General features: G+C 34.3%; 4 protein-coding genes and 1 long non-coding RNA gene across 9 annotated transcripts in view; 2 read left to right on the forward strand and 3 right to left on the reverse strand.

Annotated features, from left to right (window-relative positions):
- Window positions 1-32,124, forward strand: part of LOC145963504 (opioid-binding protein/cell adhesion molecule homolog) — a 281,149-nt gene extending 249,025 nt beyond the window's left edge. Inside the window, exons 5-9 of the mRNA XM_083085532.1 lie at window positions 6,569-6,738; window positions 9,161-9,371; window positions 9,790-9,901; window positions 10,352-10,530; window positions 30,002-32,124. Of these exons, the coding sequence (XP_082941658.1) occupies window positions 6,569-6,738; window positions 9,161-9,371; window positions 9,790-9,901; window positions 10,352-10,530; window positions 30,002-30,111 (782 nt within the window). The 3' untranslated portion in view covers window positions 30,112-32,124. The remainder of the gene's footprint in view (window positions 1-6,568; window positions 6,739-9,160; window positions 9,372-9,789; window positions 9,902-10,351; window positions 10,531-30,001) is intronic.
- A 19,374-nt stretch (window positions 32,125-51,498) lies between these two features.
- Window positions 51,499-106,284, reverse strand: LOC145963531 (ras-specific guanine nucleotide-releasing factor 2). Of its 4 annotated transcripts, none has more exons than XM_083085592.1 (26): window positions 105,667-106,284; window positions 103,577-103,805; window positions 101,548-101,678; window positions 98,724-98,840; window positions 77,051-77,157; window positions 72,578-72,725; window positions 71,223-71,524; window positions 70,584-70,813; window positions 70,266-70,462; window positions 69,398-69,523; window positions 69,213-69,315; window positions 66,263-66,514; window positions 65,761-65,912; window positions 65,135-65,517; window positions 64,785-64,894; window positions 64,560-64,670; window positions 64,199-64,411; window positions 63,751-63,927; window positions 63,311-63,585; window positions 62,989-63,119; window positions 62,233-62,253; window positions 60,876-61,251; window positions 60,525-60,622; window positions 60,182-60,464; window positions 59,798-59,995; window positions 51,499-59,511 (listed from the first exon to the last, which is right to left on the reverse strand). In XM_083085592.1, the coding sequence occupies exons 2-26, from the start codon at window positions 103,602-103,604 to the stop codon at window positions 59,293-59,295; spliced, it is 4,488 nt and encodes a 1,495-aa protein (XP_082941718.1). In that variant the 5' UTR covers window positions 103,605-103,805; window positions 105,667-106,284; the 3' UTR covers window positions 51,499-59,292. The 4 variants fall into 4 exon arrangements, with proteins under 4 accessions (XP_082941718.1, XP_082941735.1, XP_082941710.1 ...); XM_083085609.1 differs by having other exon boundaries at window positions 63,311-63,540; window positions 65,761-65,921; XM_083085584.1 differs by having other exon boundaries at window positions 65,761-65,921.
- A 1,744-nt stretch (window positions 106,285-108,028) lies between these two features.
- Window positions 108,029-114,853, reverse strand: LOC145963549 (uncharacterized). Its single transcript, XM_083085622.1, has 17 exons — window positions 114,471-114,853; window positions 113,939-114,091; window positions 113,547-113,862; window positions 113,100-113,389; window positions 112,885-112,989; window positions 112,742-112,810; window positions 112,474-112,623; window positions 112,165-112,371; window positions 111,282-111,687; window positions 110,907-111,128; window positions 110,418-110,832; window positions 109,629-110,340; window positions 109,274-109,537; window positions 109,027-109,197; window positions 108,657-108,961; window positions 108,476-108,542; window positions 108,029-108,399 (listed from the first exon to the last, which is right to left on the reverse strand). Exons 1-17 carry the CDS (start codon window positions 114,678-114,680, stop codon window positions 108,331-108,333), a joined length of 4,131 nt encoding a protein of 1,376 aa, XP_082941748.1. The 5' UTR covers window positions 114,681-114,853; the 3' UTR covers window positions 108,029-108,330.
- LOC145963565 (uncharacterized) lies at window positions 114,589-118,904 on the forward strand. Its single transcript, XR_014436205.1, has 3 exons — window positions 114,589-114,921; window positions 117,734-118,074; window positions 118,384-118,904. It is a non-coding gene; the product is annotated as an uncharacterized LOC145963565 (long non-coding RNA).
- Window positions 114,955-119,414, reverse strand: Par-6 (partitioning defective protein 6). Of its 2 annotated transcripts, none has more exons than XM_083085629.1 (5): window positions 119,219-119,414; window positions 118,907-119,132; window positions 118,699-118,823; window positions 118,339-118,617; window positions 114,955-118,029 (listed from the first exon to the last, which is right to left on the reverse strand). In XM_083085629.1, exons 1-5 carry the CDS (start codon window positions 119,270-119,272, stop codon window positions 117,730-117,732), a joined length of 984 nt encoding a protein of 327 aa, XP_082941755.1. In that variant the 5' UTR covers window positions 119,273-119,414; the 3' UTR covers window positions 114,955-117,729. The 2 variants fall into 2 exon arrangements, with proteins under 2 accessions (XP_082941755.1, XP_082941764.1); XM_083085638.1 differs by having other exon boundaries at window positions 119,215-119,410.
- Between the last annotated feature and the right edge of the window lie 8,261 nt (window positions 119,415-127,675).

Genomic DNA, 127,675 nt, shown 5'->3' on the forward strand with positions numbered 1-127,675 from the left:
TCGTTCGAATTTAATGCAAATGTAACGCGTGGAGCGATGACTGGCACGTGCCTTTAATGGCGCGTTCGCGCGTTTAAAATTGCCGTCGCGTGCCCCCGCAAGATTCTCTTTCCGGAGCGGATCCGAGAGACGAGCTACTTTAGCTACTACCGGTCCGAATCTGCATCGTAATAAGTCCACTTTCGGCCAGAAACGATCCTTAAATCGCTGATAAATGCGCGGACACGCGATGGATACGGGAAGCGGGGCGAAGAGAGGACGAACGCCTGGGACAGGCGACGGTCACGACCATCCGCAAATTTATGGACGACATCGATTGCGATTGCGCGATCGGCATACGCATCCTCGTGCAATATATTCACCTGCGTACACTTCGATTCACACCATTCTTTATCAATCTAGACGCGGGAGCGACGACGGCGGAGATTCTTTTATAAAGTCGCCGAAATTGTCGAGACAAATCGACGAGTTGGCTCATATAATATAAACAGCCTGCTCTGGAGAATGTAATAAGTGAGAGATAAAATATTTCTCACACGAATAAAGACGATTCACTTATACTAGCGAAAGATATGGAAATTTATATTTCTCCAGCATCGAATCTTAAGATTGCAAACACGTTGAGAGACTAAAGTTAATAAGTTATTCCTCTAGTTTATCTTCTAAATTTATTTTCCTAATGTAATTTGCAAATTAATCATTTGTACGCGAAAAATATGAGATTTACACCTTGTGTTACAAATTGTATATATTTTATATACATCGTTTATACATTACACATGATTACATTACATTTTATCATAAACGATGATTACGTAAAAAAAATGTGAAGTTAACTAGCTATAATAATATATTCTAATGAGTGGATATTGTTCTACCTCTATATTGATATGCATATATATAATTTGTTTCTAGATGTTTGTAGATATCGACAATTACTTTGAAATGGATTATTCGAGTTCAGGAAACCACAAGCATTTACGAGCATTGCTTAAACGAAAGAATTAATCTACCTTCACCGTTTCACTTTACGCTCTTACTCTTCTTTTAAAACGGCCGTTGTTCTTCTCAACTCGTCGAACCGTAAAACTCCCGCGAACTCATCTTATACCGGAGCGTTCGTAAGCTTACAAGATAGTAAGTAAAGGCTCGCATTGTTTTACGCGATTTTGTTGATATATATATATTTCTCGTCTTTATATATATATATATATATATATATATATATATATATCCATCTTTCCTAATAAAGCGCTTAAAACTGTCCTTGTGTCGCGTGGCACTTTGCCACTTATGCCACTTTGCGTCAACGTTTTTAATTATACTTTCATTTTTTCGTGAATTTCACATCTTAAAAATGTTGCTCTATAATTTTACTTTCAACTTTTTCGTTCTTAGCTTTCGGAATTATGGACGTACTTTTTTATTTACGGAGATATATTTTTTAAAACTACTCGGTAGATTCGCACTCTAGTTTATGTATATTTCAAATTTTAAAGAGAAATAATTTAATGATAATTAATGAAGGTTTTCAAGAAATTGTATATAATTTTATTTATTTAGAAAAATTTATAAAAAATTCGAAATTTCTTAAAATAAATAAATCCTAATGAAGAAAGGATTAATATAGAAAGAGAAAAAATGAGAAAGAAACAGAAAGATTAAAAATAGTCTAAAGTTCTATTAAATTAAGTATTATATACATATATAATATTTAATTTAATAGAAAAACTATAACTTTAAATTATATTAATCAAATCGCTATATTGATGTGAATATTTAATAACGAGAAGATTTTATTTTTTGAATCCAAACATTGCTAATACTAAAGGTTTTCGAGCATAAACATTAATACTAAGATTTCGAACATAAACAACAGCTTAGTGGTACAAGGTTATTGAACACTAAAATGGGGGTTGTTGACATTGCGTGACCTAAGAGAGATCTGAAATATTATTCAGTCAATTGTCAGCTTTTAATCGAAAAGGATTTGTGCGAAGGCTAACTCATACGAAGAGCAGTATAATTCGGTTTGTTTAAGAATTTAATAGAACTTAAATTTAATTTAATATAATCTCTGTCTTAAATTTAATTTAATTTAATCTCTGTTATATTGTGTGTATATGTGTAAAAGCTCAAACAAAAGATATTAAATGTTGCGTCATACAATTAGTTTTATATACATTAAAGGAACAAAAACAGATCGATTCCAAGCTATCTCTCGCCAATGTCGATTGCACGCAGCGCTTGCAAAAGTAATTGTGTGACGCAATATTTAATACCTTTCGTTCGAGGGAAGATGCGTTGCAACCTCGACGTAATTTTCCGATATTGCAAGTCGATGTAATAAAATGAGAAAAACGGGAAGGAAAAAACGTGCTTACCTGTCGGTGGATCGAAGAAAAGCTCCGCTTTTACACATATGGGAGTAGCGTTGGAAAAGGAACGAGACGACATGCAGGGCAGAACATAAGCCACTTAGATTTTAGCGAGAAGTTTCGTGTTACACGCAATACTTACGACGAATACTTTGGTGATATTTTCAGCGTGTTACCGCGAGATACATTCGCGAAACTTTATCGATATTCTCTAATTTTAAATTAAAATATGTGTGTTTGTTTCACATTCAATATTTTATTATCTTATTAGCCTCAAAACAAGACGTTTTTCGATGAAAAATAATTTTCTGGATTTATGTGGGGTGTAGGGGCTATAGTAATTTTTCTCTTCTTTTTATGAATTTTTAAATCCTTATATAACAATGATACTATTTAATGATAATGTGAAAAATATTGAAGCTTAGTTTATTTTAACTTTTTTAATTTCTTTTAAGTCTGCATTATTTTATTTCCTCACAGAAATATTATTGTTATATATTGTGTAAAGTTAAAATATACATTGAATTTTCGCTTTAATGATGACAATTGGTATTCCATTTATTCGATAGATACGCCATTATATTGGTAAAGTTAATCGATGTCTTCGAAAGCGTAGTGGTTTTCCACAACCACGATGTTATTAAATAACTCGTCCGGTTTAATATCGTGAAATGGAGCGAGTTTTATGAACTTGCAACGCGAATGATGAATTTAATATACATCGAATAGATTATTATACCGAGAGAATTTTATTTTTATAGCGTGAAATATTTATTTCATAGTTTTTTCGGGATTACTATTACATACGTTTATTCGATTGCACATCTCTTTTGGGATTATTTTCGGTCAGAAGATAACTCTATAGAAGCAAAATGGCAAAACCAGCGAATCTTGTTTGGTCTAGAAAAACGTGAGTGAGTGCGAGCAGAAGCGAATCCTCGCCACATCCTTAAATAGAAACTTTTCTCTCGACTTTTTCTGGATTTCGCGGGGAAAATTTCGCGCGTGTCTTTCGAGCAGACACGTCCTGAATCTGAAGACACATAGCCTCGTTCGAGTTCTCCACGCGACTGAACAAGCTGAGAGGCCGGGAACATAAGCTACTTGGATTTCAACGAGGAGTGTTGCTTTACTTTCGAGGTTGCGTTACTTTCGCGAAAAGCAGACGCCTCGACGACATTCTCCGCGTTCCTCGTTTCGTAATCTCTTCGAAAGGATTGCTTCCGCGTAGCTAACAAACACATTCGAGTGAACGTCGCGTTTGTCTTGAGGAACTAAACAAACGAATCTACCTCGCGATAAACGCTTTTCTCTGTTTCTCATTCTTCGTCTCTTTGCAAACCGCGTTTCTTTGCAAATATATAACGATCGCTAATGTTCTTTTTTTTTAGCAAAACTTTATCTTTATCTTTGCGATATCGCTACCTTGAGCGTCTTTGAGAAGCGATTGCAAAATTCTTTAAGCGAAACATCGAAACTATCGAAAGTCCTTTGTATACTGAGCTTTAATCTTGCATTTCTTAGATTTCTTTTCGCGGATAGCTGCACCAGTTTTGTTGGAAATGGAATAACAAGAAAATAGTTGAAATGTAACTTTGGGAGACCCCAAGTTTTTGCATTTGAGTCGCTGCACGAGACGTAGCTGCCGTGACTTGGTTTTACATCTCTGACGAAAATCAAAGAGAAACCGTCCGAGAGAGAAAAAAATTTCATTTCTACGATTTAATTATACCGTAGCTGAAGTGTATTTTATACAAAACAAGGTGGAAATTGTTTATCTAAATTTTTAATTAACTTTACACTATATATCGAGTCACTCTTTCGTAACAATTAACATGAAACTGTATCTATTGTTAACCATTATTTAATGAATAATAATTTCTTTAATTTGTTTTATGCACGCGCGCATAAGCCGAGATTGTAAAATTCCACGTGGTATTTTAAATTAAATTCCTGTGTCTGTGACTTATTTTGAACAGTAGTACTATGTTAATCGAAGTAGGTCGACACGCATGCGCGCTGATACACGTGAAAATATCTGGACCATTGATGTTCGTCATCGGATTTCTTTCGAGTTTCGCGTTAATATGGAAATGAAAACCGAGCATTGACGAGACTGACAAAAAGTACGACGCGACTGAACAAACGGAGAGGGACGGCCATCGACGAATGATTGGTTTTGGCGCCGCGGGCCATTAGCAAACACCTGAAGCTTCTCATCCTGCCCGAGTTCCTTTGCCTCGAACTTTCAGTGGAGAAAGAAGAGCACAGTCGGGGTTAACAAACTCATTCTTTCCGAACTCGCTCCGACCCGTCCTATAGTTTTTAAATGTTTTTTGCCATCCACTTTCATCGTGCCGGCTGCAATCCGACGAAAAACCCGATTAACAGCCTGCGATTGGAATCGGTTGCTTTTTGCCCCGCATTGTGCAACTTTCCGGTATTTCGAGGGAGGAGAATATCGGCGGTTCGATTCCGCATTCGGGAATTTCCTAACGAATTTGCTTTGAAATGGGAGAAATTTACGATTGTTAATTTGTATAATGTATCAATCGATTGTGTTTGCGTGAAACATACTGATACAAGCGGAATTATTACGCGTTAAAAAAAGATAAGAAAAGCGTTTTTCTAGTGTTTCTTGAAAACGGAAAATATTTCTAATATTGGGATAAAATAACCGTCATGAATTTCTGACACAACTAATTTTCACTTCATCAAAATATTGATTACATTACGCAATACATCTAAACATAAAAAATTCGATTAATAATTAAGACTGGCATTATTACGTAGCCACCGTGTTTATAAAGTATCAACGTTAGAATACAAATTCTTCGGTAGCATCCCTTCGTAAATTTTCTCACTTTGCTAAGAGAGACCTCGTATAACGTACATAAAAGGTTTCTCGGACGGGTTTTTACGTCGCCGGTTACCAAGAGTATCGTTTTCTCGGAATAAAGTAATCAGTGAGACGAGCGGTTGGAGAGAGATGAGGGTGTGGGCTGAAAAAAATTGATGAGGGACTGTTGCAGGGAATTTTACGTCACACCGGCAGATCGTTACTTTGAAAAACAGCCGCACTCGAAAGGATGCTGTAAAAAACGCGTCTCAAAGTCTATTAAATATCTTTAATGAGATGACGATATTGTATGGTATATCAAATAATATTTCTTATTATATCTTTCCGCATTCTTCTTTATATCCTATTCTTATCATTTTTTGCAGTTATTTCAATCTCCTCGATATTCAATTTGTTTTTATCCGATTTCAATACGATATTTGAGGAATAAATGTAGAAGAGCGAGAGATTAGCTTCGAGACTATTCACGCCCGACATAAGGAATAGTAAAAAATTGCATAAGGATAAAATTGCATGGAAGATATTAGGAACGAATATTCTTTTTATGTTTACATAACTTCTCTAATGAACGATGTGATCAGTCTATCTAAATCTTGCAATTCCCAGGCATCGATCGGATTTTCGTTCCGGCAGAAATCTCATCGCAAAGATGTACCTTCACCTAATATACCAGAAACGAAGTAGAATTCCCGAAGGGTGTTCTATTAGAGTTCGTTCGTCCGTTCGCGGCAATCGACGTCTCAAACAGCGTCCCGGATCTGAATTTCTGTACTGGCTCAGTCCAGGTTCAGCTTTAAACTCAACCGGATAAACTCGAACTTATCCCGATAATGGGGACTCGTTCTTCCGTCGAGCGAGAAAAATCGATTTCCTTATGAAAGCGCGGTACAAGGGAGATTTTATGCGAGCTAATAACGCTTCGGTCACTTGTCGATAAAATTTTGTTTTCTTACTATATCTGTTTTGTTGCTATATCTCGTTTTATCGGTTTACCCAATTTATCTCATTATCGCATCGATATCAAATTGCGAATTTTGCACAATTATTGATATGCTATTAAGATCTCTATTCTCAATTATACACACAATTTAATAATTCCTACTATGAAGTATTTTAGTATAATGTGAATTCTTTTTTTTTTTTAATTTAATATCGAATAATTAGCTCAATTAATTAGCTTCTATCATTCAATTCTCGCTCTCTTCAATCTTTAAAAGACTTGGTTATTCAGGACTTTTAAATTTTACTTCAACGCCAATGCTGCGCGACAATATTTTATTGATGGCGATGATAAATAAATCTCATTAACGGACCTTATTGTTTTTGGCAGAATGCGCGGCCAAGAACGGGAGAGCGGTGGTGGAGCACCATCCGTCCTCTTACTGGGAGCAACCCTTTAGTCAACCTTACTTCGACAACACGACAAAGAGGGAGACCACAACCACCGTCGGGCAATCCGCTTACCTACACTGTAGAGTGCGCAATCTTGGCGATCGCGCGGTAAGTCTCAAGTTTCCTTATCAAGAGCTCGTCGTTGTAATAACAGTACCAAGTTCGGAAACTTAGCATTTCGCTGCGATGATCGCGAGCCTGTTAAACATCGCAAACATCTAATGATTTCGATTTTGAAGATTATTCTCACCTTATGGGGCATTCAACTTATATCGCGATGCCCTTGAAAATATATTTATTTTTATCAATTAACTTCGAAAAGTATTTTTATATTATTTTTCAATTATGTGTGCGTGTAATATTTTTTCGCGTTTATATTTTCTGGCGTTTTATTTCGTAAAAACGCGAAAATTGTTTTTGTTACTTTCGATTTCCAATGAAATTTATTCTCAAAGATTCGTTTTGTAGTTGATTTACATTCTTGCAACGATAATATCATATTATTATGTCATTATTATTTACTTCTTTACTAATCCACTTATGCATGGGTTTAGTGAGCGCTTGCTCATGAAAAGATTAAAGACAAGATGACAATACAAGTACAAGTTGACAATACAAGATCACAAAATGCCGTAAAATGATTTTGCTTAAACTTTTGACAGACAATAATCTTGTCAATGGTGTCAGCGGTTTTGAAAAAAATCAATTAACCGATTAATCCGCTTATTAGGTAAATTATGTAAAGCTCGGTGAACGCTTTAACGCTTGATTATACGTCAACAGGTTCTCGCGGTTAAATTTTGTCCTTGCGAGGGGGCTGAAGCAACCACAAACAAATTTGTCATTGTGAAATTAAATCGCTCAATTATCGCGAGATCTCCAATTAATCTTCTTATATCGCACAAAGTGTATTTTTTTCTAGATTCTATCGCGATCGATTCTTCGCTGACGTTGATAAATTTTCGTACTGGATTATCCGAAATCAAATAGTTATGTGAATTGCCGACGAGGCATTAATTCGCGATCGTTCTATGACAAACTTGGCTGTTCTCTTTGCTAATGCACTTGTAGCTCGGAGTTCATTCTTCATTTATCCGTGTAATGCGACGTCACCTCGCGCTTTTACAGTAACCTAGTTCAGATCTTTGCACGCCGAGGCCTTTGTAACTCTTTTTCGCAATCTTTTTTCTCATAACCCTTCCTTCTCCCTTCCCGTCTACGCAAACTTTCAGGGTGAGTATAACTTTTTCACAGTCCAACGCGCATACACTTTCTTGCACATATTTAGAAAGTTACGGGAAGACATTAACATATGATCTCGTTAACGTCGAGATATTTCTGGCTATCGCACCAGATCTACCATCGCGCTGTAAAATGTCATTTTTAACGAAATTTTATCCGAGAAAAAAAAGTAGGAAAGTTTATATTTGATGTTTTTAAATATTTATTAAATGAATACAATCAAATTGTACCGTAGAAAATGACCTTTTTTAATATTATATTGCTGCGAGAGAACAAAAGAGAGCAAATTTTTGCGAGGAAAGTAATTTATATTTTTTTCTTTAATAACGTCCAATTTTTTTTAATAAAGTCACTGCTCGTATTTTGTTAACTTCCGGCTATTGTTCGTACTTGAACAAAGTGGTAAAATGTGGTGTATAAGCGAACGTTATAAAAGATCAAAAAGAAGTGAAGTACTACATAAAAAGTACATAGTCGCTTAGGGACTATATATATATATATATATATATCTATTTTTCGGGCAGTTTGGTAGATGAACGAGTGGTTCGGACCACTGTTTAACCCGGTATTCATCACTCGCCGTCCTAATGCAAAGTAATTTCGCGGGTAGGCGCATAGGTCACTCGGGCGAAATGGTGACATTACGCGTTATCGGCCGCTGCTCATGCATCACCGCATGACGCACAGGAACCCGTCAGAGTCCAATCACCGATCGTAATCGCCGATAAATCAAATTTCTCTCCCATCCTCATCCCCTCTCTTTCCCCTCCCAACGGAGCCCCTTTTAACTCCCCCGCGCCTATTCCGTTCGCCATTCACAGCCATCGGTCCTCAATAACGCGTGCACCTATGCACATACACGCGTATGAACGCTTATATCTGCGATGGTAAAATCAACGTGATCGACGCAGATTACACCGTTGCGATCGCGTTTCGCCTGAGGTTAACTTCACGCGCAAATTATGGATTGTCGCATAACAATCGCTATCAGTCAAAGGTTTCCTTTCCATACGTGTAATTTGGTTGCATTCACGTGTGCACGATATCATTTAGATGATTGAAAATTACGCGATTAAGAATTTTCAAATTTTTAAATCTTTTTATTTATGTAGGACGAATATGTAATTTAGCAAGAGAGCTCTTTTCTGTTTCGATATTGTTGCAAGTTTGCGAAATGTACGTTAGAAACGTGAGATGTGAGTTGCGTCAAGCAACTTATCAAACTTTCCGGCTCCATGTCTAGTTTGGTGTATCTTGCTGCAACAGCAGGTGTTTCTTGATTGCACAGGTCTCATGGATCAGGCAGCGGGATTTACATATCCTTACTGTCGGCATTCTAACGTACACAAACGACCAACGTTTTCAATCGTTACATAGCGATGGTAGCGACGAGTGGACCCTGAAGATCAGTTCGCCGCAAGTGCGAGATAGCGGGATCTATGAATGTCAAGTCTCGACGGAGCCCAAGATTAGTCAAGCTTTTAACTTGAGCGTAGTAGGTGCGTACACGTCTCTTTTTTTTAAAAAAAGTAAAAAGTTATGGAATAAATTATACAATCGAGATCACATAACTTTTATATGTATAAATTATTTTAAAATATTAAAAGTAATTTCCTAATATTTTATGTTCGCGTAATTTTCATTGATAAAAAATAAAAAGCTTATGAAGATAGATGTCGGGATTGTGTTTTAAAGCTATTACACAAGTTTCATACTGCGCTCCAACGCTAGTTTTCGAAGCCGTTTATTTCCTAAGTGAATTTTTAAGCGGCCGTTCTCGACGCAAGTTAATTGCAGCTTTGCGACAGTTTAAGGAAAATTTGTGATCATACTTTTTAGTTCGGGCTTTACTCGTCGATTCGGCCGAGCGTACTTTGGCCAAAAACCACTTTAACTTTGTTCTATTCCCGTGTGCAGTCTCGAAGGCAAAGATCAACGGCAATTCAGAGCTCTACATCAAAAGCGGGAGCGACATCAATCTGACCTGCATCGTACTGCAAACGCCGGAACCACCATCCTTCATCTATTGGTGAGTTCGAACGTTCCTCCCTTGACGATAGCGCGATTGAATTTGTTCCACGTATATTTCGACACGGCCGAGTTTTGCGAAATCCAAGTTTACAGTGACCCCCATTCGATGGAATTTACTTTATCGAAAAATTTCAACATGGATGCTCGGTAAAACGAATCTCGGATAAAGTGAATCTTCGACGGAGTTACGCTCCTTGAAATTATGATTTTTAGACTATCAGATCCCTCGCAAATGCATTGATTCTCATAAATCCTTTCGTGTCTTTTTTACATTTGCTAATCTAAAAACACTTACACCGCGATATCCGTGCAATTTACTCGTATATACTTTATATTTGATAATTTGGTAATAAAAACAAGCATGTTCAGAAACAGCTGTTTTAAGATTTACTTTATTTTATATTCTATGCTATACTACTAACGGCTCCAATTATTCGCAATTTTACAGGTACAAGGGCGACAATGTGATAAATTACAGTCAACGCGGAGGCATTAATGTCGTGACCGAGAAACAAACACGAACGTCACGTCTTCTGATCAGCAAAGCGTTGCCAGCTGATTCCGGCAATTACACCTGTGCGCCATCCACAGCCGAGTCAGCCAGCGTCCTCGTCCACGTGCTCAATGGTGGGTGAGTCTTGTATGAAATCAACGAAATATTTACCGAATAATTATTTGTCGACTAAACTTATAATTACTCGAAATGACGCGATTATTCTCCGTATACTTTTTTCAATAATATCGATATACTGATCTATATTTTATTGGTCTTTTGTATTTCGGGTATTTTCGGGATGCTGATATTTCAAATAAAATTTTGAACAGTGATATAAATATTGTCAGCTCTTAGGTAAAATGCAAATGTAAACGTTACAATTGCACGAGAGATATATTCAAACGTCAAGCGATATTGATAAGAATATTAACGTTTCTCTATAAAAAAAAATTTTATATTACTCATCCGATATTTTCGGCAAATTATCATTTTCTGATTTAAAAGTATAAGTGTCAGTATCATAGAATAAATTATCAACAATTTTATAGCTGTGAATATAAGTTGATAATTTCTTAAAATTTATTTATATATCGATTACATCGAGATATGAAAGAGTAACGTATAATCAATTGCGATATTTGCCGTTAAATTTAACAAAGGTTTTCATAAGCTTCGCCAGAAACGCGGAAGTATAAAGTCAATTAATTAATTCCAACAACTTTGCGCGTTTTAATCAAGTTCCTGGCGAAACATTTTCAATATTACTCAAGGAAATTGTGGATCGCTTGAAGGAGACGTTAAAGAGAAACAATTTCTATCGCGTCTGAATAAATAATACATCAGCATAAAATGTGTGTGCGCGTACATGGCGAGAAAGTTTAGACGTACATTCGATCCCGACGTAGAATCGGCGAAATAAATTGAAATTTTCTGCAGTAGAAGCAAGCGGCAGAATCATAAGAAGCGAAATTAAATCGCTCGACTGCGCGTCATCGATTTTCTCTTAACTCGCTCGATTGCAGCGTGCAATCTGATTTACTTCTGGTTTATTTTACTTGCATATTCCTTTGAGCGAAACATGTGTTTGTAAATTATGTAATTCGAATCATACAAGAATCTTAGAGGAATAAAAATTTCAATTTATTTTAAGAAGGGAGGATTCAATAACAATGAGAGAGAAAGAGAAAAAGATTCATTACACAAGTTTAGCAATTTTAACAATTTAACTTCTAGTAGTTGTAAGAACATCAATTATTACGCATCCTCGTAGACGGAATTAATCTCGCGTTTGCCGTTATTCGTAAGAGATTTACAAGTAATTACTGCGGGGAAAGCCGAGCGAGAACTTGCCGGAATGAAACTCTCGTCAAGCAAACTATATATATACTCGCATCTAACGACAAACTATGAAGTCTCCAACTAACTCTACCGTTCCCTCATGCCCTCTCACGTTTGTGCGCGGAGTCATCGAAATTAGGTCCGCGGCTTCATTTGAGAACTAATAAGTACGACGTGATAGTTGAAAAACATTGGGAAATGATTATAACTTTGATTAAATCGCGCAAACGAATAAATCATCCTGTCGGAATTACGGGATGTAATATATCCCCGAATTTCCCTCGTCGAACAAGTCGATTAAATCGGGGGGTATCCGACAGGCGACTTATTAATAAGAAGCGTTAATCGAACATCTGCGTAACGTTGTATTTGTCAACTTCCCCATCGTCTCTCTTTCTGCGTTGCTCGTTCCTAAATTATCAGACTTATCATTATTACTTTTCTTTGGACCCAACGTAAATGGGGCAAGAACGAAATTACAGAGTCCTGAAAGCCTGGTCATTTAATTCGGCTGATTCATCGCCCTCGTCCAGATAGTTATCGCATTGACCTCGGACGCGTTCGCAAAATCGTGTACAACGTGCGTATCTACGGGAGCTTAGAAGTAACAGTCGGAATTCATCTCTCTGACATGAATCTTTTGTCGGCAGTTATATTGTCCACTGAAAATACATGAGGGGAGAGAGAAGGGAGTGAGTCTTTACAAAAGCCAACAATAGTCTCGTTTTATTGCGTCAAAATGGCTTTCCGGGTAACGTCATTTAAATTGTCGTAACGGACAGAAATACATTTTTAAAACGAAGTGGCAACTATGAGCGTGGCGGGGCGTTGACTTTTTTTCCCTTTTTACGACGTTTCACCGAGATTGCCGCGGAATGAATACACGTTGACAACGGCATCGCGGGCACGTTGTCGGGAGACGACTACAGTTGGACGAACGCAAAGTCGTACGACATCTCGATTGCGACATCTCGCGCGCGAGGCGAGGGAAAAGTCACGAGAGTGAAACGCGGAGTAAGTGTAATCTGACTTTACGGACCGGGCCGTAAATCCCATCGAGGGTTCGAGGAGAAGTCGGGAGAAGAGTGTTCTGCCGATAAACTAAACGGTAAAGGCTGTAAACGCGCGTCGTCGGTCGTATAGCGTCGCGTCGATGCGCTCCGCTCAGCGCGCAGCACTCGTGATCGCGCGTCCCTGCGTACAAGCGGCAATAAACCGGATATTCTTGTCGAGAAGGAAGGAGAGGGAGGGGCAAAGGGGAGGAAAAGGGTCGGCTCCTCTTTATTTCTCGACGATGCGCGGCTCGCTGCGCAGAACGCCGAAGAAATAAATCCTTCGGACACGTCTACCCTTTTCCACCTTCTCGGACTCAGGGGGATAAATCAGTCGAGATATTGTCCCATGCAAATCCCTGCCTGGGTTACCCGCCAAAGTGTGTTTTCTCTTTCCATCGTATATACGTTCCTCACGTCCGCATGTCTCGTCGCAGCACGCGAGCACTCCTGAGATATGCACGTCAAGAGACTGCACGTTGTTAGAGATTGCGCGAACTGTTATACATTGGGTAATATCTTTCTCTCCCTTTCTCTCTCTCTCCCGTACTTTGATTTCCATGCAGGATAATACGGAACTTATCAGAAATAATACCGTAGTTATCGGAAGTAATATCGCAGTCATTGGAAGTAAATCGCGGCGGGTATATTTGGAGCAAACGTTTGTGGCCCAGAACGCCTTTCAAAGGTTTTGGGTGAACGCCTGAACCCTTTCAGCGTCACCCTACTCTTGGTATTACGATTGTTCTGTGTATTTCTTGAATATAAATTGCAATGTTAATCGCGGGAGACACATAAATGGAAAAAGTTTTAGAGTCGGCGACCTGAACTGAAGTCGTAATTAGTTTAGACCAACTTGCAGACAGAAACGATTTTCCGCATCGCGATTCTTTCTGTCCGCGATCTCTTCTTGCGCGACCAAAATTTCACGCAGCGCGAAAGGATTGTCGAGAAATGTCCTGTGCGACACGGCGCGGAAACGTAAGTCCTCGTAATCTCCGCGGTACTTATCAAAGGACTTCGTTACTACGTGATGTACCGCAATATCCGCGAGTTAAATTGTGGAAGTTACAGGAAAGCCATCGTATATACGCGGAATACACATTTACCCCCGGTCACAGGTCTGAGAACAGTTATACATAATAGTACCGCACGTGCGCAGAAACGTGGGCAAAGACGCGAGTAATATATGTATATATATCTCCCTTTGCATTTCAACTTCGACTTCCCTCAGGAAGACTTTTGATCAGAACAATATTACGAGAAGGATAATGTTGGCGCGGAGATTAAAGTGCGAGATGGCGCGTACAACGCGCACATCTCGTAACAACTCGTGTGCGCGTAGCTCGCGATATTTCAGTAACGAGTTTTGAGGTATTTAATAACAAAGCTGCCCGCGGGCGCATTATGCGTAATTAGTTGCGATAGGGAGAAGTACGTGCGTCTTTGAGAGAGTTTCGTCCGAGAGAGAATCCCTGATAATCTGAATATACAATGTAACTCGCTGTCGGTCGCCGAAACATCTGTCAACGCGCAGAGTGCGATTCTGCATCGATGCATCATGGTGCTACGCGTGCGATTTTGATTAAATTATTTCTGCCTTGCTTATCATTGCGCATGCGGTCTAATACGCGGGATGGATAATTTTGCGACTGCCTCGTCGAACAATATTGTTTCTACGAATTTGAATTTTGACACGTGACGCGCTGCCACGTTTTGCGCCGATTATAATTGTAACCACTAGGATATAGAAACAAAGAAAACAAATCGTTTTATCGAAGAATAAATAGGATATCGACATAAAGGAGAAAATAAATAAGATTAAGTATTTCTATATAATTTAATTCGCTCGTTCCAGCTGATAATGACGCGTTTGTGACTCCTAGTAAACTATTATTATTAGAGCTATTAATATTTATATGAACGGCGTTAGATCGGTAAGCATGTGCAACTCGCGCGAAAATAATAACGTGCAATTTATCAACGCGATCGCAGCCGGGATAGTAGATGTCGATACATCTGCGCGACCTCGGTTAACTTTCCAGCAACCTGAAACGCTGCCAAGTTCTTCGGCAAGGCGTAGAACGATAAATTATACATGTTGCCCGTACCCTCATAGAAATCAATTATCAATTATGAGACGGGATACTATAAAACGTTTTCTCTTTTTACGTAAATACATGCGACGCGAATCATAACTCTTAACGCTTGTTTAATAACTATTAAACTTGATTAATAATCAATATAAGCATTTTTTTTTTAAATATGGATCTATAGATAATTTGAAATGCAAAATATATATCGTACCGTTTAAAAAATAAAAAATGATTTTTAAAAAAGCATAAATTTGATGAAATAAAAAGAAATGCAAAAAATATAAATACAAGGACAAAAGCAATAAAAATATAAGTTTTATAAGTATCATATTTATGCGCGACTTAAATCTGGTTAAATCAGGAAGGAAAATTATTATTCATTTTTATTTTCTATTATATTTTTACTTTATGTAAATTAAAAAAAAATATTTAAAGTAATTTTTGAAAAAAAACAATGTTTTTATATTTTTAAGCACTCTTAATTTCGAATTTTGTATGGCATTGTATATAGAAAATAAATTATTCAGAGATATTTTTCCAGAGAAATTGCATGCATGCAAACTTTACAAAATCTAATAGAAACATTTACTTGATGAAGTATTTAACAAAATCATACCGCGCGTTATATAACATTTTAATTTAAACATTTAGATCGTCGCTTTTATTGTATAATATTTTGTGAACTGTTTTTCAACAATTATTCATTTTAAAATTTTATTAAGTTCACTTCTGAAACAAATTTTCAATCAAAATATTCAAATAAATTGTCGCGACGTAACAGGATGTGTAGAAATAGAGGTACATATCACTATTTTAGAATTAAATTCGTGTCCAACGAAATATGTTATTTCTGCGAGAACGGTGTTTGCGGCCTTTTATCAGGATGCCGTTTACTCACGTATCAGAAATTATTCTAAGACTATAAGGGTATGTAGATATCCGCAAACACCTTGTACTACGTGGAACGATATTTCCACATGACAGCGTAAGAATTTATCAAGACAACCGACACGATTGCCAAGGTAAACAAATCCTCAATTTGCCTCGACGAGCAATCGAGGTGACAAGACCGACGCAGACGTAAGGTTCTTATGCACACGATCGCGTATGTTCAATCGTGCGTATGATGCGCCTTCGAAGCCGATCGTTGGATTTTAGTCCACCAAGTATGGCGACGAAGTGGAGCTTGTCGGGCTACAGTCGGACGTGACTCCCTCCCGACAGTGCGAGAATAAGAAAAGTTTCGCGATCAAACGAGACGAAACTAATACAGAGCCATTATCGGGAGTTAACGGCGTTCCGTGCCGTAACTGCGCACCAGGATTTATTGTCTTCCGTCTACGATGGCGAGCAATGGCGGGCAATGACAAACAAAAAGAGGGTATAGCGATAGAAAGAGAGAGAAAGGGAGGATAGGTTGAAAATTCTTCCGCTGCCATCACCATGTTAGATTTGTTAGATGGACAATGAGGTTCAAAGAGGTTCATGTCCCACTTCGCTTCTATTTATCTTACTGCAAGACAAACTTTCCACGAGGGTGCTTCGTCGCACCTTCCTTTATACGCCATCTTGTTACTTGTCAGTCCGTTTCTTATGTGTCAGCGTCTTCGAGTTGCAAAAACGGTCAATATCTCATGTTTTGGCTCGAAAGCGAAGCTAGAATTTTATTTATCGAATTTTTACAGTTTTTATTTTATTTTATTTTATATTTAATTAAGTTTGCACAATCGTTATTGAACTTTATTTCATTTTTCCGAGGGACAACAATCAAGAGTTTCGCCTATTTTTCTGCTTGACATCGATCGATGTCGGCATCTACTTTAGAAAAGAATGTTCCGACATCAAGAACAATCGAACTTGTCGAATTACAGAAAGAGAATAATATAAAAATGATTTATTTACTGCTTGCGTTGAATATTCTCGTATTACTTTAATTCTCGTATTACTTAAACGTTCCGTGTAATAATAATCAAATAACAGAGAAAGTTTTTATGTTTATTCATTATTAGCATTACAATTAGAAAATTAATCATTTTTTTACTTATTTAAAACTTATTTAAAGAAATTGCAAATTATTGTCAAGCAAAATGGCTCGTGTATTTAAATTAAAAAATTGGCATCTCTCGTCAACCTTGAACTAAAATATTTATTGAGCTTTTTGATATTTCAGTAGGCAATTTTTGTATAAGCTTATACGATCTCGCCATCAATTTTAGAGGTCGTAAGCAAGGTCGAGGAGCGATTCGCCATCCAGTGTTGAATTACGGTAAGTTTACGGAGACGAATTATAGACTCCTCGATTTACCTTCGACCCTTTTTTATTACGTCATGAAATCGCATCGTAAATACGGTCGCCTCGTTTTGAGACATGGTACGTGCTGCGACTGACAACGAGTTATTGGCAGTTTGCAGAATAGGGATTTGCTCAGCGCGTTCTGCCACTCGTAATCCCTCATTCTGTCGCGAACTTGATCGACAGGCGACATTCGCGACGCAATAATAAGACGATTTCGGGGAGCTTCTTCGCGCTCGTTGTTTTTTGTTATTTCTTGAGTGCTGAAAGTTTTTGTAAACATTAGCCTTAACTTTCATTCTCACTGCTTTGTTACGCATAAAGACATATGTTCGAGACATATATTCATTACCGTCATTTGAAAAACGTCAAAATAACATCGTGACATGCAATTTTTGATACATTTTTTATCGCCTAACGATATTTATCACGGTCGAGAGAGTGAATAATAAACAAATATTTAGAACACCATGTAATGAATAAACAATTAATTAAAATCAATTTTATAAATATATTTAAAACATAAAAATTCGCAAGATATATGTTGTGTTTACGCGCGCAGAATATAATAATTTTCTGGAAAAATATGCAAACTTGTAAAATACACGCAAGCATCATTGAATTATAACGGGGCTTATATAGAGGGGATTATAGGAAAACGGTTTATTCGCGCCGAACATTTTGTAATCTCCGATCGTGATTTGACGCGGAGAGTGCGAAATACTTGTCGAGGGATGATAGAGTTAATCTCCGAGTGTTGCCGCGTACTTTACGTTACGATACGGCATGCCCATTAGCGTAATCCCCTTTTAAACTTTTTAATGTGCCATTTCTTATTTTATACATCTGTTCCGTTTCTTATTTTACACATCTGCGACAAAGAAAGCGAAGTAGTCTTGCTATTTTGCGCAATTAACAATCCATAATATTTCAAGATTTACTCTGCTCGGTCATAAAAATGTTATCTCGCTTTATATTTTATTATATATGATATTTTTGCGCAAATTTATCATTTTTAGATATATTTTATTATATTTATATTTTATACATATATTTAATGTATTTCCTTTTTATATATTTATTACCATTTATTGTTCAAATTTTATTGTTTTAATTTTTTCGCTGTTAAATTTATGCTAAATTTAACAGCGTACCGTAGATGGAAAATGGATAATGGCTCTGAACTTGTTGGTCCATGTTTTTTACGCTGGATATCGATTTCTACCACACTTTGTTTCGAGTGGTAGCGAAACACGACGATTCCGCGACAGTTCGAGTACTGTTGGAAACACGCTTTTTTCATTAGCACCCTGGACTACTGCCATGATTTTAGCCCTTATGAGAGTGAGCTTACGGACGGTGTTACGGGAAAACAATTTGTTTTCCACGGAATTTGCCGCCGCGGATTGCGTTTCGATACCGATTGCGAATCGATCGACGCATTTTCGGAATAATCGCGACAATCATTTAGCTTTTCTTGACACCCTTCTTTTATTATCTCGCTTCGTCATTACTCTATCTTCTATTTTAAGCAGAAGTCAATGTGGAGACACGAATTAAAGGCAGGGCGGGTCTATGTTCGATTTGCGTGCAAGATAGTCGTTACGAAATAAGCTAAGTGATGGATGAAGGTTTCTGATCGGAATCAACGAATCGAGGTTTACATTTATCAGCATAAACTTTGGTATTTTTATATCGACCGAATATCCGATCTTTTGATTATTATTAGAACTATTCAAATATCTAGATAGTTTTGCTAGTGTCCGCGAATAACCGGATAACAACGTCTATAAAGAAGACTATTAGAAAAGCTCGCGAATTTTGAGCAAGTCGTATTTCGAATAGTTTTTGAAAGTCGTGACATAAATAAATACCAATTAACTAGAAGAGCATTAAAGCTAAGCGAGGTGCCAAGAGTATATTTACACGGCCCAATTAAAGTTGCTTCATCTCGTCGTCGTAACGATTGCAGACGTAGTTAAGAAACTTTTACTATTTTAACTTGCCCCTTCGGTTAGTCCTAGAGATCTTTGTATCAAGGACCATCTCGTTTTGGTACGAGGGGAATTAGCCGGTCTGCTCTCTATCAAACGATCTTAAGACACGGCATCGGTGATTTAAATTTATGCAGCCGCAATTTTGCCCGCAGACGCGCTTACGAAACTCAGAAAAACGGAAAAAGCGTTTGTCGATAACACTTACGACGATGCTCTCTTCGTTTCGATAGCGCCGTCTGTTTCGATAATGCTTAGGAGAGGATAAAATTCTATCCCTTGGTACAGCCTTGAGGTCGTCCCTCGCACGGGAAACGAGGAAATAGAAGACGTAACGAGCGACTTTGAATATCTCTTAAAAGTTCAAGTCATCAATTTCAAGGGGATTATAGCTTAAGACGAACGTACAAATTGTGCAGGATGTTCCAGTCTTATTCCGCAATCATTTAGAAAATACAAAAATTTTTACAATTCATAAAAAATTCTGAAGGAAGGTAATTTTTTAAAGAATAAAGAGAGTAGAGAGAGCTCTTGGAAAATATTATACAAAAGAGTGATATATGAAAAGGAATTGTACAAGAGTCGAGCATGGTTTCAAAGATATACTGATATTTACCTTACATTTACCTTACGTCGACGCTGTACGAAGGTAAACCGCGGTTGGCTTATCAAGTACATGTTGCCGGTGCACCAGAAGGAACGCCTACGACGCGTTGAAAGCAATAAATGACCGTGCTTCAACGCTGACGCTCGCATAATTAAGGCCGGGACATAGCGCGATAATGCAAAATCGGTTACTATATTTTATCGTCGAGAAATGGGCCTTGCTGGTTCTGATCATGACACGAAAGAGAGTTGCCTAGTTTTATCTTTTCATTCTCTCGCCGTCTAATTCTATCAAATTCGAGAACGCCGCCTTTTTCACAGTATTGATTATATAATACATTACTGCATAATACAGTGTATTTTATATTAAATAGATACAGACACATAGAGTCGCAGATTTTTGTATCGAAATTATTCGTGTAAACTAGTTTCGAAGCTTGTTCAACTACAATGCTGACAAATTGGTAAATCAAGTGATTTATTTACATCAATTTATCGCAAAATATCAATACCAATATAAATATTAAAGCGATTTATTAATACTAATTTGACGTATAACGATCTAATAATGTAATAAACTTCAATTTATCGATGGCGTCAGTGGAATTAAAGAGGAAATGCGATGAATAATGTCGAAACAAACGGTTATCTTGCCGCACCCATTGCATTTCGCCATTAACTCCCGCGACAGGAACGCTGATCTGCTTAACGCCAGCTGTTGGACATGGAAGCGGCGATATTAAAAGGGATAAAGGCAAATGAAAACGGGCCATTGCGCGCGCAGCGGATGGATGGGAAAACGATAACCGGTAACTGCCACCGAATTATGGTATCGTAACTTGACATCGTTATCAATAAAATGTTTCAAGTACATTCATACTTTGTCAATTAATAGCGATGGATAGGAGAGAAATATTTCCTCTCTTATATTGACGTACGAGCGATCCTTTGATGCTATTATCAGGTCTCGATTCATTTCTATCGCTATCCAGAGAAAATTTCATCGCTTTAACGAGCCGTATTTATTTCTCGATTGTTGTCGATCTGTTCTCGCTCTGATTTAATAGGATTGTTGCCAATCTGTCCTTGATTTGATTTAATAGGATCAAACGTCGAAATAAGATTGTTCTCAAAGCCATCGCTACTACTTTTACATGATTAAAATTGTTACAAGATTAAAATTCTTAATCTTGTCATCACATTAATATCTTCAATAATAAATCTTTCTCTGTACTTTTAAAAGAATCTTTATTCTAAAAGTATTTCGATAAAAAATCTATTCATTATTACCGTCGACGAAATTGGAAAATTTGATTTCTGTGTAAATTTATATTATTTTCTGCGTACGTGTATTCTCAATCATATTATTATACATGATACTTTTAGATATCTCCCTAGATAGAAACATGTTTTTATTTATGAAAAGGTGCGTCAAAAGATACTTGCAAACATTTATTCATTAAAATGTTGCGCATCCTGTAATTTTACGCTCGCGAATTTTGCGAAGGGTTTTCGTTGCAAAACACATCTGTCATCGGCGCGAATTGCGACCGAGGAAAACATCGAGCCCATAAAGAAAGATTGGACGGATGATTTCGAACTGTGAGCCACGCGAAGCGAAACGAGCGGAGCGAAGCGAATGCGCGAGATTAAAGGAGCAGATAGAGAAGAACGCAAAGTGTAAAGTGTGCGCGGAGGCGTGGAAAGCGACGTCGATATCCAGACGAGGTACCCAGGGTCGGCGAATTCGCGATACAGTGTCGAGAGACGGGGGGGTAGATGGAAGGGGAAGGCTCCGATAACTAAACCAATTATCCCGCGATACCGATGAGGAAGTTTTAATCCGTTCGCCCGCCATTGTCGCCACCGCGGATTTTCCGACGTGGAGAGCTTTTTCTTCGAACTATCCCTTCGCGAATCTTTCCGACGTAATTTCCTTTCTTCTTTGTCCATCCTTCGCCTTCAAACGATCCACGTCTATGACCGTTGAATCGTTATGGTCGACCGACCTACGCGTTGTGAAATTTCTCGTATCGTTGTAATTCAAATGTCTATTCAATACACTTGACACAATGGAACGATTGTACACTAATATTCAATGAAATGAAGCACTTTTACTAGTTTTGTGCAAATTTTGCGAACGGTGCAATGTGTATTAGAGCTTTTAATTTGTAAAAATTGAAACAAAAAAATTCTTTTTAACGAGAAGAATAATTCTCGCGCAATAAATAAATACTTATTAAAAAACTCATCACAAAGATGGATAGATGTGTCCTAAGTATACATGACCGCTGTTCGTTGTTCGATTTGTTAATGTAACGGGACATTTGACTATTCGTCAATCAAGCATACGGTCAGCATCCAACGATACCAATGAAACGCGTTTGCTGTTTTGGCCATACCGCAATAGCTCAAATTACGCGTATGTGCATTGTGTCATTCGATAACTGTGAATGCGATACGTCGACAGATGTTCTGAAATCTATACCCGAACTCGAGCTACAGACAGCTCGCTTTTGTGCATAACGCAATATTGTCGAGAAGTCAATAGAAGATCGATAAAAAAATTACATTTTATTGATACAAAAAAAAACAAGACCTTCCATTACAAAAGGATAACGCTTTTATCCAGTCAGGATGAACGTGCTTCTTCAGTCATCTTTCTCGAAACATCCGACATTCATATGTCATTCTCACTATTCATAGTTGAGTAATCAAACTTCAATGCCGCCGCGAAATATCCGACGATCTGGTCAAAATAAGTTCGATGGAGATTGATTGCTCCAACTATTTGTGGCTTGCGCTAAGTCGCCCAATCGGATCTATCTACGTCCACTCGTGGCGCAATGCGCGAAATTAGATCTTCGTTCCATTACATCGCGGCGAACAAAAAGAATTCCGCCAGATGCAGCCACATTTGTCACGATTTGCACGAGGGACGAATTCTCTCTCAAAATCTTTCTTCGCGATGTCATTGGCACATTTGAGGATGAAATAACAGCGAAAATGAGGATAGATCGTGGAGAAATATTTTATTCAATAACACAAAATTCTCTTTTTATTATGCCTCATCAAGTATAATTTATCAAAACGCTATTCTCAATCTTAATTTAAGTGTTATGAATTCCAATAAATATTGTTATTTTCAGCGCTTTTAACATTGCTCTACCACTATTCCCAGTGGTTTGTGTGGTTTGGAGAACGTGACATCTGTGACATCCTGCTTTGCAATCATTCCGTGCAACGTAATGTATGGTGCAATATTGAACATTTCTTATTTCGATTCTCGCGTACGAATATATTTCGGAGTATTTGGGGCATGTTCTTTTACAGACACGCGTGAAATTTAACGAGCACGGATTTACGAAATACCTTCGTTTAACCGAGATGTATGATACGTATAGGCGAAAATTACGTATGCGTTTTTTTCTTTTTTTTTTACATTTCGACCTGCAACCCACGCGTGAGCTCTCCAGCGATTTGTCCGGGTCGGAGCACGGTATTTTACGTGCCGCGATCGATTCGCGGCGGAAACTATTCGCACGCGCAATTCCGAGAATTCTTCGCGTTAACTACAGCAACGAACTTCCAGCGGCACGGCAGTAACGATAATCGGGGAATCTGGGAATCAGTTTCTCCCATTCTTCAGTACTCAGCAGCAGGAGAAAGCGCCGGATTTTGCGTTTTCACGTTACACAGACTTTATTGCCTCGCCGAAACAAATTGCATTTTGCAAGGTAATCATTCCTCTGAAGGAATCACCGATCCGTAACTTACATTTGTTTCCGACATAACAAGTCTTGGCGATTTTCCTCGGCATATTTAGATATGAAAGATATCGGCTTTTGCAACAATGCACGGAAACATCATGTCTTATGACGGTTTTCTAATTGAGTTTTTCTTATTCAGGCGGAAATATTTCATGAAAATTGAATATAAATTTTACTTTCTCGCGATCAACTACGTTAAAATATCACGAGCAAGGATTGCAAGATTTCAAATGGAGCAAGAGCGATATATTTCATTTCAATCATTTCAGTATTTTAAAAGAGATTATATGCTCATATTTTTTATTAAATTTCCAATCTAGCTCGATATTTTAATACTTTAATTCAATGGTCAAGATGAAGAGGGAGACTCTTCCAAGCTCGTTTCATCGGACGTCACGTAGACCCACCCTTGCGCACAGTGAGCGAACATACGCGTATTTCGGAATTATCCGCGGGAGTGAAGTTAACGGCGGTCGGATTTTCCTCCTTCCTGGACCCTCAGCGCTTGCCCCTTTCGAGATGAATGGCCTGGAGAAGGTCAACGCGGGCGTTACGAGCTCGTTCGCGACGCAGTGTGTCCTCGCGGTGGGTTACATTGTATTAACGCGCCGCCTATTCGTCGTCGGGCCGGATGTTCGCTCACTAATGTCGCGTAAAAAACGGGCAATAATTCTCGGCAGCTGCCTTGTATAAGAGAGCGTGCCCTCCCCCCCCCCAACCCTCCTTCTTCTCTTCGTTGTTCTTTTCTTCCGTTCGTCCCGGCACTCGCGCTGCTGCAAATCAGGCCGCCTTAATGGGATTACCGCGGCGCAACCCGCACTCGCGATGTAGCGGGGAAACTACTTCGACAAGTTTTATGATCGAGATTATTTTCATAAGGGTGGTTAGGTCCATACGGCGGCCGGGGATCGTCGGGTACCCGCATAGGTATACAAGTAGGTGGGCAGAAATATTTTACTTTCAAGGACGAGAGAAAAGAACGTGCCCCCTCGAGGCGCGCGCCCGGAAGTTCAACCGTGATTTAAGCGACCGTACGAAAGGCGGCACTTCGAAAGTCGTGGAGGCACTAAAAAAAGCAAGCCGAGAGAGAAAGAGTCGAGAATAACTCGCGGTTTATTAAGCGGCGTGCCGCGATTAAGAAAAATTCTCAGCGCTGTTCTACGCTCAATGTATTCATCCGACCGACGAAATTCCGAGCTTGTGATAACACCGAGCACGCGCTTTGATTACACTTTTTTATTACTCGGAATACTGAATAATAATTTTTGGGAAATTAATTCATACGTACACATACACGCGCGCGCGCGCGCGCGCCTTTGTGTGCGATGCAAACAATTTTCATTAATGTAAAAAAAATTTAATGTTAATTGCATATTGACATGAAATTTTTACGCGGTGATTACATCTCCGGCAACGAATAAAGCTGACCGTGTTTTAGCGTGTCAAGGTAATTTCAAAAAACATAATTAATGTTATTCAAATATTGTATAAAACATTATTCTGGTTGGAATGTTAGCATATTACATATGTCTTTTAATCGAAATTCTATTATGAGCTTTACGGTAACTTTTTTGCAATTTCTGGTAAATGTCGTTTGACCTGTTCTCGTCTAACTAAATCCATTTAACCGATGATTATATATTTCACGTATGAGAGACAATGCAAGTCTCGTGAATGAAATTACGCCATTTCGCTTGCGCGCAGCTAAAACGGCTGACTTAAAATATAGGATTTCACTGACTGTGCGCAATTTCACCGAAAATTTTCGGTTGCTTGATTTCGCCATTACGTCAGGTTCACATGCGCTACTGTCAGCGAGATATCACCGCCTTCATCAGTCACGAGTAAACATTGACGACAACTGATTTGCTAATTGGTACCATATATCTCTGAGCCTAGCCTTTGAATATCCGGGCACACATAGGATCGCTAATACGGCCGCAAACAACGCCGGTAAATTGCCAATCTCGCGATTAATCGAAATCGATCGAATCTTTGCCTGACATTCGATATTTTAAATGTCGAAGATTATTTTTTCGATCGATCGTTATACCATATAATCGATTATTTGCGTTGTAAATTTTGCAAAGATTTAAATTGATTAAAGGTACTCTTAAATGTCTAAATAATAAATCTTAGAAATTATGAATTATTACTCTGTAAATTATGGATGTTTAATTTCATAATCTATTCTAATTTATAAACAAGAGTCATCTGATGAAAGGGTAAAAGTTTAACTACATTTAACTATCTATAATATTATACGCCATTCAACTCAACATCGCTCGCTATAGTCAAACGATAATTGCATCTGCGTGTTGCGGTGGCAAGGCACACCCTTTCATAACGAAAGTAATAGGATTTCCGGCGATTCCGTATAACGTTTATTATATTATTTGCATAAAACGCATTTACTCTAAAAGGACCAAAATCAAACGGTGCTCAAGTGACCGAAAAGCATACACGATATTTCTATTACACACGTTTGATTTACGATTCAACGACTCCGGCTGCGCGAGCGTCAAAGTCAAAATTTGCGAATCGGATTTATGGATGCGTTCATAATTACGCAAATTTCACGATTGGTGTGAGAGAGAAAGAGAGGGAAAGAAAACTTTCGATGTGGCGAATCAAGAAATCGCAAGCATGCAAATCGCGTCGACGTCGATATCAGGATTAGGTTTTCTTTTCGCGATGCGATTATCATCGACCATAGGTTAATCTATCAACGTCAGTCGCGTTGTTGCTAACGCTGATTCAAGAGCTCGGCCAATATCGCATTGGGTAATATTACGTTACGTAACTGAGCGCGACGGTGGCATATATTAAAGTGAAACAATTACCGCGTCTAAATAAATAATAAAATAATTTTCATCGGTTTTCTCGAGATACTTAGGGAACTGTAGCATGTAACAATTTTATCAATGCTTTCTCGATATTTTCGCTCTTATTATTCGAGATGGCTTGTATTTTTCTTCATAATCCAGGAGTGAAAATATTATCGAGGTTACTGTTGGAAATTCGCCATTTTGTTGTTCCACGTACATATGATATCTCGTTCAAGTTTTGTGCAATTTATCTCCGTCGATTTTCGCTGTGGTTTATTTGTTTATCTGTCTCGCATCCGTGAGTACGCAGCAACGATTACGCTTGTTAATATTAAAACGCGCTATTAGCATACCCGCAGTGCAAAATTGCTATGTATGGATTGCAAAAAAATACGCGATATATTCGGATTAATAATTTTCCTTTTGTTTATTTTTTTTCAAAAATATATTAAATATAAAATAATTAAACGATACTCTGTGTACTCCGATTTGCGTAACAATGTAATACTATTACGAATAAAAATAATAGGCTGCCCTATTTTCTGAAGACTCTTGCTTCACTTCGGATTCTTTCTAATATAATAAAATGTCTTTCCCTTAAAAATTCCTTATAAAATCTTTTGCTTCAATCTTTCAATCTGTGATGTAAGATGAGTTTTTTAGCTTTAGAATTAATCAATCAAGTAATCACGATAAATATATGATATTATATTATTTTTCACGGAAATGGTGATTATTATTTCTTAATCTTGATGATACCGAAAAGCAAATTTCTTTTGATTGTTACAATTATTTTTCAATGCTATTTTATTAATAACATGCTCCAAAAAATTATTGCAACTTACAATTATTACAACTACTGTATTTAATATTTTATTTCCATTGAAATCAATAATAAAAAAATTTTAGGAAGAAAACTATTATGCAAATAATTATTCTGAAAATGCATAATAATTTTCATTCAGTTATAGTTTTTTTATTATGTGCCGAGTTATATTGTATGAAATTATATTTTCATCACACTTAATGATGTTTATCGTGATGCTTTTAAAGGAAAGCCTCAGAAAAGCTAGAAAGGAAATCATTTATTTGTAGAGTAGTAAGAGGAAGATAAATGAACGATGTGACTCTATATATACCCTCTTGTATAATAAATTAAAATCCTAAATACAACTCCACCGCAACGCGCCATGCATTTTGTGTTTGAACTTATGTAAGCACTCAACGCCGGCGCTGCGTTACATCAGCATCTTGTAAGAGCGTAGAATGTATCGTCGATGCCTCTTTCCATCGAACAACCCCGAGCAGTTTTATCCCTCCTGCTGTCGATTTACTTCCGCGGGTCGCCGCTTCGCGAGTCGCTCACTCGCTTCTTTTTCCTCTCTTTCCATCGCTCCCTTTACCTTCTCCTTCTCTCTTCTAGTTTCTTTTTTTCCCCGAGACGCTGATGCTCGTTTTCGCTGAAAAATGAGCGCTTTTTGCGGCCGCGCAGTCGTACGTCGAATTGCGAGTCGTAAATTAGCTCGCGTTCCAGACGAACGTCGGAGCGGAGGGGAAAAAAATACGTTCCAACGTAGAAATCCATCCCCTCGAATGGATACGTTCAGAAAAGAGGGTGAGAGGGAGGGAGGAAGGAACTGCGGTAGGTAGGTGCACTGAGGTCGAAAAAAATTCAACCTTTTCGCTCAAGTGAGCGCGCGCTTGATCCTTTTTCGTTGATCTTCTAGCGCGACGTCTTGCATCAATCTCCGGTCTCAGGTTTTATGTTCTCTAGAATTCCATCAGCGTAGGACAAGCGGTTGCATAGATAGCTACAGGTGAAATTTTCTGAAAAGTTTTTTGTCAAAGAAAAATACGCTTCGCGTGCACGCTTTCTGAAAATTTATCAGTGATATTTTACAGTATTTTTATAGTATAAATTGTGCGCTTTAAAAATTTTGGGAAAAAGAGACTAGAAAATTTAAAATATCTAAATCATTATTAGAGAGAGAATTATCCTACTTTTAGATTGAACATTTGATGTCACATTTTCTTACAACTTTCTCCCTCAATCGAGATATAATCTTTATTAAAATAACATTTAGTTTGATTGGTGCCAATCCTAAATGCATTGTAGCGATATGACTAATTGTCCGTGCAACGCAAGGAGAAACTCTGTGTAATTGCAACTAAATATTATTAAGAAACTGCATAAATATATAACGCACTTAAGTATCTCGCGTAATGAACTTTCGCGATATCCGCGCAACACGTTGCATTAATAATAACTTCAGTATTGTGGCTGAATAAGACACTTACGTTACGTTCTCTCTACCTAAGAACTAGGAGAAGAACTCTCGTAGTTCGACGGCAACTTCGAGCCACCGATAAGTGATTACTGGTACAGCACCTGAGGGTTCTCGCGTAAGGTTCTCCAAGGATCCGCTGTTATAGTTCCTTCTCCTCCTTCCCCTCCTCCTTGTCTCGGTGAGTTCAGTTCACGGAAGGTAGTTCTAATATCGTCGGATACGCGCGACCTCATGCTTACGCCGTTACGCCGAATGCGCTCGTATCAATGCAACTTGGTTACTGCAAACTCTTGCGAAATGCGACGCGGAAGCGCCGCTGGCGTCAACATTTAGTCTGAGTCGCAGTTTCTCAGGAATCTCGCTGTTTCTTGCGAGCCATCCAGGACAAATAGTAATGCTATTGCAATATCTAACGTAAATGTCCGCTTGAATATTTGATTTATCCGAAATCGATACGCGGCGCGACGGAGATTTCGACTTTGCCTTGGGTGAAAACATTTGGCCTTACGTCTGCGAAAGGGCACGAATATCTGAGTAGAGATCTCCAGTTTTTTTCGCTCCGCTATCATTATTATTTCACTTGTATCTCACGTTGCTGGCTTAAAATTTAATTGCGTCTGTGTTGACCTATTTTACAAACGATAAACTTACTCGGAGATTGAGATAATAATTTGATAGACAATTAATTACAAATGATTTAGATTTTGATCAACAATCAGCCACACACATCCTTCTATTTATTACTAATTAAAGCACAATTCGTAAAACGAATTATATATAGATATACGAAGTTGCACATGCTTCGCTCACCGTGATATTCTCAAATATTTATGTATACTTATAATAGAAAATAATTAATATACAAACCAATGTGTTGTTAATTTCGCACAATTACAGTTAATTATTCCTGATTATTCTAATAAACGTTAGTATTGCTTTGATTATCATACGCATGCGGAAATCTATTCTAATATAACGCTCTCGATAATGATACGAATGCATAACCATATGCAATTAAATCAATTCCGTTTATTTATAACTTTAATTTGATACATTTTCTCGTAGATTTCATCTCTTTTTTATTCGCGCTTGAATCGTTAAAATAATGATGGATGAGACATATACATCAAATTTGTTAAAGAATTCATGATTAAAATAAAGAGATCGGAGATCTCTCGTGAATCGTACTGTATACATTCTTTTCATGCAAGTTTCTCAAGGAACAGAGAGAACGAAGCGCGGACGAGGGATGTAAATTTTCCATTCGCCGCATCCCCTACCGCCTGCGTCTCCGTCTGCAAAATAATTTATGTGCATGCGGCTTTCTTGGGTTTCAGGAGAGCATCCGGCGGCCATGCAACACGGGAACTCTAGCAACAGCGGCGCGGCCACGAGGACGCTCGCGTTACTCCTGTTGCTCCTGCACGCCGGCTCCTTCGCGAGGTGACTGGTCGATCACGAGGCGCTGCAGTAAGAGAGTACGGCCGATATAGTTTCACCCAGGCGAGATTGAGGGAACGACTACGAGGATGGTGTGAGGTTAGTGAGAGCAGAAGGGGAGGGACGCACCATCCGCGCGCTAACCACCACCTGCTGGACTCTGTATAAATCGGCTCGAGCTTCTTTCCGCATTACGATCGCCGGAGTAGCAAAGTGCGCGAAGGGAGGCGAACGAGGAAGAAGATGATGCGCGGGGACTAACGGTAAAACGTGCGTAAACAGTTTGTCAACTTTGCTCTCGCTTTCGAGTGCACGAGTCCAGCCGGTTCTGTCCGTGGTTTCCTCAAGCAATCTCCGTGTCCCGTGCAATCGCGCGTATTCGTATACTTATGCGATGAGGTACATGCTGCAACGATCGCACGTCGGACTTTCTATCGACTGCAAAGCGGTTATCGAAAACGACAACTCGTGTAAACTCGACGATGAATTCGCGAAGATGCGGCGACGAACGAACTTTTGCGTGAACGATCGAACTTGGAGAGTAGCGAGTGTTCGAAGGACCAACGAACCGAGTGATGCGTTTCGACAAGAGCGAATGATTTCTCTTACGTCGACATTCGCGACGACGGGATTAGCATTTCTATCCCTCCGCGCGTAGATTATATATGAAGATCTATCGAACGCAGCTGACTGTCATAGATTCACAGAGGTAAGAATCAACGTGTTTTCGTCCTCCGGACCGTCAGACCGACCAGCGACCCAGATACGCTTGGCAAAACCACCGCGGGGAATTCCACTCAATTTCTGGTCGCCGGATGCGGTATCGCTTCTTCCTCGTGGAGGACAAATATTTTGAGGTTCGTCGAACTTATCCATGCTCGCGAAAACTTCCGGGATATATATACGCGCTGCGTCATACGAATGTCTCATAAGACGCCGGATGTGCACTCTGACATGCTGAAACTTTGCGTCGACGGCTCTCGGATGCAATTTCTTTACAATTGTTTGCGAATCATCTTTTGTGTATGTTACAATTTTGTAACAATACAATATTATTTTCGCTGCTAAAATATTGAGATATATCAAAAATTCGTATTTTAATTTTGACGAATCGTATTTTTTTCTAGTTCAAAATACACAATTATTATTTTACGCACATATTATATTTTTATAAAGCAGCTAATTTTGGTTTATTATTATTTAAGAATAGAAAAAAATTAATTACACTGATTAAATAAATGATATACGTTATAAATCTATTGCATGATAATAAATAAATTTATTACTCTTGCGCTGCATTTAGAAGATCGAAGTTTTCCTTTAAGATTTAACACTCTTTTTATTAAATTCGAGTTTCGTCGAATAAATATTTTCCTCGATCGTTCCCGCTTATTACGGACTAGCAAACGAAATTGGCCACGACAATAATCGGTTTTCGCCTTTCGAGAGACGAAAAAGCGACTAAAGTATCTCTGAATTATGCGGCACGGACCGCGCGAAATTCGTAGCTCGACTAAGGTGGACGCCCGCAGTTTCGCCCGACGTTCCATTTGCATCTCAGAACGCGGAATTTACGAGGTCGGGGGTCGTCGATCCACGCTGTGGTCACGGGACCGTCCGCGTATCCGTGTGCGCATATGATAGACCCGATAAGTTATATAACTAAGCTCCCTCTCTCTCTCACTCTCGATGTACCATCGTTCGCGAGAGGGAAATATCGGCCTGGTCGATATAGGGTGAGCTGATATATAGCTGATATAGCTGCGGTCTCGATTATGCCAAAGCAGCGCGTTTCCGATTCACGCATTTAGATGTTAGTTTTACGTGTGACTATTTTCTCTCGTAATCAAAGCTGCTCAATTTTATTTTCATTCTTAGTTTTTATTGTTTATCACATTTATAATATACTCTTTTTATCCCTACTTATATACATAAATTGCACATTGTTAATTTATCGCACTTCATATACATACATACATACATACATACATACATACATACATACATATACATTATATATATATGTGTGTGTGTGTGTGTGTGTCTGTGTGTGTGTGTGTGTGTGTGTGTGTGTGTGTATATATATATATATATATTAAATTAATTGCATTCCATCTGAGATGATCGTGTCACCCGATCGGGCGTGCGGTTGCAGTTAGCAATCAGCTGACGCGCCCGGAATGTTCTTCGAATAAAGTTCCATCCAACGTTGAGTTGCGGCATCCGAACAGTCCGTCGACGTGGGAAATATATCGGTCACGAAAGTGACGGAAAGTTTCCCTCGGAAAACAGACACTCGGTGATGTGATCAATTCGATACGTGCGCTAATCCCTCGATCTCGTTGACTTCAATTGAATAAAAAGCTCTTAAATCGCAGCTTTGATTAAATGTATCTGAAATCTGTATTTGTGAAGTCTCTCTGAATATCTTGATCCGACCTATTACCGTTGAGATTTTCCATCGCCGCAAATCGATTTCATTCAAATTATCGCATGTTCGGCTGCACATCCGGCACACGTTTTTAATCACATCAAGATCTCGCGTCACGGGCGTGGAGTTTGCACGTCGATCGTAATGCTAAGCGGATAGATTGACGTAAAGGGCTACGGCTACGAAAGCGAGAATAGGATTTCCGAATTTCCGGCAAAGAGACAATGCGCGTAGACGCTCGGATTTGCGCTCGTTAAGATAATGTTAAACTTTAAGTGATTAACAAAAGTCGTATCGTACTGATCTATCCGTGTATACGTCTCCATAGATCTCCAATCGCAGTGGGTCGGTCGTAGCATATAGAGAAATCCGAGGCGTGTTTGCGAACGTAATGTAGGTCGACATCATTCCGAATAATAATTATTGCATACTATTTTTAAGAGACTTACATGGCGTTGCTCGATAAAATATTTAAAGTTATTAAAAATTGATAATTGGGAAAATCGAGAAGAGGTAATTTGTTAATTGTTTATCTGGATTTATTTTGTATTTTTCAGTGAGCGAGTAGAAAATTATACAAATAATGCAAACATACCGCGATGCATCTCGTATACATTGCATTTGCTGGAAAAGTATCAGATATCTAGATAAACATAAATACAACTGCTGACTTTATATTTTTGTTTATTGTGAACAGTATTGATTAAGACTTTTTTCAAAAATATATTTTATTTATATTACGTCAATTAATTTAAAAACTTTGAATTATACCCTTAATAGAAAGACAAATAAAAACTTATAGTGATCTATATTAGACACGCTTTTACGATAAAATTATTATATAATTTTATTGCATTTTTATTAATCTGTGGCAAGTGAGTGAAACTTAGATTTACTATAAATAAAGATAAATACATCTCTTTCCAAAAATATATTTTTATTGGTACATCAAATAACAGTTATCTAGAAAATTTGAATTAATTTTCACAATAAAAACATAAATTAAAACACAATAGATTTCGTTTATTTCTATTACTTTTATTTTTATATCTTGAAATTTAAATTATCTTCTGCTCTCTCTCTCTCTCTTTCTCTTTCCCTATTTTTTATATTACGTCAACTGTCAAATAAATAAATGTCACACTGACAATATAAAAATTTTGTAGATAATATAACAATAAAAATAGAAAAAAATTTCCTCGATGGCCTTGTTTGCTCTATTTTTCCATCTGGCAAAAACGGTCTTCGTGTCGAGTATCGTTTTAGGAACTTGATGCACGTCGGATATGCATTATCAGCAGCGCGATCGACCCATGAATAGCCGTACTGTACATACTTTTTTGAATGTAACGATAAATGATCGCTGTAACTCTATTCGACTAAGAACCACAATGCAATTCTTACTAATTTACACTCTTGTTAGATCAATCGAGTGCGTCAACTAAAACGCAGTCGTTACACGAAACTTTCGTCATCAATCAACTATCTCGCGATGATTATGGTTTGAAAGAAATTTTGAAACACGTCTTTGTGTGAGTTTTTCCGTCAAAGGAAGTTTAAATATTAGAAGAAATGAAAAGCTTACATTGTAATATCAATTATCAAATTTAATTCATATTTCAATTGTTTAATTGCTATAATTATCGTGTTGGGCAAAATTAATTGGTATACAAATCGAGATAAAAAAATTACTCATTTTTTGTGCGAATTATTAAATCCAAGATTAAAAAGCGATTTTCGAGGAAGGTGATTAACGAAGATATAGCACACAGCCTTGTAAATAAAAAAAGATCATTTCCGATCATGTCATTTTTATGTTTTACTCGTGTGAATCAGAAGTGCGTAAAGAGAATGCAAAATCTGTCATTGAAATCTCTTTTAACTTTTTAATTTAACACGATCAATCTTTTTTCATTCATATATCTTACTTTTTTCTCAATCTATGCAAAGGACCACAAGAATACAGGATTTACTTCAAAAATCAATTCTTCCAAAGAATAATTTTGCAACTATAATAATTTTCTGACTACACAGTGGAAAAGCTGCTGTGAGATAATTTTTGACTTTGACTAGATGCGACAGATTGCGATGAAATTTTGCGCACCTCTACAGGCGATCAAGCAATCTCCGTTTTGACGAACGAGATGAGAAGGCGCGACGTGGTTGTATGTTCCTGGAGAAGAGTTCCCGACGAAACGATCGTCGTCAATCACGAGAACGAGCTCTGCAAAATCACCACTACCACCTTGCACACACACACACATACACACACACACACACACACACCCTGTCTCCCTCTTTCCACACTCCTTCCATCCTGCCACACCATCCCTCGTGCTTTTTTTATACGCCAAACGAGATCTGTCCTCGTTAGTATTTGTAAATGGCTTTCGCGTACGCGCGAGGGCCCCGCTAATCCTGCTTCTGTATATTCCGAAAAAAAAAAAATATAAAGGCGATACGGACTCGGACGCGGGCAGCGATTAATTGACTCGCGTCCAAGTCGCGAATGAACGTGAAGGACTGGTAGAGAGTAAGTTTAACCCGATTGTACGAGATCAATTACTTGTTAGCACACGAGCGATCAGCGTACGCTCTTAGCGACACTACTCGAACGATGTTAAACTAACGAACATACCATTAATGTATATATATATAAACGAGCAGTACGACTTATTGTTTATGTTGGATCCAATTGTACCAGAATTCCTAAGGCAATTAAAAGAGAAGAAATAACGATTATTTGTGGGAGACATACGGAGATTCTCATTCCGCGAACCTCCACCTCGGCTGACTATGACGCATTGATTTTTTTCCGCCATTTAAAAACCTGCACGCGAGAAATTGGATCATTTATTTGCATAACCTTCCGCATTTCCTCCATTTCCATCGCATTTTTAATTGAACGATCAGATTTTTGGTCGAATTCATTTTACAGGTTTAACTCGTTCTGGGTATATGAAATGCGGATTGATACGTTACTGTATTATGAAAAATCTCTCTATATCCCGTAAATTAAAAATGCGAATTTTATTTATTCTATTTATTTCACGACGTGTACTTTTTTATTCATTTATTTATATTCCGTTGATATTGTTTTTCAGTAATGACGGACATATTGATGCATTCATCTTACTACAACTGCACTACTACGCATCGAAATATCGAACGAATATCTCTATCCTAGTTATCTCTCCTGAATCTCTCAGAAATCTCATAACAACAATTTCCGAAACACAAGCATAAGAAGAAGAAGAAAACAAGACCCTGACGAAAACAGGAACCAGCCTATGTCTTAACCGCTGCGCTGATCGACTTCGTACACCATGGGTAAGTATTTCCTCGTCCTTTGTCTACGAATGTGTACTCTCAACATGATATATGGAGGTCATTTGCATCCAGTCTCATATACAGCCACTGTCGATAAACAGCGCTCAGTATAGCTGCATAAACACGCTTCCCTATGTGCGCCTCGATAGGTACGTCGGGCATTCAGGTGTGCATGGTCGATGAATACACACGCTGGCCGTTCCTCATATCATCTTATGTCGTACCTACTTAGTGGCACTTAAGCGGATACCCCGCAACCTGCGAGGATCCATTGAAGCAAGGTTGTTGGCTAGGACCAGTCGGTTGCCAACGGGAACAATTTCGATGTAAGCCTCTCTCTCCCCCCAATCGGGCGCGACCAGATTAGGATCGATCTAGGTCACCACGTGGACACGCTCGAGGAGCAAATATGATTGCACCTGACGTTAATCCGCTCAGCGTTCATGTCCGTAAAATCAATCGCGATTTGCAACGTAATGTCCGCAAGCGAGAACTCTTTCTCGATATCTCTTATCGAGTATCCGCTTGTTGGCGGTTTTATAAAAATAGCTTTCGGGATTTTCAATCGAGAAGTTAAATATTATTGCGCGGCTCTCTCGAAAGATGGAAGAACAGTTTGTTTTTTCTGTGTAATATTGTCTGTACAATTTTTTGCATTTTGAGAAAAATGAACAATCAAATTAATAATTTTAAATAATAATAAGATTTAAGAAAGGTTTAAGAAAAGAATCAATTCCACATTCTAATAATTAAATTAATTATATATTAACATATAAACTTCTCTCTCTCATGATTTTATAACCATAGAAATAAAATTGTACAAATTGGAGACATTTATCGAAAAAGCAATAATCGACTATAAAAGCGTGTGAATATAAAGTATTCAAGCTATTGAGAGATATTATGTACGTTCATCTGGACTAAAGTTGTTATTCTATAAAAGTCTCAGTTTATATTTCATTTGAATGTACCTAATAGAATGCAAATTCATCATTGAGATGTAGATGAAAATATATTGCTAAAGTTTCTCACTCGAGTTATATATCTCCGTTTGATCGAATATTATGATGAATGTTAATTAAAATAGCGAATTGGTTTATTCTCGTTCCTCAGCTAATACAACGTAATGTTTTATAGCTGGTATTTGTTGGATTTACCAGTTTTTATTACACTTCGTAGCGCAGCAATAATTCAACTTTAGCTGACCGCGAGTGAGGAAAAGCAATCCACGTCGATTCCACTCTCGAATCGTGTTTCACAACAGCCAACAACACTAGCATTAAATCATAGTAGCTTAAATACGTTCGTAAACAAGTGTCATAAAGAGCGAGAATGCGAGCGAACGAGAGAGAGAGAGAGAGAGAGAGAGAGAGAGAGAGAGAAGCAAGGTTTTTTTCAGGATGCACCGCAATCGTAAATCCACTTGGCTCGTTTGCCTCGTTCGAAATTATATTAATGCGCGAATGTATTGCATTGCAGCACATGCTGAATTTTCCAAAAAAGCTTGCAATGCTACCGTAATCCGTTACGACAACAGCATTTTATGATGTCGCTCTTGCCGTTGTCACGTATTGATGTGAGACGTCACAATTAATAATTTTCTCGCAAAACGACAGCGGTATCAGAATGACGTTATCGCAGATGATATATCAAGATAGCAAAAGACAGACTGTGCAGACTCGATGGTTTAATTCATCCGCAATATTCTCTATACGCAAAGAAATTATGCATTCAAACCAGCTGTTTATTTTCATGGAGTTGTAAGTCGAATTATTAATGAAGTCTTAAAGCAGTAGATGTAGCATCGGATTACGATTAATTTTTCTTTTAAATTTTGTGATATTTAAATAAATTTAATTTATTTTTTTACCGAGATGAAAAGTCTATTTGAAGTAGCATTCTTAATAAAATTTTGCCACGAGTGTTCTCACATTGTGCATTTTCATTGTGTAATATTTTCTTTCTTTGTATAGAGAAAAACTTACATTTCTTTGTTTATAATTTTTAAAGAAAAAAGATCTCATATCATAGATATATACGTTGCGATTTTATTACTCTCAGAATTGCGAAATTAAAAAATGCATATCTTTAGACGAGTTTCAGAACGAAAAATATTAAAACAAGTAATATTCTTAATGTATACAACAACGCCCTCAGGCCAAGAGTGACAAGTCACAACCTATTTTTCGTAGACGGTGCCAGTAAAAAAAACACGATCTCCTAGCAGTTTCACCATTCCAGAATTGGACGTAGAATACGACATTTTTCTTCTACAAAAAAATTATCTTATATTTATGCTTTTAATTATTTCTCAATTTTTACTTCTCTCGAGTTTGTCGCTTATTTTATGTAAAAAATTTAGTAAAAGGAATGGAATTGCATCCAAATTAATTCATAACTCCGTGGATGAAATTCGCAAAGATTATCAACATCATTAATCGAAAAAGACTATCGGATATGGGGAAGATTCCTACTGCAAAGACAGTCTCATTTTGCCGCATTGGTGCGGTTTTAGTTCTAAAGTCAGATTTGCTGGTTAGTTTGATCCAAGATATAGTATCGTGGTCTTTTGATCTATCTGAAATGCTTGCATTTGAGAAGATGCGCGCTTGGCATTCGCTATCGAGTTAACATCGCAATAATGGGCAGACACGTGGTGTGCTATACCCGCACGCTCGTGACTATACTGTATTGTATGTGCACGAGGTAATTATGTGAACAATGCACATAATACACGTATGCGCGAACAAAGGATATAACTCTATACAAAATTAACGTCCGCTAATTATATATCCTCGTATCTTTCGTTCGAAGACGAGCGAATCTAATAGTCTTTGTTATCGTAGCATCGATGATGTTAGAAAAAGAAATAATAAAACGTATTAAACGTATGAAATGTTCATTCCTCGTCTATACCATAATTATGTCTTACATATTTTCCTCGTTCCACTTTGTTTCAAATTTAATGAAGATATTAGCTGCGCGAATAATGTCCGCAATTTTATCCGCACAGAATCCATGTAAATTATTAATTTTGATTATAAATTTTATTCGTAATGTACAATTTGTACCGTTATCAAACAATCCGGAATGAATATCGACGTCAATATTCATATTTCGTGTCGTGCAAGTTCCCGGAGATCATGCATATAACTATGAAAATCCATGTATATAATTCCCCCTGTATAACTCCTGTAATACAATATCTGGAAGTTTGGAATACCGCGTTTAATAATAATTTGCAAACGTATTTTGAGTTCAAACTACCAATGAAGGGGAAAATGATCTTCATTAACATTCGCTTATCGATACATATTGATTTTCAATTTTACAACAATTATCATCATGATATTGTCTGATAAATATGTTCATAACATATAATAATAACATTTTTATATTATTATATCATTACAAGAAGTGTGCTTGAATTTCATATATATTTATCATGAATTATATACATTCTGAATAATTAATCGCGCTCGATGAAAATTTAGAAATCAAATACTATAAATAATAATACATGTATTTTGTTAAAACAAATTCATGTATATTTTCTTTTATTAAGATGTATACAATATAAGATGTTTATGTGTAATCTATTATAGACATTTTATTAACAACAAGACATTTTATGATCAACAATAAATTATAATATTTATAATAATTATAATTTATATTTATAATAATTATAATATTTATTAGAGTGACAGGCACTGGCAAATGTCACTTGCGAACTTTTCGTAAAAAGGAATTATTTTATAAAAGCATCAAATTAATGGCATAATTAAGTAGGAAACGTAATTGGGTCGGCATTTTGTTAGTTAAATATTTAAGTATCCCATTACATAGGTTACGCATACGCATCTGTCGCATAGACACTACATTTTGCATGCGTACGTATACAGTATTCAACATTTTGATTTAAAGGCCTGATTATTTAGCATCGTGATTAGCACCGGAAAACGAGCAATGTGAAAGTCGTGTAAATCATTTTGTATTGAGTTCTTCCGGAGCAAAAATTCCAATGAAATTTTATTATCTTTTTTTGCTTATAACATATTGCTCTTCTTCATTAAATTCTCAATTAAGCTCCCGATGAATGTTCATATTGCGTCGCAGATATTGTACATTATCATTTGCAATCAAATTATAGCCAAATATTTACATATAACGCGATTGTTGATATTCAATGAATAGATTCATTGGTTATTGCACTGTCCGACCTTTTCATATATCTATTCGATATACCAAGAGTGATAATTAGTGGTCTCATTATGATAATATACGCTTATCAGTTGCTCAAAGCGGCCGAATAGCAAAGCGTCCCCCTCTCGTCGTCGGAAAATAATTAAGTCGAAACTCCAAAATAACGTTTCGCTCGTGGCGTATGAATATTTTATGTTTCGCCGGGCTGAGCACATGCTATAATTCGCACATAGTACGTAAACTAGGACTCGCAGCTTAGAGCGAAACGCTTTTTCTCGCTGAACATACAGTTTTTCTCCGTTACAGAAAGCACAACCGGATTTATGCGCCGCATTCTCATACGCTGCAAATCGTACGCGTAGGTCGTCTCACATTCGCGCTTTTAATTATAAAAACGCAGTGTGGCGACGGAGCGAGGAAACGTTTTACGGTGAGCGGATAAAGGATTGTAATCTTGCTTTGGTTAAGTGCGGAATAAATCTGCGAGAACTTTCTTAAATGTCTTTAGCTACAGAAATACGTAGTTCAAATAAGAGGTTTTCTTTATTACAAAAATTATTTTTTTTTTAATTTATTGAGAAAATTATACACACATATGTATTGAAGCCATTGCAAAAATTTGTATATATGTATACATACATATATATAAATATATTTTACAATGGCTTCAAAGATTTATTCGAATTGAAAGAATTAATGTATTTTCGCAAGAGCTAGTTTGAATTGAAAGAATCAATTGTTTTTCTGTAACACAGAATTACCATAATAATTTTCTTATGAATGCTATTAGTTCCTTCCAACCTGTCGCGTTTTAAGCGACATCTTCAGCTCGTCGGAGAGAGAGAAAAAGGAAATAGTGAGCGTATTCGCGATTCCCGGAAGCTGCCCGCGGAATATTCATGACGCGGCGACGTAATCCCGAGCGTGAGAGCCCGGGTGTATCCTCGAAGACTGTACTATGCATATTCCGGAGACGTTACGGCATTAGTCAGAGAGTTACGAGTAAAGGCGCGAGCCTGTTTATCCGCTTGTCCGTTACGGCGACAATTTCCGCGAAAACCGGAAGATCTCTGAAATCCGCTTCGGAGGCAACTAACTCGCGACATTAAGTAGCGAGAAACGAGATCGAAGGAGATCAGGAATGCTGTTCCCGTGGGATGCAGACGCGATTCGAAAAGCACGTACACCCGCGATATATCGCCGATGCTAAGACTCGAACGCTCACGTTGCTCGATTCGAGAGAAGGGGGCTTTTATACGGAGGCGCGTATAAAAATGGACTCGCCGTAAAAGTGCGGTGGTGGATGAAATCACAATTGCTTAATGAATTTGCGGGGGAAGGGAGGAAAGGGGAGCGTGGTGGAATTGGGGTCGGCGCCGCCTAAACTGCGCTCGCATTAGCTCGTTACCCTCCCCTCGGAAAGAGGCTCCCTTGCTGTACGGCGAAGAGAGAGGGTAGGTCAAAGCGAGGAACGAGTGAGAGACCATTACACCGAATTCGCTCCGGAATTTGCATATATAGCGCGGGACCGCGACGAGATCGAGGGTGGCCGCTGTGGGACGAGGATAAGTGCTTGTCTTTGAGCGGCTCAAACCTTAGGATTATTCAATTAATGAATTCATTGAACCAACGAGGGCAGCTCCGAACGGCTGCCCTTGGTATCTCGAGCTAGATTTTGCACGTAATATGTTTTAACTGCGCCGTGTTTACTGCAGATGAAAGGGAAACTGAAAAATTCTCTCACTATGTATATAAAAAACGTTAATCTCATTAATTTTGCAGCGTTTTATATTTTACGTTTTGCCCGCTTTGTAATTAATTGTCCGCTCGTTAATTAGTTTTTTTAAATTTTATATCGGATAACGTTAAAAAGTAATACATCGATTATAAATTGAAGTATGGAAATATATCAATTTACAATAACTAATAATATTATCGGATAGTCACATACACACACATACACGACTTTGAACATAAAAATAAGGTGAACAAATAATCCATATGTAGAGTGTAACGCACAAACTAATTAGAAATGAATTAATATATATTGTTAATTTATATTAATTAAATGAGGAACGCCGAATAAATATCATTTAATATATTCTTCAACATGATAATGCTCAGTTAATAATGGATTTATATTAACGTTTAATCGAGATTCTGGCAATTGACAAGTCGTGTAACATACACACGTAAAGACTCGGTTAAATCGTTTGTCTAGTTTATTATTTCTATAAATTATGAAAATTTGTTAATTGTTCTCGCTTATTATTTACTTCGTACGTGATCAAAGGTGCAATATGATGAATGTCACGAACAGAAAGGCAAATTTAATTTAGCATCGTCTAATTTTAAATTAATTATTTATCGACTTAATATTATTGTCATTATTTTTACATCCAGCGTATAATCACATCCACTTGTTATTTATCAGACAAACGGAAGCATGCGTTTAAATGATAAATACGCGTCACGATAAATAACTCAACAAAAAATGGTTTTTGTTGAACTCGTATTTTAAGCTCGCGAAGATAAATCTCGCGCAAACTATGTATGCAACTTTTTTTGTAAAGAATAATGATCAATAACGTAAACTAGATGTACATCTAATAATTTATTTCAAAATATCTGTCTAACCATATTAAATCTGTACAATATTTTAATCGACATATTATGACATAATTCATGTTACGAGTCATCAATTTCTTTAATAGCGTCATCGATATTACGATGTACAGAAATTGCGGCACTGGTATTCCCTTTTACTGCTTACTCCGCGATTAATTTTATATGTGAGTCTTTCTGTACCAATTTGCAAATCGTTATTTATATATTTCCTTTTTACAGATATGAATAAAATAGATGTTTTCAATTGTCGAACAATGTATCGCGTGCATCGATACATGTGTGAAACTCGACGAACTGATAATTTCTTTTTCGAAATTGGCATGTACTATTGGAGAGTTGGGTGCTTCAACAATGCCAATGCGCGAATTAGCGCGGTTCTGCATATATCATAACACGGCTGTAAAAGCCGTCCGGCGAATATCGTTGCATTAATCGAACGGCCGCGGCATGAATGTTCATTCGACGCGGTAAAATGCACCGTATTGAGAGACTTTTATCCGGTAATTACGCGAAAGAACATAACCAGCTGGAATTGCCGTAGCGGCTAAATATTGATGCTTTGCGCCACGCGATGCACAGTTGGTGATACAATGATTACGCATTTTGTCGCTAATCGAGAGAAAAAAATTTTATCCGCCAAACAACGTGTTTCAAAATTTGATATAATTATGCAGTTTTATTTTTCTTTCACATAGCTCTTATTGTTTAAATTATTAACGTCTGCATCGATTTAGTAGCAACGAACGTATCAATATATTTTTTCTTGTTGAAATATAAAGATATAAAGACAATATATGTGTCTAAAAAAAGATCTAAAAAACAATTTAAAGACATCTTATCCTTTAGATATTTATAAAGATAGCGATTGGTTTTTTGTGCTGTTTGAGTGTTAGATGATCCGATGAATTGCGATAGAATTGAAAATAGAATTCTATTTATAATTTTATGCATTGCACATTTTCTCTCTATGTGTGCATTCCGATACGTATTTCATGTGCATGTATGTATATGTATAAATGTGTCATGCGGGCGAATTTTTTTCTTTAAATATATGTATGTATTTTTGTTTTATATGACCTGTAAAATTACAAATAGAATTTTATCCTGAATTTTATCGCAAATTATATATACTAGATTGTTCAAAAGATACAGGCTTCTATATATTATATATATACTTCTATATAATATATACATATATAACTCTGGGATTTAAAATGACTTTAATATCTATTTGAAAATGCATCAAACAGACTACAATGCAATGTTAGATTTATTTTCTTATATATTACGCGTGTGCAATTTTTTTATTATCCTTTCATTATTCAATATATACGATACAATAATCGATTTAGTTATATTTTAAATCTTGCTTTCGATCGTCTTTTCTACTACCATCTCCATGGGAAAATTTCGCGACGAATATAAACCTCAGTATTTACCGCGCGACTCGACCAGACGGTAATATCGTGATTGCTTCGGAAAAATTGGCTTACTCGTCGAGAGGACAGATTATGTACACAGATACACGATGGCGACGAGAAGGAGACGGAAACGGAGAAACCAATTAGCATTTAGACGGGTTTCGCAAAAAGCAGGAAGGATGGGAATCCGGCAGGAAGGGGATGCGGAAACCACGTCTCTCGTTCTCTTCCGCCTTGCGCGCGGCGTTAAAGCGGATCATCGAGAATCAACGAGACGATCCAGAAAGAAAATCTTCAGCGACCGCGCTCTCGCCACGAAAACCGATGGTCTTATCTCGTTTCTGGTTCGCGATATAACGTGAATTATCCGTGGCAACGAAATGAGAATTCTCGCGAGTCGGCGACTCGGCGGAATCAAAGGCGCAAAGCAAGCCAGTCACCCATGACGGTAATAAGTTGTACAGGCAATTAAGTTTTAATCACTCAGATAGCAAATGGTGCGGCATTGTACTTTTGAGTATAGCTTACGTTTCGTTTTATAGCTACTTCAGTAGCACTAACGTAACTTCTTTCCAGACGTGTTTTTATTTAGCAGACGATTAAAACACTTTATAAGACTGTTGTCTTCGAAATTTTATATTTCATATGCGTCGTTATATCAATTTTGGATTAATATGACAGAATACATTTTGTTTTATTGACTTAAGTATCACTACTGATGTGCCGCCGATATATTATAATGAAAACTTTTTGTAACATTTTTACCAAATTTTTTTGTGTTAATGAAAAATATGTGCTGTAAATGAAAATGTGTTTGAAATTAAGTAACTGAGTTTTTTTCCTTCTTACAAATTGAATGAGAAATTAGATTCAACGAAAAAAATTAATTAAACGAAATACAGTATTTTGTGAAATTAATTAATCGCGATGTAATATCAGCGAAATGAACATTCGGGATATTTCTTAGCTTTGTTGCGCGTTTGCCTAATTAATGAATAGCAATAAGGAAAGCGTACAATTATTCGCAGCTGTAAATGTTAATTATATCGAGCGCGTATAAAGCACGCTGTGTGGATATGATAAACTGGCTTGTCCGATGGCTATCTTAAAATTGGCCGACAAATATTTCGGCCATTAGATCCACAGTGCACGCGCGGCTAAAATCGGCGCAAAAAGGGCTCCCTATTTAGCACCTATCGCAACCAATACAGCACGCAAAATGGTGTGCAAAGTGCATTAACTTCTCCGGATGCAAATTCCCAGAACTATAAATTATAACGAAGTAATTTCTGTACTGACCACGCCACGATAGCGGAAGCGCCTTGGGAGCGAAACAGGGTAATATGAATCTCGAATTCCGCGTGCGGATGCATGAAATGATTTGAATCGCGCGGCCGTCGCAGTTTACCATTATATCGGCGCGGAGTTAATAATTCGTTATCAGAAGTTACTCGCATTCGCTGAACGAAGAAAATCGCGGTGAATCGATTCGGTTGCGTCTGTTAATTATCTCTCGTCGCAGTAATTTGCGCTAATCGCATTCCCTAGTCATCGAAATCCAATAAGCGCGCGAGAAGGAACGAAATTTTGTTAGAAATTTTATTTTATTTCATATTGTCGTATCATATTATTTGCATCGTGACGTCTATCGATGTCGAGAGAGGAAGTATATATTTCGCACGTTCATTCCTTGTCTATAAAATCGTGCGCATAGCGTCGCGTACATATGGCGAGTTCATAAATTATGGTGTAACCTAAGCGAAAACGTGTTACAGCGCGGCAGACGCGTTTTCGCACCCGCATTTACGATTTCAGAAGACGAGAAGATGGCAATACGTGCCTTGCATTTAGACGGGAACAAGAAAATTATAGCGCGCGCGTAATGTGGCGAGGGGTGCCCTACTTTTGTTGTAAATACAATGTTTTCGTAAAATGGCCGGCCTCGAAATTGTCCTCGGGAATCCTACGTTTTTCGAGGTGCAGCTCGTAGATTGCTATGTAAATGTAGCGGTAAAACGTTCCCTCCCCTCAACTGTCAGACGAGTCGTAAATTCGCGAACAGACGGTGTCACGATGCTCGCCCCACTTACCTCCCACCAGTGTAATCGAAAATTTGCGAGCGGGATGCCGCGTAAATTTCATCCGATCGAGATGGATTAATTCGCTTGTTTTTCAAAAATTGCACGCACAGATATGTACATTATTTATACAAGAGAGATGAAAAACCGTGCGACATGTTTTATGGAACCTTTATTACTCGGCAAAAAATTACATTCAACAAAAAATAACAACATTAAAAGCAAAATGCGAAGAAAAATCCACGAAGAGAACACATTCCTCTCCCTCTCTCTTTTTAAAGAAATAAATATAATTTTCTTTCACAGAGAAAGCTCTTTTATACTTGAATCAAACGCATGGCGCTCTTATGAAAATATAATATAATACGCATATAATAGAATGCAAGCGTTTTTTAATATCCGACAATTTTTAATTATTACATTCAGCCGCGCGCGCGTTTCCCGTTTAGTTTCCGGAAACGGTGTAGAAACTCACTAATTGCAGCACGGAAATCTCGAGGATATTACGAAAGCTACGCCGTGAAAAATTGCACGACAGTCTTAACGGGATACCTACATTTAAATCGCACATACGAAACAGCGCATCGCGCGTTTCGGCCACGATAATCGGATATACATGGGACAAACAATCGAACACCGGCGATTCATGGTGAAATGCGAATATGCGCGATTCAGCACACGCGGTCGCGGTCGTACTCGACCCGAATATTTAGTTAATAAGCAACGCCCAATTGAAACTAAAGTGCCCGGGATACGAGTTGTTACGAGTGCAATTATTCAGCGCATCGACACTATAAACTGTGCGCTTGTTGTTGTCTTCCCACTCAAACGAATCCGATTTCCGTTTGATCGGCCGTCCGCTGTTCGAATCTCGTTATTGACGAGTCATTGGCCGTAACTAAATGCCAGGAAAAAGGAGGAACGGAATATAATTCTCATTAGAGGGATTCGATTTTATGATTCATGCAAATTTAAATGCAACGCGTTGTTGAAAGCTCAAGATGTTTATTTGCTAAATGAATATTTAATCTTTATTACGTAGCCATACAAATTTCAATTTAAAATTTACATATACAAATATATCTGACTGCAAAAAAATTCATATAGAGGTAACTATATAAAACTTGCTTTATAAATTACTGATATTAGTCACAATATGATCTTTACAATTTTTTTCTATCATATATGTCTTATAGTTTTTTATACATACATTTAGTTTTATTGTTATTAAATAAATTTGCACGGATTATCTTATGAAACATGAGAAAAGATATTTTTAGGAGTGATTAAATTGTTTTTATCCGAAAACTGTTTTTATCGAATTTTTATATATTATGCAAAAAAATTGCCAAAAGTTGTTTTTCACTGAAATATTATATCTCAATTTGGATGCAATGCGTATACGCGCATGATGTTTGAATGTACATATATCGAAAATGTTTTATTCAGCAGCATCGATGATGTATAACCACATCAAAATTTCTATTTGTTTATACATGTATACAGCATATTGGACGGAATTAATAATGACGACTGTTCATTATCTCTCGCTAATTATCACAGTTCCCGAGTGCTTAAAAATTGCGATCGTGGGCACTTGTACGATCGAAATCGTGCGATCGATGGAACGTCAGGTTTAACGTCGGACTCATCGCTGTTCATACTACTTGAGATTGAGTGCTTGTCGAGTGGCCTTTCTCGCAGGCCTTTCTGCCGGATCGCATTACTAAAGCATTACTAAAACAATGCAAGAAGCCAAATAACAACTGGGACGCGTTATTATACTTGTTCAGAAAAGAAATTCGCCTACATCTAATTGCTTATCAAACCGAAACAAGAGCGCAGGAAAGTGGGGGCATACATCGAAATACTTGCGCGATGTAAACGAGAGTGCGGAACGAGCTCCCGTTATACCGGAATCATAATCATGGCCTTAATTAAAAGAGCATTAATTAAAAGCGTGCGCCGCCGCGAGTCTGCAATTAATAATGGTCCAATTTGTTCTCGTTACCCGACAACGCGCGGTCTAGCGACACAGTTTACTCCTCTCGCTTTTACAATGACAACGCGCTGAATACGCATAAATGTTACGAAAAATCTCTTGTGTTATTTTGTCTCGAAAATGTTTTTCACGTGTGGAAATGTTTCTTGGTCGATGGTAACGTCGACTCAAAATCGATTATCGCAAACATTCGATAATAACGGAATTTGATTAAATGTCAAAATTTTCTTCGTTCAATTTCTAGATTATAAATGCAATTTAACGTACGAAAGAAATTACTTAATGCGCGTACATTCACGACAACCATGTGTGTCTATTTGCTAAATTGGAAAGCCGGCGATGCATCGTTAACAGAGAGGAAGGGAAGAGGAGACATAATATAATATTGACATAACATTAAAATGCGGGCTTCCATTGGCTATTGTTAACAATACAATAGGCGGTTTATATTCATGTGAGATAATCTCATGCTGATAATTACCGATGAAGCCGTATTGCGATATGGAAGTGGGATTATAAATAATAGAGCAATGAACGATTCGTTATAATCAACGATATTATGTCGATTCGCCGCTATATAACGCAACATGCATTCTTTCATGAACAATAGCAATGTCATCGATGATATGGTGATTCAATCGCCATATACGTTTTCAAATACCGCAATATATACAAAACAGTGACATTGATTTTGTTATGGAAAGTCCGAAGGGAATTATATATAATATTTTGCGGTTGATAACGAATAATCGATGTCAATCTGCGGTTAAATTAATTCAACGTTTGATTTAAAATGTTGAATATAAGTATTCTCTTTATATTCTTACACTTTTTAATATACAATTTATGTAACTAAAAATTAAATATTAAAATGTAGAGTATAAAGAGAATCACAAAGTACAAATTATTATGTATATAATAATTATTTTACGGTCTTTTTAGCAATCTAAAATCAGAATATTAAATTTTAAATTAATAGCATTTTTAGTTAAATTATCTGTAATTTTATGAGAAATACAATTTTCCGGTGAATATTTCGCGGAAATTCTGTAGAGAGGTGAATGACGAAGACACAGCTGGATCATAAATTCGGTATGTTCATTTCGGAGGAAACCTAACATCTGCCTAATTAAGTGCAGCTTTATCTCTGTTGAATGCTTGATTTTCTCGCAAGAATTTCGCGCTATTCTTAAAATTAATACTTATCCATGCATAATTGTTTGATATCTCATCCAGCCTGTCTTTTATTACGTCACGTCAGAGAAATATAAATGGCACCGTGAAACATTATCTCATTTGAATCGACCTGCATCAAATGTTATACCATAGTGTTCTTCGGATTTATAGTCAAAGTGATTAAATCAAGTTTTGTAAATAAAATAAGCAAAATCAATTATATTATATCTAATTGCAATAACGCAAATGACTCTATTTATCCTTTAAGCATAGGAAAATGAAATTTACACGCGTCATATGACATCTATTTTTTTATATCTTAACCTTCAGTTGAGATATATCATATGTAAAATTATACATTTATTGTAATTTATATTATGCACATTTCTGAATTATAGATAATGTACGGAATGCTAATGTTAGTATTTGCGCAAGGAAGTAGGGATTAATATTGATCATTTAATAATTCACGTTATGTAGGAAATTATGCTGTTATAGAAACTTACCTTTTACGTATAATGATATTTTTTATATTTCCATCTTCAAAAATGGACTTATATCGCTTTCTGCGAGACACACGCGTGAAAGATAATATTTTCTCGTAACTTCCAAGAAGCTACAAGACAAACGATACGTCTTTTTACGACAGTCGGCGGTCGCGTTACTACTGCAGAGCATTGCCATTGCAATCAGCTGGAACGGGCGACTGTAACCGCGAATCCGAGTAGAATACGCCACGAAGGGAAGTCGTTGTAGCAAAAAAAAAAAAGAAAAATTCACCGTGTAGCCGCATGTAAATGGATTGTTTTAATAACTCTGAAAGCCGCGACGCGCATCGAAGCGTTGCCATCAGAATAAAATGGTTTTACACAAACAAGCGTGAATGCGGATACCGAGGGCGTTTTGTAGCTTCTGAGAGACTGAGAGAGCTACTCTTGCGAGAAAGAGAAAACCAAAGTCATCTCATTGACGAGAGTCACTTGCGAAGAATGAACTTTGTCTATGCATGCTCAGAAAAATCTCCATTAATCTTTGATAATTAATACGTCGCAGTTTTCTCCGCGCGACTTCCCCTCAACAAACCTTAGATTTAACGCAAGAACACAAAAAAATTACGGAAACAATTATGTATGTACTTCTTTTACATTTGCAATATGTAAGATAAGAGAAAATGTAATAGTAAAAATGTAAAGCTTTTCACAAGAAATATTTACAAACTTTTCTTTTTCGATTTTAAAACCTAGTGATGCATTTATGAGAGAAAATCTCAGACATTTTCTTTTAAAATCACGACATGGAAAGAGGAATTAGGAAATATGAAGAAAGTAGTCGATTCGACGACTGAAGACATCTGGAATTTAGTGACGTAGAGTACAAACGATTTAAGACGAGAGGAAACTATGAAATACACACGATTATATGTTTGTATAACAAAATAGAAACGTTTAGAAAAAATGGGATTCTGTGAATTGCAAATGCGTTATATATGCACGACGTTCCGCAAGTTTAGAAATTCCGCTTTCTGAATCGGTTCAGCGGGCTTACCATGGTTTAATGGCAGTCGAGTGTCCCGTGTACGGTCCACTTTGCAATATCGCGTGTTCAGCTGTGATAATTAAGTGTTACGGTTCTTGGTTCGTTATCCACTTAGTCGCCGCAATTACACGCCGGATTACGCCGCACATTCGGTAAGCAAAGTAGCAATTTGTTCCAAAGCACTGGCAATCCGGATGAAATATGACACTGTGCGGCTGCGTTACTCGATTTTAAGACTGTTATTATCTGAGATTCATTATTTCTCTTTCTATTGAAAATATTTGCAAAGATATTGCTGCGAGAAAATATTGTTACATCATTCTACTAACGAAATAAATCATTTATGGAAATTTAATTTATACATAAAAGAAGGTATACATTTTTATGATATACGTGCATGCGTGTACGTAAATGTATATATTATATTGAAAAGAAAAACTCTTATAGAGAGCACTATATAATAAATATATATAATAAATATTTTATAAATAATTTGTGAAATATTATATGTTTCAAGAAATAGGATATATAGTGTAGATGTGAATATGAATAAGAAGAAATAAGGGTAAGAAATGCAAGAGAAGTATACAGAAGAATATTTTCTATTTAATGTATACAGATCGAAGATATAAAATATTTGATAGACAATAGACAGCTTTAACGATTACTGTATAATATTCAAGAATAGAGATTAGCCTTCCTTTTTACTCTCTCTCTTTCTTGTGAACAACGAAATTATTAACTATTTAGTTTATCAATGGCTTATAAACATGTACAACATTAAAATCTTGACTGAATTAAAGACAACAGCGAGATTTTATATATATTATATACACATACATATATATATATACACACATATATATACATATATATATGTATATATATTTTTTTTATTTATTATATTATATTTATAACAGCTAAGGTTCCAACTTTCGTGCTATTTACGATATTGTTATTCTCTTCTTTGATTTAATAATCGAATGACTTTTTGATTCTGTCCGAACAAGATTAGCAATAATATAATCATGATAATAATTACTTACACTATATGTCAAAAGAGTATTGAGGAAGTGGCGAACGTTGCTGTTGCGCAAAATTGATTTTTTTTTGCAATTTTGTTTCATGGAATATTTCATGTGAAGCTTAATAACCTGGTTTTAACTACATAAAATATCGAGAGACTTATATACAATATTTAAGAGCAAACACTCATCGACAGATCTTGGAGAGTTATAATAATTAGTGTAATCTACATTTGCAAAAATCAAGCTTATTCAACAGTCACCGTCGCGCACTTGAATCTTTACATAATATGTGATTGATACTTAGTTAACATTTACTCACAACCAGCTGATGATTTGTGATCGATTAGTATTCGGCTTACTTTAGTCAAAGGAACATCATTGCACACTTACAAATACACATCACACGCAATTTTATCCTTACACGCTCACTTTACCATTTACACGATAATGACGATATTTTTTTGAATAAATATTAACGATAATTGTTCATCAGAAAAGAGAAACCAAGCAATCTTCTGTATAAAAATTTCAATTAGGAGAATCGGAAATAAATTTTTGACGTCCTAAGAAAAGCAGAAGAGAAAAATTGCATCAAAAATATATAAATATTCGAGCTATTATTAAGAGTGTATTAATTTAATAGTTTTAAATCTTCTGCTTTTGAGTGTCTAAAAATTTGAAACTTTGCATAGAGATAATGGAAGATTTTAAGTAATTACTATATTCTCTTTAAAAAAAATAAATACAAATTTCCAAAAAATTTTTTGTCTTATTATACATATCTTTAAAGTAATTTTTATCTATTATGTAATTACATCGTTGGAATAACAAGGAAAGTAAGAAAGTGAAATACCGCAGATATCAAGACGTTCTCTTAAGAAGTTACGACTAGAGATATGCACGGAAAGATTTAAAGTGGGAAAAGAAGGAGAGTCACGGATTTTAAAGCCCTATACACGTTCTCTTTCAACAATACGCTCCTCGTGCTTTCAGTGCTACTCAAAAAATAGAACGGAGAAAACTTTTTACTCTTGCGGTATTTCCCTACCGAAAATCCTTTCTATCGTGAATCTCTCTAAGCTTTCGTAAGCACTTAACCCGTACAATCGGAAATAGACGAAAAAGAATCCCACAAGGTATATAGGTGAACGTAATACAGAGTGTTTCAAAACCCACGTTTTATTCGTGTGCGAAGATGCGTGATTTCTCAAAGTTTCCTACAAGATATCTCGAAGAGATATGTCTAAGAAATAATTCTCTATTTGATTACAAAGAATTTTTAACAAATTGCTGAATATTAAATAATTGAAATACGTTTGGGAAAATTGTAAAATTAAGAGATTTCTGTAAGATTCAATGCGCTCAACTTTTGCATTTGCATTCCCTTCATTAATTTGTGCATACTAGAAAAGTAATTGTGGAAAATTGTCATAAGTTTTATTCTCTTCTGTATTACGCTTACGTTTACCGATGAATAATTCTTTTACCTTTTTAATCTTGCGAAAATCTTATCGTATTAAAAGATATTATAAAATATATCTGCAAAACATTTTAATATTGTGTGCTATCGCAATTGGCGATTCAGACTGATTAGTTCTCGTTGCAAGATAATTAATAATTTTAATCGAGAAAAAATAAACAAAGAAACAACATAGACAATTATATAGTGCCGCATCGAGACATTAAGGAATGAGGTAACTTTGGTTAAGACAGTACTTTATAGTACCCGCAATTAGTCGTAATGATTATATCCTAGTTTTTATAACGACACAATTATCATTATGGAAGTTGAAAGATCATAAATCGTGTGATTAAAGTACAATAAATGCTTTTGCGTTTAATGTTTAGCTCGATTAATTCTACGTTCAGATTAATATTTATATTATACAAAGACTGCAATTTGCTTTCTGAGTTGATAATTTTGAAGTGATTTTTTTATTCGGACATATTTTTCACGTATCTTCTTTAGAAAATATTCGTGTAGAATTATAAGAGTCGAAATTTCTATTTTTAATACCGAGAACGATATCTTCAATTATTAATGTAGTTTTTGCAACCGCATAGATATGACAAACGCGTTAGCCACGTTTTCCATGCAAAGCAGCTCTCATCAAATGTGAATCAAGCTGTTGCTTTTTGCGTTATAAATCATGACGCAAAACTGGATTACCGTGAAAGTAAAGAATTTAAGAGTTCTATTTGGATCATCAGTCATTGATTAATGAAATTTCATTATTCGAGAATTTGCACCTGCATGAAAATTAAGCAGACTCTAAAAATTTGTTGACAATTATGAGTGTGTCAAGTCTGCTGTATTATTTTACGCACACACATAGCGTTTAAAACAAGTCTCGATGGAGACGCTATCCGATAAGCTGTTGTCTTATGATTATAGCTTATTTCTCAATAGCTTAAAAGTACAATTGTAGATAAGGAATATCGCGCTGTGTGCTTCATTAACGCGATGAAATGGCACAAAATTACAATAGATACTAGGTGAGTACCGCGTCTTTACACTGATTCCGAGAACGGAAATCTTAATATCTCACCCGTCGTTAACTGGATACAATAAAACGACATATCTTATTTGCATTTACGCGATAATGCAATGTTACATCTGCGCATTTTATTACATTAATAGTAATCGCGTCGATCGATAATCATCATCCTCCACATAGCGAAATCTATCAACAACGATAATGGCTGCCTAGCGCAACGCATGTTCAATATGTAACTAGAATTATATACAAGGAAGTGTATGTGACACATATCGATATCTATTATAACGCTCACGTGAGTGTCACAGTATGCCATATAAATACGTATACATATATGTATGTGCGAAAGCACGCTAATAAAATCCGCAACTTTTATCTTTGAACAAGATAATTCAGAATGCTTAAAGGTACTTGAAGCACGATTGCCGAAACAGAAAAATTAGCAACTTTATTGGCACTTTGAAAGAAAATGAATGATGTAGGAAAGACGCGTTTTTTATGTAACTGTATGATTATAACACATTAGTAATTACAGTTAAATGATATCAATTATGTATCAGTCTAATAATTAAATCAGCAAATTATCTTTAAATTGTTACATAAAAATTTCCCTGTAATAACATGAATATTTGTGTTAGTTATTTTAATAATATTAAGAAATATGGGATTTTTACGAGATAATATTCCGTGAAAAAAAGAATAAATTGAATATATATAATAGTCAATTGGAGATTATATTTGAAGGATGACCAAGAATTGTCATAATAAAAATTTGTAAAAAATATTAGCCGACTGTAATCTTATAACTTTGTACACATCCTAAAATTAGAAAATATTCTTCCATGTTATACGACAGAGCTTTGTGATGTCTTGTGAGCGAGCAAGTAGAAGACGAGAAAAAGAAAAATGCAAGCTTGCAAACGCTTAGGTAACTCTACTATACGGCAATCGAATACACGTTGAAGTATTCTGAATTTAATAGATCTTTCAAACATGAGACATCTCAGAGTTAATTGCATTAGTATCTGCTATCCGCTCATAATCTTAATTCGTTCTTTAACACTATCATAATTCGGACTATGATTTGAAAAAGGACATGGAATTGCTAATTAGAGTTGCTCTAATAAAAATTGCCGATCGATTTTCACTTATCGCGTAATCTTCTCTCACATTGGCACAAGACTTGGGTAAAAAATGAACAATCTCTTCGAATGGTCAATAACTTTAAAAGCTGTCCCAAATTATGCAAACGTTCAACAGACAAACAGAAATCTAATTTAAAATTTGAATTTGTTTTTTAACTTTTTAAATTTATTATAATTAAACTGTCTTTTGATATAAAATACTTCTCTTTAAATTATTAAAATAATTTTTATTTTTGTTAATTTTTATAATTGCATTTTTTGTTTACGACATATGTTATATGTGAAAGAAATTTAATAAATTTAATAAATTTTTTTCACATATAACATATGTCGTAAACAGAAAATGCAGTTATTAAATTTCATATATTAAAAACCACTAACATTCATCTAATGTTTTTATTTTACGGACCATGTATATAACTACTGTAGATATATTTATTTTACGGGCCATTTTTTTCAGTAGAAGGGGTTTTGCGTTCCTCACTCTTGGCTTGGATCGTTCGCGACGATGCAACAATGCAGTCGTAAGAGGAACTGGTATTAAAATCACAGAGAAAACAGCGACAATACGCGGTCGGAATAAAATCGCGGGAACGCGAATTGTGCATAAATTTTAATATTTTAAATACAGTTATATTATATCGGTGTTATGTCGAAAGAGCGACGAATTTTGAAGAGCCAAGTATTTTTTGAATTTATATATTTATATTCATATAAAAAATTCAAAAAAACTCGCTCTAAAACACATAATTACGGGAAATAATTTGAATTGCACGAATTTTCTCATAATGCATTTTAAACACGGTTTTATGATCGAATGAGATCAGCCATCTGTATTAAGAAGTATCACATGCAGTATCTCGAAATTTATAGCCGCTTGAGCGAACACACACACGCAAAAATACTTGGATCCTAAAGGGCATTAATAATTATTACGATATTGATTGTGACAGTGATATGCTCCGTCTAATTGTAAAATTATCCGCAAACATTCGGATTCGCGAATTCTGTTTCTCTACTTTTCTCTTCTTCCTACAATACCTTTGAACTTTCAATAGGGAATACTTGTCTTCTCATTGGACGCTTTGTAGTTATCAAAAGAATCTACACATGAACACAAGATTCTGGAATAATTTTCGCTGTTACAACGAACGTTTAACGTTGCTTGCGCAACATGCGTTTAATTGCGTCAATTAAAACACTGATGGATTCCACAAGTAAGTCGCAATTTGCACGATTAACGTTCTTAGGCTATTTCATAATCAAAGAATTTTGATAAAAGAAAAATATCTTTTCATTCAAATTTAATTAATTAATTAGTCAATTGCATTAATCAATCTAATTTAATGCGAAATTATTAATTATTAGGGGCTCGATTAATCGTGCAAATTTAGAAATACTCTCGTTTCGTGTACTCTATGTCTATAGATAATAGTATCACATACTGAAAAGTAAGAATGAGCGTGCAAATCATAAACGATATTTCCCGGAGATATAAGATGCACACATGATCTGCGGATCACACCCGGAGATTATAGTCGCATCGACTTTTAACGATAATTTGATAAGAGTAACGGGAGAGGGAAGTTCAATATATTTACAATTAATTGGTCGCACGTCGTCTTCGAGCGGCGCAGGCGTAAAGGCAATGACGCAAGGAGTCGCGAAAGGACATATATATCGAGTTTTATCATTTCGATGAATAAGACACCCAACCATCATATCATACTACAGGATTTACTCCGAATGCTTTGAGAATAAACTCTGATTGCTTACGTGCCGCACATATGTTTTAACATCAACTCACATGGCACGTCGTCTTAAAATATATACTTGCACTACTTGCGCGTTGAAGATGTAAATGCGAGCAGTTGAGATTTTGCTCATCGCCTTTTTGAAGAGCGGCACTTCGAGGAAAACCTTTCATCATCTTAATTATAAGTGTGTGGTCCGCACGCGATATATAGTTTCCACATTCCGGCTCAAAAGGATCGTATACACCTCGCACGACAGGAATGTCAAGTATGCTGATGCAGAAACGCATCCAAAAGTCTCTTAATAAACGTAAAGTTAAAAATATATAGAGAGATGTGTGTGTATATATATATAATATATATGTATATAAATTTTTCGCGCTTAAGATTTCTCGCCTCCTTTTTTTAGTGCATTTTAACGAAGAGAATGTCAGTTTTCTTGTCAAACTATCTGATCGTACTTTGCTATACATATATATATAATATCGAATAAAAATATAGAGGCAGACCAGAGACATTGATTTCGAATTACATTAAATATATATAATTGATATGTGTACTCCTCTGTGTCTACAAGACTTTTATCTCGTTTGATAAACAGAGGAAACTCTTGTATAGAGATGCATTTATAAATATATTATTTTAGCAATAAGTGCTTACGAAGTCGAAATATGTAACCGAAAATTTAATATTGTGAAATGTTGATAATGCAGATTTTGATTAATTAAAATGAGATTATAATAGAATTATTAAAATATAGAATTGTTTTTTTTCGAAAATATAATTGAGATGATTGAAAAGTTAATTTCCAAGATTGACAAGCTTGCGGATATTTTCTTTTTTTTTCTTTTTCTTTTTTGTTCTTTTCTTTCTTATTCGTAGCAATAATTAGAATTAGAAACGGAAAACACAACAATATCTTTATGCTATTGATTGTCAAAATACAATTTCCATTCACCTCTCACGCGCGCTTTTCATTTGTTTTCTTAAAGGTACTCGTTTGAATTGTTTATGTACGCCTCGTGTAATAATACTGGCTCGATTGAATTGGGTTAAACTAAAATCAGTGACGGCTTTTTGTTGCTTTAGCCGAGATAATTTTATCAGTGTCAATGATAGTTTCTATCTCGTAACAAATTCGGATATTCCTCAAAATATGTGTTATTTTGAAGCGGACAGATCAAACTGATCACATTTCTGAGCGCTTTGAATAATTTATTCGTCAACAACACGGAGAGAGATAGAGAGATAGAGAGAGAGAAAGAGAGAGAACATTAAGCATAATCATGTTATTATAAGAAAGTCTCTTTCATCGATCGTTACTAATCTTGTACTGTAATCATCAGCAGATTTTACACAGCCATCTCGCCGTATTCAATCTTCTGAAATCTCTATACTCGTATTACTATTACATTTTATTACTATTAAATGTTCTTACTAAAATCTATGATTTTCTTTTTCAGCATCCTCCTATGCAACTTTTTTTATGATAGAGAGACAGGATCTCTCTTAAAAACTTAAAAACACACTATTAGAATAATTAAAAGCTGGAAGAGATAGCAATTCTAGAATATTTCGTCGAAACCTAATCAGTTTTGCGATGTTGAAATTGTTATGCCTATCAAACAATTCTGATAAGTTTTCTCTCGCGAATAAAGAGGCCGATTCTGTGCAACGATGAGATCATTATTGAGCTTACTTATCTAATGCTTACGCAAATATCTTGTAAACGTGAAACGCAAATGACAACAGAAGTGGACGTCGAATGTTACGTTATAAGCAGAAGTGGACAGAAATAATGGACGGGGCTGTGAAAAACGCGACGAGTCGCATTTGCGATCGTCCTAAGGATCGTTCTCTTGCAACAAAGAGTTAATCCTTTCGAAATTTCAGGATTCCTTTATCGTTCATTAGAAAATAAAGATATAGTTGAATTGCTTTACGAGAGATAAAATTCACTTCGTAGACGTATGGCTGACTGAAGGAGGCAGATTAATTAAAGCAGAACTACTCAATCTGGACGTTCTAGGTTCAATCTCCAAGGACATGCGATACAAATCTTTCTCGTTCAGTAGGAGCGACGTGTCCAACAAATAGTTGGTTACCTTACTGATTAATTCGATCTTGTAGGGGGTTTGCTGGAAATGTCGTATCTCGCGAATTACATGAGAGATCTGAAAATGCACATAGTTAGCATTTCATTCAACATAGATAATATAAAATAACACAAATAGTATAAAACATAGTATAAAATAATTGATAGAGATTAAAACGATATATATTATTAAATTTTATTATTAAAATTTAGACTAAAAATTCTTTTTATTTTTTTCTTTTATTATTTTTTTCTATTTAATAATTTTTCTTTTCTATTTATTTCTGTTTTTAATCTCAAAAGGATTAAAAAATTTGAAAATATATTAAAAGAAATTTTAAGAAATAATTTGAAATATCGTTTACCATTCGCATTTTCGAGAAATTCAAAAGACCATCATCTGTAATGTTTGGAGTACCCTCCTCGATAAATGAAAGATCGGTGAGATAAACTCCTAAGTAAGGGATACAAGGTGGATCGCATCGATGTAAAGCGTCTCGCAAATTTCTGAAGCGACCATCGGATGAGACGATATGTTGCAGTCTATCTATCGTCTGCTTTGTCTGGAAGTTAATAATAATTGTGTAATAATCTGATCATACATTATCAGTTATAACGCTTTTATTATCGCTTTTATAACGCTTTTATTATCGACATAATGGAAAGCTATGAAAATTTATTTATATTAGAGGCGTTTACTTGTGTTTGAAGAATGAATTTATAATTATTATTTAAGAATTAGAGCTTACCATTTTGGGGACTTTCTCCCAGGTTTTCTTCAGCCTGTATACGCTGCTATTCGTGAACGCTGCGCAAATCTGTAGCACGCCATTGTAATTATGCAGAACCCTGTTGATATCGGCGACCGCGGTCCATTTCTCTATAGCCGCAACTCTGGCCGACATGTTAGAACGACGAATAATTTCGGAAACGACTAATTGCGACACCTCGTTGAATCGTTTCGTCATAAGAAGAATATGAGGCGCCCGAGTTGCCTTATCCGTCTTCATCCACGCTTGTCCAAGAAATTCTCTGAGAAATAAATTATGTATGAATTGAAACAGCAATGATATGAATTAATTCGTTACTTACTCGCTGGTGATAGAGACAAATATCTGATAGTCTAGATATGTCATCTGTTCCGCGATCTCGAGCGCAGACAGTGTTTCGATGCTCTCCTTACTCTGAACCTGAAAATTCATAATCGAACCTTAATATATGTATATTATTTATCTAGAGCTAGGCTCTTTATATATTATGCCAAGTATTAAATATATTAAATTAAATTTTTAATATCAAGAGCTATTTTTCTATTCATTATTTTTATTCATATTTTTAAATAATAAATATTAGAGTATCTTTCTAATGATAGAATTGAGTATCTCTAATGATTTATATATGTATTTTTAACTAATAGAAAAAAAATAATGTCTTGTTACTTACTGATGGCGGAGTTAATAATTTCTTCAGATCGACCTTATTGGTGTCCGATTCTTCCTTGGTAATTAGTCTCAATAGTTGACTGGCCGCCTTGTGTTCAGCCGGCAGCAGATTTGGATTGTAATTGATATCCTCCAAGAACTCGATAGTCAGATTTTTTAATTTTTGATCCATCTCGAAATCCTGGGCATGCTTAGATACCCAATGTCTCAGGACGTTCAGTACTCTCATTGTCGCGGCGGTCGACATCACCGACTCCTTCCTCCTATTTTTGTCCCGGTTACGATTATTCCCGTCGTTCATGGGTCCTTTGTCTGGTGGATTGCTCGAAGCAGAAGTTGCGATGGCAAATGCGGTTGCTGCCGTAGAGGTGCTGCTCCTGTATTCGAGATCAATTTTTAGCAACGTATCGACGTATTGAATATGAATAAAAATCGCGAGTCTCATTTCGCGAATTATTTTTCGTCTCGATGATCTATGCGTTCATTCTACGTTCGCTCTACATTTTAATTTGCGAATCATTCGCGATGCATTTCTCAAACACGTTATCGTGCTGAAGATACAAAGGCAAGATACCGTGGAAAGAATTTAACGCACAATTATTGTCTTTGTACCTTTTTAATTATACTTGATTATATTTTATATCATCATACAATATGCATCGTGAATGATCTAAGCGAGTAATATTCAATGTGCATATCGATTTGCAAAAGAAATTCTACTATATCGGCAAGTTAGCGGTGTAGATTCTTTCATTTACTATTTTCATTTACTATTGTGTCGCTATACAAAGTACTAATTGTAAGTATTGGAAACAGGTATTGGCAACTGACGATTTAGGCGAATTCAAATTTTGATGCTACAGATATCCAACAAGAATGCTAATTATTGCATCTTCAATATCACGAAAAAAAATTAAGATAGCATCGAAATCCGAATCCACCGGAATTATTTTATTCTTCAATTCTGGAATATTTAGCACTATAAGCACGTATATCAAGTGAGGCGACTATCGGGTAAAAACTATTTCTATTTCGTTTGATCCATTCACTCGTTTGCTGTGGGGTGCATTCTATAAACGATCAAATAGATCGAATGAGATATCGTGTGAGCGATAGTTTCATCAGTTTAATGTAATTAAATTGCAAAGAAAGAGCGATGTTTGTAAGGATTATATGATTTTTGAAGTCAATAACTCTAAGAGTTTAGACAAAGATTTATAATAATAGAAATAATAATAGAATTGAACACAAGACGGACATTTCAGGCTTGTTTTAAGGATGTCGCAAGCAGAAAAAGGATCGTAGCCATGCTACACGTAACAAGTGGATAATGATGCTTTCAAAATGAGCCCACTTACCAGATAGGTGCAGGTCCAATGCTATGAATGACACAAAACAATACATGAAATACAGTTGAATAGAAACAGCAGGAACATCTTCCTAATTTAAGGGATTACTTTTTAATTCGATCTTGAAGAGATGGTGGTAAGAATACATAATTCATCGGGCAAAATGGAATAAAAATCTTAAATAGGATGATAATTTTTTGCATTATGATTATTATTAACATTTTACTTAGCAAAAGTAAAACAAATATAAAAAGGTATTAAGATATTTACAAATTATTCAAAAAGTATATATCGCATAAAAATGAATTTTAGATTATATATAAAATAGCATTTACAGGAAACGGACAATTTAACATATTTACAATATATTTACAACTTTTTCAACACAAACAGATATGACTTAATTATAGTTAGAAATTTTCAGACTGGGTTTTAAAAAATAAGTTTTTGCAGAGCGAGGAATTATGTTAAAAAATTATCTACTATCTTACAGATTAGACTGTCAAAAAATATTAAATGCTCCATAGATTATTTCTATTTCTCTCTAATTCCTTTCTCCAAAAAATGAATTTAACTGTGAATCTGATAAATGAAATATGATATCAAGAAGAAGCTCTCATGCTAGAAAGCGGAAATCGCCATTTGTGGCACTCAACATTCAGCTAAAACGAAATAGAGATAACTTTTATCGATATACGAACGTCTTTAAATTAAGAGACACGATAAAATGCAGCCACGATAAAATAAAATTATATTTAAACGAACCTTCGATGACTCTGGCGGAAGCTAGTTATTACTACACCGGCTTTACTGGATACTTGCTGAACATCGTGCTGATAATTACTATGCTGCGAAGAAACCTCTTCATGCATCGATCGCCTGCTCGCCCAATAATTCTGCAAAACCATTGCAAAATTACAGTTTATTAAGTCAAATGAAAATTGTTCCAATTATTCTATAAATTAATATAAGAACCATCTTATAAAAATTTAATGTTTAATATGCATTTAATAATGCTCGAAAAAAGATTGATTAAATTAATTTACTAAATTCATGAAAAGAAATTTTTAGATTTTATCACACATACCCCAGTTATGGTGGAGATCGAACCGCTCCTTGCGGTGCACGGTGGAGCAGAAGCGACAGATGCCCTATGTTCCGGATATTGTTGTTGCTGATTCTGCTGCGTCGATTGTTTAAAAGAGCTCACACTTTCGTCATCGCTCGGCGTAGATTGCTCCTCTTTGCTTATTTTAGTTTCCTTGCTCGGTGGAGAAGTAGGCGTTTTCCTTGGCGTATCCGGTTTAGCAGATTCAGCTGATTGTGATGGTTGTGGTATGTCGTCATAAGTAAATTGTACTTCTATAATTTATTTCAGGTTACGCATATCTTAATTAAATAACTCGTAAAATCGAATTGTAATTTACCTAAAGCATTTAATCAAATCACTTTTTCTTTCAATAGAGAGCAAGCTTTTCTTTTCCTACTAATGATTAATACCGAATACTTTGTAAGGTTTAGTTGTACCTCTTGCATCCTCTCCCATTGCGACAAGTGTATCGATTTCCGAGACACGACGTGAGTAAGTACCCCCTTCTTGGGGACTTGGATCCGATCCGGATCCAGATCCGGATTCTGTCGAACCAACCAGTGTTACAGAGCTCAAGTTACTGGGTGAAGACGGTGCACTAATCACTGTAACATCTTATATTCCAAGTTTCCATAAATTAGCAATATATATATTATATAATTTTGTTTAATAAAAATATATGTATAAAATTCTATATTTATAATTTTCATATAATAATTTTTGTATAATATTTTTTCTTACAGCTGTAAATATTAAAAAAAAGTATTTCCAATGATTTTATTTAGATTTACATTATTAATTATTTTTTATATTAATATAAAATCTTATACGTATAAATTCCAAATGCATAGCTTTGCAAATTTAAATATCAATTTTTAACTATACCTGTAAGTGTTTCGGAGCTGGACGACACTGCTATTACTTTTGGTATCGTCAGGTGACATCCATCGTTCTCAATATCCTTGTTATCCACGCGAATGCTGACTTTTCGCGGTGTAACTGGAGATTGCGCGCTAGATGGACTGGATGCTTGCGACGTTGGACTGCGTTTTATAATCGGCGTCTCGGAAATCAGCCCAAGCGGTTGTTCTTCATCCACTAAATATGAGAAATTCTTTTAAATCGCATTTCAATACGCAATAACTTTCATATAAATTATTTGATGATTTTATTCCATAATTTAATTTTTTGTCAAATTATTACGTTTTTACAGTTTATAAATCTGACATGTGTCAGAAATACTTACATTTCTTGTAACCAGATCGCCAATGACTCTTTGAATTATATGCACTCGTATTAGCGTCAAAAGAACCGTGGGATCTCGCATCACGGCTATCACTTACTTCCGATCCATATCCTATGCATAAAATTATTATTAATAAATTATTATTAATTGAAAAATCACAATTAATTTGGATTGTTCATAATATATTATCAATTGTCGGCTGAATCTTGTTGATGAAATTTATACCTGATACAGAGCTTGCGCCACTAGTTCGTCTCGGTGAAAAGCTACTTCTTCTTCGATCTTCTGAATGCAATTGTGATTCACTCGCATTTGCTCCTAACACATCTAAAGACCTATAATAATATAGTATAAATATATAAAATATATAATCTCTATAAAAGTAAAAAATAATTATCAGCAAAAATTTTTTATACAAAAAATTCGAATTTTATAATAATAATGACGCGCGAAATAATTCTTTTATCGAATTTTCTTGATACTTTGATAATTCATAATTATGATTACCATATTTAATTCTTAAAATTACAAATCTATTTTAAGTAAACATTTTTATCACTCTTTATCATATTTACATGAGGGATCCAGTGGGCATTTGTGCGTCAGGCGGTTCAGCTTCGTAAAAAACTTTCTTGAGGGCCTCCAATACTGTGACGCCGTCGGTGAACACCCGGTACGTCAGCAGGAATGTGTTGAGAAAATCGATACTGAGGAACCTGAGGTCAGTCAATCGCTGCAATAGACGTTCCGGCGTCGCGGAACGGATCTGCGGTATTTTGCATGAGTTCAAAGTACGACTAAATCTGATGTCCACATCATCTTTGAACAGCTTTGGGTCGTTCCGGATAGATTGCGGCATCGTGACGGAACTGGTGTCCGACAACGATCCGTGAAGTAGATCGTTAAAGCGAACGTTGTCCATGCACTGGCTAATATCGCTGACCCACGCTGCTTTTTCCTATGAGAAGTTTGATCATGTCAATATCATGTTATGACACTTGTATGATATTAGAAAAGCACGAGAACATTTGGCAAATCTTTTAATTCTATAACATTTAATTTTTTTGCAGTTTGAATGCAAAAATACAATTTTAAAGAATTGTAATGTATATTTAAATATTACAGTTATGATGATAAAATTATCTGTTTTGATACATGATATGATATACACTTGTCTTGATACATAATGTGATATATTTACCTGCATAGTAGGCGCCACGAGATGAATAGTTGCTTGCGGTGCACCGGATTTTACATCAAGTAAGATCTTGAAGTCACGATTCTGCAATTGCGAAGTCGCACTACCACTGCCGCTTCCGCTACTCTCGCTAATGCCGCTTGACATCGAACATACTGACAATCCTAAAATCAGTTGACTGTTGCTACTTCAGTAGCACTGAATAAATTCTCATGAGCAAGACACGATTCGCGATGTAACTCTCATGATTCTTTCCATGACACAGATAACTACTTATAATAGAACAGTTGAAAATTAATAGTGTAAAGTGAGAAAGACATTGTGTTATAACATGAGATTATTTAAAAGATTATTATTGCATATCTCGCTTTCTATTTACAATTTTTTCTTTATTCATTAACAACCTGATATTAAGTTTTAATTAAACAAAAACTTTTAGCGTCAACTTAACAAAATCTCGAGAGAAATTAATGAGACAGATCATTAAAACTAAATCAATAATTACCATCATCATCCACAGCACCCTGGTCGCTCGGATCTTCAATCAGTATCGCGTCGGAAAGAGGTATCTTGCCGACTTGCGAGACCAGATTTAAGCGACCGTCATCATCGGATTGACGCGTCGTGAGCAGCAAATGATTTGAGAAGAGAAAGCACTGTCTGACAACCTCTTTGTCGCTTGAGGATTTGCCACCAAAAGTAGCGCTTAATCTGCTTCGCGCACCGCGCGGTTTGTCTATGAGTTGTACGAGCGTACCTGAAACACGCCAATTAAATTCATGCAATTAAATGTGACTCCATCGCATAGTCTTCTTATTAATCCTTTTGCTGCGGTGAAGTCTAATGCGAAGCGCGTGTAACAGACGACACATATTTAGTCGTGACCGATACGCGACAAAGTTTATAAAATTTTATAAAATTTTATAAACTTTTCGCTGTCGCACAAACGTATTAGTTACTAGTATGAAAATATTTGAATAATGATAATATAAATATTGAACGCCTAAAGGCGTCAACAGCATCATCTAGGTGATAACAATTGAACACCTTAAGGCGTCAACAATATACAATTGCCAAAATTTCAAAACGCCTAAAGGTGCCTACAGCAGCGAAAGGGTTAATATTGTTATTCTTATTAATATCATCGAAAAAAACCCGAGAAAATAATCAGCCGTGTCGGTAAAAATAGCTACATCTCTCTCGCGTGACAGCTTCGATACCGGTGACCCGCGCGCACTTTCTCAAAATAATCGATACAATTAAGGGAGGCCACCGACGTGCGTTTAAAAATAGCACGGCGAATGTATTACTGCGATGAATGCAATATTTGCGATATTACGTCTACAGCATCAAGGCTCTTGATGACGTTTGCTACAGAGGCTAAAATCATTATTTCACCAATTTTAGCTTTCAATATTATAAATGTAATAATTGCAAAAGTATATAATTTTGAAATCATAAATCAAGGTTTAAATCCAACTATACGCGCAATTTCAATTCAGTAGATTAATCTTTTACTGAAGTGAAAAAAGCCATATAAGATCAGATACTTTCCGATATTAGGAAAATTTTAGATGTTATATACAAACATGACAGTTTATTTTCTCTTTTCCCCCTCCCCCCCTCTCTCTCTAAGATACCTATTTAATAATTAATTATAATAATTAATGATGTATATATATCCTTACTTTTTATTCTTTTTTTAAATGCAATACCGCATATTCACATTTACAAGTAAATTAAACTACATCATATTTTTTCGAAAAAAGCAATCTTACAATTGTCTAATCGAAGTAGTCGATTTAATGAGAACTTTGCGCAGAACTTATTATTTATTCAAGTTCTTCAACATCGTCAGGAATGATGAGCCATGCGCCTACCTTATTTTAACAGTCGAACTTTATGATCCTTTGCCGGTGTCTATGCACCTATTGTTAGACGAAATGCTATTCTTAGATTCCTGATTACCCTTGGTCCCTGGTACCAGCGTCACACACACTGCTTGGTCCCTCTTTATTCACTATCGAAACTATATTATCGAACTCGCGCAACACGTCGTAAAACTCCCGTGATCCTCACGCACGTCGAGATACGCCGGATTGATGAATCGACAAAATGGCAACGGATTCGTCGCCGCTTGTTTTCGTCCGTTCGTCGACCCCCAGTCCTGCTAAACCGCCTAACATCTCCCGCATCATAGGCAGATCCCGAATGAATTTTAGCTTATTGCCCTCGAATGAGGCGTGATATCACGTGATGGCTGATTTTTCGCCGCGACGAAAGACCAAGAGGGATGATTACGTTCGCGGGAGGGACTACTGTGCTGGCGATCGAGAGACGTTTACGTGATAACCATGTGATGCGGCGTCAAGCACGAGGGGCGCCAGGGACGTGTCGAGATATTTATCCGTCTGATTTATGAGACTTTTACTACTTAAAACAGTCTTATACTACTTAATCTCTTAATACTTTTAGTAAAAGTACATCTTAGACTATGAATATAATGTTTCACTTATTTAAGCTTATTTTTTTTAATTTTTACATATATTCTTCTTTTTTTTAAACAATAATTTTAATTGTATAATGTATATATAATTTCTCAGATTTAAATTTTAGTTAGGCATTTTAATTTTTATTCTACTTATTATTGAGTATTTTTAGTACTTTTTAAGATTTTAATTTGAATTTTTAAGATTTGAATAGCCGTCTTTCAATATTTATACAATTGTTACTGTTTAAAAAAGTTACTTAATCTCGATCAAATTTGGACTATTTAAAACTGCACGATATTTTGTTTATTGTTTGCTATCTAGTTGTATAAAGAGGTTTTGCTTGACAAAATTCCGGCAGTAGTGCAACAGTACGTCGGCCCTGGCGGAACATATCGCGCAGGATCGAGGCGAAACCAAGTGCGAAAATATGTCGACGCCACTAAGTCGCGTCATCGATTCCGAAAATGCAACCACGCGTTTGCGCTCTTTCACCTGCGTTTCCGCTTTGCCCTCTCCCACTTCTGCAATGGCAAGCTTACCGGGTTTTACCGACAGCGACCAAGTCTAGATTTGAGTTTCCCAGCCAATGATAAGCCGTCACATACATGAGTTATCTAGTAGCCTCCATTTTACCAACTTTGGTGAGGTATATTAAGTCTTTCCAATCAAAATACCTTAATTTTTTATAATATAAAAACGATGTTTTAATGAACAAAACAAGCTACTTCTCTCTATTGTATTCCTGAATAGAATTTGTTATATTTTCTATCCAAAGATAATATAAATGATAATTGTATATCATTAAAATATAAAATAATTTCTATTGTTTTATTTTTCGATTTTATTGTGCTCTGTATCGCATAAATATTAAATAACTTAAAACTTAAATTTTATTTTAAAAGAAGCTTCAAGACAAGTTTCTGTGAAAGAGATTATGAGAGAGAATATTAATATACGACTTACCCTGTCGAACGAACACTTGATTGACATCCAGCAAAATATCGCATCCTTCGACGATCATCCGCTCTACAGCTAGATTCTTTCTTAGATTTTCAGTCTCGCTGACCTGAAAAACAAAAGAAAAGATACACTAGATCAATATCAAAATTAAGATAAAAGGCAATACTAATATATCGATTGACAAATACCTCGTCATGCATTTGTCTCGAGAGATCCTCCAGCTGTTGCCTGGCATTCTGAAGGCTCTTACGTTCCACGTGATCGTATGGCGTGTGCGCCAATAACTCGTGCAAAGTAATTATGTATCTTGGAATCTAAACGAGCAAAGTAAGTAGCTGGATTAAGGAACTTCTGCTTAAGTTCCACTAAAATCCAAAAAAGAGAAAGAAAATAGTTAGGAGTTATGATTTAAAACTTGTCAAACAAATTTTAATCAATTTTCTGAAAGAGAAAGAAAGAGAGAGAAAACAAAAATATACAAAGATATATAAAATTAATTATCGTGATATAATATTTATATTGCAGATATTAATATTTTCATACACGTGCATTTTATATATATATATATATATATATATATATATATATATATATTTAAAGTCGTTACACCCGTTAATTATATTTCACCGATAAAATTGTGAAAAAATTTCCTATTATGCGTAATTTCCGGAAAGGAGCAATGGAATGTATATTTTACGCGCTATCGAGACCTATCATTTTACAAAATCGTCAGATCTCATGCAATATTCATGAAAGCTCCCAAACTATTTCATACAATCGATCGTCCCTGAAGAGGTATTCGTATATCATCGAGATAATGTCCATAACTTTCCTTATTTTTTTGCGTGAAAATTTGATTTCTTGCGAGAATAACAATGTGAAACAAATTAACATTAAAAATTTAATAATTATACTTTTCTCTTTCTCCCTCAGCAGTAATGTAATATAAAGCAAAAGATTTATATATCTAGGAATGTATTTGTATTACTTTCTCTACTCTGCATAAAAAAATTATGTCGATTTTATTCGTGCATGGAAATTTTATAGAATTATTACCTGATGCATAGGATACGTTAGAAAGGTCTCCAGGGATCGTCCGTGGCAGGCAGTCTTGTTCTCCAATCTATTGAGCAATGCTACGAACGGGGGTGACGATTGTTTGCACTCAGTCAACACTTGAAGGCTATAATGGTGATTACGCACGTACTCTTGATATATCGATAACATCGGTAGCAGCATGTCGAACAAATCACCTGCGTCACATTCGATACATTGTGATTGATCAATATGTAATTTGTCTTACAAAATTTTTTTATAAAATTATTATAAATTAATATTGTAAAAAAGAAAAAGAAAAAAAATGCTTGTTCATACCTAAAACTAAAGTGGGCCAGCTCTCCATACGAGAAGTAAGACCCTTCAGGAAGATCTGATGAAGAAACAGCACGGTCTCGCTATTCAAAAATATGCTATTCACGTCCTCGTGACTACATGGGGGTTTCTTTGAACTGGCAGCCATCTTGAAAGGCCTCAGAAAACAGCTTACTAAAACTTCCATCTGCTCCGTGTACTCCTCCTCGGCCTCCACCATTTGAAATACTAGACTAAAAATGATTAGATATATATTTAATATATCGATTAAGGCACAAATAAAATGAAACCAATAATCGTTGATTTTATGTCGTTATTATGTCATGAATGAAAGGAATATCAGTCATCCTAATTAAAATAAAATGCTTCCATGGCAGGCGGTAACAACAGTCGAAAATTCCACTCAAACAAAAATATTTTTTGGAATTATATTCTTTATAACAGACAAATCACGTAATTTTATCTCGTAAAACATTACGTCGCTTAAAATGTTTCGATTTCACCTCGCATTGTTATTGCTGTACTATCGTATATATCGTAAAATAGAATTGGGAAATTCGTAAAAACATGATAAACGATTAATCGGAAAATAAAATCTGCAAACAAGATAGACGTCATCGCACGTTACAGTAATTTAATTACCTGTTCCGCTTGCGCATGCTTTCTGCATGCGGACTCTTGATATATTGCTCAACGATCTGTTTCCAACGTCGACGGCACAGCCATCCCCTGAAGAAGCTTTGAACTTTCTTGATCTTTTGCATTTCAACAGAGCCCTCCGCGATACCATGTAATCCGGGTGCGTCTGCGCACGCAAATTCGGAATCGTGAATACTACCGAAAGATAAACTTCCGGTACTTTGGGACATGGTTCTTTGAACCGCCGGCCGACTACGGTATGCCGGCACTATGGAGGGCCTTAGCTCCTTTTTCAGGGCGCACAGCTGAAACGATAACGAAATCCGTAATGTCATATAAAGGGAATATTCCTGAATAAACATCTTCCTATATTTCTTAAGTAAACCAAAAGATGCTCAACAAAGTTTGGATTAAATATTGAACGAATGCTTGTATCAAATATATTTTCCATGTTTTATAATGTAATATAATTTAACTATTAAACTAAAATAAATGATAGAATTAAAAAAATTAATGATAGAATTGAAGAATAATAACGTTGCAGCTTGAAATAAAACACTTTAATAAAATTTTAATTTTTGATGCGCCCGAAGATATTTCGATATTCATTACCAGTACAAATTGAAAATATGAAAAGAGATTTTATTAGCAATATTTTACGAAAAAGAGTATATTACAAAAAAAGAATTTATTTAAAAAAATATATATATAATAAATTCTCTCTCTCTCTTTCTTTCTCTCTCTACATATATGAAGATTATTAAAATAATTCTTCAATTAATTTTCGGAAGAATAACAATGCAGAAAGCTTTTTATCCGCATATTTAGCCTTTTATCCCAAATAGCACACGTTTGTTTTATATACGTTTCTTAAACGTGTCCAATGTTTTTTAACCGTCAAACATTAATAAGAAATGTTTCTATAGAAACATTTTTAAAATCATAGTTAAGAAAACGTTTGACCGTTATTTTTTAACCGACCTTTTTTAAACGTTTTTTGAGTCGACATTTTAACCAATCAGAAACGTTTCCAAGAGATATGAAACGGATATATATTTAATATGTTACAAAATATTATGAAACGAGAATTATAAAACGTTTCAAAGAAACATTTGTGAAACGTTTTTGAAACGTATACGTGCTATTGGGGATATTATAATCTCTAAAATATAAGTTATAAATATGGAAGATTTTCTCGTGCGATAGACAGGAGATTTTCAATTGGTTTATTTGTTATGGATAGTAATTATGAAATGTGATCAGTGAATAAGCAAAATAAAGATGAACACGGAATAGAATTACCTGAGAGAAATATTATCAGACAAGTATATGCATAGTAAACGACTAGTATGACTGACCTCTGCTCGGAGCTTTTTTATTTCTGACGCCAATTCTTCACATTGCTGAGTGTACTGCCACTTAGCCGTTTTCTCGGTCTCGACGATTTGCAACAGGTGCAGGTGCTTCTGTTCGAGCTCCTCTTTCTGCAGCAACAATTTGTTGAAGCTAGAATCAATAATCAAGAAAAAGAAGGTCATGTTAGCAATTTGGCGCGTCTGTATTTCATGTGTCGCAGTTAAAAGTGTTATTTAAGCGCGAACTCGTTATACAAAGAAAAATAAAGCGCTAGATATCGTACGTGGCCTGGAAAAATGCACAAAGTGTACATTCCGGGAATTTTGCACTGAAATTACGATTCTTTTTGTCTGCAGTCACGAAGCTGAGGAAGAGTTTCGCAAAATTTTGAAATATTTTTTACGGTTTGAAATAACAAAACAAAATATGTACGCATATATAATATAATTCCATTTTTTTTCATATATTTTAATTTTTTTTTCAGTAAGAAAAAAATGATTTTTTCACACAATTTCATACAAATGAAAGAAAATACAAAAAATCATACAGAAAATTTAATCATATATATAACACTTATATTTTCACATTTTTTCCTCTCTCTATAAAAAATTCATACTTGCAATAAATAAAACTACTAGATTTATGTTAAACAGATGATCGGTGAATTTCATTAGAATTTCTCTCGTTGACTCATGTAATTTATTACATCTACATCTCATCAACATAATCTTGGTAAAAGAGAGATGCAGGATTTCCACTGAATCGAGCATTCATATCTCTTCGAAAGCGATACGAGTGGTGAAATCCGAGACAAGGAATAAGAGATATATTTCTTCTCAAAGAAGATACATTACACAGTAAAAAATTTTGTGTTAAATTTGACATATTTCACATGTCCCAATTTATCCACTCTAATTTTAATGTTAATTTAACAGAAGGCAAGTATGTAAATAAATAACACAAGTAATATGTGAAAAATTAACACAAAAGTGTAACACTCTTAAACGTTATTTGGAAATAAAGTTTATGTTAAATTAACATATTTATAATGTTAAATTTAATTAAAAGAAAATATTATTCTTACATTTTTATGATAAATAACAGAAGAGATATGTCGATTTAACATATGGAAACTGTTATAGAGAGAAAAATAACAAAACTTATCTGTTCATTTTAACATATAACATATTTCATCAAAAATTCGTGCATTTACATATTAATTGTGTTGTTTTAACTCTTAGAAACGGTGAATATTAACTCAACGCAGAAATGTCAAAATAACGCAACGACATATGTTACATTAACATAAGAGTATGTTAAAAATTTAACACAAAAATTTTGACACGAGAAAATTTTAACAGAAATACAAAATGTTTTTTACCGTGTACGAAAGGTGATATATCACGTACATATTTTTCCATATTAAAAATATTTTCATATTAAAAAATTAAAATCCAATATTATAAGGAATGTTGTTAATATTCTAATTTATGGGATATACATATGTTACTTCATTTTTGAGAACATTATAATTTAATTTAAAAAGAAAATATATGTATACATATATACGTATACATATGCAAATTTTTTTAAAATTTAGACTGTAAGACTGTGCGATCTGATTTAAATTTTAATTGAATTGTTTTATCTATAATGCATTTAAAAATGTACAAGTCGCGCAAGTATAGTGAAATATGTCAAATTTAACACAAAATTTTTTACTGTGTAATGTACATATCTTCTTTGAGAAGAAATATATCTCTTATTCCTTGTCTCGGATTTCACCACTCGTATCGCTTTCGAAGAGATATGAATGCTCGATTCAGTGGAAGTATAGTAGTAATATTCATAGAGCGCAATGTTTTGAGAAACTCTAATACTTGAGTTTTACGCAAACAAGCAACCTCGAGCGTGGTCCACGCTACATGAAGAAGTTATCACGGTTATCGATCGATCTTCTGCGTGACATGAGATACTCGAAGAAGTATCAACCCTATATTTCGAATACACGGCAAAATTACCGAAGTAATACGGATATCATTATCTATGCATATTATGGTGCAGCATAGCAGTAATCTGAGAAGATAGCCGTATCGTTTGAATGCAAACGTGTATAAGTCGGTTCGTAAAATGAGAAGTGCGGAAGAAGATTGTGTAGCTTCTCATATCGTGAAATATTCAAAGGAAGGAATATTCTTCGTGTACACATGTTGTTTGCAATGCCTTATGTTAAGTTAATATTTAAAGAAGTAAATATGATTTGATTTTCGCTAAAAATTTGTGTATCTTAATTGAAAAATAATATAACATAGTAATAATATAACATAGTAATAATTTAACATAGTAATAATATAACATAGTAATAATATAACATAGTAATAATTTTTTCCAAATCATATAATAATTAAATGAATTTAAAGAAATGCCGATTAATTAAAAAGAAATTCTTCGAATTTCAATTTAAGCAATTAAAATAATTAAACGTAAAAATGTTCGAAAAGAATGCAAAAAATATAAACCTTACTCGCGACGATGGATCGGAAAATAAATATCCTCTAGTAATTCGAGAAGTGTCAAGTGAAAACACGGATCTGTGACTATCAATTTTTCTCGCCTAATGATATCGTGAGCTCAGCATGATGATGAAATATTAGAACGACATTTGATGCATCTGTGAGCATCAAATGATCAATGTAACGATCACGTTCTTTATAAGAGATATCTGTGACAGAAAAATACCGATGAAATTGGTTTGTTTTGTAACCCATGCACATTTTCTTAAACAGAATTAACGCGAATTAACTGCGAAATTGTTGGCAGAGAAAATTTGAAATTCTTTTTTTTATAAAAAAAGAAGAAAGAGTAGATAAGGATAGAAATTTTTTTAAATAACTGTATTTTTTATTTTAGTGGAATTTATCGTTTAGATTGTACATTAACTAATATTAATTATTAACATATATTGACGGATAATAATTAGAATATATTTGCATTTCGCATATCCTTGCGCATTTCTACTTCCCCGCAATCAGTTGTTACAGCTAGTCTATCCGTACCTCTTAAAACACGTTTGATAGCACAATGAAGATTATTTCGGCGTTAATGTGAGCAAATTATAGGACTGGAATTAATAGAGAAATAGTGGCTGAGACAGCCCGATATGATGCCCGTAAATGTATTTATCAGCGTATCAACGAGATTAATTCTCCTGAATAATAGACGAAGTATACGGTTTACAGTAAAGTGTGGATAAAATGGTCATGTTGGAAAACAAAGTTAATTATTGCGTCATAAATTCCATTATACATTGGAGAATTATTCTGTTATCTCGTACTGTTTTAAATGGAGTCAGTGTATTACCACTGATAAATAGTGTTTCAATAAAATATAACACTGCAACCGATGAAATCTCACTAAAAAAAGTTAGTAGTAATGACCATTTCAATATTTTTAAATTCATCTTATAATATCATATATGTGAGATAAATTTACAGTAATATATATTATTAAAAAATATCTGATTCTCTCTGATTAAAAGTTTTGTTCGTGTTTTGTTAGTTTATCACATCTTAAGAGTAAAATGTAATATGTATATAATTTAAAATTTTTAAATATTATTGAATTATACAAAATTATTACCTTAAAATCAGACGGAAAAATAAGACGGAAATGTTGCGTGGCTGTTTTCACTAAAAATAGATCAGTGATAGTCATGCTTTATTCCTCAGTAAAATACTTATTCATCTGAGATTTTGTCACTGTTTTAATTAATGGTATTTTCACTGATTTAGTTTAAGAGATCGCACTTCTCTTTTTGTTTTATACAATAAATTATAAATTAGCGTAATTTGAGACTAATTCGTTACAATTATTAAAAATATAAAATGCATATCAAATGCGATAACAGAATCGCGAAAGTATATCCATTTTTATAATACCAATGAAAAATTTTTTCTATCAATATAGTGTCGGATAAATAAATACAAATTATATTATATTTATAATTTAGTTGGATACACGATACTTTCATATCATGTACGATTTCATCAAGGATTACAGATATTTTAATTCGCGCCGGCTCGAGAATTGGTAATGAATATCGAATATCTTCTCTGCCACGCGTATAGTTGATTTAAATCTGAAAAAAGATTTAACGAAGAGAGGGAAACACGCGACGGGGGAGGTCCAGGCATGTTGAAATCAATTCGTTTGTAACTATCGCGTTGTAAAATCCACAGCGGCGAAGCTTTTCCCCGATTTTCGCGAATGAAAGTTATCGACGGCCGGAGACTACCGCGATTCAGCGGCGAATTTAATTGGAGCTTTAAATTTAAGCGCGGCCTGTTACACTCCGTCATCGAAATGATCGTAGTGATTTACGGAATCGAGCAGTATGCAATCTCCATAAATCAGGGCGATGCGTGCGTCATTTTAATCGGCCCAATCTTCGATTCGGCCGCGAACCTTTGTTTTACCTAGCTTCCCGTATCGCATCGATCCATGTTTTGCAGTCCGTCTCTGTGGCCGCTTTTAGCTCGTATTGCCGTTGGTTCTCTCTCCTGTACGATATCGCGAAACAGTGCTGCAACAGAGGAACAATAAAAAATTCAGTTATCTCCAATGTAGAAGGGATGACGGCGGGACCGACAAAAAGCGCGATTCCGCCATCGTTCGATTTGCGCATTGTGCGCGTGGAAAAATGCCGTAGGGAAGCAAATCGACGGCACTTTAAAGAGGAGATCGCGATCCTTTTATGCCTCCTTCTCGTCGATCGGATCGGAACTCAGTTTCTACACATTTTGCTATTTATACACCGTACAAATCCGGAAACCTACTCTCGGATTTCATTAACTGCTCCGCAAGCTCGCATAAATCAAAAAGCTTAAAACTGCTTTTTATTCTTCGCGATAGTATTATTTCTGTTTTATCCGCGGATTTTATTTGCGCGATAGCTCTTTACGAAGGTATTAACTATGCAAATCCTTATCAAGATTTCATTTAGCTACGTTGCGCTTTGAAACTCACGTAAATCAAAACTGTGCGACGCAAACACCGACCGTATTTTGTGTGGCCTTTCGCGACAATTTTCAGATGCATGCACGCTTGCTAAATATTATTCACATATCTGACATAATAAATGTAAAGTAACAAATAATTTAAAACTCTCAATCTTCCTTCCTTTTTACGTAGAATAATAACTGTAAAAAAAGAGTAATATTTACACGTCGTGAAAGAGCTCACATGACTATTTAAGGGCTAGAATGTAACGTACGCCGTGCATTACGAGCAGCTTCCTCTATCCGGCTGCTCGTTTGTATCCGACAACATTCCACTAGGGAAACACGTAGAAGCGGGTAGGTCTTTCCTGAGGGGATTTCGCTTTACGTTCTCAAAGAAAATTCTCGGGTCATTTTTATCTATTCACGAGCGCGTTTGGCAGGGCGCATCCACGCAAACATTCTTTCTTTCATGCCGCAAGCATTCGTGTTTTATACGTATATTTTTTACGCGCGATATATCTCTTATTACCTGCTAATATAGATATTGCACATCGGCCAATTTATCACCTTAATAATAAAGAAATAATTCTTTGAACACAGAAGAAGTATGATAAATTATTTTGTTTTAAATTTACAGCCGTTTAAGGAGAAAAACGATTAAAGCGCTCTATGCATATTATTACATGCAAACTAACTAGCTGGAAAATTGTAACTACATGAAAGTATGTTATTTTGGTGTGCGTTATATATGAGTTTAACTAAAGGGGAGAAAAGTGATTTCTTAAATTAAAACACGAATAAATTTAATTACATTGAGTAGCGTTATTTATTTTTCAAAATGAGTTGCAGTTATTTCCTTTGTGACTTTGTTATGATATAGAGCATTTCTCTTGAATTCGTATTTTGCACAAAGTGAATTAACATTTGGATTCTGATAGATCCCATGTTAAAATGAAAGCACCTGTTACATATCTCTTTCGCAACGCTGCTTACATTAACTAATTTTCGTTTGCGGCTTATACTGGTTCCGGACACAGCTTATGACGCAAACCAATACATTAATTAATTAAAATTAATTAAAATTTAAGGTGATGATATAAAATAGAAGCATTAATTATACGCGTGATGCATTAGAGTACAATAAAGATAACGGGTTTTTCCGGGCAACTGGATTATGCACCAGTTTCGATCGACAGAGTGCTCAGATTGAATATTTGCGGTACCAACGTGAACTCGCATATAAGGCTGCAATCAGAAATTACTAATTATGCTCAGTTTGCTTGATGCTCTAGAGAATTGCATTAATTAATAAATTAGAGAAAACTTTCAAATAATTAAATACTTAATAAATCAATTGAATTTTCTTAATAAATCTGTTTTATATTTGTTTCAACTTGCATATGTAAATAAACTGTAATTAAAAAATCCTAAATTTAAAAAAAGAAATATTTTCTTACGTAAAAGATGCTCTATCTATTATTGAATTCCTTTTCGAAATATGATAATATCGGGAAATAATTTGTTTCGATCATTATAATTAACGATTAATTAACTTTCTGTAAACGACGTATAACTGTATCGCGATAATAGGTTTTATCAGCTTTATAACGCATATTTCTCACGATTCATTCATTTATTATTTTAAATACAAACTAAAGCGCGCATGACAAAAATAAAAATTATAAATTATTATTTTGTTGAAATCTTTGCAAACAATAATTATTTCTTCAACTATGTTTGAAATCAAATATCAAATCAATATGAAATTAAATTTTTATATTACATTTTTCGTTGATTTAAATTTGATTTTCTATTCGGATTAGTGTCACGAAGTAAGACATGAATCACAAAATCGAGTGTTTAACGTAACGAGAGACTTCGTGATATATTGGTTTAATAATTAATATATATTAATGATATAATTAATAATTAATATATATTAATGATTTATTTAATAATTAATAATTCAAGGAATATAACATGCATATATTATGTAAATATATTATGTGTGTGTGTGTGTGTGTGTGTGTATATATATATATATATATATGCTATGTAATATACATATATTATGCATATATACATATATTACATATATTTCGCTCGGCGATTGTCGAGCAGTATATGTACAAGACACTTCAAATATTATCGAATTTTTACTTGAAACTCGATCGCAAATTATAGAAAAATAATTTGCTATTATTATTATAATTAATAATTCAATAACTTTCATAAATAAATTTTTCATGAAACTATATCGTGATGATGAGGTCTTTATCGGAAATGTATTTCATGCGGTTATCTATTATTTAAAAAAAAATATCAAAGTACAATAAGAATAAAAGTTATAAATTATAAAATATATTTCTAGAATATTTTATAAAATTTAAAAAAATTATAACATTATTTTATTACGGACTTTATAAAATTTTACAATAATTATATCTTTAATAATACTTTTAAAAATCATGTACATATATATATATATATATATATATATATATATATATATATATATATATTTTGTTTGATGCTTTAAATTTTTTGTCGAATTAAATATATTTATCATTTGAATTAAATTGTGTAATAAAACATAAATTGCAAGATCGGTTGAAGAAAGTAATTAAACGTATTAAAATAATAAAAAGTAATAATATGTCAATAGTTTAATTAATAATTAATTTGAAATTAAAGAAACAATATTCCTGGATTTATTCTGGAATTGCGTTTTAATATTTTGCAACAATAATATTTTAAATAAATAAATTAATTAATTTATGTTTAGCACTCATTTTCTCTCTCTCCGTCTCTCTTTCCTATAATATATAATGTATTGTAGTTTATCGCAAGATTTACTCGATCGAAATCTGTCATGCAAACAATCGGTAAATTATATTCTCGAATATTATCCGCGAATATTTATTCTTAATTTTAATTTGTAATTTATACATTTATGTTAAAATACAATATAAGTATAATTTCTCAATTATAAAATAAATTACAAATTACACCATATTTTTTTATGAAATTATGTAATTATATAACCCTTTCAAAATGGATATAATTGATAAGTACTCGACGTAGGAGATTAAGATCTGAAAGATTTATTAAAAAGAAGTATTATAGAAAATTAAGTATCCAAGACGAAGTATTATAGAAAATTAAGTATCCAAAACGACTCATAATAATACTGTAAATGCATTGTCATGAATCATAAATAATTCATATGTAATAAGCGCATTTCATGGATTGAGCGCACATTAATGCCTCAGTTTTCAGTGTGTCGCGTATGTTCGTTGCATCTTCGCGTGATATTTCGATTTCGCTCCGATAAGCAGTTTCAATTTTAATCTGTTAAAATTCGATTAATTACTCGATAAGGATAGTGAAATTATTTAATCATTATCATTTTAATTTCGTCTCGTCTTCTATCTCATGCACTATGTGATGTCACCGTATCTTTATATATAGATAATCGAATACCACAGTCTCTTTTTTCATTACATTTTGAAAACATACATGAGACAAAAGTCGGAGTGAATACGATTCTTGTCAATTCCATCTATTTTGTATTCTTCCGCTTCGGGCTTAGTTCTTTCTTGAAGTTATCTCATCGACTCGAAGTGCGATTCTCGCGGATATTGCTTCGCTATTGCTGAATATGGGACTGGATAAAATATTGCGCGATCCTGACAATCTGAGAGGCGGAAGAGGAAGAAAAAGACAAGGAGAAAGATGCCTAGGAAAAGCATCAGGTACCAATAGAATAATTTTTGGATAAATAATACATAAATAATAAATAATATATAAATTGTGTACGCATATTAATTCGGTCCATTTATTTCATCGATTTAAACAAGTAAAGATTTTCGAAAGAATATTCGAGTTCGTTCCTTTTTTTCAAAATAGATATAAATAAATCGTGATAAAGAAGCATGGCCTAATAAAATATTAACCAATTAACAAAGTTGCTTCAAATTTGCTTCTTCTTCATCAGTTTTCTATGGTATCATTACGAGCATAATTGATGTGCGTGTGTCTGAGCGCTCACGAGAAATGCGGCTAATTAAAGCGCATTCGATATTACTTAAGCTTCGTTAACTGGTTCTACATTACAACTGGTCAGTGAGGCGTATATTTTGTCTGCATTGATTGTAACGTCCTATTGTAACTAATGACAAAAGGCTCACGCGATACATTGTCAGTCTGTATGTGCACGCGACATGAGCAACAGGCCAATTGTAAGTGAAATCAGGTGTAATAACAATGACTATCCGAGTGAGAATATTCATGACCCATATAGCCGAGAAGGACTAAGTCCGAGTGGACTAAGTGGTTTCTATATGATATTACTTTGAACGCAGAACAGTTGGAGAACAGTTTCAATTATGGAGACGCCATTAGTTAGTACTATCGATTTTCGATGTCTAAAGATATCGGTCATTCAGATAATCCATTATATATTTGAGACAGGGAATATTTTATCAATTTCCAGCAGAAAATAAATGAATATAAGAGCGATTCTATCTTTTTACCATTATATTATTAACCTAATGTCTCTTGGTAATAAAGCCGTATATATCTGATCAGAAATCGCTTTTTCTATTGCTTTCTTAATACTCGAGACAAGAGAATAAATGAATAGACTTATACAATGGATACGTTATTGATTAGCTATTTTGCTAATATTGCGGAAATTGCTAATATTGAGGAAACAAAAATGAGAATTTAAGTGAATACACATGTCGATTGATATCTTTTAACATGTCGATTGTTATCGTCTAATCATAAAGGAAACATAGTAATAACATATAAAAATGAAACATTATAAAGAGAATCTTACGAATTTTTAAAAAATGTAAAAAAATATTACGATGTAAGATACACCGCAATTCGACAAGATCAGTAAATTCATACTTATATCTTACTTCAGAATTTGAGATGAATGTTTTATGCATCATGAAACTTTTCGCGTTAAATTTAAATTAACTGTAGTGCTATATTACAAGAATGTAGGGAAGAGTTAGCAAAATATATATTCTAAGTTTCTGACGGCCGCATTTTTTCTTGCATCGCGATAGTGCTTTCGCATATAACTCCACGTTATAGTGTACTCTAAACACCGTTTCTGCATCTATGGATACATATTTCTTTGGAGAATTTGGTCATAAAAATTTATACAATAAACTGCAAAACTTCTCGCACTACACGAGATTCTTTACAATTTATGAATATATATATTTATAGATATATTTGTATGTATGTATGTATATATGTATGTACGTGTCTTGTGTCTATATACTATATTCTGAACTACATCATTTTTAAGAAGAACCATTATTCTTGATGCAAGAGTAATTGCATGAGTAATTGCATCACTTTGCATAATTTTATATTATTATTATCGCGCAAATATATGTAAATTAATACACTTTCGAAGACGTAAATTAAATTATATGTAAATTATTTTCAGGATATTATCCAGATTATTAGGATGCCATAGATTACATAAATTACAGGATGTTAAATTTCGTTTTCTCGTTTAAATTTATAATATTTTAAGTTTTTAGTTTCTTATCACAGGATTTTTTATCACATAAATGCCTAATTTATTATACAAACTGAAATTTAATTTGAATTCATTAATACTGCTTACTTTTTAACAATATCACGTAAAAGATGACAATATTAAAGACGGATCCTGAAAAGTCATTGTGGCGCCTTCTCTTTCACCCCGTAAGAAAAACGTCGTAATCGATCAAGGTGACTCTTTGCTCGGATAACTTTCTTCTCTGGTTTCTAAAAGACGTGAGGATTTAACGGTGATACGAGAATTCCGGAAAAAGGAGCGCGTTTGAAAGAAAGTCTCTTGAGAACACGAAAATAACGGTAAGGCCGTAAACGTACTGTAGTTTCCACGTGTATTTGACGAGCTCTTTGCTCTTGAAACTACCATAGGAAAAGTTTATCTTTGCGTTTCTGACGACTGCGCGACTCATTCGAGTAAAATTTATTCGACACTATTACATCTGACGTTTACGCAATGCGGCTTTTGAGTTTCTAATGTACATACGCCGGCAGTCTTTGATACTGTTTCATTCTACGTATGTTACGTGAAGTTGATTATATCAGGATTAACACAAATTGCTCTAAATACTAATGTCGAAGTTGCAAATTCAAATATATAAATTATTTTAAAAAATTAAAAAATTTACATCTGTTAAATTACAGATCTAATTTTTCGAATGTTAAAAAAAAGAGTATCATTAATTGTGTACACTTTTATACATAAAGGAGTATCCGTTTTGATAAAAATTTATTATATAAAAATTAAAACTCAAATAATAAAATTAAAATTCACGTATATACATACACACACACACACACACACACACACACATTAAATATAAATGCTTAGCTATTATCTTAGAGATTTGATAAATCTTCAGATTATCTGACATTCACATTATTACAGCTGACTAAAAGAGGAGACGTTCGAATTACCAGTAAGCCAACGCTAAGCTGGCAATCTATCATATGACCGGTGGCTGTCAGAAATTACGGGGAGTTTACTACTCGGTCACACATATTCGTAGTTACGTAAGGACAATTTCTGTCGAGATACAGAGAGAGAGAGAGAGAGAGAGAGAGATAGAGATAGAGAGAGAGAGAGAGAGAGAGAGAGAGAGAGAGAGAGAGAGAGAGAGAGAGAGAGAGAGAGAGAGAGAGAGAGAGAGAGAGAGAGAGAGAGAGAGACTTGCTCTGATAATTTACTCGATGACATAGGATCCTCTTGCTGGTTATTATCTATCTCTCTTATCAAGATGAAACTCGTATCAACTTACGTTCAGATTAGACGCATAATAGATTCTATCTGGCTTTATTTGCACAGAGAGTTCTAATTAACTAGCTCCATTTAATAAAGATTTCACATGTTCATTTGAATATTACATATCCCAAATTTCCGACATCAATTATCTCTATGTTGCATTGCTTTTTGTGATAAATTATATAATTAAGCAATAATGACGAGTATATTATCGGAACATGCAGCTCCTTCGAAGTAGAGAATCTTCAATATATTCGGTTTATGCCAAGGTTGGGTTTACGATTTAATCTAGAATTACAATATATGAAGCCTTACGGTCGTATTACGACGTAAATTTACGATTTGTAAATCTATCGCTTTCATTGGCGCAAATACGCACTAGCTGCAAATTATCTGCTACTTGATGAAAGAGATCGCGTGTTAATAATAATCTCGATTGAGAGTTTAATACCCGTTTAATAAGCAGGCATTTGCTTGTCTTGCTCCGAATTCAAATGGAATTCTCTCTTTACAGAGAGAACGATGTGTTCTGCACTATATATATTATACTATTATATATATTATATATATTATATATATTATATGTATATACATTACATGAACTCTTTCACTTTATTAAATTCAGTTTTCTAATTTTAGAAACATACAAACGGATTTTAATGCCTACAAATGATATGCCATAATTAGCTATCGAGCTTCGTTAAATCGTCACAGGCTAAAATGAGTAATGAGAAAAACATCAAATTCTCTTTGATAAAATATCACATCGAATCGAATCGAAATACAGATATTTAGACATTTGATATACCAATGTAGGATCCAAAAAAAGATTCGAATGAATTGTTTTATCAATATAATGCCCAAAGAAATTATATAAACAAATGATTTTATTATAAAATGGTTGAAGTTTAATAAAAAAAGAGTATTTCATTTTATTTGTTTTCCATTATACAAACGTATAATATTTACATTTAATAAAAAGGTATGTTTTTTTGCCAAAAATATTGCAAATATTTTACGCGAAAGGTCCTTGCATTAAAGAGTCAACCGAGTTAAATTTGACCCACTTTTGACAGCCTCAGGATACTATGGTAACCCGTGGGCTAAAAATTAAAATAATTTCAACAAATTCAATTTTTTTCGAAATATGCTGCAGATATAATTTGTCGATTGTTGTGTTTCCGTTTTCATGAATAAACATAGAAAGTTTTTTTTTCGTACGTATTAAGTATAGTATACGTATAGTATCAATATTACATTTGTATGAATCCCTGCTGAAAGGTTCATGTTCGTGCTTCTGAATTTTTAAGTGAAAACAGCCATTTGAGAGTCGCCTGACCGTCTGTAAATGCAATTTTTATATGCCGTGCACGTGTGAGAAACCGAAAACAAGTTTAAAATAATAAAAAAACGAATTTACGAGGTATCTTCACAAACGAATGAAAGTACCGGCATCATGAAAGGTGGATATACGAACAAACGAATAAAGAAAAATTATGCACAAGGAAAAATAATTGCTGTTTTTGAAATTCAAGTTGAGCAGGAGAAACAAAAGTTAATCTGCATCAAAGGCAGAAACGGTACTTTTAATGTTCATTGTAAATTAGAAAATTCATAATGAACAAAACTTGCGCATTATAATCTTTACAAGTCAAATATTTTCTATTCTTTGTGAACTTTGTGTAACTCTGTTACATTTGATAATTTTGTAAGACTATTTCTGTTTGTAAACAGTTACATTAAATTAAGAATTCTACTTTTCAAGCTCGTGAGCGGTTTACATTATTTCATGATAAAATAAAATTCATCTAACAATCTCGTTTAATTTAACAAATGGATTATTTTTTTGTACGCTAGAGATTCTTCCTACATGAAAATTGAAAATGATTAATAATGAGTTATATAACTCGCATATCCTAAGCTCAAAGGATTTCTGATATAACGTTACAAACTATCGCATATAACAAGATTTTCCAGAAATTTCACATCTAATGTTACAAACGCGCAAAGCATGATTTGCAGCACATGTTTAGGTTGTTTTATAAATTTTCGCACGTGAGATGAGTCTTCGATAAAATGATTCGCGTCGGAACATTGCTATATCTCCCGATATTTCTGCCATTCGCTTCTGTCGACGTGCAGGTGCATTGCAATTCGAACAACACCGTTTTCCGATATATTTCACCTCGTCAATCAGAGATTCAATAGACGTTTCCTACAAGCGAGAAAGAGAGAGAGAGAGAGAGAGAGAGAGAGAAGGAGAAAGAGAAAGAGCTCTAAATTAATGAATTCGCAAAAATTACCATTACTAAACAACACTTACGCTTATGATCGAGGTATTACGTAATTTGGTAAATGATAATGAAACACTCCGAACAAAATAAAAATTGCAAAATTTATTTATTACTATTAATGTAAAATGAAGATCACAAACAAAGAAAAAGAACGAAGATAGAGATATAGTATTTCGGAAATATACTGAAACACCTAATCAACTTTTTCGAATTCACCATTATAGCCTCGCACGTAATAAAGGTAAATTGCGCACAGTGGCAATCACGATCCCTCGGTCAGCGAGAAATTAAGATGAATATCAAGGGTAAATATTTGACAACAGAAAGGGGGAAAAATAATGTATTCTTTCTTCCTCTCTGTAGGTCACAAAATTGCTTCTGCTCATTTGATCGGCCAATATACACGCGAACATAAAGTTACATGTACGCAACAATCGTGTGAGCGATTCGTTAGCTTTCACAGCGTTTTCGCATTGTAATTTATTCGAATTAAATATAATGGAAATTTCAATTTGTGAAAACGTTTGCGAGTCATTGAATTATATACGCATATTTTAATATATTAACGTGAAAATAATAAAAATATTGAAATATTATATTATGTGGTCGCGTATACATATATCTTTAAATTAATGAATTCGCAATGCACGCATAAAAGAAATTAATGAGGTGTTTTCAACGCAAAGCAAGAAACGAGAAATTGAATAAAAAATACGTAGATAAAATAATAAATTAAGAAATGATATGGACAAGTTACAGCGAACATCAATTAATTAAATCGCACAAGTCACCTACATTTATTTTACGTTGCCGAACGTTTCCTTATCGGAATGCAAAATTCATATGAAAACTGCCGCTATTAATTAACGATATCTATGCATCTATATGAAACAACGCACATAACAATATACTAAAAAATATTTTTATAAAAAAATGGTAAAAATATCAAGCATATAAAGATATTTGAAATCACATTTAACGAGTAAAAATTTAAAAAAATAAAACTGTCAATAACATTGTTAAAGAATTAATTGTTCAAAGACAAATATTTCAATTAATGTAACTGGCCAAATACTTAGTTGTGTAATTATCAATTTATAATCGTCGCTATATATATAAAACGATTTAGAGTTTCTTTAATTAGCATATTTAGAATATTAGATGTGTATGTTTCTGTAAATCTGTATAAGTTAATTCTAATATATTTTTTAATGTGTTTTCTCTAATAATATTTTGTAAGTATTTGAAAAAAGACCTTTTAAAGAAAAAAGATCTATTTTTTGAATATAAAATCTTAGACAAAAAGAAAGTGAAAATAAATATTTATCTATAAGTTACAATTTTAATATAATATTTATTTTCTGTACACATAATTCTGTTGTATTTCCTGCATGTATTTATTTTCTGTACTCTTTAAATATAAATATAACGTGGAAAACAATCTTTCTATTATTTATACTCGATGTGCAAATAAATCAAAGAAAATAGATTATGGAACGTGCATATAAAATCTATGCATCTATATAATATACAATTATAATTTAAATACAAAGTCTGTGTTTTTTTATATTGATAATTAAAAGATAAATTATTTCATATTTTAGAATATTGTTATAGTGTAAATATATTTTATGATTGTAATATATATTACAAAAGTAAATATTATATAATGTAGTCGTATTATAATTAACATTTTGAAAATACATCAAATTATTAACAATAAAAGTTTGATCCTTACATTAATATATCATATCATAATCAAATTATGACAAATAATTATAATATTCTGCTCATAAGTATAAATATTGAAAATACATGTATAATTGTAATGTAATATCACTTCTATATTGTGTATTAATAATATTTAAATTTAATGCATCCCTTATATATAATGCGATGTATTTAAATTTTTGGAGGATATATGTATATTAGAAATATAAAGTATTTTATTTTATAAATATTAAAGCGAAAAATTATTTCGCTTTATTTATTTATATGATTTTAATTTGACATATAATTATATTACATATTATTGCTTTTGCAATTGCAAATGCATTTAGAGGAATCTTAGGATGGACTGCATCAAAAGATATGAATTTATGAATTATTTTACATCTAGAAGATGACGTTCTTGCAGGATATTTCTTTTATAAAGAAAGATATTCGTCACACAAAATATTCTATAACATTCATAAAATAATAATAGCTAATGTCAAGGGAAAAAAAATGTTCTAATAATGGGATTTAGCCATATGATAAAGAGGACAAAGTTCCACGCATGTGAAAAAGGGCAATTCCACAAGAGTCTGTCGACTGCTTCTATTGAAGACATTGTTTAAATTCTCGCAATTCATTTCGTCCCTACGCGGTTGGCACTCACCTACGACCCACATCTCGTTCTATGGGGCCGCCGTTAATCTTAACTACAATACATCTCGCTGCCACTGAGGTATTCTCACTTGAAATCATCTAATTGACGAGCGTTTGAGCTCTCAACGGACCTTCGACTATTGTTGTCGAATGGCCGTGTATTGTGCACCTTCTGTCAATCTCCGCATGATACACCAGCGCTATCGGATGTATTTCCGTAATGAACAGAAATTAGTGTCCTCCCGGGAAAGTCGAATGCAGTTGATCCGACTGTTCATAGCGTAGTGAAAAAAAGATAGAAATAGAGTAAGAGAAGCGTTTATCATCATTCTAGAAATAGCCTGACAAGGCGGATAAGAAAAGTGTACATATTAATAGGCAAATAAAATTAATATAAGAATATAAAAGGATAAAATATAATTAAAGGAAATTTGAACATATAATATATATTTGTAATGTATTAATAAAAAAATTCAATTTCTAGAATTTAAAATTAGTAAAAAAATTCAATTTCTAAAATTAGATATAAATTATTTAGATATTAAAGAATGTGATAAAAAAAAATTAAATAATATGAAATATTAGATACGTATTACATATGTATAGTGTATACAAATTTTCAGTGAAAGAAATTAGTTATTAATAAAGTCCATAAAATATGATTATATAATACATGACATATAATTAACGATATGTCGAGAAAATATGACTAAAATGGCCTGTGACGTATAATTAACGATACACGCCGAGAAAATGACAGGACGTTAGTTGCATACGCTGTTATGCTAGATGTCACAAGAAATTGTATGTAAATTTGATTTTAAATTCCAGATAAATCCTCAAAAATGTAATTAGCGAAGGCGAAAGGAACAAGAAGTGTGAAAAAGGAGGGATGGAAGAAGATAAGAGATAAGTAGCGTGAATGCTCCGTGCGAGGTAAGCTCCCATGAGAAGCTTATTTTTAGCTAGAAACAGAATCGATTCATCCCTTCTGATGCTATGCCAGTTGCCGCGATGGTACCAACAACATCGAGCCCAAAGCAGAGCGGCAACTGAGGAGAGAGAGGAAAGGCGAGGGTGAGAATAAGGCCGTGGGAGGGATATACGAAGGGTAGTGGTTGACGCTTATGCGAAAGGGAAAGAAAAAGAGAGAGAGAGAAAGAAAAAAAAAGAAAGAAGGAGAAAGAGAGAGAGAGAGGGGGGGGGATGAAGAGATAAGAGAGAGAGAGAGAGAGAGAGAGAGAGAGAGAGAGAGAGAGAGAGAGAGAGAGAGAGAGAGGATGAAGAGATAAGAGAAAGAGAGAGAAAGAAGCGGATGGAACATCGAATATATATATATATATATACCGACTTGTGCTTGTGTAACGTGTACATACGTGAAGCGCAGCAACAGGCGACGTCAGTCTCAGATAAAGCTCCACGGTTCTCTCTCTCTCTCTTTCTCCTTCTCTCTCTCTTTCTCTCCTTCTCTCTCTCTCCCTCTCTCCTTCTTTCTCTCTCTCTCTCTCTCTTTCTCTCTCACATTATGCCCCTCTGACCCTCTTTCGCCGGTATAGCCTGGCGTCTCTACCCGGTGGCCCTATTCCGCGCGTGTCCATGCAACAGCACAGTCAGAAAAACCGATGTAAAATTCAGTACTTCGGCATCCGAGGCGTTTTATCTCTTCGAAATACGCTCTTCGTTCTGCTTTGATCGTAAACCCCTCACCAACGAATCAGAACCTGTCGATTTTGCCACGACCGTATTAAACTTCTGAGAAGATTTTTATGAACTACACTTCCACGTAAATGAGCAATATTATTGGTTTTTAGAAAAGTTATATTATATAGAGCGTCTCTTTTTTGTAAAGAAATACGCATAAGTATTTTGGATTCTAGAATTAATTTTAAATGGGAAATAGCATATATACAAGCAAATGCAAGTGAAATAACAAATACAAATAAATAAATACAAGCAAATTTTGATAATCGATAAATATCAATTATTCGAATATAATTCTTTATTTTGACACATAAATTTAATTTTACGTATATGTCAGAAAGAGATATATCGATATAGAATTAATTTGAGACTCGATCGAATGCAAATATCGATCATGGGACGAGATACTCGACAACGTTGATGGTGAATGCTGCTCGAATAGTTGTTGTCCATTAATCTTCGTGATTGGTGATGGATTCATTCAAGAGTATCGCGAAGCATCATTGATAGATCTGATATACATCGACGCGGATTGTCGATGCTTAGCGAATTCGATGTGATCTCATCGTGTCGGATATTGGGCATCAACAATTCGCGAAAGTTAATTAACATGTGAAACCTTATTGTCTATGCGCGGCATAAATAGAAATATTAATTATATTTAATGTAATATTTTATGGAATTTGTATCTTTCAGCGATTATGTCAATTTCATGAATTTTCATGGCAATTTTATTTCCTACAATCGAACTTGCAATACCAATAATTATAAGCACGCAGCTAACACACGCTTGGCTTTTACATTCTCATGAAACAAAATACTTGGCACAGCAATATACTGTATAAAATACACATGCAAGTTTTTCATTGTATAATATAATTGCTGCATGAATAAATTGATTCGAATATTTGTAGATGCATGCGGGGAATATTTATACATGTCAAACGCGGCTCTTTGACGTTTCACAGAGATGCACGAAAAAGCATAGAGAAAAGCATTCGAGTCACGCTTGACCTGTCTCTCATTCGAAAGAGCGTCAGTTTTCTACAACGCCGGTGTGGCTTGAATTTAACCCGTTATACATTCAGAGAATGGATTTAATTTCACGGTGACGAAGGGAGAGAAAGAGAAGGAATGAAGGTAATATGGACGACATTTATCGGCGTGCGACGCGAATCTACGCGATAAGAACAGATGGGACACAAGAGTGACATGTATGCAACTACTGTGTCGCAACACGCAGCCCTTCGAGCCCTTTCCTGCGGCACCTGTTTAATTGTCATTGCGCGCCTGGCATGGCAATCGTCGAATTAAAGCGCCGCAAATGCAACGAATACATTTACGCTGATGCGTGCTTTGCATACACCTCATTACTTGCACGCATACCGTCCGTTTTCAGTCCCTACAGAGCATCGTGACGATTGTTACGAAACTTCTCTTCGAAAATCAATTAACAGACAATTTACCGCGACCTGTCATGGCGATTACGTTGTGTCAACGGTTATACGTGAATCGTATTACATGATTTGTGCATTTTAACGCGAGATTTTGACTTGAAAAATTTTAATAGAAAAAGAATTTATGGCATTTGATAAAAATTAACCTATTCGTTATTTTATATCAGAGAATCTGATATAACAGGGAACGAGTTCAAAGTGAATCATTTTTTCTGGCTATCGAAAATCACATATTCCGCTAAAATACTAAAATAAAATTTCACCAAATCTAATCAACCGACTTTTCGCAGAACAATTTTGCTTCCTCACATGTATATTTTAACAATATGGGCAATTCCAGAGGAGTGAATGCCGATCGTTTTGCCAAATACATTTTCGAAATCTTACAAGGTCGAGAAACTACCCTCGAGATGATTTCTCACATAAAATTACGATTTTATAAAGAGGGGAAGTTGAAGCGCTTCTGTCCTCCCTTTTTAACTCACACACTTTTTGCTAACATGTGTGTGAAAATCCTGCGACATACATGTGTGGCCGTCAACAGATTACGCTCGTTTTTCACCGTCTTCTGGTCATGTAATGGCTTTCTTTAGCTTGTTTGATTTTCTCTCTAAAGCCGAGCGTAGCACGTTCGATTATTTTGCCACTCAAGTTGACGAGAAAAGCTGGCTGTGAATTTGCATTCAAGTTTCGAATACTCAACAAAACTAAATCGTAGCGACGAGCGAAAAAACGATGCAAATATATGGTGAATTTATAGCTTTATTGAGCTTAGCACAGGGAAATGGCATTGTCGTTCAGAGTTAATTTTTCGCGCTACGCTTTTACGGCGGTATCGATTATCCTTCAACCTACGTTCGGCATCGTTATTAATGTTAACGTGCCAATATTAATTACATTGCGATATTAATTAGCAAACTTTGGTTGCTACGCATTATAGTTAGGAAATAATTCATTATATAGTATGGAATTAAAACACAGAGCGTATAATGAGGACGATGTATATGCAAGTTCAGGGTATGTAAAATGAGTCCGCGATTGATCATCGGTCGAAATTGCAAATTTGTCGCATGTATAAATTAAGAATTTTTCAAAGCAACAGACAGGTACTTTCGAATAAATACGAGTTCTGACTTTTGAAATTAATCTCTTGTTAATACAATATCGTTGGTCACATTAGAAAAATTCTATATCAGGGTTTTCTATCAAAAAGCATAACACTGACTTTATAATAAAACTCTGAAAACTGCGAACTTTCGAAAAATTAAAGAGTGACTAATAAATCTTTGAGTAAGAGAAGAGGAATCTAATTATTAATTTTCATGGCATACTTAATAGATAGAAAGTATAATACACTTTAATTATACGGGAAAAATTAATCCAGTAAAAGCTCGTTTATTTTCAATCTTTCCAAAACTTTCTTCAAATATATTCGGTCGATTTTATAAACAACATTTATTCTCTGTTTAATTAAATTAATAAGCAATATTAAACATTGAACACATATAATAATAATAAATCAACGAATAAACATCGCAATAATTTAAAAGATTAATATATTATTTATATGCGCAGGTGTATTGTATGTAGTTCTTGTTATTGAGAGAGAAAACGACTAAAATTAGAAAAGGGCTTAGTCTGCATGTAGGAGATGGAAGTTACTATGATATTCTCGACATCCATTATTATACACCATGTTTCCAGAGTACATAAGAGGATAAGCGACAGGTCATGTACCATCGGATAATAATTATAATTTTAATTACGTGCAGCCAGATTGCAATTATCGAAAATATGTTAAAGGCGAAGGTGGATATCTTTCAGAATAACTATTTCGAGAGAAAGAAAGAAATGTGTGTGTTTGTATATGCATGTGTGTATGTATGTATGTATGATAGGTGAATAGATATGTAGATATATAATATGTATATGTGACTACAGTTCGTTTTTTCTGACTGTATATATATTTAAAACTCTTTTAATATTCTCAATATTACGTCACATTTGATGACATTTTTAAAACAAATTAGAAGACAATATAATTGTTTTTGAATTTGTTTATAGCATGTAAACTATTGATAAAATATTCCTGGATCGTAGTAAAATATACGGGTGACGTCAAAAGTTTATTTGAAAATGATAAAACAACGATTGATTATTTATGGCTCATTATTTATGTAATTTAAGGTCAGTTGTAACATCGAAATATTTTTGCATATTTGTAGAGGAGCGTGCACAAGCGAAGGTGCAAAATTCTCGATTAAAAATCGTCGCATTTAACTTTCACACTCGTCTCGATATAGCGTCACCATCCTTGACCTCGTCGCAAACATGAACGAATAAAGAACATCCTGGTTACTACTGCGCCACAGTGGGAAATATAATTTATTAAAAGCTATTTTTCAGCTGCTGGATATGTGTGTGTATGTATTTGTACTTACAGAATGTAACTTGGATATTCTATCATGCTAATCAAAAAGCGCAGTTTCAAATAAAACGATAACTACTGAGTTACTTCGATGTTCACAAATGCGAGCGCACGAATAATTAATCAAAACACTATTACTTTGCCCTTTATCGCGTTACAAATTTACTACCAAATGGCTGTTCTAATTAAAAGTTAATCGCAAAATCCATTAATGTAAGAAAGACAAACCGATGGCTTAATGCTCGATGACGAATAATCCAGTCATTTTTACAAAAGAAAAATGTCTCGTTTGTTGAATAAACGACAATGTTCGATAATGCAGGAAATTCAAAGCGGTTACCTCAGGCAAAGACATAGAATATTCTAGCAGTGGCTTTTCTCAGATAGGAAGATCCACATTTGTCCATGCTCTAAGGTCGCGACAGCGTACAAGATAATATAAAACTTAAAAAGAAAATCCTGCGAAAATTCTTGAAAATTTCTCAAGTCTTGAAAATAATTATATATAACTATTTTTAAAATAAAATTATTCGGAAGCGATTTTTAATCGAGACATTGAAATTAGAAGAAGATTGACTTTGTCACAAATAATATATTAATAATATTTATAATAATAATATATTGCAATTATTACATTTTGCGAATTGTTAATAATCTTCCTATAAAAATTATTTTTTAAGAAAGGACTCAAGAGCACATTTCGCTTATGCAACTCAGGTAGATTGCGGAAATGCATTCTCCATATAATATTGCTCCGAAATTATGGTACATCTGGACGACCATTCATTTCATCAACTGTCGCTTTGTACTTTCATAATTTTCCCATTTTCCAGCAACTTAATTCAAATAGCCACATTACCTCGAGAACCAACTGGAAATGAGAAGCTCATTTAACGTGAGTTCCCAGAATATAATTTGAATATACCAATCGTTTAATGTTATCCACGTAATTTAGTGATTCGCAGTATCATTTGTCATAGTGTTTGATAAATTGAAATATTATGCAATAGAACTGTGCATAAAACAGTTGGGGAAGGTCTGGATAAATATGCAGTTAATAGACTATCGATGTTCGAACAGAAATACAATATATTATATACATTCACTCAATTACCACATTCGACAATCGCGACAGAATTCAATATTTTCAGACTGTATATTTTTTACGGTTCCGTTATTCACAGCGTGTATTTATCCAAATCCTGTTGTTTTGTGATAAATCTAACAACATTTTACAGAACGAAAACATTTTTTACGCTATTTTATAGAATAACATAAAAAAATACTCTCGCTACCCTTCGGTCCGTCCGGTTTACGCATCACAGAGAACTCCTATCCGTGCGGGATGAAATTTGTACGAACAATATTGGAATAATATTTTTACATACATATTCATATGCATATACATACATACATATATATATATATATATATATATATATATATATACAAAATTAGAATATTATTATCCAGTATTAATTGCTGACGATTTCTTTGATAATTATTTGCACTTAAAGCTCACTAAATGAAACAGATGGATAATATTTAAATTATTGATATTATATATGAAATCAAATAATAAATGAACATTCTATGTAAAAAGTCATTCAAGTATAACAAATGTATACATATTACTCTTTATCTATATTTTCAGAAGTGTATGTTGCATCCCAGAAGATAAATAAACTGCATTCTTAAGACACAACAAGTTTCTAATCGAGAGAATCATGAAGAAATAACACGCAGTCTATTAAAGTATCGGATAATTTGATTTTATTGTGACCCGCGACGTGTGCCACTTTGCTCATAAACGGCCACCGAGGTCTTTAAATAATTTACGTTTGCCGAGTAAACACATTTTCCGCTGCACCAGCTGCGAAAAAGATGTGCGGCAGGGAGAGACGCAGTCTTCGCGTCACGTCTTTAGAAAAGAGACGCATAACAGGCCCGCGTCGTTGCATCCAGTAGGAGGCTCACGACGCCACCGACAATGACAATGGGGTTGTAAAATGGGACGAGTATACTGGGACAAGAAGAACGACGGCCTCGTCCTTGCGACCACTACGTGACGCGACATCGCCAAGGCTGATGTTGATTTCGTATTTACTCTTGCTGAAAGAACTACAAATCAATTTCGATTTTACGAGCTACTCATTGAATTGAAAAATTGAATGTTTCTAGTTTAACTCTAACTTGAAAAAAGGCATTTAATTAATTAAAAGTATTTTGATAGTAAAACCAACTTGATTGATCTGGAAAACTTTTCTTTAGTTAAGTATGTATATATGTATTTGTGTATATTTTTTAAACATACTTTAATTTAATTTAACATTAAAATGTTTATCTCAAGCATATAATTCTTATTGTCAAATACATAATAATATTAAAATATTTTAATTTATAAAAATCCCAATTACAACAAATATTTTAAAAAATGAAAAAATATATATGGAGATCATATTTTTGTTAAATCTCACATCGAAACGTCATTAAAAACAGATTTCAATTCGAATTGAAAACTAAACCGTATAAATTTCATGAACCAGCGAAACATGGAGTATATTTTGCAGTTGTCATCGACGATAATTGCGATACTAAAAGTCGAGCTGTTAAAGCGACTGGAGTTACAGTCTCGCATTATTTTTCGCAGCAGGCGCGTGCGATCGATTTATTGGTCGCAACGAAAGTGGAAATAAGGAAAAAAACAGCTTCCTCCTTGTCTAGGAGACCAAAAGAAAATACTAAACGGCCGATATATCTTTAGAAAAAGTGGGAAAGCCGACGAGCATCACGTGACCTTTGCAGAAATCGATACGCTCTCTCTATCCCTATTATCTCACGCATTCACATATCGTCGATAAACCCCTTAATTGTTCGGTGCATTTCGGATTTATCCGTTTAACGAGAAAGTTAGTTTCTCCTAAAGTTTGTATACTCGGGAATTTGTCAAGAAATGTTTCATCCATCGTAATAACTTGGGATTTATGATGCCAAGAATCTGGAAAACACAATTAGATGACTAAACTCATGTTTTTGCTTCTTGCGTTCATAAATTCAAAAGATTCACCGCATATGTTGCGTTAAATAGCGTAGCAGTAGTCTGATTATGACTGATATCTTCAATATTTAAAACGATATCTTTATACATTAACTAAAAAGAATACAAAATTAAGTGGTTGCATTTGGTGTTAATTATCGCATTTGTGCATAGTAAAGAGGATCTCAGATCATAATATTTCGAGAGTTTTATATTAGAAATTGGAATTTATTTTGAAAGTTGTCATATCGCTAAAAATGCATACACATATGGGAACAAATGTACAAAAAGTTTTTGAAACGCTAATGCACTATACTAATTGAGTATTACAAAAAGTAAAATATATAGGACCAACATCTGATTGTTGACTATAGATTGTTGATTGTTGATAATAGAGAAGTAGTATATGAGTTTTTAAATTAACATGTGCCCCTTGTGCGTACAAATAATCCATTTGCCTTTGACATTAAATACATTATCATAAAATAAGTGTTTTTGAATTATGTATAATGCATTTGAATGCATCATCCCACGAAAAAGTCTGGAAATTACGTTACTTTAAATATTATCGTCCGTGATAATTTTTACAACATAATGTTAAAAAAGCAAGGCAAAAGATAATTAAAACATATCAAATTTTTTTACCTTCTTGACAGATACAAATTATATATTTTGGAATGCGATTTTTTCTTAGATTTTACTAAAATGTAATTTTTGTAGAACACTTCATGTCTGCGAAAGCTTAAAAGCAACGCGTTTTACGGACTTTGGAATTTCGATAACCCGATAGCCATTGCGTATGTAATTCCTATTGACACATTTATAGTGTTAAAATGGAACACGTATAACGTTGAAGCGGAAGTGGAAGCAGGACACTCGATTCTCGCTAAAGTTCTAGTTTTCACCGTACACGGGGGTTGAGGACGAGAATTGAGGATGATAACTTCTTACACCGGACTTTATAGTAGCGAATAACGGACATTGTTGCGTATGCTGCTTAGCGAGGTTTCGCGCGCATACCAAGACACATACCTGTTTATCCGGCTCTTTGCCTTTGGCGGTGATGAGTCGATCGCAATAGCAGCCCTCCAGCAGAACGACGCCACTGGGTCGTGAACAGTTCTCGCTCTCGTAATAGAATAGCAAATTCTGTAACAAACAGCAGAGTCTAGGATGAGCTCGATTTTCTCGGGAGAAAAACGTGAGAAAATAAACAGCTGTAATTTCTTATATTCTCTGTGTAGAAAGATAATGATATCGTGATATTTAATGTGTCATGCTTGGGTAACATAATCGTATTACATTCTTATAATTTGCATATTAAAATAAATTTATAAACGTCTTGATATTTAATTTAGGTATCTGTTTTTAATCCAAGCATGCTGCTTAAGTTTTCATTACTAAAATTTTTGACATATAATCTTTTCAGCGCCAAGAGGCAGGAATATGCCCGACCATATCCAGACCACTTCTACTGAAAGATGACTTCGCTCGGCATAAAATATTACACAAAGCAATCTTTTATACAGTAAAAAATTTCTACGAGAGATGTTCGCAAGTAATTAAAATTCTTAACTTATTTAAAAATGTATACACACATGTGCACACATAAAATTGTCATCAGTTATATCATAAGCGCAATGTTTATTAAATACGTAAAAATTAATCCAAATGTAATTATTTGAAATAACAGCTTGTAATATTTGTAAGGATAAAAAACAGAAGTTGCACATTACGCTTAGTTACGCGAAAGAAAATAATTTACAGATACAAATTTACTTGCTAATATTAAAAAATTGCATAAAACATACTATTATCTGGTTTACATTAAACTAAATTGCGTTCGCATTGTCGAAAAATTCATGGGATAAATATCGCAATTCGACACATGCTCTCATATTTCATAAAGCCAGTTACATTCCGCCGAGTAAATTTCGCATTGCTGATACGTGATACAAATCCAAAACGATTTTTCTATTGTTGCAACGTGACGTTATCAACAAATATCTACAATTGTTGCGATCATAGTTTTAAATAGCTTTGAAACCAAAAATACTTTACAATACATATTTTGACCAATTGCACTGGGATCGCATTCGGGTTTCAGATCGCTTTGTGCTAATAAATTTCCCAAAAAAGATTGGCTAAATTATTATATAATTATTAAATAGAGTGCTGTAAGTCTGTCGATAAAATAAAAAGTAATTTGTGACAATAACACTGATGTGTCTCGCAATAAAGTTTTATGAAACGAACTTCGTAAAGAAAAGAAGAAACTACATTCTCGGGAAAAAACCCCGGAGCACAAATCTTAGATTAATTTAACTTCTATCTCAGAAGTATATATATGTGTGTGTGTGTGTGTGTGTGTGTGTGTGTGTGTGTGTGTGTGTGTGTGTGTGGCATGTACATTTTTATCGCGCGGGACGAGAGTTTCATTCCTTTTACTAGTTTCGAACGGACGCCTTCTAGAAGAATGTAAGCGTTCTCGCATAAAAATCGATTACAAGCGACTGAAGTTTTTGATCTTCGGTAATTCAAGATAGGTGCGATAAATTTAACAAGCTTTAAGAGCATAAAAGAACTGAAGTTACTTTTATTATCCAATGACTCGGAACGTCTCGATAAGAGAGATACTCGATCATCGCGTATCTCTCAGCTATGTAAAAGTTTCGAGCAACGAGTAACTTCACCACGCGATGATATCTGCGTTTATTTGACAAACTTTTGTAAACAACGAGGTATCGCGTTTTATTAATTGCCTCACTTATATTTCGCTTCCTCTTGTATTTATTTAATTATATCGAAACGAAAAAAAGTAAACAACAATATATTTCCTGTATTTATTTGATCCCTATCCATTATTCTCCGGTATATAAGCCATCTCGAGCTTCTATAAGATAAAAGTAAGTGTGGAAATCCCAGGATACTCGGTAGATTGTTTTTCTTCGAAACTAAAATTAGTTAAACGGTTGGATGATACGGCAACGTAACTTTTGTTGAAAAAGTTCAAACTCATTTGCGATGCGATGACACGACTTTCGTCTTTAATAGAATAATTACAAGTTTCGCGTCTACACCATCACCGTCATAATTGAGCGGCATCATGATCGCAAAAACTATACAACGGGATAATTTACCTGCGATTTAAGGTATTATGAGAATAGAGAAAAAAGAAAACGCAAAGAAAGAAATGATTCAAATTCTTGATGTAGATGTTCCTCCCAAATGACGAAGTATCTGTCGCAAACTATATTAGAAACTCTTTTCTTAATTATATTAGTTGGTTAGCCCGAAATGCCGCAAGAGTTAATGAGACCTTTTCGAAAGTTTGTAACGGCCATGAGGAAACAATAGCCCCGTGAGCAGTAAAGAAATTTCCGCGAATCGCGAGGAAGAGCGTGCTTTATGCAAGTTCGCGCAAACTTAGATATTGTCGTTATTTTATTTTAATGGTTATTAATAGTTGGAAATATCACGTTGTTTTTTTTTTTTAGATAATGCCAACAAATGACAACTTTCCGCCAAGCAAACTCCTTGAGAAAAACCATAATTAATGTTGGAAAATCTATGCACTGTAATTGTAAAATAATTTTTTTTATAATTAATAAGATGAGAAATAAGATGAGAAGTATATATACATCCTCACAAAAGATGAAGATTGCAAATAAATGTAAATTTAAATTCAGATTCAGATTCTGACTCAGGTGTGAAATTCAAATTGAACACATAAATTAGATCGCTCTGATTTCTCTCTCTCTCTCTCTCTCTCTCTCTCTCTCTCTCTCTTTTCTCTACAATGCAAATAAAGTAAATCGTGCACAATCTTTGACAACATAGCAAATAATTCACTGACCTGGTAGAGAACAAACCATCGTTGTTGCCATTTAGTGGAGTCAGCTGTCCGCTTGTGCAAATAACCCGACAGCGAATGATCGTAATGGGCTTTCTCCGAAAGCATGACTAGTTGAGCGTCATTTACTCTCACTGTAACACATCGCAGACACGTAATGCGCGTGTGAATGGAACAATTAAAACGTGTATATAACAGCCGCTCAGATTTAAGCAAGGAATGCAGCGCATGCAATTGCGTGCCATTGCGCGAACTTTCACAAACATTTTCGCGAAATGAAATTTGTATGAGGCACAATTTGCAAATTTTTACAGAAAAAAATTTTCTTTTTCTCTATTTAAAAAAATATTTTGACGTCAAAATTATTTCAATTCACCGTTTATTCTTTATAATATATTTGAAATGCATATATTTATCAGTTTTATGCTACATCGCGATTTTTGCGAGAATATATTAATCGTGTAAATAGGGATATACTTGCAAATCAGTGTACAATATACAAATACATCCGAATTGCAAAATTACATACGAGATATATCTACGCGTTTACCACATGATATATAATGCAATGCGCTGCATCACAATTATGTATGTACGTCGAATTATCATACTATTCCAAAATAATAGTATTCAAAGTACCGAGGTGAATCTTGTTTACCGCATCGTATGAATGTAAATATTAATAATCTCCGCCGATGACAAACGTGATAGCAAACAATATTGTTCAAATCCCGTTGTTCGTACAATGAATCAATGTCCAATATAAATTACAAGGTGCTCGTAATTAAAAGCGTATGGCTGTTATTTGAGGGAGCGAATGACAAATTTCATCAAGACAAATAATCCGAGATTAAAAAATTGCGGATTCCATATAATACAATCATGATTGAACGCGATCTGTCAAAACTAACATTTGTACAGTCGCGATACCGAGATACCGTTCACTACACCCGGGTCACCTCCGAGATTTCAATCTCCGACGATCTATAGTTTCTAGTTCAGTCAGTGCGAATACAACTTTGGCTTAACTGCTGCTTCTGCAGCACAAACGCAAAAGTCGTCCGCTCGATCGACCAACATGTGTGTGACGTAAATTGTGAGAAGTCGTCGCGTCGCAACTCTCGGTTCGTACGTCGCAAACTTTCGTGATCGTGTGTTAACTTTACGGAGATACGCTCGACATTTAAGAAACTTTATTCCACTCGAACAAATCGAACTCGAAGTTTCCTGCGGATAGGCGACGAAATTCGTATAATACTCACTTGTCCGCATTGCCGTCGTGTGTTGCGCGAAAAATGGAGCAAAATGTATAAAACACTATAAAACTGATTATTATATGTATACCTAATATGCGGATAAAATAATAATCTCGATAGAAGCATAGAAAATTTTCTATGTAAACAATAAATTTATATAAAATGAGCATTATCTCAATGAAAGCAATTCAATGAGAAGAGACAAACTTTTGCAATGTAAATATTATAATATCAAAAATACTATAAAATCAAATCTTTTTGATAGGCGCAGTTTCAGTATAAATAATATAAATAATATTATTTATTGAAACAAAAATACCATTGAAAAATTAGAGTCTCTATCTTGTTAATTTAATACAATTATAATTTAATACAATTAAGGACATTTTTTTCGTCATAATTATGATTAATTAATTTAATTTATTGTATTTTACATCGTTTATTATAAATAAGTTTTTAAAATATTAATTTACAATTAAACTGCGCGTTCGCATTTATTAACTCTTATTATAGCGATGTTGCATATTTAAAATGAGCAGTAATGATCATCAAAAAATTATCTTGCATGAAAACACATGAATTTATAAAAAATATTCTTCCGCGAGATTTCAATTCTATTTAATATTAATGCTTGTATTTAAAATAAATATTATTTAATATGAATCATAAAATATTATCTGCGAAAATCTATATCTCTCTTACATACACATATTACATTCATTATTTTATGCATTATTTTATTAAGCTCGAAGTTGGAAAAATGAAATACATCTTACCAGTTTTTTGCATTTTGGGACTGAGCATGATCACAGGTCGTTAGCAGAAGGATGCTTCCCTCACGTTGATCTTCACAGCGGTGATTGATTGTCCAGATTACCTTGTTTAGGTTCCAATAGTGTAGAAAATAACACCTCGTGTGCTAAAGTTAAGTGTCAAGGATGTATCTCGATCGGTTTTGAAGACGCCAACTTTTACGTGGATTTATCGAAAGCCGCGCCGTAGCATCTGTGAACATAAAGAAGATTTCTTTGATAAGTAACGTTACTTTCGAAGGATTTTATATTAATAAAATTGTTATAACTTCAAGCAGCAGCTACCGTGTTCACGATTGACAGAGATAAATCTTTGATATTTGATAACATGTGTATTACGACAAATATATTGACGTTCAATACAGTTCATTTTTGCAATGATATGTTATTGAGCTTCTGATAATGTCAATTCGTATAAATTAAATAAATCACTAATTAAATAAATATTATTATCAGTCGAGATTCAACACAATCGAAATCATTTATGTCTCTAAAAATTTGTCATATTGATATTTCGCGATATGTCTACATAAATATGCTAAACACATCGGTGCAATAATGTCGTTTTATGGTAATTGAGTCGAAACGATATGAAATCAGAGTTGATTTTCTAACTGCACTTGCGTTAACTCGAAATCTCGACGTCACTGATTCGATATTTATTGATTGGTTTTTACTTTATTTCCTTTTTCATATTATTATTTGAAATTACTTGGAATTATTTGTAAATCGCTTCCAATATAAAAAACGAGCGCGAACGCTGTTAAAAGTAGGAAATTGAAGCGATAGCATACGCGAATCTCGCGGAAATAAGATGTTAAACTATTTACGATTAAAATCGATATTCTCGAGTATTAATTTTAGTGAAAGCGCGAATCTAATGATAGTCGTTTCACTCCGATTGCTCTCGATCAAACTGATTGCGAATGCAACTTTAATGCTTGTGTGTATATATATATATATATATATATATATATATATATATATATATGTGTGTGTGTGTGTGTGTGTGTGTGTGTATGTGTGTGTTTAAATATCACATATTAATCTTTATTTTAAATTATCAATCCGCGCATTAATTCATCAATTATATTATATTAAATTAAAGTAAAATTAATTCGTGGTTTTTGATAAAAAATATTGTCTCTGTGTGTGAAAGACCTCGGAATGCATTAATAAAAAGTATTATATTATCGCTCTAGATTGTAATATGCTATAATTTGTAATATGAATTAAATATCTTCGATAACTCAAAAATTAATAAACGAGCTAGATACTTAATTAATTAAATTTATCGGTTAATCAAATTTTACAGTTTATAAGTACATTCATAATCGTTAAAATGATTAAAATAGAAAAAGATTTGCAATATGTTTACAAGAAATATTTATGTTCTGCGTTACACGATAACTTTTTATTTAAAGCTTATGAGCCACGCGTAGCTCTGGGAGTTTTCCGATACGCCTAGCGATCCATTTTTTTACAACACACAACAGATGCATCGTTTTAAAAATACCCGCATTTTCCAATTTTGTAGTTAATTACTCTGTTTGTTATTTCATGATATTTATTATTAAAATTGTAATTATGTTTTTGCATTCACTTAGAGATTATTGGAAAATATAATCGTTAATCATCTAATTTTAAAGTCAGTAAGAGAATAAGAGAAGAAAAATGCAATTCGTGACTTTGCATAATTTAAATTCGCTCTCTGTTACCATTTGTATTCGCAAACGAACGGATTGCGACTTTTTCCATCGATATTTGAGAAAAAAAATCATCGATTCTTCAAAGATATCCATAAATATCCAAGAAGAAGAAATACAAGAAAATTATTTAGCAAGAGGAATGAAACAGAGGAGAGAAATGACGATAGGCACAAGAGAGAATCTTCCAGGACATGAATTTTCCAGAGAGGTGGAAAAGAGAGATCATTCTTGTTTCCCCTGTAGAAATAGTCTGTGATTTCCAAAAGCGAAGAGTCGAGGGGCGAAAAAGAAGAAGAGAAGAAGGTGGAAGAAAGTTCGAAATATTTCATATCTTTTTCACAATACCTGTTACTCCTGCGTGCGTATCTCGTCGCACGCGTCATTTGCCTCCTCCCTCCTTCTCATCCACCCTCTCTTCCGCCAGCTTCCGCCAAGTCGTCCGCGAGCGATCTCGCTTCGCCACCTGCTCGTGCCTACTCTCAAGACCGCATGCCGTATAACCACCCTCTTTTTCTCTCTTTTTCTCTCTCTCTCACTCTCTCTCTCTCTCTCTTAATCTCTCTACCGAACTATATATATATATATATATATTCCTTCTTCCCTCTCCTTTCTTTTTTCTGCGACCACGAGTCGCACCGGAGGAGAAGGTCCGCCGGCGCGCGTGTCAACGGTTTTTATCCGCTAGTTTTTATCCTTCTTTTTGTGACGATTTCTCGTGACGGTGATAAAAGGACAGTTTCCAAATGCCGGCTCTTTTATTTCAGGCACAACCGGGACGTTGATATAGACGACGATGTTGGCGGAGACGACGTCCCGTGGTGACGGCCGGCGGTGACGGCACCCGATGCTTCTCTTCTCATGGTCGGAAGACGCGCGGACGACCTGCGATGTAGCGGCGTTGGCGGTTGCGACGTGCCTGACGCGCGGGGACGACCGACCGACCACCGACCGACAAGCTCCGTCCTCCGCTTATACCGCGACACGCGCGCGTCCACCGCCCCGCAAAAGGATCCCGGAGGCTGCGCTGGATGGGCCCGCAAGTGCGCAAGCTCGCAAGCTCACCCTTTTCCCTTCGTATGCGCCTCGCCTTCTCGGCAATTCCTGACAGAGAGAAAGAGAGAGAGAGAGAGAGAGGGGGGGGAGAAGAGGGAGAAATCTACCTGTGCTTGCCTGCGTACCTGGCCCTTGCCGAGGGGCCACCTTGGATCTTCAACATCGACAACACCCTCGTTGGCTAACCCAGGACCAAGCTGCACATACTAACTAGTAGAAAGCGTTTATTTTAACCCTACAGAAACACTTCAAACAACAGGTAACATGTCGTAAAACAAAACATCTTGAAATACATAGATAAATACATAGAAAATTACAAAAAAGAGAGCAAAATATAAAACAAGATATATTATATATGTATTTGCATACGCGTGTATGTGTATGTGTGTGCGTGTGCGTGGATATATAGGCAAAGGTTCTGCGAGGGAAAACCCGCGAGCGCGTGTCTTTTATCCATGAAAATTAATAATGCATCGCCCCTTGACAAGGGCCACATTAACCGTGACCCCGGCTAATCCGGTATAGTCGATCACGGGAATTAAACGTTTTTTTTTCGCATATTTATATAGGCCTTGGAAGAATATTTATAATAGTCTAATATTAAAAGTCATATTTTTTGTTTGATAAAAGAAGATATTAAATATTTAAGTTTAACAAATTTTATTAAGAGCTATTAAAAGACGAATAGCTTCTTTTTATGTAAAAAAAGAAAAAAAAGAATTAAGGACAAATTAGAATTAAATGCAAGATAAGATTTTGCACTTCTGATGCTTGATTTTTCAATTTTTATAAAGCGGAATTTGACATGTTTGTCAGGAATTCTTTAATTCGATCTGAGAAATTTATTCTATTGTCAAACTTGTTACCAATCTTTTTTTGTCGAAAGCGCGTCAATTCGCGTATTGTATACGTAGGTATTACGTAGAGAAGGAAATAATAACGGATGCAAAACAACATAATTATGTAACGAGAATAACGCGTAAACAGTCGCATTATTCCTCGTAAAGCGAAATTATAGATATGTGTCCCTTTGATTATAATCGGGTTGTCGACGTAACACTGGAATATCGCAACAGGCGCACATGTGCACCCGACGTCTTGTGCATTAGGAACGACGGTAAACTCCGCGTTGCGAGAACGGAACGCAATTTTATCGTCTTCGACGAAATACGGCAACTCGGATATACGTCACGCATATGCGTGCAAAGAGAAATATCCTCTCTTCAATGCTAAGTTGTTTTCAGAATGATCAAAGGGGCATTTTGTCAGTGTCCGTAACATACCTAGGATATCATGCGGTGCACCGCAGATTCGCATTACGGCGAAAGTTCAAAGCTAAGTTCTGTAAATTGCAATTTCCAACATTGCAACATTGTCGCAAATATTGCTGCGATATTTAGTACTGTACGGATAAGTTCCTTCGTTCTACTTTCTTTTCTTAGAATATAAGCTTTCATAAATTTTTTTTACGGATGTTATTTTGCAAGATTGTACAGGTACAATCTTGCAAATTATTATTGATAAAGGTTCGCAAATGAGGAGAGAAAAAAATTCTTTCTCGCCTTTTATATAATGATATATATATATATAATAATATATGATATATATATATATAATAATACATTTATTACAAAGTCCATTTTTTTAAAAATATGTATATGTTTCCTACGAACGGTGTAACATGAATATACATAACTTTAATTAGACAAAGAATAACAGCATGGATAAAACGTCAAAAAAATTATATGTATACATATATACGAAGAAAAAAGTAAATAAAAAGTATAATATTCCTTTTCAATTGGATTTGATTTTATCAAATGTACATGGTTAATATTTGTGCGCGCGGATAACGAAATAGAATAATAGTAAAAAGATGACAAAATATTTCGAGCTTTATATCCGATTTGCGCTTGGAAATCTCTTTGTATTACGAAATATCATTTTCCGCCGATATCAGCGAGAGTTGTTCAATTTGTGATGTATGCTACATTGATAGATAAATTTCTCTCTCTGCCAATCAAGCTGCAACGTATTATTTCACATGTACGTTTAAATACAATAACGTCATAATGTTATAATTTAATTTTCATGCACTTACGGTTCTGTCTATTTTAGGTTTAGACGATTCCGTATTTTCCGTTTGTTTCTTCTCATCATCGAAAAATCTGAATCATTATTGCAAAACGTGTGTATTATTAATATTGAAATTAATAAGTAAATATATAAAAAATATGTAATAATAAATGTGTATATATAGAGAGAGAGACATAACATATTACCTATGTTTCTGTTTAAAATTGCGAGAGTATAATTCTGTTATAGCAATTTTCTCATTATTTTCCGTATTTTCAGAAATGAGTTCATCTTTACTTATTTTTCTATTTAAAGACAATTTATTCTCTCTCGTGTACTGTTTATGTAAAGTGAACTTATTATAGAACTTATGTTCTTCGGAATTATTCCGAGGTCTGTAATGATTTTCCGTTTCGGTATGTGTAATATTTGATTCAGTATTCTCAGCTGTGTGTGAGATCAAAATGTTGATTCGATTATGTAATTCCGTCAATTCCTTCAAGTTCAACGACTAGAAAGGATGATTGGTTGTAAAAGATTATGCATTAATTGATTTCCTTTTCTGCACATGCATACCTGTAACCAACTCTCCGCATCAAACGGGCTTTTCTCGACTTTCATAATATCTTCGAATCTCGTTTGCAGTCTTTCAACGTTCTCGTTATGTCTTTTACGTAAAGCGTTCAAACTGCTGTCATATTTTTTCTTCAACAATGCTAATTTGTTCTGATATTCCTCTACCTGGCACTGTTAAATTAAAGTAAAAATATTTATAAGGAATTATCCAAAAGAAAAATTCTACAAAAGAAAAAAATATATGTACTTTAATTTTAGTTTGTAAGTCGTTCTTCTCCTGCAACAGATAAGTAATGCACTCTTGAAGATTCTTTATCTCGTAATCTCTTAGTTTTACGTCATCTATTAAATTCTTAATTTCATGCAGTTTGCTCTCGTATTGTTCCTCGAGGAATCTTAACTTGTGCACAGCATTCTCATTATCATTATTAGAATCTCCTTCTTGAACGGTCGAAACTAATTCATTACGCGTGCATTGACTCGTGTAAAATTCCTCATCTTGTTGACAAGACTTGGAAGAAATTGTTATCATTATTCAAATTGCATCCGAAATATTAATTATTGCGATAAAAGAAACAATAAAATTTAATAAATTTATTTACCTTATCAGCATATACTTTCGCCTGTTGCTTTTCTTTTTCATTTTCCAAAATTTCTTTATTTTGATGCTGCTCAGGCACGTTCTCCATCTCTTCGTCATGTTCCTTAGTTTCCGTTCGAAGGCGCATGATTTTCTCGTAAATTTTCCCAGGAAGTGTATACAATGTATCTTTCAAAGATTGTTTGATCGTGTATTCGTCTATATGTAACAATTGATCATTAGTGTCTTTTACAGTGTCTATGTCGATTTTCAATGTCTCATTTCTCTCCGATAACGTCGACAGTTCATTTTCTATGTTCGCCGTGGAACTTTGACAACTCGCTATCTCGCTCTTCAGATAGTCCACTTTGGCCAATAGCTTCTCTTTATCCAGATCTAAATCCGATAAATTCGCTTGCAGAACATTTATCACGACCATATTGTCGCTCTCTCTTCTCAATAATGAAATCGTGTCGTTGCTCCGAGCGAATTCAATTACAACTTTGCTCAACTGGTCGCACAACGATTGATTCTCGTTCTGCAGTTTCACGATATCGTCCTGCTTTTGCCTTATCATAGCATCGTATCTAATGCTCTCGTGCGTTAAAGCCATTCTATTCTTTTCATCCTTACATTTCAGATCCGCTATTATTTCCGCGTTCTTAGAGATAATCTCGTTAGCTTGTGTAAGCTTATTCTTAAGATCATTATTCTTCATCTGCAGTTCTATCAATCTGTCGAACCGATAAATATCGATTTTAAGAAAGATCGATCGAATATTTTTAACGATAAAATTAACGATGATACTAACTTTTTTTTCATATTGTCGATATTATTCGTTTCCTCCTTTAAAGTATTGATGGTCTGTTGTAGGTTATCTATTTGTTGATTTAATTTGCGCATTTGTTCTCTCTGCACTCTTAATTCTTCGTTTTGCGCGGTATTTGTATCGAAGAGATTAACGTTTTCGCTTTCTAACGCGAGAAGATCTTTATGCAGTCTCTCAATCTCCGAGTCTCTCTTATTTATTATAGCTTCCAACACCTTTTCCTTCTCCAGCATCCTTTTTCTTATCTGCTCTTGAATCATGCAATCCCCTTCGCCTCTCTGCAACATATGCTCTGCCATTTTTTGTTTTAATTTCGTAATCTCAAGATCCTTCTTTTGCAATTCCTGTTGCTGCTTCGCGAACTCTTTAACAATCTGTACGTGATGATCCCCGGCGCCTTAATGAATTTGTGTAACTGTCAATCGACTTGTCACCAAAAAATTAGATAGCGAGGTACTTTACATGTTATACCTTGAAGTGCTGTAGATATCTCGTGTATCTTGTCGATGGAACGTTTGATATGTATCGCGAGAGCGTGATCGATTTCCTCATACGAAATTACTTCGTTTAATTCCACCTTTTCCGACTCTTCGGAACACACTGCACTAGAATCGATATCATCCGACTGAATCTGAACGTTAACTAATTCTTTAAATGAATGACAATCGCCGCAATTACTCGACCTGGAGCCTTCTGCAATATTATTGAAATTTATTAGAATCTGTGCGCGCGTATCACAGATTATCTATTAATATGCATATCGATCAATATGCGATAAAACATAATCTGCTAATTAATTATTTCCTATGCACGCCATTATAATTTAACTTGGGCCTCGGAATATACCTGTAGCCGGCTGGATCGATCCGTGTCCGGTATCAAAATCTGTGTTTGTAATCTCGCTGACGGACTCTTGGCTGTAACATGCCACATAAGCCTTTAAGTTATCTATCTCCCGCAGACGATTACGTCGTTCTAGTTTACACTCTTCCAACTCGGCTATGAACGCTTTTAAAGCGGACAACGCGCTCTGGACATCTAAGCAAGTGTCGTGCTCGCACTTGGTGTACTCGCAAATTCCCTCATATGCTATCTTAGACTCGTCCAAATTGTTCAAACTACTTTTCAGCATGTTAGTCAGATTACCGACTTCTCGCTCCATGCAAATTAGTTGCATTTCGCACTGCGAGATCTTCTCGTTTTTGACCTGAATCTCATTTTTCAAGTTGGCCACTACATCATTCATCTCTACCTGATTGTGAACACAATTTTACTAGGTATCTATTTATACACTTCTCCGTAAAGTCAATGTAAGCTTTAGGATTAGAACTACGTATACCGGGCATCGGAGTTTATTAATATAATATTATACCTAATCATTTTTATAAAGCGCGATATTAATCTTTTTTATATATTTACTACATTTTATATATTGCTCGTAAAATTTATTTTTTAGCCCTGCGAGAAAAATGAAGGTATTTCATTAAAACATTATCTCTACATTTTCCTACAATTTCTTTTTTATTGAAAACTGTAACTCTCTATACATCTTCAATAATCGATAAGTCTGCAATTAAAATTTAATTATATACATTTTTATAAGCTAAAAGCTTAAGGTAAAATGTGACGTTGTGCTGACATTTTCGAGAAAAATTTGTTTCCTATTATTAATTGACTCGACATTAAAATTACGAGAATATGATATGATACACGAAGCCAAATGACGCACCTCACAAGTGTCGGCGGCAACAGACATTTGCTTTATCAACGTCAACAGTCGTTTTATTTCGTCTTCTCTGTCCGCCAACGTGCAACTTTGTTCATGATATTGCTTTTGAAGTATATCCCGCTCCCGCCAAACATTTTTCACCTGCTCTAAAGCAATACCGCAGCTTTCCGCTTCTTTCGATAAATGCTCCATCTCTTTCACCTTCCGCTAATTTATCATAATTTTATATGTTTATTAATCCATTAAGCTCTAGTCAAATTTAATTTTTCTAAGCAATTATATTACATGGTATATGTCTCGTATACTAACCGTAAGAGATTCGTTTTCTACGGAAAGTAATTCTGTCTCTTTAACTTCCTGTCTAAGTTTTTGGATTTCTTGCGATTGGAAATAACAAACTTGACATTTTCTACTTAATTCTATCTTCAATTGATCGACCAGACACTCCGAAGAAGAAAGCTAAATAACGGATAGTATAAAACTCAGTTAGAGGAAAATATATATGATTAAAAAATAATTATATGTATAAAAAATAATTTTTAAAAATCTTTCTCAGGAAATAGACTATACATATTACTTTTGCATTTAAATTTTCCACTTCGACATTGCGCTTGTCGTTTACTATTTTCAATTTTTCTTGCAAGATCTACGATATAAGATGTAAATAATTACACAAACTTTTAAATAACACATAGTTAATAATAAATAATATTGATTTACATTAAAATTATGTCTCAAAATATTTGCGTTTTCATCCTTTTCTTTCAACAATGTTTGTAAATGCTTATTCAATTCTCGCAGATCTTCTAGCTCATCTTCCTTCATCTAAAAGTAAAGATGAGTAAAATTCACTGCACATATGTAGATATTTTTGTTAAATAAAAATCTCGTTTTGATAAAAATTCCATTAATAATTAATATTAATTGTTTCGTACTCCGAGTTCGTTCTTCAAAACGATAATTTCCGAATCTTTTTGAATAATCACTCCTTTATGATTCTTTTCACAGACTTCAGGATCCAAATTTAGCCTTAACTCGCTTTCAGATGTGGTTACGCTTTCGCTACTTTCACAATATTGACTGGACGACCAGTCAACATTAGATTGTCTATCGTAAACGTCACTTTTATACTTGTCCGTTTGTACACCCACTTCGCAAACATCTTGCATTACTTGAGAAGATGCGTCAACATGCTCGATGCAAGTATTTGTTCGATCGTTATACTCTGCAGAATTTATTACAACTCAAGATGTAATATAAATTATTTTAATTTTTTTTAAACTGGCCGAAAATTATTTCACGAAAAGAGTTTTTACATTTTAATTTTCGACAAGTGGAAATCCTTATAAAGTGACTTTTATATTACAAGTTAATTTTTTTACCTCGTGCGGATCTTGCTTCGGTTAATATATCGCAAGATGTTACACGCGATACCAGATAAGTATTATTTTCCGATGTTTTCGCGTTCAGATTCTCTCTCAAAATGTGCGCATTAGTTAGTAAAAAATTGTGAACTCCTCTATTGTATCGAAATCTCCTACCGGGATGAAAATACATTGACAGATATGTGTCAGAATGTTGCAAAGCAGCAATCTTATTTGCGTTGAATAATCTTCGTCCTTCCTGAGAGAGCGGTCTTATTATAGCTTCAACTTTCATTTCTTCTGTATCATTAATCCCGATGGTAGTAGCTTTGTCCTACCAACGGATAGGACTGTTGTTACTCGATGATAGATATAAAACATCTTAGCATATTATTAATCAGGAAGCTTACAAAATTTTCCAGGTATTCTTGTTGTTCCGAAGTAAGCTTCAAGGATTTATATTTTCGCAATTCTCGCCGTGCAACGCGAAGCTCATTTTGAGCTTGAGCCGTAAGTCCTATCATGTTTTGCATTATCACATTCAATGGTATCACTCTTCCTGGCTGTATAAAAAGGAGCAAGATAATATACCTTCTATTTCAGTCTTTCGCTAACATGATTTATTTATTAAATACGCATATATAAAATGTATGAGTAATGATATAATGTACTAAATAATATGCTGAACATATATCTGGCAAAATATAAAATATAAATATAAATATAAAATACAAAGAAAATTCTATTTGTTTTTTCCATAATCAATAATGATTCATATTTCGAGATTGCACGTTTAAAAATTCATGAATTTTTGATACAGAAATAATTATGTGTTATATGCGTATTGTGTCTGTATTTGTATGTTAAAAAGTATATAAATATTATTTCTAATAAATAACAGTTCGCGATGTTCTGAAAGACATTCGCAATTAGAAAACAAACCGCAGGATCATGTTCGTTGAGCTCGCGAAAGTAACGCGTACTCTCTAAGATGTTTGAACTCCAAGCTCGGATGTCCGTACAGGAATTGTACAGCTTCAAACGACCTTCCGATCTTTTCTTCGGAAAGACATAATCCCCGTAAGTCATGGGTACACCACTGCTTGGTCTGCCCGCCAAAAAGATGCGTGGTCCATGCTCGGCGTAAGACATGTCTGTCTGGTATTTTAAATCCCTTTCACGGTCGGATGTGTACAAGATTTTCGTCGCCCCTTAAGCTTAATAAAAGACCGTTAAGCGTCTAATTTTTACAAAAATCATGACCCATGTAAAGTTACATATTTTGGTGTTGACTGTACCATATTTTATTTATACACCATAGTAACGGGAAAACGGTATAAGGTACGAGAAGCATCTGAATATTCAAAATATAATTAGAGGAACGTGGAATTATGTGAGTAAATAATAGGGTAAATTGTATAGAAAATACAATAAAATATCTTTATTTTATAAGCTGCCATTAAGAATTACAGCGTTAATAAGTACTTTCGTCCTCGTAATGTATTATAACTATCTCTTATTCATACTAAGAACTATGCGACTATTGCGTAAAATATATGTCTAATTTCATTTCATGAAGGCTAATTTAGCACTGGCTTCCCTCCACGTAACAACTACGGTTCGACAAAGCATTAAATACAGACGAAAAGGAATTTCTTATAAATATATCTAGTTTGCACTCTATTTGGTTAAGTACAAAAATGATTTCTCGTCTAGAGCAACAAAACGTACAGATTAAATCTAATAATAAGATTATGTTACATTAATCCTTTAAATCATTCTTTCATTGAAATGCACTTTTTCCGACTTGCATATCATAACTCTTTTTTAAGAAAAACAATCCTTTTAAATATTATACATGATCCGTGACGCATGAATGTTCCAGCTAAGATAAGAACATTCGAGAATTAAAAAAAGAAAAACATGCAAAATATATATTAGCGATATATTCGACGAAATCGATAATGCGATTAATAATTCGGCAACCGACAAGGCCGTTAAAAATGCGCTTATCGCGGAAGTCCACGTGATATACTTGCAATTACTTAAAAAAAAATTCAATGGAAAATAATATATCTAGGAGAGATATTATATACACACATGCACGCACACACACACACACGCATGTACATACACACACATTTTTCCGAATTAAGTAGAAAAAATGGGATCAAGTGCATATAAAAATAGATTCGCGGATAACTATGAAGGCAGTATAGATTTCTTAGAAACGTTATCTCGCTTTCTTCTCTTTTCAACGATGTAAATATATGTAAATATATTGGAATGTAATAATGCTTCCTAACATTAATTCCTTTGATAAAGGCACACAAGATTATACAAATAACATTATTTTACACATGAAAATAAGATCGTTATCCTCCTGATGTTTCGATATCTATCGTCCTAAAACGCATTTCCTCAGTCTGCAATTGGATAACAGATAACATAGATAAAAATGAAATTAAAATTCGAAAACTTCAACAGTCTAACCATGTGGTGAAGTGACGAAGTAGATACACGAATAGACGTGTGACTGCGTTATAAAAAAAGGGAACACTTCTAGTTTTATATCATTTTTAAAAGTAGCTGGAATGATGTATAATGTAAGGCCACTTTTGTTTTTTGTATCGCCATCATATTAGACAAGAAAGATTTATATCGATATTTCCTCCGATCATTATTTACATTAACATAAGGCCTCTTTCAGTCGAGACAAGTTATTGAGTCTCATTTTCTGTGCATTATATACAATCAAGTGTCATTAGTGAGCATCTGGATGACGAGCAATACATTATTTCAATTTTAAAAATATCCATTACAAAAAAAATCACATCGATTTCATATTTACTTATTTTTTAAGTACATATTAGTTTTAAGTAACTAATTATTAAATGAAACAATTGTGGTGATACTTTGAATACTATTGGTATCAAATTATTTATCGAGTATATTAGATACATAATACTTTATAAAATGGAAAAATCAATCAAATTTCAGATTTAAATATAATGTTTTTGAAGGTTACTCTTTCATCGATTATGAAATTATTAGAAAATATAATAATCTTATTTTTAAAAAATATAAATAATCTTATTTTTTTTCTCTAAATTTCTTCCAAAATTGATAATTTAATTGCTCTCGATTAGTGTTATGTAAAAATAACTTGTAAATGTAAAGAAAATGTTTTGTTCAATAAAGCTATACGTTCAACTATCGAGAGAAATTTCAATATGATCGTAAAAGGCACTAGAGTATAAATATAAAAAAAATACAATAATTATTTTCTCTTTCCATTACTCTCTCTCTCTCATTTTTAAGATATAACGTTATTAAAATAACAATAAAATATAAGACTGATGATTCTACAATTGCTCTGTTTCTCATAAAAAACAAGCATACGATGCTCTTTTCCATATGCATTTCTTTTAATATTGGAATTTGCATGAAATATCGATCATTTTTCAATCAATTGCAACTTCTTTCATATTTCAAAAATTGTGTTTTTCTTTTGATGCTATTTCTTTCATTTTTCTATATATTTATCTTATCTCGACATTTTACAATTAGATCTTCATTCTCCTCATGATTTTAACATGCAAGGCATTCATCTTTCAGAGTCGAAGTCATAGAATAGCATTAGCTATTCTACAGTAATGATTTTATAATTCGAAGACATATCTTATACTGTAATCAACAAACTCCTTACATTAATCAACGTGTCTAAAAACTTTGTAAAATTCCAGGATCAACATGATTATTGTCGTGTATACATGTTTCCCTATAGGACCTTATTCCTAGAAACTTCTCTCGCGAGTAAACATTAGCGGACGCTAAAATTGAGCATAATTTAACCCTCCGCCAACAGATTCTGAGTCACTCATGACCTATATTTTAAGAATGTTTTATGAAACTCGTGCAAAACAAACATTTCATACATATGTGCTTTATACAAAAATATCAATATATAATTCTTATTTTTCTTTTCTTTTTAATTTTCAGCACACAGTAGTATTTTAAGAAAAACAGATGTATAAGAATACAATATATATTCTTTTTTATGTATCTCAGATTAAAATCCATTATAAAATTTTAATTTGAGATACGATAAAAAAATTTTGCTATAGATCAAAATTGACTCAGCCTTCGCGGCTATCACGCTGTCCATTATCCAAAGATTAATTAATCAACCATAATCACCTTAGAGATGCAGAATACCTTGATCGTGACTGTAATTTTGGTGATGATGATGATGGTGATAGTGATGGTGTTGAGTAGACGACGCCGAGGCGTCGTCTTGTATTGTCAAACCTGTAAGATCGACAATCTCATCCGCTTCCTCATCGCTACCAGCGCTTTGCGTGGACTGGTGACTTCCCGAAGACAATTGACTGTTACGCGAAAATGATCCGCGCCGAGGTGCAGCCAACGCTGCCCTTTGGTTTGCAGGCTTGACAGTTATGATGAGATTGCTAGAGTTCGCTATCATCATATCAGTCACCTATTCCAAACATGAATAACCATTTTAAAAAAAAGGAAAAAAAGAGTGAGTTACTATTTTGTTATATAATTACTTTATTTTTGTGGAATTATAGATCTTTAGTTATTATAGGGAATGTTTTAAATATGCTATTATAAGGAGCGCTTTATTTTACGAGAACAGCAATTGAAATATAAATAATTATATAAATAAGTATAAAAAAATATATATTTTAAAATATATTCTTTTCAAATACGTAATACTGCTCACTTAATATGATTTTCAATATATCATTTTTATAAAAAAATTGTTTCTATAAAAAAATCTTACCTGATCAAGTGTTTTGCCTGCAACTTCTATACCATTCACTTCTAGGACTTCATCATTGACAGCTAAAAGCCCTGTGCTCTCGGCTAAACCACCTGGCACTAATCTGCTGATAAACACTCCTGGAACTTTCTCAATTCCTCCTCCAGCTGACGAAGGCAATATGCGGAAGCTTTCACCATCTTTAATATAAAATCCTAGGGGTTTATCAGAACCGTGTTTCAAAAGACGCACACGTCGACAGGTTTCTGGCAGTATGTCGACATCAATAATTGCTGATACCTGATTGCAAGAATAAATGAATGTTAAATTAATTGATATTATAAAGCACACTAGAGAATAATCAACAAAGTGTATACTTACCTGCCTAAAGTCATGTGGATTTGAAATAGCAATAGATTTTGGCTTTCCTGGCGTGCCACCCAGAATACTAGATATCAGGTTTTTAGGTTTTATTGTCCCATATCCATTGTCCCATGCTCCGTCACCTGTCATAATTATAATTGAGTAGAATGTGCATATATATGCATATATATGCAGAAGATGTATACAAAATCATGAATAAATTTACCTTTCCTCTGTATAAAAATTCTGAGCAGACTCCTGGTGGCCAACAGTGCTCTAGCCAGATTGTTATCATTATTGATAGGAAGTAGATCACCATCTGTATCCGTGTACCAAATTAAATAGTTAAAATCTGCTCCTAAATCGTGCCGTTGCGCCAACAGTTTACCAAAATCCTCATAGCTCATAGGCTCGTTACGATTGATGGAGAATCTGATGATGTCGGCGTCAAACTGCGAAACAATTTAAGCAATGTACTGTTCTCACGTTCAATGAACATATTTTAAAGTTACTCTTTATTAACGATATATATACCCACTTTGCTCTTCACGGCGACGATGCCGTTGTCCACCTTGTCCTGTTTCTTGGACATAGCAACGTAGAGATATAACAAGTATGGACACACTTTCGCGCTGTCGACACCTTTAATTTTTGGCAACGAGCTTGAATGGGCTTGAATCAATGAATTCGTAGAGTTCAGTGTCTCGAACAAACTGGCCCCGGTATATATAGTAGCGCAACTCTTCCGATTTTATGTTGGCCAAAACGGAGTGCGTATGCGCGAAAAATAGCGTTTTCGAATGGTCGAGTTTAATCGCTCCAGAGTAATTCACTACACGTTATTGACCAATCACAGCCATTCTTCTGAAGAATATATGGTTACATTTTTCAGAAGCATGACTGTGATTGGTCAATGATGTCTAGTAAACTACCCTAGAGCGATTAAACCTGACCATTCGAAAACACCATAATTTTAGATGATCTCTGGAAGCGATACTCCCTCTGTGAACATTAAAAACGTGGACATGAACTACAAAACCAATGTCCACGAATGTTCTCAGAGGGTAACATATATGTCCCTCTGATAATATAAAAATATAAATAAAAATATAAATAATTTAATTAATAATAATTTATTATATAAAAATATTAGTATGTTGTCTCTTTTCACGCTATTATTTATTTATTTATTTATGTGTCTTCTTTTTCTTTTTCTCAACATCATTTATTTATTTATTTATTTATTTATTTAGTTCGCTCTAAGTCAGTCTTTTAAAATGCAAAATTAAATATTATAAGATTTGACTTCGGAAAAGCGCGGTAAAACAATCGAATAAATTCAAATCATTAGCATAACAAAAGGTTCCGTGATACATCAATCGTTTAATAATTAATTTAAAATAAAATATACTTCTATAATTTAAAATTCCGCGTGTATATGTAGTACGTAAAATATTTCGGCAGAGAATTATCAATAATATCATGTCTGGCCTTGGCGACGTATAGCAAGCGCGCTATACATATCACGGCTCTGTCATCATTCGCACGGTGACTCTCGAGTAATAAAGTAGTGATGAGAAACGCTTCGTATATTTTAATTTTTGTACTAAACACGATTACGATTAATATCGAAACATAATTTGCTATAAATATTAATAAGTATTAATTAATTAAAAATTAATTAACGACATAAAACTGTATCGTAACGATAAATCTTGATCGAATCGCATTCATTCATTACTGCGAATAAAAATTGAAACATGGGATACATAAAAAGGCATAAGAGAATTAATTATGTAACGATCTTTCGATCATTGATGCTTATCATAATAATATTTCCCTAACAATATTAGAATTAAATATATTTCGACCAATGCTTTAAATTTTCTCAATCCTTCTTAATTAAACAATATACAATTTAATCGAGAATCGATTAAATTATAGGAATCCAAAATATTAAATAATCACTTCGATCGTTGCGATTTTTACGGATAATAATTATTATTTTAATACTTAGAGTCATAAATATATTTCATCCGTATTACTTTATCGTTCTACTTGACAATCTAAATATAATTTGGATTGTGAGAGAACACGAAGTAAAACAATCGAATTATAGGTGCAAATAATTAAGATAACGAAAGACTCTGTAATAAATTGTTTAATAAATAATCAATTTTAATCATTAAATTAAAATACTTCCATAATTTAATATTCCGTTAGTGTATATTTTATAATGTATAAAATATTTCGGCAACAAATTATCAATAACACGGTGTTCGACTTTGGCAATATAAAATGTAAACAGTAGCGCGCTATACGTTACCGCTTTATCATCATTCGCACGATGACTCTCGAGTAATAAAGTAGTGGTGAGACACGCTTCGTATATTATAATTTTTTTACTAAACACGATTACGATTAGTATCAAACATAATTTGCTTTAAAAAATTAATAAAAATTAATTAATTAAAAATTAATTAACGACATGAAACTGTATCGCAACCATAAATCTTTATCGAATCGCAATCCTTCATTACCGCGAATAAAAATTGAAACAGGGGATACATAAAAGGGGATAAAGAAATTAATTTTATTACGAGCTTTCGATTATTGATGCTTATTATAATAATTTCCCTAACGATACTTATTAGAATTAAATAAATTTCGACCAATGCTTTAAATTTTCTTGATCGGCAATTACTCGTAGAATATTTCAACGAATTATAACAATAACATAGTATAAGTCGATCTTGGCGATATAAACAGTATCGCGGTAATGTTTATGACTTACGATCATTCGCACAGTAACCTTAAACAATAAATAGTGACGTTTCATATATTATCAAATTCTTCCTTTACATAGTCAACCTTGGCGATATAAACAGTATCGCGGTAATGTTTATGACTTACGATCATTCGCACAGTAACTTTGAACAATAAAGTAGTGACGTTTCATATATTATCAAATTCTTCCTTTACATAGTCGACCTTAGCGATATAAACAGTACCGCGATAATGTTTCTGACTTACTATCATTCGCTCAGTGGCTCTTAAGCAGTGAGGTAGTGATGTGAAACGTTCCATATATTATCAAATTCTTTCTCTAACCACAATTGCAAGTGCAACGAGGAACTTTTCGTGAATAAGTGTAAGTGCAGGAGTTCAAATGAGTGTAACGAGGATTGAAGTGCCACGAGGAAAAAGCGAAGAAAACAAAAGAAAAAAAGGAGGTCTTGGAAATGGATGGATCAATAAGATATGATGTAAGTGATTAATATTTTAATTATTTATCACATTCATTATTTATTATATTGTTACGTCCCCGCGTCCCATCCCCTTGGATGTATTCGTCACCCGTTGAATTATTTCGGCGGGAAGTATGTACGTCGACGGAAGATCGTTTCCGCGCGCGTTGTCAAGATGTTGTTATAAACAACGACTGTCAGAGAGTCTGAGTTCAGCTGTCAAACTGTGCGGACGCGCGTCTATTATCTGTGATCCGTTTTACGATTATTCTGAATTCTTGTACGTTACTCGTGGTTTATTAAAGTTCTTATACCTTAAACCGTGTTATTATATTTACTGCGCGAACGTCAGTGTGTGCCGATCGATTGTGTCGCGCGCGTTCGATATATATCATTCCGCAAACTCAATAATATATAAATTATTTATCAATAGTATATATTGTTGTATAACGACGATGGTCAGCTGAGTCGAAGAATAGCTGTCAAGCTATCCGAACGCGTTTTACATTACGGATCGTTATCGCGAGTTTTCCCCTGTTATTATTTGTTGTTTGTGTATTCTGTGTTTCTAATTAAAGTTCTTAATTTCCGTTAAGAGTGTCTTATTTTACGCGGTCCGCGAGTGCCCCATTGTGTTGAACGCGCTTCGATATCTCGAAGTCGCCGCCGCGGACGTAACAATATATTCAAAATATACATATTTCTCGTTTCGTTTTATTTCTTTGATTGTGATTCAATAGTGATTTTAAATTGTGTAACATATATAATACATATACTTATAAAAAAATATTCCATTTTATTTTAAAATAATTAAAACATTTATAAAATGTTTATTAATTAATATTTTCAGATACTTCTTATATTTTACAAAATATTTCATATTAATATATTTATTTAAATACTTCATATATTAAAAAAATAGAAATTTTTTATTTATCATGATTTTTAAAAGTTTATATTTAAGAAATATAAATATAAATTATTTTGTAATTACGCAATTCATAACATTAAAATATATCTATTTAAAAGTAAAAATGTAAAAATTAATTGCCCGCAATAATTAGTTTTAAAATCAATTATTTTGAACATTGCTTTATATAATAGATTTTCTCTTATCTTTTATATTTTTATTTATCGTTTATATTTGCGAATTAAAATTTATATAGTATATTACAAAATAAATTATATATTATATTATGTATAAAATTATACATAATATAACCCTCCCATGGGGTACACCTTGTCGCGGTGGGAGGGCTTAGTACTTGGATGGTGCCTTAAGGTTTATTTTAAATTTTTCTATTTATGATAAATCTTAAGGTGCTTGAATGGGAAGCTAAGTACCCTTTCGCGTCGTCGGTGCCGTCAACGTGTCGCGGACGGCGGCGTTTCGTTACCGCGTTTTCGCGTTGTAGTATTCTCGCGTCGTCGCGTTTTCGCGGAACTTTTGGACTTTTTCATATAAAATCCCAATTTCATTTATTGTCACGAGTCTCTACTTTCGATGCCAACTAACTGGGATGTTTCGAGTTTGCACACGTTGTGCTATGCAACGTACACTCGCGCTTCGTGCTTCGTCAAGTGATTCGGCCCGAATTAGTTAGAACTCGATCGATTGCTCGGAATGGTCGTCAATGGGTCCCTTCTCTTTGCTCGTCTACAGCCACACGCACTGCGTGTGTTAACCCTGTCGAGGAGTCGAGTGGATTCCCCTAGGCACGATTTTCGCTCGGTAAAAGGGGTTGCCTCCCCATTTTCTAAATTGCTGAATGTTAGCATTTAAAAAATGTGGGTATCCTCCTCTTTTGCCGTCTACCAGCCTGGTGTAGCCATGTCCTGCAATCGCGGGAAACTTCGTGTTCCGGGCGAAGCACCTGAAATCGTGCTTAGCGGGTCCAGGTTCGATACGAGATAGGATAATTATGCGCGAAAAAGAGCTGGTGAACTTCATTTTCCTCTATTTCCGTCAATCGTTTCGTCTTCTTTCCGGTTTAGGCTTAATCCTTGCTCGTTGTATCGTTGCATTCCCGACCGGTTGATTCAAAGCTGATTCTCGTAAGTGAAATGGGATTTTCGCTCGTACCGAAATCGGGAGGGCCGTTTAAAGTATATACATATTAAGTATATACATCGCGCGATCAAATATAAAATTTTTAATCGCATCGAAATAGTGCGGAAATCGTTAAGTATCGCGCGTAAAATAGCGAAAATAGCGATATAAAAATATCGCTCGTGAGTGCGGTAATGCCGTTGAAAGTATCGCGCGTCAACAACATGAGAGGAGGAGAAGGCCTAGGAGAGGCATCAGGCAACTGTGAAGCAACTCTATGGTAAATAAATTATCGCTTATATATAATTATTTATTAATTGCGTACGCGATTTAAATTAAGTAATTAATCGCGTAATTTGATTTTTTATTTACATGACTTTAACAAGAAAAAAAGAAAGAAATTTTTACATAAAAACTGTAATTTTTAAAAGTTTTGACGTTCGAATAGCTTTTAATAGAATTATTAAATTATTACTTATTAGTAGAATTTTTTTCAAAATATATAAAATTGTTTATCTGCTTATTATTTATGTGCGTCGGATATAAAATTAAATGCATATAATAATAATTTTTTGACAGTGACTACAATTTGAATCTTCTTTGTATGTTACAGACCAACAAACTATTGTGAGAGGAGGAGGAGGCCTGGGAGAGGCATCTTGCATCGGCGAAGCAACCTGATGGTGAATATTTATTATTTGTATATCAATTGTTATAAATCGTACGCATAATAATTCGTTCTTATAATTTAAAGGAATTAAAGAGAAAATTAGAGAGAAAGATTTTTATAAATATAAAAATTTCTATTTAAAAAATAATTTCAAAATTTATAAAATCTTTCTATACGTGTTTATATCTGCTTATTATTTTACACAACGGATATGAAATTCCGCACAATAATAATTTTTTAAAATATTGATTGTATTTTGAGCTTTGTTATAAAATGAATTTTGAATTTTATATTTGTATGTTACAGACGACAACGTAGTTTCAACGTAGTTTCAACATAGTTTCAACGACAACGTAGTTTCGATAACATCTCCGCTGCTGCACATCAATGCCACGGTGAGTGACAAAAATTTTTATTTAATTTTAAGGTAACGGTAGAGATTGTAGATAAATCCGTTGCCTTAAAATGGATGAACTAGGATAGATTAAATAACTTTTAATAAATTCGTTCGAAATGTATTGCATCCATCGCGAAAATATATTGCAGTATTTTAATTATAAAGAAAGAAGATCGAGAAAAGATCATTTTTGTATAAATTTTATCTAATTTATTGAAAAGAACATTAAAAATTTTATCAATTACATCTGATGCTAATTTATTCTTATAACGCGTATTTATCTTATTTACTTATCTTATTCTAATTTCTTATAGCTCATCCATTATAGAATTTGTTGTAGATATTGTTTTTAAACTTAATGTAAAGCCAAATGATTAATTAATGAAATAACTTGTAATATGATAAGTGTTATACACATATTAATTTTATATTTTATTATAAATCATGCATTACTATAAAAATTTATTAATTATATATATTATTATAATATCAATCAATTTTTATTGATAATCTGTACAGAAAATTTTTATATTATAAAAATTTTATATATTATACTAGGCTGCTAACAACTAAAGTCAGGATAACCATTTACAATTGGGCAGGATACATATACAGATTAGATTAATATATACATATTGTGTCATTTCATTTTGCCGGCATTTATTAAAATAAATATAAACTGCAACGAGATAAAAAGAAAATAATATAAGCAGTTATAAAATATTAAAATATAGTATTAAAATAAATATACAAGCAATAATTATATAAATTACAATTGCATCTTCCGAGAGTGACAGTGTTACGTTAAATTCTGTGATACCCGGCATAAATTCTGCCTAATTATAAATGGTTGCTTTTGTTTTATATTTTACTATATGAAATATGGCCGTGTTAGCACTCTAATACAATATATAGAAATTTATAATTTGGCTTTATTTCAGTTTAAAAAATGAAATTGAATTTATTTTTAAAAATGCTTTAAAAATAAAATCTAAATTATTAAAATTATTTTTTTCAGGAATATTAAGAAAATTGTACATATAATTATTAGTGTTTAAGAAATATCATGAATACATTCTTATGCAAATTACACCAAAAATTACATAATAATAATAATACACGAAAAATTATCCAAAGTATACGTATAATGATTATATAATAGTAATTCATTAAATTAACATATTTGATTCTATAGTATATATTTTTGAAATATTCATTAAAAAAGTAACTGTTTGTATTTTCATATCAAAGAGTCATTAATAAATTCGAAATCTATTTATAAATTCCATATCGCGCGGAACTGAATATTCATGAAATAAATTATGATTACGAAAATACCGTGCTTTTTCCGCGTTCTTTTCGCGTTTTTAGACGAGATTGCCATTTTAATAAAGGATCTTATTGCCGTCCCTCTCAAATAATATTCTCAAATATTGCTAATTAAAAGTAAAAAAATATCGAATATGAGTATAAAGAGTCGATGTTAAGTTAGCGATTAAGTATTAGCTTCACAAAATTTAACGATCGCCTTCGATGTTATGAAATTGCGAGTCAATTATTATACGGATTTAATGATTTACTTTCAATTCGATTTATGTATTTACGAATTTCGTATCCGAAATATATATTCGTAAAATTAATAAATTACGGAAACATATCATATTTATTTCCGCATTCTTTCCCTATTTTTAAACGAAATTGCCATTTTAATAAAGGATCTTACCGCTATCCCTCTCGTGAAATAATATTCCTGAATATTGCGCTAATTAAATTTAAAGAAATATGGAATAAGAGTGTGAAGATTCGATGTGTTAAGTCAACGATTAAATATTAGCTTTATAAAATTAAACCTTCGATATTAGAGAATCGCGAGTTAATTATTATCAATTTAATAATTTGTTTCTTCGGTTATATTTGTGTATTTACGAATTTCGTATCGGAAAATATTCATAAATAAATTAATAAATTACGGTTGCGAAAACACCGTGTTTTTCCCGCGTTCTTTTCGCGTTCTTTTACGAGATTATTATTTTAATAAAAGAGTTATCGTTGTTCCTTTCGTTAGATAAACGTTAATGAAAGTTGCGTGGCTAGTACCGCCGAGGAGTCGAAACGATTTTCATCATGGAGAATTATTTCTCATCGGTTCTTGTAAGATCCATGCGCGTGGTCTAGTTCGGTGCCCTGTTAAAAATTGGGAATTTTTATTGTAGGAATGGAACTAATCCCAGGTTTTCCTGGCAATTTCCGACAGCAATGATTTTGATAGTTATTCAACGACGAACGCCATGCGCTTCTTTAAAGTCGAATTAATTTAAGTAATATATATTTAGATGTGAGAGAAATGCATCTATTCTTTTCTTCGTTAAATATGTTCTGTCATTATTACGATTGGAATTATTATTGTCTAATGCCAGAAAGGTTGAATAGTAGATTAAATATGGATATAGCATTGTGTATAAATTTCTATTTTTCAAATAATTTCATATTATAATTAGTTTTTACTAACTTTTTGATAAAAATGATTACGAACGAATATATTTCATTAATTATTAATTAATTATCTCATTTGAAAAATTATTTCTAGGTACTGGGGATATTAATATTAGTTTTTAGTTTCTTTTAAGAAA

The sequence above is a fragment of the Camponotus vicinus genome, unplaced genomic scaffold (genome assembly GCF_025532165.1).
Source record: "Camponotus vicinus isolate PSW18456_S1 unplaced genomic scaffold, iyCamVici1.0 SCAF_1, whole genome shotgun sequence".
Classification (NCBI taxonomy): Eukaryota; Metazoa; Arthropoda; class Insecta; order Hymenoptera; family Formicidae; genus Camponotus; species Camponotus vicinus.

Coding starts and splice junctions, on each gene's coding strand:
- Par-6 (XM_083085629.1), bottom strand. CDS start 119,272: ATGTCCAAGAAACAGGACAAGGTGGACAACGGCATCGTCGCCGTGAAG. Junction 119,133..119,218: donor TCGTCGCCGTGAAGAGCAAA/GTGGGTATATAT, acceptor ATTGTTTCGCAG/TTTGACGCCGACATCATCAG. Junction 118,030..118,338: donor CAGGCAAAACACTTGATCAG/GTAAGATTTTTT, acceptor TGTTTGGAATAG/GTGACTGATATGATGATAGC.
- LOC145963531 (XM_083085584.1), bottom strand. CDS start 103,604: ATGCTCAGTCCCAAAATGCAAAAAACTG. Junction 63,928..64,198: donor CAGCTCCGAAACACTTACAG/GTATAGTTAAAA, acceptor TTGGAATATAAG/ATGTTACAGTGATTAGTGCA. Junction 63,586..63,750: donor AATGGGAGAGGATGCAAGAG/GTACAACTAAAC, acceptor AATAAATTATAG/AAGTACAATTTACTTATGAC.
- LOC145963549 (XM_083085622.1), bottom strand. CDS start 114,680: ATGTCTTACGCCGAGCATGGACCACGCATCTTTTTGGCGGGCAGACCA. Junction 114,092..114,470: donor TCAACGAACATGATCCTGCG/GTTTGTTTTCTA, acceptor CTTTTTATACAG/CCAGGAAGAGTGATACCATT. Junction 111,688..112,164: donor TTGCCGCCGACACTTGTGAG/GTGCGTCATTTG, acceptor GTTCACAATCAG/GTAGAGATGAATGATGTAGT.